Source organism: Hibiscus syriacus, unplaced genomic scaffold (genome assembly GCF_006381635.1).
Source record: "Hibiscus syriacus cultivar Baekdansim isolate YM2019G1 unplaced genomic scaffold, ASM638163v2 tig00113084_pilon, whole genome shotgun sequence".
NCBI lineage: Eukaryota > Viridiplantae > Streptophyta > Magnoliopsida > Malvales > Malvaceae > Hibiscus > Hibiscus syriacus.
Window position 1 is genome coordinate 17,860 of NW_024063439.1, and position 144,179 is coordinate 162,038.

Below are 144,179 nucleotides of genomic sequence, written 5' to 3' on the forward strand. Positions count from 1 at the left end.
TTTATATGGAAATAATCTCAAAGGTGTTTTCAAAAGTGTTTATTTTGTTTCAAATAAAACAATTTCAGGATTTGTTAAGAGGGGAAATGTCTCGTGCGAGACAAATCAGCTTTGAAAATCTCAAGTGATATTAATTTTGCTTTAAGTACAACAACCTTGAAATTTGTATTATGAGAGAAAATGATGTCTCAAGTGAGACGAAATTTGCTTTAAGATATAGTCTCAAATGAGACAAAATTTGTTTTTAGAGAAATTGTCTCAAGCGAGACAAAGTTTGTTTTTAAGGAAACGATCTCAAGTGAGATCAACTTTGTTTAATGTGAAACAAATTCGAAATTTGGATCTCAAAGGGAAAAGGTCTCAAGCGAGACGAAATTTGTTTTGAAAGAAACAACAATCTAAGGTGAGATTAATTTTGTTTTAAGTGAATCGAATTCAAAATTTGTATCTCAAAGGAAAAATGTCTCAAGCGAGACGAAGTTTGTTTTAAGAGAATTTGTCTCAAACGAGACAAATTTGTTTTAGAAAGCTGTTTCAAGCGAGACAAAATTTGCTTTGAAAGAAATTGTCTCAAACGAGACAAAAATTTGTTTTAAAATTCTCAAAATTTGTGGAAAAAATATCTCAAGTGAGACAAAAATTTTGTTTCAAGAAAAACACCCTCAATAGGCGATAAAAAGTCTGTTTGTTCATGCACGTTGAGGAAATGTCTTGATTGTTGACTTCAGGAAGCCCAAATCATTGTTTCTGCAAGTTAGACATCTGGTCATTTCCGAGCTTTGATTTCCTGAGAGATCAAATGATGCATTTTGACTAACTATCTTGGAAGTTATGATAGATGTCAAGATGAAATTTATTGATTTTCTTTTATTGAATTTGTCCTCAAGTGAGGAGAAAAATGTCTTTAATACACATGATGATAAATGTTTGATGCAAATTTCATGTATCATGTATGTATGTGTATGTATGTATGTATGTATGTGTTGATGTATGTTTTCTCAATCTGGAAGGAGAATTGTTGCGAGAGCAGTCTTCACTCTATCATTGATTCAATTTGTCTGTATTTCCACCAAGGTGTACTCTTACAAACCTCAACCTGAGACAATTTTTTTCTTGCCCATCACAATTTGCCCAAAAATTTGTCTTCTCTTGCCCCAACTTCAATCTTGAGCTTCAGAGGGATCTTCGTTGAATTCCAATATATGCCTCCAGAGAGACTATCTTGTTTGAAAATGTTTTTCTTCTTCTTGAATTTTCAAAATTTTGAAAAATATTGCCTCCTTCTAAGTTTCACAATTGAAGCCAATCATAAACATGAATTCATTGAATATCAAAGAATCAAATGCTCTTTTAATCATTGATAGTTAAATCTTTGACAATATCATGATCGACAGGTGGGTTTAGAGGTTGGCTACCTAAATTCTAAGGTGTGTTTCATCCATTGGTCCTCGTGAAGGTAATGACATACCCCTCTTTCTTGATTTGGCACTTTAATCGGAGGCGAACAAAATGACACAACTAGCATAGTCACTTGCTAAACTCTTTAGAACACTTTTGTTTCAGTTCTCTGAAATCTTCCATTTGTTCAAGCTTCGTAGACTTACCTAGTCAAGGTAATGCAGAAATATCGGTCTAAAATGAGATTTCTGAGTGCTCGTGTGAAGTCGACTATAACAAGTGTTCCTCAACTCCTTAGTCCATATTCACCGAACTCCTTATTTAGTAAATTTGATTTAATTTGCCATTGTTTGGCTAGCTGAATTCAGCTTTATTGTACATATATTTTATAATTGCCTTTATCAAGCTAGCTGAAGGATTCATGTCATCCCAAAGTCTTCGACTTGACAACCACAGTGGAGCATACACCGGATTGCCAAGTACCCGATCAATGTCATGGTTTGAATGTAATCTATTCATAAAGCCAGGGCTTTCGAATTTCCTCTATTACCAATTGCTTTAGCGGAATAGCTCAGCTTTATTGTATACATATGTTTTTTTTGTTTACGGATTCCATTTCTTAAGCTCGCTGAGGAAAACCCGTTATAGTCTCGGTGTTTGTTGAATGTCAGAAAATCTCATCGTTAGAGTTCAATTCCCAAGCAACTTACCTAAACTAGATTAATCTACTTGACCATCCCATCTGAGAAGATTATAATCATCATTGAACGTCATTAACAGAAGTAGAACCAAATAATTTTGCAATCTCATGTGCTAGTTGCCCCATTTTGTCCGCTCCTAACACATACCTGAATGCCAAGATGATTGTCTGTTCAAGCAAGAAAAAACTAGTCTGGTCTCTTCAAGAGAAGGGTATGGATTCTGGTGTAGGATTAGGATCAAGAGGTCCTTGTTTTGCAGGGTTCAATCTTGTCATTTGTCAAAGATTTACAACATCAATTATTAAAATATTTTAATTAAAATGATGTTCAAAGAATTCAAGATTAAAATTTGCTCATTGTTCATTTCCTAAGAAGGAAGCATTTTATTGAAAATGTTCAAAAGTCAAGTGATTTACAAACATTTAAGCATAAAAAGAACAAAAGAAAAACAAATTCAAACAAGATGTCATGTATGAGAATGCAACAAAATCTCCTGGTGGATGCCCCGACCGACTTCCGATCAGAATGCCCCATTACACATGAACGTTAATGTCCCTGAATCGATCAATCTTGGACCTTGCACTTTAATGCCCTACATTCTCAGTGGTATGCCCTGAGATCCCAATGTGATAGCTGCATATGGCTTAATATCATGGCCTTCAGGATATGGGTCAGTTCTTGGTTTGGATTGAACTGGAATCACCAGGTTGTTCTCAATTAGAGCTGGGAGCAATTCCTCATATGTCATCGGAATTGGATTGATGCATGTCTTTTTACGAAAAACATTATGAGACACGGTCCCCAGATTAGTTAAATCCACTAGACTGACCTCAGCTCTTTCCTCATGTCAGTATGGCTAGTACCACATCTGGCCATTATTAATAGCTCTTTCAATCATTTCTCCACACATGACAATGTCAGAGAAACTCTTAGTGGCAACCCCTATCATGTAGTCGATATAAGGAGATTGTAATGTATCTATGAATATAGTGATGAACTCTCTTTCAGTCATTGGTGGATGCACTTGAGATGCAATATCCCTCCATCGTTGTGCGTACTGTCGAAAACTCTCATAATTCTTCATCCCCATATTCTGAAGCATTGTTCGATCGGGGGCCATATCAATCATGTGCTTGTATTGGCCCAGAAAAGCACTAACCAAATCCCTCCAGGAGCGGACTTGAGAACGACTCAGTTGGTGGTACCACCTTGAAGCAGGTCCAATCAAACTGTCTTGAAAGCAGTGGATCAACATCTGATCATTGTTAGTGTATCCAGTCATTCTTCGAATAAACATCGTGAGGTGGGCATTGGGGCAACTGGTTCCTCTGTACTTTTCAAACTCGGGCATCTTGAACTTGGGCGGGAGCACCAAGTCGGGAACTAGTACTAGTTCTGTTGCATCCATCCCGTTGTGAGAGGTTTGTCCTCTCATTCCCTGAAATGTCTCTCTGCACCACTGTTTCAGATTCTCTGGGATCTCGTTCTTGGCTCTTCTCGTCGCTTGGTGACTAGGAATCCTGTTGGACGAGATAAGTGGTTGTGAATTAGCCTGTGCTTTCACACATTTAACTGTTTCACGGGTCAATGAAATCTTTTCTTTGCCTTTTTCTTGGTTGAGCTCAGCCATCTTTGCTACCATTTGGTCAACTAGGTCTTTTTGGTTTTGCAAGATACGATCCACGGTGGTCTTTTGCATCTGCTCCATTATAACCTCCCACTCAACTTGCATCTTTTGCAAACTCTCGTTCAGCTCTTTCTTTAATTCCTCAAATTTTGCATCCATTCTCAGTACTGTGTGAATGCAATTGCACAGTTAGAAGTGCTTCCTCAAAGTTTCCAGCAAGGTATGATTAATGCATGTAAACATGCTTAAATGAATGTTATGCAAAATGCAATGATGCAAATGCAAATGCAGAAATGTGGATCCCAACAATGAATATTTTAGAACAATTTTCACCAGAAGTAAAAGTTTTCACATTACAAGATAGTCCACTTTACAGACTTGACTTCTCTTAGATGTTGAATCTGAAATGGGTCGCTGCTTCATCTTGGATCTTCATCCTTGAAAATGATGCCCCTCAAGCGTTTTGTAAACAGACTCCGTTAATGCCTCGGTGGTGCTGAAGTTTGTGCTTCACTCCTTGATGGTTAACGATGGAATAATTGTGGATGAGAATCTACTGCTGGATTACTCCTTAGATCAGTGGATTATCATATCAGTCTCGAATGATGCACGATATTCGAGAAACTCTCATTCTTATACTCTGGACTTCTTTTTAGCCCTCGATGCATGTCTGTGTATGCGATCGCTTGATTGAAAACTTTTATCTCTTCTTGTGAAAATTTTCTCTCGAATATCCCCTTACGGATCAACACTTTTGCATTATGATGATGCAACGCAATGCAATGCAAATGACAAAATGACACAAACAAAAGAGAAGAATAAGTTAGTATACACAAACAAAAAGAAAAATAAGTTAGTACATGTAAAATAATTGATACAAATAAAATGTAATTCAGAGATATATCACCTACCCCGTCATGATATCTACCCAAACATGCTTTCAATTAAAACAATCCTACCGGACATGCTATCTACCCAAAATGATCTATTTTCAAGAAATTGGTCCTAACTATATGGTATCTAGTTCGCATGCTTTATTCGGAAAAAAATATTCTACAAATTAAATGGTTAGGTTTAGAATCGTTCCTCCTTCGTGTACACCTATTTTGGGTACCTACTGACGGACAAAGGTTCGGTATGACTATACCTAGGTGATCGTTCGACGGTTCACTATATGCTTGGTTTCGGCTCTAACGGAAAAAAGGGACTCGAATTGTCCTTGATGTCGGTGCCCCCTTGGGCTGCCAGACCCTCGATCCTACCCATTACAGGTTTCAAACGGAACGAGTTCAATTCGAGGGATTCACTGTCTTATACCCGTACGAGGAAATAAATCCTACGAAGGTATAAGGTATGTATCCCCTGGGTTATTTGCTAAAACTCATACGAAGAATAATCTTACGAGAGTAAAGCATTCACCCCAACTAATTTGGATCGAAGCTCGTGTCTAGAGCTTATGTTATGCCAATGCGAGTGATGGTGTGAGGAGGACATACCTACCTTCGACCCAAAAGGAAAACAAAACAAGGAAAAATGATAAATCCTGACAAAGCTGAAAGCCAAAAATAAAATGTTAGTACGAAAAAACGAAGCAATTAAAATTTCAATAAACGGATCATAAATTAACTAAAACTAGAAATCATAATTTCCACCAAGATGACAATATGTAAACGACATACAGCCTGACTCTCTAAAAAGATGTCCCCAGCAGTCGCCAAGCTGTCATAACCATTTTTAGGTAAACAATTAAATATTATTTTAAAACGATTACGACTTTATTTTGGAAAAAATGGGTGATTTTGAATTGGTTTGAATTAAATTGAAAAGAGTCGCCATCAACCTTGGGTTAGGTAGGTCGAATACCTAAAAAACGTCTTTTAAAATTTTAAGAAAAATCATTTTTAAGACAAGATTCGGTCTGCGTTACCAAAGATTCATTTAAATGGATTCGGGAGTCGGTTACGTGCGGGGAAGGGTTAAACACCCCGCAACGCCCAAAATTGGTACTGTGTCGCTTACACATCGTTGTAAATGGTGGAATTTAGAGTCGAATATAAAGTTAAATGTGATCTATTTATCGAACGTTGATTAATTTGCTCCGAATTAAATAATTAGAGAAAATTCTTTAACTCGAAAAGAAATCTCGAAATTAGCAATCCTCCATCGAGAAAGCTAACTCGACTATTTCTTATCAATAAAAGAATATTCCCTTGTTAATAAATATATGAATCGACTAAAATGAAAATCGACTATTTGCACTCGCATCAATGAAATAAATTGATAAAGAAATCGACTATACATCGTAGAATGAAAATCAATAACTTACATGAAATGAAATAAATTAGTATTTAGAGACATTCATTGCAATGTTCGATTTAAAATGAAATAGATAACAAAATAAAATCAAATTAATTCAAGTTCACATTTGTTCGAATGTCATATCGGATTGTACCACTTCGATCAAGCGATACTTTCCATGCACGTTCTACAAATTTGTGTTCTCAAAATTATTCGAATTAGTTTATGAAATGTTTAACCAATACGAGAGATATAAAGTGCTGACACAAAATAAATTAATATGATATAAATCATGGAAGAAAAGCAAATATATGTATATATAAGGCACAAGGTGGGCTCCACACGAAATACACATAAATACCTTAACATAACACTTATATACATAAAAAATAAATAAATCCCGAATATCATTCATTTGCAAATTAGAATTAATAGGAAGAAAAAGTAAGAAATGTTTAACCAATACGAGAGATACATAAAGTGCTGACACAAAATAAATTAATATGAATATAAATCATGGAAGAAAAGCAAATATATGTATATATAAGGCACAAAGGTGGGCTCCACACGAAATACACATAAATACACTTAACATAACACTTATATACATAAAAAATAAATAAATCCCGAATATCATTCAATTTGCAAATTAGAAATTTAATAGGAAGAATAAAGTAAATAAATCACATTGCACATACAATTTATATATATATGGAAAACATAAATAAATAAATAAATAATTAATCGATGTAAACATGATCTATGCACTAATATAAATATATTTACACCAAGCAAGCATACACATTATAATTAATATTAGGGCCTAAATGAACAAACATCAAACCTGGCAAATCAAAGTGTGAAAAAGTAAACTAACTGCAAGGAATAAAATAAACATCACAAATTAATAAGTGAAATCAAACATTTAACTAAAAACAATTAACAGTGTAAAATGACTAAATATAAGAATGATGAAAGTTAAAGTTCGAAGTAAAATACCCAATATTTCAATTAAGGACTGAAATATAAGAAAATAAAATAATATGATACTAGCAGAAACTTACCCAAAGATAAAATAACAAAAAAAGGACTTAAATGAAATAAACACAAACATGAAGGCCGAATCATAAATAAACCAAATGTAAAACAGTGACCATAATAATAACTTTACAAATACCATGACTAGATTCTAATATTAACAGAACATGATAACGCATTAAATCAGTGACTAAAAATAAAATATTTACAAATGTCATGTCCAAAATCAAATATCCATAAAGTATACAACACATGAAATTAGTGACTAAATACACTAATAAAAAACATATACAGGTTAAATAAAAGTAAATAAAAGTACCATGGCCTCAGCTTAAATAAACGCATAAATATTTACAAGATAACATGGATGAAATTGCAACATTTACAAAACAAGAGCTCGAATTAAAAGTAAACAAAGTTTTATTGATGACTAAAATAGACGGTTACAAAATAGAAAGGACCTTTAGGGTAATAAACCCACGTGTGTAATTGCCATATGGGTCTCTTCAAAACGGTGCCGTATTGAAGCTGGGATATAATCCCCATTTAAGGGTTATTAACCGAACCCTAAATCATTTTCAAACCCCTCTCTCAGCCTCCTTTTGCCTTTCCCTTTCTCTACTCTCCCTTCTCCCTCGCCGCAACAACAAAACAGAGGCTCCCCGGCCACCGTATCGGTGGCCATGGGGAGTAAACCGACCCCTAAAGACCCTCAATCCTCTTTCTCATTTCCTTTGAAAACCCAACCCTTCACCCAAAAAAAAACCGAGAACCCCTTTTAATCCAAACCTAGATTCAAGAAAAAAAACGTTTTACCTTCGATTCCGGTTTTCAAGCTCTGGTGAGGTTGATAAGGGATAGATTACAAGGGTAAGACTTTCTTTTTCTTTCTCTCTATGTTATTTTCTTTTTTCGAATGCTCTCTATTTTTTTTTGGTTCTCACCGAATGCCCCCTGATGTCTAGAAAAAATAGGGGATCGATCTCAGATTTAGGAATGGGTTTCTGACTTAGGGTGATGAAATCCCGGATTTTCGGGATTATAGGGATTTTTTTATTTAGGGTTTGGATATATTTTTTTTGACTGATTTGGGTTGATGTTTGATTGATTTTTTTACTGTAGATGACGATGGTGGCGCGGGAACGACGGCTGGACCATCGGAGTGGAGCGAGACGGGCCGGAACAGTGACGGCGGCGCGGCTGTTCATTTGCTGCTGGCGGCGGCTGGATGATCATAGGTTTAGGGTTTAAAACCCTAATTACTTGGGCCAGATCCAGGCCTGGTTCGGGTATTGGGCCTGAACCGGGTCTGGGCTCCAAGTCTTGTAATTCTGGGTCGGGTTTGGTATCTGATGGGCTTCGGGTTTGAGCCTGCAAAAAATTTGTAATAATAAATAATAATAAAATAATAAGATGACGATAATAATAATAATAATAATAATAATAAAATAACGAAAAAAAAACCCGGACAAAAACGGGTGTCTACAATATGGACATTTTATTTTCTGAGGTTGGTCGGCTAAATATAAATATGTATGGTGGATTACATGTCAATTGACATTTAGTAGGGACATGCAGGAGACAAGAGGCAATGAAGCCTTTTTGAAGGGGCAGGTTGTAGTGGCAAGTCCACTAACTTCAACCTAAACATAATTAACGTTTGATACCTTCTCAATTTTAGTAAAAATTCACGAAGAGTTATGTAAAATTTGATTTAACGATGAAAACAAATTATTAATATAAAATTATAAAAAATATAATTATGAGAATTTAAAATTTTTAAAAGACAATTATCTTTGTCAACCTCCCTCGATGCATCATTACTCCTTGTTTTATTTTTTATTTTTCAATTAGTTTCAAGTTTCAACCTCAATTTTCATTATTTTATTACTTTAGTCCTTTGACTTTTTAATAAAATATATTATATTATCCAATCAAATTTTATCTCACGCAATACATATTTTTCTTTTAGTCATGTCATCATTCTTTTAAAAGAAAATCATTCAGAAACTAAATATAATAAATTGAAAGTTGAAATATTAAATTTAGGGCTAGATTTACATTGTTTTTGAAAAATGACTTTTAAAGGTGTTGTAGGAAAAAAAATTAAAAGTACAGTTTAAAAATTTTACTAAGATAAAATATCACTTTTAGACTTTATATTGTAAATTAAAAATATATTAATTTGAATTTATTAATATTTTAATAAATAAAAATATTAAATTAAATTATAAAAAAATATAAATAAAAATATAATTATAATAAAAATATTAAATGAATTTAAAAGTTTTTTCTAGATAAAACGTAATAAATTTATAATTAATACATAATTTATAAAAACAATTGAATTTTAAAAATTATGGGTAAAAGAGTGGACCGATGCATCATAGTAAGGGTAAAACCATAACTTTGCTTCTAAACGAAAATTTAAACTGGAAAAACTAGAAAATTCAGCTTTTGCTATTAGTTTAAAACTACGTTCTAAACACACTTTTATCTTTAAATTTTACCCGTTAATAATGATTTTGATTTCAAACCTGATTTTTAGACCAAAAGCGGTTTATACAATATTAACAAGAGAAAATCGCCTCAGTGACAAAAAAAAAGTTATAATATACGATTTTAACCAACTTTTTTTGGATTTGCCAAAATGACCAACAAATTCGCAACGCGAAATAAAAATCGCAACGCGATCCCCAGAATCGCAAATCAGTTTCCAAAATCGCAACGCGATTCTTGAAAATCGCGATGCGATAGTACATATTCGCATTGCGATTTTCCATAATCGCAACGCGAATATGAAAATCGCAACGCAAACACATAAATCGCAACGCGTATCCGTAAATCGCAACGTGTATCCGTAAATCGCAACGCGTATGGGTAAATCGCAATGCGTATCCGTATATCGCAACGCGTATCCGTAAATCGCAACGCGTATCCGTAAACCGCAACGTGTATCCGTAAATCGCAACGCGTATCCGTAAATCGCAATGCGTATCCGTAAATCGCAACGCGTATCCGTAAATCGCAACGATAATCCGTAAATCGCAACGCGTATCCGTAATCGCAACGATATCCGTAAATCGCAACGAGAATCTGTAAATCGCAACGATAATCCGTAAATCGCAACGAGAATCTGTAAATCACAACACTGAAATTTTGGGTATATAACACTGAAATCATAAACTAAATCCCTAAATCGCAACTCATTCCATCTCCATCTATCACTCTCTCCGGCGACATCCGTTCCTATATCCAACGACATCCTTCCCAATCCGGCAACAGGTTTTAGTTTCGCAGCTCGTCTGTTTAGTAAATTAATTTACAACCATGAAATCATCTAATGTTGATCATGTTTGGATAGATTTGTGTTTTGGAGGGTCATGGGATATGTTCATGGTGTTTTACAATATATGCCTTTACCCATGAATCTTCAACTAAAATTGTATTTACAAAAGTTAACTTATGAAACTCTAATGCTACGTGTTTCAAATAATTGAATTTAGAGCCCCTAAGTGGATTTAGGCTATCTTATCAGAGAAATGGTAAAGTTTATTGTTAACCGACAATGAAGATGTTGAACGATTCATTGCTTACATTAGTGTTTCACAAGATGATGTTACATTGTATGTTGTTGAACCTAGAAGTAGTATTGTTGGGTCAGTAGCGGGTAGTAATCAACTAAGTTTTTCTCAAAACCCACAACCTTTCTCTAATCCAAATCCCAATCAACTTTCAGCACCAAATTCCGGTTTTCGTATTGACCATTAGACGATGATGAGCCAACAGAAAAAATTGTGAGTACTAGTCAGTATCGAAATTTGGTCTTGGTCAATATCCGGACTTTGATATGGTCATACACGGATTTTGATGATGTTTCAGAAGAAGAAACAGACCATGCGTGTAATGATATTGATATTGGTCAATACCCGAATTTTGATGATGAAACAGCCGTTGCGAAGAATGTAATGTTGATGATAATGAGGAGGAAGTTACGACTGTGAATGAACATGTTGAACATCCATTCTGTAATTCATATAATCCTGAAGAAGAAAAAGAAGAAGAAAAAGTCCCCGAAGAAAAGAAAATGCCACGGGCGTATAACTGGAATATGCCAGAATTACTTCAGATACCGGAAGAAGAGTTGATAAAGAAAGCAGTTGATTGTTACACAAAGTTATTCGTATCAAGAAAGATGATTGTTTTGATACAAAGGAAGACTTGAAGATAGCTTTATATACGAAATGTGTGGAAGATGGCTATCAACTAAAAGTTAACAAATCAAACAAAGATCGTTTCGAAACAAGGTGTATGATTGACAAAACTGTACGTGGCGTATGATTGCAAAGAGAATAAAAGATTGCAAAATGTTTCAAGTTAGGACTTTTATTGATAAACATACATGTTCAAGAACCCAAGTTTTTCCTCACCATAGACAGGCAAACAAAAAGGTGTTGGGTGGTTTTCTGGCTGAGTTAATGTTTTTGAATGGCAGGGTATATCGGGGACATGAAATTATGACTGACATGAATGCTCGGTTCAAGATTAGTATATCATATTCTCAAGCTTGGAGAGCCAAATGTTATGCCTTGGAATTGTTGAGGGGGTCGCCAGAAGCATCGTTTGCCCAACTGCCGGCTTATTGTCACAATTTAAAGCTGAAAAATCCTGGGTCGGTAACTCATATCAAAACAGATAGAGATGGACGCTTTGAGTTGCTGTTTATCGCCATTGGTGCTACGGTTAGTAAATCAATATAATTTTGTTGACTCATTTTTGTTAGTTACATGCATTTCACATTTAAATGATTATATTTCTTGTGTATATTATTTTGTAGATTCGTTCGTTTATCGCCATTCGTTCGTTTATATTTACGGATACGCATTGCGATTTACGGATACGCGTTGCGATTTACGGATACACATTGCGGTTTACGGATACGCGTTGCGATTTACGGATACACGTTGCGATATACGGATACGCATTGCGATTTACCCATACGCGTTGCGATTTACGGATACACGTTGCGATTTACGGATACGCGTTGCGATTTATGTGTTCGCGTTGCGATTTTCATATTCGCGTTGCGATTATGGAAAATCGCAATGCGAATTTCTACTATCGCATCGTGATTTTCAAGAATCGCGTTGCGATTTTGGAAACTGATTTGCGATTCTGGAAACTGATTTGCGATTCTGGGGATCGCGTTGCGATTTTTATTTCGCGTTGCGATTTTGTTGGTCATTTTGGCAAATCCAAAAAAAGTTGGTTAAAATCGTATATTATAACTTTTTTTTGGTCACTGAGGCGATTTTCTCTATTAACAAACGTATTTTAAATAAAATAATAATAATAATAATAATAATAATATGATCAAAATAAAAAAAAAGTTTATTAAAATAGAAGAGTTAACGTAAAGATTAAACCTAAAATTAACCCCAATCCCAAATATTTTGTTGGGACATTGCTAGAATATGCATCAGCTTGCCCAATATATATTCCCGATTAAGTAAAAACCTCTTTTAGTTTCTCGTATTTCTAATTTATAAAGTTGTTCCTTTTTCTATTTGGTAAATTTATGTTTATTTTTAATAATATTATTAATACATCAAATAAAATTATTTTTAGTTAAAAAACAAATTTGATGACAGATTATGTTGTACTTGTGTTTTTGCTTTGTGCAAGGGGTTTCTTTTGGGGAGTCAGTGGCAGTGCCACAATCCGAGTTGTGAGCAAATATATTTATTATAACAATTTTATGTGGTACACGTATGATGCCGCGTATATCCTACCAGCCACAAGTTAAAAATCAACTAAAATCCGACTCGATTTGAAGATATTTGAGTGAAATTAACTTTGAGTTATGATTTCATAAATTCGACTCGATTCGAAAAAAATTTAAATTCGATTCAAGTTATAAAATAAAACTCGAATATCTCAAAACTTTTAGTAACTAGTGAATTAGTTTCAGGTTTGAGTCGAGTCACTCGACTCTGTTTGTACAAGTCGTTTAAAATAGAATTAAATAGTATCATAATAATATAAATATTTATAATTACTTTTAAATAGAAACTAGAACAACTCGATTTGAAAATATTTCAAATCAAGTTTAAGTTATAAAATTTAACTCATCAACTCGAAAATTTATAACTCGATTCGATCGAACATTCACCGCTACTCAAAACTTCCAAAGAAAAGGTATATTAGAATTTAATCTTAGTAATCTCATATAATTTGATGTGTACAGATTGGGATTATTCATTTTACATTTAAAAATTTTCAAATTTCGATATAATATTTTAGGTCATCTCATATGTATGTCATTTTGTCTATATTTATTTCAATCATTTCAGATGTTTGATAATCTTTGATCTAGATAATTTCCTATTTTTATATTTTTAATAATTTAAAATGAATATAGAATGATATATATTTAAAATAACCTACATATACTTTATTATATATATAATAGTTGAATCTGAAATTCGAGAATACTATTCTCTTTTACAGTAAAAAAATTGAGAAAGGCCAGCAATGGGGATGTTGAGTGGGCTTCTCCCCAACTGAGAAATGTCATAGTCAAGTCTTAGATTTGGGCCGATGAATAATAAGGTAACAAAAAAAATGCCAAGTCGCTGTCTTCCCCTGCGACTCATTACTATATTGCTGTTGCGACATTTTCTGTCTCTTTCTTTACCAATTTCCAGAATTCCCAACACCTCCACCAAAAGCGAAGATTGAAAACACACTGCTGCAAAAAAGATGATGCAGCTGAGGCAATTTGAAAGGGGAAGAATGATTAAGGTTACCGTGATTGTGTTTGTTGGTTTGTTTCTTTGCTTCCCAGATGTTGATGCTTCCATTCACAAGTATAGAATGGAAGATTTTAGCCCCAAAGCAATGTTTTGTTTTTCCATGGAGACAGTGAAGGTCTCTTTGCTTCTAAGCTCCATGAACCCACCACTGATTCTTCTTCGGTAACCAAACCATCTTTCAAGGGAAAGTCCATCATCAGGTGCTTTAGAATCATCTTTACTGTTCCTTCGTTTAATCTTTTATTTTATTTGTATTATAATTTTGGTTTTTTTTGCTTTGGACCTTGATTCACATTGAGAATCAATCATCATTTGATGTAGTAGTATGATTATGCTCCTTTCGGTTCGAAACCCTAACTAGTGTTTAATTTACAAATTGATTGGTCATGTTTAATTTTAACTGTCTGAAGAAAAATGTGTCTCGAAATTTAGTAAGGGTTTTTGATGTTACTATACTCGTTGGTACATTTTCAGTTTTGATTCGATCACCTTTTTTAGGCCGAAAGAGTCTTCGAAAAGCCAGCAGGAAATGCAGCAGAACACGGGATTAGTGGAAGCAATGATACTCGAGGTTAAAGATAGAGAAAAGATTGGAGGGGCTTCTTTAAAGTCCGATGCAATTTGCTGCAACAAACAACTTGCAGACTAAGGGTCCTGCAAGCTAGGTGAGGTTATCATCCAAAATAACCCAGACAACTTCGGGTGGCGTAAACGGATTAAGACCTTTTTCCAAGAAACCAATGAAGAAGCTAAATGGATTTCGAAACGGTTGAGATAAACAGCACTGGAATGTACTACCTCTATTTTATGTTTTGTGATCCCCAACTCAAGGGTACTCTTATTAAAGGAAGGACTGTGTGGAAGAAACCCAAATGGCTATTTACCTGGGAAGATGGCTACTTTGATGACATTTTATGGTTTTATGTCTTTGGCTTACCTTGTGCTTGGCCTTGCCTGGTTTCTAAGGTTTTTTCAGTTTTGGAAGGATATCATTCATTTGCACTACCATATCACCCTTGTTATTGCTCTTGGAATGTGTGGAAGAACCCAATGGTTATTTACCTGGGAAGATGGCTCCTTTGATGTCATTTTATGGTTTTATGTCTTTGGCTTACCTTGTGCTTGGCCTTGCCTGGTTTCTAAGGTTTGTTCAGTTTTGGAAGGATATCATTCATTTGCACTACCATATCACCCTTGTTATTGCTCTTGGAATGTGTGAAATGGATGTCTGGTACTTTGAATATTCGAATTTCAATTCAACTGGTACCAGACCAATGGGTATTACATTGTCGGCAGTGACATTTGTCTCTGTCAAGAAAACATTATCCCGCCTTCTTCTTTTGGTGGTTTCCATGGGATTTGGTGTAGTGAGGCCAACCCTTGGTGGCTTAACATAAGTAGTTCTGCTTGGTCTGATATATTTTGTTGCGACGGAGGCACTTGAGCTAGTAGAACATTTGGGGAACATTAATGACTTTTCTGGGAAAGCAAAGTTATTTTTGGTGCTTCCTGTTGCCTTTTTGGATGCTTGTTTTATTCTATGGATTTTCTCATCCCTGTCAAAAACTTTGGAGAAACTTCAGGTAAGATCCTTTTTACTTGCAACTATTATTACTTTTTATCGATGCATAGTGATAGATGGATAAGCAGATAGACATTAATAGGAAATGTATGTATCTGCCAACGTGACGTTAAGCTCTATTAGAAATCAAATTCACTGAGCCTTGCTGCTGTATTTGTAGGGTGTTTAGTTACAAGAAATTTCCTGGCAGTAATAGGCTCTGTATAAATAAGTTGATTTTCTTTTGAAACTTTAAGCTATTCATACTAGCTATATTATTTATCCAAACTGCAACAACCTTTAAAACATCTACTTATTTCCATTTCTTCTACTGTTTCTTGGGTGTATATGCGGAGAAACTTGGCAAAATTGGAGTTATACCGCAAGTTTACTAATGCACTTGCTGTGTCTGTGTTGCTTTATATTGCTTGGATTGGCTTTGAGGTAATACTGCTTTCTAGTTGGCACAGGATATATTATTCAATATATCCATTATTGCACATTTGAGGGCTATTTCTTTTTAATGCTATTAACTATCGAAATCCTTCTTTGTGGCTCAATCAATATAATCTCCATTCTGCCTCTACCTCTTCTCATTCTACCTAGTTGAATCAAATAACTTTTATGTGCCAAAGAATCCCTTTCTCTATTCACTGTACGGATTGAACCTTATAAGTCACGTTTTGCTCAAATTATTTTCAATCATTGCCACCGACCATCTTAAAATTGTATATTCTGTTATTTGTACATCACTCCTTGGATTGTTGAATCAAGTTACTAAAAGCAATCAGTTTAAGGAATTTCTTGATTTTCTACCAACTCCATTACTCCACCATCACTCTCATTCTTACCTATATTGAAGTATGATCTACATTTTGATCCTACTTAATCTAGATCTTCCAATACTAACCAACCGAGTTTAATCTCTTCTGCTAACACATCTGCAAATGAAAATAATAGGCACCTGGTTATAATGGGGTGTTTACTATCGTTGATACAACTAGTTGTAATATCTACATCAACTCTTGGCTCAGCTCATTCCCCTATGCATCCCATGCGAAGGTAAGATGGCAACTTCTCCATGCAGGAATGACTTTCCTGCAAGATGTGTGCCAAATATAACAAAAAATAATGGTCTAGACGCATGGAAGTGAAAAGAGCTTTCTTGTGTGCTAATTGTGGCACTAGAGGTTTCTGCTTCAGAGTTCCCAGGCATGCCAATGGATTCATGAATCTGTGTGCCACTCAGCAGCTTAATGAAGTTTGATAATTGTGTAATTTTGTCTTTCAATCATATCTGTGCATACTTTTATCACCCTCTCCCTCACTTTTCTCAGCTCACGCATGAACGTCCAAAAGAGCTGAGAAGAAAAAGGCAAACTGAAAAGAATTGTTGAAACTCCTCTGAATTCTCTTGTCTCGGCTATACTTCAATATGAACAAACCACTTAGTGAGTTTTGGCAAATTGCATGGATCATCCCAGCTTTCTGGAATATGCTTGCATACGCTCTCTTGGTGGTCATTTGTGTTCTCTGGGCTCCTTCACGTAACCCAACAAGGTACATATTGATATTTGCTATTTGCGGTTTGTGCATTTCAGTAATTGATAGTTGACACTTAAATTTACCTGAAAAATACGTTGCTTACACCAGCAGGTCTTTAACTTTTATTAATTCAACAGCGAAGGTAATTTCCTTTTTGTGTAAATTGTAATATTTAAACAACACATGGTTCTATTACTTAATTATGATTAATTCATTTCGGTACTTGTCTCTCTCTCTCTTAGGATTTTTGTCTTTCCTGTTCCAGAAACAGATCAGTAGTTATGGTACATGCTCTAGAAATATTCCCGGTATGTAGTTTCATTTTGCATTCCCTTAGACTCCAGTAAACAACCGAGTATCTTTAAATAGTTAGCTGCACCGCAAATTATGATTGAACACCCCTTGATGTGATGACTTTGAGGTAGTAGCCTGGTTCTTCATTTGACCGAATATTAAGTATATTTTGCTGGCCGACATGCGATGAGAAGTTTGTTTTGTACTTTTTAAGTTGAGTTTTGGCCATTAATGGACTTGCAGATATGCATACATGGAGGGGATGGGTAAGGACTGATGAGGAGGGTATAGCATTGACTGGCAACGGTGGAGACATGGCAATCAAGCTGGAAAGGCAGGCAATAGGAGACGATCTTGAGGAGGAGAAGCGATAGTAGATGACAATCTCCACATATAAAGTACTAAAACTCCAATTGAAGCTTCAGCCTGTGACGTATCAGCATATCATGATATACGGTCTGTGACGTATGTTTAAAGAACTTGTGACTGAAATACTTTGAGAAAGCATGAATAGAGAGGATATTATTTCAGGATTTTGCTGAAATATTTTAGCTGAACTGTAATAGTCTGACCAAAGCTAATATAAGCAATGAGCAAAGCCATCCAGCCCTCTGTAATAGTCTGAACTGTAATAGCCCAACGTTTTCAATGTCATCCTTTAGGTGTTTGGACCGTGACAGACGTTAAAAATAGTTCGTTAACCATTTATAATGTGACATGTGACATCTTTATAACTTTTTTATATATATTTTTAACTAAAATTATTATTATTTTTAAAAATCTCCAAAAATATTTCTAAAATCTCAAAAAAATCCCAAAACCCTTAATCCCAAAGCATCCACCCCACCCATTGGTTGACCACCATCGCTTCTGGTCCCGCCTGCCGCCTATTACCTACCTATCATTGGTGGTTAATCTAAAATCCTAAAAATCCCTAAACTAAAATCCTTAAATCTTAACCCTAAATCCTTAAATTCCAATACCTATATATCTCAATCGGTGGGCGAGTGGTCAGCAGGTAAGTACATGGTTGCTGCATGTGGTGGCGTCGACACCAAAATTGAAGGTTTTGGAGTTTTTTTATGAAAATAGGAAAAGTTGAGATTTTTATAAAATTTATGAATTTTATTTTTTTAAATAAAGAGAATAAAAAATCAAGCCACATGTCAAATGTTGATTGATTAATTTATTTTTAACATATTTTTTTAATGGTCGTTACGGTGTAGACACCTAAATGATAACATTCGAAATGTTAGGCACCTAAATTGACCAAAAAAAATAGAAACCTAAATGAGAAAAAAAATATAGTTTGACCACTTATTTTTGTATTAAGCCAAATAAATATCTAATTTGTATGACATGTTAACATTTCATTGGAGGATAGTTTTTTTTCTTCAAAATAGAACTTATAATAAGTATAAATAGTAATTTATTTTTTATAAAGTATAATTAAAAATTTTAAGTAAGAAGCATATAATTTAGAGATTTTTTATTTTAAGTCTTATTATAAAACAAGTTTAATAAAAAAAACTCTGCAAACTATTGTTTTTTATTTAGGTGTTTATTTTTTTAATCAATTTAGGTGTCTAATGTTACAAACATTATCATTTAAAGTACATTGACCGAAACAATTGTTAAAAAATTTCATTAGTGACACATGTCACATTTATATAACTTTGAAATTTTTATTTAAAATAAAAAATTATTTTAAAAAAAACCTAAAATTTTCTTAAATCTTAAAAAATCTCCAAAATGTTAAAAACTCTAATTCTAATCCCTATGTCCATGTAGATCGTGCTGGCTTTTATTCAAACCTATATTAAAATCTCCATCCAATGACAAAATAAATCCGACGACCCATAACTTGGAACCCGACCTCCTGGACGGATCTCAAAACTTTCATCAAATCGCGATACCCATGCGACCTGACGACTCACATGTCGACAAGAAAAATAACTCACGACGGCGATGACCAACAAGGGGATGATAAGATTAGGGTTAGAAATTTTAGGATGAAAAAAATATAGTTTGGACACCATTTTATATTAAACATAAAACAATGTGCTTACTAAGGTTTTTTGTTCTTAAAGAAAAAACCCAACGTGAAGCGACGAGTGGGATGGGTTTGTTACTGAGCATGGACGTGTTAAAGCCAATCAGGAAATATGACACGTGTATTTCCTTTCCCCTATTGACATTTTTGTCTTATTAGTTAGTTTTAAAAAATGATTATTATCAACAAAAATAATTTTACATTAGATAAATTCAGAAGCCTTTCCAGATCTAACTTAATTTAGGGTTTTAATTAACTCCATTCCTTTATTAATTAATTTAGTTTAAAGTTATACCAATATCTTTTTGGACGTGGATTATGGCAATTGATTTAACAAATTTAGTGTTAATAAAAAAACTTAATGCATATAATTTTAAAATGATTTTAAATATATTTATAATTTATATAAATTGATTAATTAATTTAATTAAAGATTATTTTTATTTTTTCTTTTCTTGAATCTAATTTTATTGATAAAGATTACATGTTTTTAAGATAATTTAAATTTAAGTAACACTATTTATAATGTATAATTTGAATTTTATCCGAATCTAATAGGACATATATTAGTACAAGACTTCGTTAGAATATTAGAAAAAATATTATCTTTTTATTAATATGAAAATATAATTTTATTTGATTTTAAGGATGAGTCTATCAAATTAAAATTTTATATTTTTTAATCATCTACGATAATATGCATGGATTCTTAATTTTTATATTAAATTTAAATTTAAATATTTATATTATATTTTAAAAATAATTTTATATTATAATCTTATTCGAATTTAAAATAGGACATATAATTAGTATAATTTTATATTATATTAATATAATTATTTTTATTATTGTAATTCAATCTACATCATAAAATTAAAATTAATTAAAAAATTAAAACAAAGTTGGTTTACATTGGAATCCCTTTACTTACTCATTACTTCATTTGATTTTGCGGTGTACGATACATGAATGATATAGAAAATCAAGCCTCAAACTTTGAAAAAGCTAACGACTTGCTTCCTTCCAAAGCTTGTTGATCTTTCTTTTCCGTTTCTTTCCACGGCCAAACACACGCCTCATTGCTCCCGGGAAGGCCTAGGAAACTTTGTGACAAAAAAGAGGTGACTTTTATGCCCAGTTATTGATCGAAATAGAAGACTTCCCCATCTCGGATTGTTGTTAGAAAAAGTTTTTTTTTCCTTCTAATTTTGGGTTCGAGGAAGATGAAGGAAAAGTTTTGGTTTTCGATTTGCGCGTGGGTTTTGTTGTCGGGGACTTGTTTGGGGAGGTTTGTAGTGGAGAAGAACAGCTTGAAAGTGACTTCGCCTGAGTCGATCAAAGGGGTTTACGAGTGTGCGATTGGGAATTTTGGGGTTCCTCAGTACGGCGGAACCTTGATCGGAACCGTTGTTTATCCTAAAGCCAATCAAGGCGCTTGCAAGTCCTTTGATGATTTCGACATCTCCTTCAAGTCAAAGCCTGGTGGACTTCCCACTTTTCTCCTTGTTGATCGTGGAGGTACGCCTTTTATATCTATGGTTATCCAATTTTGGAAGTATTTCTATTATACTGGTCTTTTTCTTTCTATTTTTGTAATTATGACATTGTTAATTAAGTCGAATTTCGGTTATGTTTTAGTAGTTTTTACACTATTTTAAATCATGCTGGCAGTTGTTAAATTAAGTATTGCCTAAATGTATTGATTTAAGGGTTTATTTTACCTGCTTTATCATCTTTAACTTTGCTGTTGTGGCAGATTGTTTCTTCACCTTGAAGGCATGGAATGCTCAGAAAGCTGGAGCTGCTGCTATTCTTGTTGCTGACAACAAGAATGAACCCTTGATTACCATGGATACCCCTGAAGAAGAGAACGCTAATGCCGAATACCTCCAGAACATCACCATTCCATCAGCCCTCATTAGTAAATCACTTGGGGACAGCCTCAAGAAGGCCATTGGCGGTGAGGAAATGGTTAATATGAATCTCGATTGGCGAGAGTCTCTTCCTCATCCCGATCAGCGAGTCGAGTACGAGTTCTGGACGAACAGCAATGATGAGTGTGGGCCAAAGTGTGACAGTCAGATCGAATTTGTCAAGAACTTCAAAGGAGCTGCTCAAATACTTGAGCAGAAAGGCTTCACTCTGTTTACCCCACATTATATAACTTGGTATTGCCCCGAAGCTTTTATTTTGAGTAAACAGTGCAAGTCGCAGTGTATCAATCATGGTAGATACTGTGCTCCGGATCCTGAGCAAGACTTCAGTAAAGGTTATGATGGTAAAAGATGTGGTGGTTCAAAATCTTCGTCAAGTTTGCCTTTTCAAAGTTGCTAATGAAAGTGGAAGGCCATGGCTTTGGTGGGATTATGTTACTGACTTTGCTATCCGCTGCCCGATGAAGGACCTTAAGTATAACAAAGAGTGTGCAGATAGAATTATCCGATCCACTGGTAGGTTAATGCTTGATACATAATGCTCTTTATCATATACGATTCTTAAAATGTGCCATTCACAATATTGCTGCTGTTATACTGTTCGAGTTTTGATTGATTTTATTTATTTGAAAATGGAGCATAAGAACATTGAATTGGTCTCCTTTTTGGTTGGGATAAGCAATTAGTAGTTTTTTCTTGTAGTTGATTACACATAACAGTCTCTCCTCTATGTTCACTAAAATTAATGAAAATGGATTATTTGTTGCAGTACTAATGAATTTATATATACTTACAATTTATATATAAATTGTATGAAATGTTGATTAGAGATTACTTGAGTCATCTGTTACGTATGGATAAAAAGCAAGTTTATATCTTTACATCCGGCAGGTGTACTTATGTATTTGTCTTTAATTCTCTGCTTTATAGGTGTTGATCTCGATAAAGTCGACAAATGTATTGGTGACACTGAGGCTGATGTGGAGAACCCGGTTCTGAAAGCTGAGCAAGATGCACAGGTCAGCCAATTCTTGATATTCCTACAACCCAATCATTGTCATATCTTGTCATCGAGGTTCTCATTTATGCTGTAATTCTTATTATAGATCGGAAAAGGCTCCCGTGGAGATGTAACCATACTGCCAACTCTTGTGATAAATAACAGACAGTATAGAGGTTCGAATCAGAATTTACCGTCATTACTGGCAATCTGATTGTTTGAATTAACCTTTTTTAATAATATCTCTTCTGATGGATTTAGGGAAGTTGGACAGAGGAGCCGTTCTCAAGGCAATTTGTGCAGGTTTTCAAGAGACCACAGAGCCAGCAGTTTGTTTAACTGAAGGTTATCATCTGCTACTCTTAATTTAGAGGCATTTTCTTCTTGGGGTTTGCATTGAAACATATAAGTTTTCTGGCATTAACCATCACCATTTTATCCCATACTATTTAAGTTATAAATTTTTATTTTTTGGGTAGTGATTATCATTGCGATGATATTCGTTATTTCAATATAAGTTGTCCTTGGCAGATATAGAAACTAATGAGTGCTTAAAAAACAATGGTGGTTGCTGGCAGGACAAGATTGCTAACCTTACCGCATGCAGGGTATGTATGTTACCGGAATTTTTTGTAGGTCAGCTATGTGTTCAATTGAGCCTTTTTTCTGATGCCCCCTTTTTACTTGTAGGATACCTTCCGGGGAAGAGTGTGCGAGTGCCCAACAGTCAACAGTGTGAAGTTTACTGGAGATGGTTATACACATTGTGAAGGTAAATATTTTCATGGAAAATATCAGTCTTCATACCTGAGGGTTATAATCAATGCTAAAAATGAAATTCGCATTTTACAACTCTTGTATGCTTGGTTCTATCTGCTTTTCTGATTAACAGCTTCTGCGGGTTTACGTTGTGAATTCTACAATGGAGGATGTTGGAGAGAAACACGGGAAGGAAGGACATACTCTGCTTGTATAGTGAGTGCCTGTGTCTATCTCTTCTATTGTTTTTCTTTATCTCTCGATCATTTTCCGGGTTTCTTAGTTATTTCGTTCTGGAATGGAATGTTCAGGATGACCATTCACATGGTTGCAAGTGCCCACATGGATTCAGGGGTGATGGCGTCAAGAGCTGTGAAGGTACTAGGATATTTCTACATGGTTTCTTCATATAATATCATCAAGTCATTCTCGATACTGGAAGTAGATGGCTCATTGAGATTTTTGCTTTCTACTTTTAGTCAGTCAGTTTATTTAACATTATGCTCAGTATTTTTGACTAATCTGTCGAACACTTGTGAATGCTTAGCTGCTATTTCTACCATCACATTTGTGTTTTACTTGGACACCATTTCGCTGTGGTATTTTAGTTTCAATTTGTGCTCTAGGAATCTGAAATGCCTCGGTAGGAGTTCGTAAAATCTTGTATCACTTCTAGAGATTTGACTTAGGAGGAACTTTAGTAAAAGCTGAAGTTTTGATGCCTTTTATAGGAAAGGGATGAGTGGAGGTTTTGGCAAGCGTGTAATATACGGATGCTTTTAGCCATCTGATATATTTGTTGGGGCAAAACTTTTAACTCAGAAGTGCTCCCTGTTACAGCTGCGTTGAATAAGTGTTTAAGCTTTATATCATTTTTATCTGGGTTGGTGAACCATTTCTTACACTGGACTGTTTCCCAGATGTTGATGAGTGCAAGGAGAAGCTGGCCTGCCAATGTCCTGGGTGCAAATGCAAAAATATCTGGGGTGGTTATGAGTGCAGCTGTAGTGGTGGTTCGTTGTACATGCGAGAGCATGACATGTGTATCGGTGAGTACCTTCGAGGCCTGCTTTGATAGACACCATTTCCTTTTTCCATTTTTCACTTTGTAGAATAGTCCGTTTTAGATGCAAATCTTTTCATATAATGTGGTAGGGCATGCTCGGTAACAAGTATAAGATTAAGCTGATTGTCCATTGAATTGCTTGATTTGGAGATTTTCGACATATCGACATGATTTTGATTTTATATTCGGATCATAACACCTCTCTATTACGATGTTTGTTTTCAGGTAAGAACGTTAGCACAGAGTTAAGCTGGGAGTCCGTTTGGGTAATAATTCTTGGATTAATTGCCGCTGGAGGTGCAGGATATGCCATTTATAAATACAGAATCCGGGTAAGATTGTTGTTGTGCTAATATCTGATGCTTCCTTCTATCTATTCCCCCGTAGACTACAAGATCACATTTTAGAACCGTTGATGTATTATTGATGAGAGTCATCACTTGGTTGATTTAGACATGAGCAGAACTTCATAACATAAAGGGTACACATGAAATAATGTATCAGTTTTATCAATTAGAACCCATTTTTGAACTGAAATAATAGTTGGACTAGCACTTCTAACATTGTTGTTAACTACATCGCTTGGACTTGGATGTGTTGGACACAAGCGTGTTTGACACGGACCACGGTTTATATTTTTCATATATTTGGAGGGTTATATTCTCCTATAGGTTCGTGTATTTTTCTAGGAACAATGGTGGAACTGACTTCCATTTACTGTTGAACTTGATGCAGAGATACATGGATTCAGAGATTCGGGCTATAATGGCACAATACATGCCATTGGATAATCAACCTGATAACGTTCATCATCCAGATATCTAAAACCAGCGCAAGGAACATGCTTCCAAAAGCCTTAGGGCTAGTTGGCTGCCTATCTTCCCTCTTCTTGTTGGGTTCTACATTACTAGGTTTAACATTTATCAGTCAGTTACTCCCAACTCTTTTAGCTTTTGACATTGTAACACTAAATAATTAAGGTAATGCACATAATTCCAGGTTCACGTGAAATTTTTCTAATTATGAAGGGCAATACATCAATTGTTTTTGCTTTTACATTTATGATTTGTTTGATGATGTTTTTATCACTCTGCATCTTCCATATCAGGCTTCTAAGTTGATTTAAAACATTATGCATGTAATTGCTGAAAAAACAGAGCAAACACATCAGTTTTCTGTACCAGGTTTTAAGCCGGGCTTGTCATTTGGTAGAAGCTTGTATGTGTAGAATGCCACCACCGCACCACTGCACATGAAAGCAAGATTTCAGAGAAGCTGGACTTCGGATAGTGGAATAAAAAGAAAAAAAAGTCCCTTGCAAACTAAAGTTTAGCTAGGAATCCAAATAAAAAAACAATGGAATTGCATCATGTATCTCACAGGAGTTCATGCCAAGAACATTAAAACAATTGCAGGTAAAACTTAAAATTTTCATGCAACAGTCTAACAGCAAGAGAGTACAAACTTTTATAGGACTTCAAGAAGCAAGGTAAAATATCTAACTGTAAGGTGTACTTGGTATCTAAATGCAAGAGGCAAAATTAGTATTCATTCCTTCATTTAGACAAAATAGTTATTTTAGTCTCTATTTTTTTTGAAATATTTTGACCCTCAACGTATTAATTTAGAGGAAAATGTTTCTATTTTGAAATGTTAACCGTTTGTCGATTAATGATTTTCATAAATGAAACGGTTTTTTTCCTTACAATGAAACTTTGGAATTAAAATATTCTAAAAAAATAAAGACTAAGAGTGATTAAATTTTTGTTTTAAAATAAAATATTAAGATAAAAAAAGCTAAAAAGAAAAAATAAAGACAAAAATCACTATTGTCAAATATTTTGACAATATATCTTTCATTTATGCCATAGGTCCACTTTTTTTTTCCAATTTTTGTTATAAAAGGAGAGCAGAATAATTTTTCGGGATTGAGCGAAGACCCAATGCCAATCAGGACTAAAGTGACATCACACACAAGCTTAATTGACAGACTATTATCATCATATAACCATGTTTTAGAGAACCAAGGTTTGTAAACTTATGGTCATCAAATGTCACACCGCGCAGAGTAATTTCCATTTACATATAACAAAGAAATTAAATGTCACAAAAAGATTTATGAACCTGACTAAGGTAGCGATAAAGGTGCCCAGAGTTGTTCTCTGCAAAAAGGACAAGGAAAATAATAATTCAAGAAAAATCAGAAGTTGAGACCAAAATTGGCCGGAATTTAAAACAATACAGAAAAATAAAGGTTATAAACAGAGATAGAATCCCTACCAGAACCAGAGAGCTTAACGCCCTCGAAAACATGACAGATGAGATGACTGCCGAAAAAGTAATCCGGTTAATGAAACATATAATCTTATCCTATTAAGGATGTAAAATATTTCCAAGTTAAGAAATTAAGTAACAACCTGCTTGTCCTTTGGAGGCAAGGGGAGAGGACTCTCCTCTTTTATATGATCTTAAACTTGAGACGCTCAATGCTAAAAGCGCTCCACCTAGAATTACACCGAACCTGATCGCAGAAATTCTCCCCGTCAACATGAAAGAAAGAAATCCCCCAACTGAAAGAATGATACCTGCCAGACCCAGAAATACACAAAAGAAATTTGAAGTTTCTGTTCATGTAATTTAACTATTTCAATCAACATTTTTATGAACACGTTCAGATTTAACAACAATGCATATAGAGTTTCAGGTTGATCCAATAAGCCATCCACTCTGTCGTAACCGATTTTCGCCCGGGCACGAAATTTTTACTTGGTGGAAAAAAAATAAAATATTTTGAGAAAAAAATATTTCGGGAGTCGTCATTACCTTTTTTGGGTAGGTAGGTCAAATACCTAAAAATAATCTCTTAAAATAGATTTTAAGAAAACATAATTTAAAAGATAAACTGATCTGCGTATAACCAAAAAAAATTTAATAAAGAAAGGATTTGTAGTCGATTACGTTTAGAGAATGATTAGCACCCCTATAACTCTCAAAATTGGTACTTATTAATTATAAATTGTCTCTATTATTAGGAATTTAAAAATTTTAAAATATATTTAATTCATAATTCTATTATTTCAAATTTATTAGTATAATTTTAAGAAAATGTTTATAATTTTATAAATAAAATATTTATTTACTTAGAAATATCAGAAAAGAACTTCTAGGTGCTTTAAGACAACCCATTTCTTAATATTAAAAAATATTAATAAGAATATAATAATTTTCCTAAAAAATAATGAAGTAAATATATATATAATTTTATAAGCAAATATTTATTTATTTTTAAAATATCATAATAAGACATCTAGTTGCTTTAAGACTGTCATTTCTTAATATTTAAAAATAAATATTATTAATTTATAAAATTAATCAAATAATATATATTAATATGACTAAAATTAAAGAAATATAAAATGAAGAATAATATGAATAAAACTATATATATATATATATATATATATATATATATATATTTATAAATACAATATTTAATCAAATATATTTTTATATAAATAAAATAATAACAAAATAATAATTAAATTACTAATTTGAACATACTGTAATTTAAAGGATAATAAATTGCAATTAAATAATGACTGAAATAAATAAAATTAAAATAACAGGAATAAAATTAAAGTAACAGGAATAAAATGTAAAATATTAAAATTTATAGCTCTAATTCGAAATATTATAAGTATTAATAGTGTAAATTAGCCATAAATACTAATACGGGATTAAAGTAAATATTAATTAAATTATGAGGGACTAAATAAGGTATTTAATCTAAAATATATATAATTAGGTTAATGACTAAATTATAAGGAATAGAAATGTGAATACCAAATTAAAAGTTCAGAAGTTGATTTCAATGACTAAAATATAAATAAGTAAAATTAAAAAACGAATCAAAATACTTATAAATTTGATTTGGTGACTAAAATGGAAATTTATAAAATCATAAGGATGGCGAAAAGGGTTTTACCATGTGTGAAATTACACATAAGCCCCTCCCCCAAAACGGCGTCATTTGGAAGAGGGTATATAAACCCTTTAACTGGCCCAAGAGAGATAACTTCTCTCATTTTTCTCATTTCAATTCTCTCTCTAGGAGAGAGAAGTTCAAATTTCTCTCTAATCTCTCTTTAATTCCCTCACCGGAGGGAAAAGGGTTCCGACCGACAGCCGTGCTCCGACACCGACCACCACGGTGGCCGGAAAATCCCACAATACATCAAAATAAAGCTCTCACTCTCTTTATTTCGATTTTGAACCCTTTTATTCCTAAAAGTCTCCTATTCGGCCTAGATCTAGTCTTTTACCTTCGGTTTTTGGTGGTTGCACGGCGGTTTGGAGACTCCTACAAGGGTAAGTTGCTCCACTCTCTTCTCTTTTCTTTTATTTTTGATACGGGTTGTTGTGTTTTCTTCTGTTGTTGGTGGTGGTTTTTGTTTCTATCTTTGGTCTCTTTTTTTTTTTTTTATTTTGCAGGTGGTGGTGGCCATTTATAGGCTCGTTAGATGTGGCTCTCAGACCGAACCCAAGAGGTTTCCTAGGTGAGTCACCATAGGGATGGTCGTGGGCTGCCATCTGGTGTTCTGAAGTCTTCTGGCAAGTGTAGCGTGCCAAATGAGTGTCGGCAATGGCGGTGGAGGCAGTGGGGCATTGGACCACTTGGCAAAGACGTGGCGGCTGAAGCTTGAAGGCGACGGCTGGGATAGGGTTATGAAACCCTAACAGAAATGATACAAACCCTAAATAAGTTTGGGTCTTTTTTTAGTCTATCCAGATCTGGGCCTCCATGTTTTGGCTTCAGAATTGATAATTTGGGCTCCAGATTGTGTTTTTATTTATTTTGGGTCTATAATAATAATAATAATAATAATAATAATATATGATGATGATGATGAAAAATTAATGTGTACAGCTGCCCCTCTTTGTTCATTATTATGTTAACAAGAATAGAGCAAAGACGAAAAAGACAATAATTTTTTCATTTGGCTTCTTTTGAGTAGGATGGAAATGTTGAAAACATTCTGTCCAAAGGTCCTATCATCTTGCACTGTAGGTCTTACAGATGACCCTGAGGCTTTAAAAAACATCAAAAAGCTCCCGAAGACTTTTTGAAAACATTATGCACTGTAGGTCTTACAGATGACCCTGAGGCTTTAAAAAAACATCAAAAAGCTCCCAAAGGCTTTTTGAAAACATCATGCACTATAGGGCTTACAGATGACCCTGAGGCTTTAAAATAAAAAAAATCCCGAAGGCTTTTTGAAAACATCATACACTGTAGGTCTTACAAATGACCCTGAGGCTTTATAATAATAAAAAAAAGCTCCCGAAGGCTTTTTGAAAACATCATGCATTGTAGGTCTTACAGATGACCCTGAGGCTTTAAAAAACATCAAAAAGCTCCCAAAAGCTTTTTGAAAACATCATGCATTGTAGGTCTTACAGATGTGGGAAATAATTTAGTAAGAAAGAAACTATGGAAATCGTTTTCTTACTATTCAACAATTTCATTTTTAGAAAAGATTAAATGAGAAATTTTGGAAATCGTTTTCTCATTGAAATAACTTGTTGATTGGGTAACATGCCCCATTTTAAAATAATGCTTCTTATGTGGATTGCGTCCATCTATTCCTCAGATGTTTGCGTGATTCTTGCATTTGAGATTTTGAATTCTGCCTTCTTCTTGTAAGGTATTTTTCATCATGAATCTTCTTGTTCATACGAAGATCTGTAAAACTTCATGTTTGAATGCACTCAGATGTATCAATGTAATGCATTGCACGCAGATGTATCAATGTAATGCATTGTCTATTGTGTAAATGATGTTCTTATGAATGCATGAATGTTGATGCAATCTTCATTTAACTTCAAAGTGGATTCCTTCACTTCATTATTTATTGTCAGGGTTACCTTTGGATATCAGTGTAGCAACTTATGCTATCAAGCTTGTATCTCTGAAGAGCCATCTGATCAACTTGTATCTTTGTGTCTTCTTTGCTTCATGAAAGTCTCAGAATAAATGTTTTATTTATGGAACTCTTACAGTAATCAGAACTATGATATTGTTGCCCCATTTTTATCTTTGATAACATCGGCTTTCTTTGCTTGGACTTGTGTAAAAAATAAAGCGTTCATCTTTGAAAAGAGAATCTATCATCTTTGAAAAGAGAATCTATCATCTTTGAAGAGTGTAGATGTAAATATGTCTGACTCAGCGAGGATTAATTAGGGGAGTAGAGTATGTTCTAATTTGAGTTTTGAAACACGTCACAAGGAGGATTTATCCTAATTCCTTTATGTCTTCACATCTAATCAGATCTCGAACAAGGCAACTTGGACTATATCATGTCGAGATGCTTAACAACAACCTGTCGTTCAACCTTAGTTGGATCCACTAGTTTCTTGTTGTTAAAATTTTTGCTTCCCTTCCGTGGAAAGAAATCTTCATCATATCTCACTTCTGACCTTGGGGTTGAAGAAGTCAAACTTTATTTCAGACCAATAAATGAAAACATCATATGATAGCAACATTGGTTCAACACCATAATAACTGGTTCGTAAAATATGTGACAATACATTCATCATTTCTCGTGACTTCTGCCCGGATTTTCGTAAAGCTTTTGGCAACACATTCATCCTTTTCTGTGGTTTCTGCACAGATTTCTGATCAATGAAGCTCTTTTCATACTATTCAAAGCTTTTGTGTGATGTCACAAGACCACTTGAGAACAAAACTCAGTAGGAATAGAAGTGAGATGTTGATGTGTTTCATGGCCAAAATGTTGGTCAAATTCATAAAATATGCTAGTGTTAAATTGAAAAAGAGATACCAACTGATCTTGATATCATCTTGAGCAAGTGTGATACTGATCACGTTTTCTTTCGTAATGAGTGTTGTAGGAAGTAGAAACATATCAGCTATAAGATCCATGTACAGAAGGAGGTTCATGGAATTCTTACTACTGTAGATGAAACGCACATGATAAACCACATAGATGAAAACTCAGTTCATCCTGACTGGCAATGATAACCCCAGTAACAACGGGAATAAGGGTAATATACGTAAGTTGAGCCTCTTTATTCAATGTCATCAAGTAAACAAAAATTGATGTGAAAAATAGCTTCGTAACCTCAACAGTATGGTTGAAACTAACCGCCATGAATCTCAAATAAATATTTACAATCATCACCGACACACGGAATACAAAATTCAAAGTCGAGATTTTGAGGAACTGAACCCTAGACCGAATGGTCTGCCTGTGGACTATCTTTATTCATACAACCGTGATGTATCTTAACAAAGAACATGTTGTTATATGACACGTGGTTAAGAAGATTGGGTATTTGAAGCCATTCTTGTTGAGTAAATATTTATTCAACAATAGGACCCTAATACAACTGCCTAATGAACGAGGCAATTATGTATAGTCAGCTCTACTGTCATTGTTTCACTATCTTCATTCTTCATATCTTTCTATCTTATTGGAAATATTTTTTCAAACCAATGATCTTTAACACATAATGATATGGGCTTTCAGCATGCCCCAGCATTTACTGATATGAACGTTCAAAATGTTATTATAATTTCTGATTGAAATGGGCTTTCAGCATGCCTCAGCATTTGCTTCTTGTTGATGTGAGCTTTCAAAATGCCTAAATATTCATACTGACATGGGCCCTCATAATGCCCCACATGAATCATTTATATCTAAAATGGACTTTAAAGATATCATATATGGATCTGTCTGAATTGGGCCTTCACAATGCCCTCAACCTTCAACCTTCTAAACTGTAAGACTTACTTTCAATGTTTGTTTGATTTCAATATCATGATTCCCACGAGGTCCAATTTTGACAATGTACTATTGTGGGTACTTGCGGCTTTATCCGTGCCTCAAATCTGTTTATCTTGAATACTCTCATTCTGATATCACTAAACATCAGTTGTCAAGTAAATCGAGGAATTCTCTTCATGTTGTCATAATCTTAAGAAGTGATCAATCATTCTGACGGAAATGTCTGAGATATGTGTCTCTTCTGAATGATGTGCCCATTTTTTGGATCTGGAGGGATCTAGTCGGACAGAGTGGTGTAAATTGCTTGGTGATTCATTCCAGGTCGACACAGTGAACCTTGTTTTCAATGAAGGCTATTTCTGGAATATACTTTTCTGTGGGAGAGAAACCAATTTATGTGAACAATAATCTTACTTTGATGCAATAGCAAGACAACATATACAGTGGTACAGGTTCTTGAAAAGTCCACACTCATGCAACATGTTGATTCTGATAACTACTCATCTGATTATGAAGCAATCTTTCAGGATGATTTCACAGATATTGATAGTTCTTCTGATACCGAGAAAATCCTGAATTCTTATTCTGACGAGGAGAATGAACTGTTATACTTGACGAAAATGGGTACTGAGAGGCTGAGACTTCATAGCATGGAGAGATTGCAGAGTTGACAGATTTTATATGTGTTGTTCAAATGGCTAAGGCTACTGACACACTTCTTCCGGTAGAAGATAGGAAGCCATTATGCAATGATCCCAATTATAAGAAAAGGCAAAACTCAGGCTAATTTTTGGAAAAGGAAGAAGCAGAGGAAGCTTGAAAAGAAGCTTCTTAATGAAGATGATCATGCAGTTCATCTTTCAAATCTAATGATTGGTTTTGGGGCTCCTACTGAACCAGATCAGATAACTCAAAGAACACTTTCAGAAGATGCTATTGGGTCTCCTTATTTCTACTACGAGAACGTGGCACTTGCTCCAATTGGTGTCTGGACCAAAATGTCACGGTATTTATACGATGTAGAGCCAAAATTTGTAGATTCGAAGTATTTGTGTGTTGTTGCAATGAAAATGGGTTATATTCATAATCTGTCAATTGAGAACGGATTTCCTATTATTCTGATTCCTCTACGCACCATACATAATGCTTTTCCATTGATAAAAAAATTGGTGGCCTTCTTAGGATCCAAGAACAAAGTTGAATTGTTTACAAACATCTACAAGAAGTGCCAAATTGACAGAAAGGATCTGTAAGGCTCTTGAAGCTTATGACGATGAGCCACCTTTGAATGTCCAGAAGTATGTTCTTGATGAGTGCCAAAAATGGAATCTAGTATGGGTTGGAAGGAATAAAGTTGTTCCACTTGAACCTGAAGAGGTGGAAATGCTTCTAGGTTTCCCTAAAAACCATACACGAGGAGAAGGATCTGCTAGAGACATGTTCCCCGGTGGTATCAATGTCCTGCCTCTTTTCTCTGGGATCAGTGATGCAGGTGTTGCCTTCCACTGTCTTGGCATACTTTTGAAAACAGATGTGCAAGAACTGAATGATGATAGGTTAGAGCAATTAATGAGTAGATTTGGCAAATTCGACCTTGTTTTCAGTAGCATCCAGTGTAACAATCTTATTGGAAGAAATAAACATCATCGGGATGAACTTGAAGATTTTTGTTGGTGCATTTTCTTGTAATGGCTGCTACAATGACTGGCTCTTCTGCTACTTCAAGATAGACACCTCCATATCCCATTCTTCCCATGGAAAGGTTTAGTTGAAAGGTTTAGTTGAAAATTTATAACTCGATTCGATCGAACATTCACCGCTACTCAAAACTTCCAAAGAAAAAGGTATATTAGAATTTAATCTTAGTAATCTCATATAATTTGATGTGTACAGATTGGGATTATTCATTTTAAATTTAAAAATTTTCAAATTTCGATATAATATTTTAGGTCATCTCATATGTATGTCATTTTGTCTATATTTATTTCAATCATTTCAGATGTTTGATAATCTTTGATCTAGATAATTTCCTATTTTTATATTTTTAATAATTTAAAATGAATATAGAATGATATATATTTAAAATAACCTACATATACTTTATTATATATATAATAGTTGAATCTGAAATTCGAGAATACTATTCTCTTTTACAGTAAAAAAATTGAGAAAGGCCAGCAATGGGGATGTTGAGTGGGCTTCTCCCCAACTGAGAAATGTCATAGTCAAGTCTTAGATTTGGGCCGATGAATAATAAGGTAACAAAAAAAATGCCAAGTCGCTGTCTTCCCCTGCGACTCATTACTATATTGCTGTTGCGACATTTTCTGTCTCTTTCTTTACCAATTTCCAGAATTCCCAACACCTCCACCAAAAGCGAAGATTGAAAACACACTGCTGCAAAAAGATGATGCAGCTGAGGCAATTTGAAAGGGGAAGAATGATTAAGGTTACCGTGATTGTGTTTGTTGGTTTGTTTCTTTACTTCCCAGATGTTGATGCTTCCATTCACAAGTATAGAATGGAAGATTTTAGCCCCAAAGCAATGTTTTGTTTTTCCATGGAGACAGTGAAGGTCTCTTTGCTTCTAAGCTCCATGAACCCACCACTGATTCTTCTTCGGTAACCAAACCATCTTTCAAGGGAAAGTCCATCATCAGGTGCTTTAGAATCATCTTTACTGTTCCTTCGTTTAATCTTTTATTTTATTTGTATTATAATTTTGGTTTTTTTTGCTTTGGACCTTGATTCACATTGAGAATCAATCATCATTTGATGTAGTAGTATGATTATGCTCCTTTCGGTTCGAAACCCTAACTAGTGTTTAATTTACAAATTGATTGGTCATGCTTAATTTTAACTGTCTGAAGAAAAATGTGTCTCGAAATTTAGTAAGGGTTTTTGATGTTACTATACTCGTTGGTACATTTTCAGTTTTGATTCGATCACCTTTTTTAGGCCGAAAGAGTCTTCGAAAAGCCAGCAGGAAATGCAGCAGAACACGGGATTAGTGGAAGCAATGATACTCGAGGTTAAAGATAGAGAAAAGATTGGAGGGGCTTCTTTAAAGTCCGATGCAATTTGCTGCAACAAACAACTTGCAGACTAAGGGTCCTGCAAGCTAGGTGAGGTTATCATCCAAAATAACCCAGACAACTTCGGGTGGCGTAAACGGATTAAGACCTTTTTCCAAGAAACCAATGAAGAAGCTAAAATGGATTTCGAAACGGTTGAGATAAACAGCACTGGAATGTACTACCTCTATTTTATGTTTTGTGATCCCCAACTCAAGGGTACTCTTATTAAAGGAAGGACTGTGTGGAAGAAACCCAAATGGCTATTTACCTGGGAAGATGGCTACTTTGATGACATTTTATGGTTTTATGTCTTTGGCTTACCTTGTGCTTGGCCTTGCCTGGTTTCTAAGGTTTGTTCAGTTTTGGAAGGATATCATTCATTTGCACTACCATATCACCCTTGTTATTGCTCTTGGAATGTGTGGAAGAACCCAAAGGTTATTTACCTGGGAAGATGGCTCCTTTGATGTCATTTTATGGTTTTATGTCTTTGGCTTACCTTGTGCTTGGCCTTGCCTGGTTTCTAAGGTTTGTTCAGTTTTGGAAGGATATCATTCATTTGCACTACCATATCACCCTTGTTATTGCTCTTGGAATGTGTGAAATGGATGTCTGGTACTTTGAATATTCGAATTTCAATTCAACTGGTACCAGACCAATGGGTATTACATTGTGGGCAGTGACATTTGTCTCTGTCAAGAAAACATTATCCCGCCTTCTTCTTTTGGTGGTTTCCATGGGATTTGGTGTAGTGAGGCCAACCCTTGGTGGCTTAACATAAGTAGTTCTGCTTGGTCTGATATATTTTGTTGCGACGGAGGCACTTGAGCTAGTAGAACATTTGGGGAACATTAATGACTTTTCTGGGAAAGCAAAGTTATTTTTGGTGCTTCCTGTTGCCTTTTTGGATGCTTGTTTTATTCTATGGATTTTCTCATCCCTGTCAAAAACTTTGGAGAAACTTCAGGTAAGATCCTTTTTACTTGCAACTATTATTACTTTTTATCGATGCATAGTGATAGATGGATAAGCAGATAGACATTAATAGGAAATGTATGTATCTGCCAACGTGACGTTAAGCTCTATTAGAAATCAAATTCACTGAGCCTTGCTGCTGTATTTGTAGGGTGTTTAGTTACAAGAAATTTCCTGGCAGTAATAGGCTCTGTATAAATAAGTTGATTTTCTTTTGAAACTTTAAGTTATTCATACTAGCTATATTATTTATCCAAACTGCAACAACCTTTAAAACATCTACTTATTTCCATTTCTTCTACTGTTTCTTGGGTGTATATGCGGAGAAACTTGGCAAAATTGGAGTTATACTGCAAGTTTACTAATGCACTTGCTGTGTCTGTGTTGCTTTATATTGCTTGGATTGGCTTTGAGGTAATACTGCTTTCTAGTTGGCACAGGATATATTATTCAATATATCCATTATTGCACATTTGAGGGCTATTTCTTTTTAATGCTATTAACTATCGAAATCCTTCTTTGTGGCTCAATCAATATAATCTCCATTCTGCCTCTACCTCTTCTCATTCTACCTAGTTGAATCAAATAACTTTTATGTGCCAAAGAATCCCTTTCTCTATAAACTGTACGTATTGAACCTTATAAGTCACGTTTTGCTCAAATTATTTTCAATCATTGCCATCGACCATCTTAAAATTGTATATTCTGTTATTTGTACATCACTCCTTGCATTGTTGAATCGAGTTACTAAAAGCAATCAGTTTAAGGAATTTCTTGATTTTCTACTAACTCCATTACTCCACCATCACTCTCATTCTTACCTAAATTGAAGTATGATCTACATTTTGATCCTACTTAATCTAGATCTTCCAATACCAACCAACCGAGTTTAGTCACTTCTGCTAACACATCTGCAAATGGAAATAATAGGCACCTGGTTATAATTGGGTGTTTACTATCGTTGATACAACTAGTTGTAATATCTATATCAACTCTTGGCTCAGCTCATTCCCCTATGCATCCCATGCGAAGGTAAGATGGCAACTTCTCCATGCAGGAATGGCTTTCCTGCAAGATGTGTGCCAAATATAACAAAAAATAATGGTCTAGAGGCATGGAAGTGAAAAGAGCTTTCTTGTGTGCTAATTGTGGCACTAGAGGTTTCTGCTTCAGAGTTCCCAGGCATGCCAATGGATTCATGAATCTGTGTGCCACTCAGCAGCTTAATGAAGTTTGATAATTGTGTAATTTTGTCTTTCAATCATATCTGTGCATACTTTTATCACCCTCTCCCTCACTTTTCTCAGCTCACGCATGAACGTCCAAAAGAGCTGAGAAGAAAAAGGCAAACTGAAAAAATAGACAAGAATTGTTGAAACTCCTCTGAATTCTCTTGTCTCAGCTATACTTCAATGCGAACAATCCACCTAGTGAGTTTTGGCAAATTGCATGGATCATCCCAGCTTTCTGGAATATGCTTGCATACGCTCTTTTGGTGGTCATTTGTGTTCTCTGGGCTTCTTCACGTAACCCAACAAGGTACATATTGATATTTGCTATTTGCAGTTTGCGCATTTCAGTAATTGATAGTTGACACTTAAATTTACCTGAAAAATACGTTGCTTACACCAGCAGGTCTTTAACTTTTATTAATTCAACAGCGAAGGTAATTTCCTTTTTGTGTAAATTGTAGTATTTAAACAACACATGGTTCTATTACTTAATTATGATTAATTCATTTCGGTACTTGTCTCTCTCTCTCTTAGGATTTTTGTCTTTCCTGTTCCAGAAACAGATCAGTAGTTATGGTACATGCTCTAGAAATATTCCCGGTATGTAGTTTCATTTTGCATTCCCTTAGACTCCAGTAAACAACCGAGTATCTTTAAAGAGTTAGCTGCACCACAAATTATGATTTAACACCCCTTGATGTGATGACTTTGAGGTAGTAGCCTGGTTCTTCATTTGACCGAATATTAAGTATATTTTGCTGGCCGACATGCGAAGAGAAGTTTGTTTTGTACTTTTTAAGTTGAGTTTTGGCCATTAATGGACTTGCAGATATGTATACATGGAGGGGATGGGTAAGGACTGATGAGGAGGGTATAGCATTGACTGGCAACGGTGGAGACATGGCAATCAAGCTGGAAAGGCAGGCAATAGGAGACGATCTTGAGGAGGAGAAGCGATAGTAGATGACAATCTCCACATATAAGTACTAAAACTCCAATTGAAGCTTCAGTCTGTGACGTATCAGCATATCATGATATACGGTCTGTGACGTATGTTTAAAGAACTTGTGACTGAAATACTTTGAGAAAGCATGAATAGAGAGGATATTATTTCAGGATTTTGCTGAAATATTTTAGCTGAACTGTAATAGTCTGACCAAAGCTAATATAAGCAATGAGCAAAGCCATCCAGCCCTCTGTAATAGTCTGAACTGTAATAGCCCAACGTTTTCAATGTATCATTTAGGTGTTTGGACCGTGACAGACGTTAAAAATAGTTCGTTAACCATTTATAATGTGACATGTGACATCTTTATAACTTTTTTATATATTTTTTTAACTAAAATTATTATTATTTTTCAAAAATCTCCAAAATATTTCTAAAATCTCGAAAAAATCCCAAAACCCTTAATCCCAAAGCATCCACCCCACCCATTGGTTGACCACCATCGCTTCTGGTCCCGCCTGCCGCCTACTACCTACCTATCATTGGTGGTTAATCTAAAATCCTAAAAATCCCTAAACTAAAATCCTTAAATCTTAACCCTAAATCCTTAAATTCCAATACCTATATATCTCAATCGGTGGGCGAGTGGTCGGCAGGTAAGTACATGGTTGTCGTGGTGGCGTCGACACCAAAATTGAAGGTTTTGGAGTTTTTTTTTATGAAAATAGGAAAAGTTGAGATTTTTATAAAATTTATGAATTTTATTTTTTTAAATAAAGAGAATAAAAAACTAAGCCACATGTCAAATATTGATTGATTAACTTATTTTTAACATATTTTTTAATGGTCGTTACGGCGTAGACACCTAAATGATAACATTCGAAATGTTAGGCACCTAAATTGACCAAAAAAATAGAAACATAAATGGGAAAAGAAATATAGTTTGACCACTTATTTTTGTATTAAGCCAAATAAATATCTAATTTGTATGACATGTTAACATTTCATTGGAGGAGAGTTTTTTTTTCTTCAAAATAGAACTTATAATAAGTATAAATAGTAATTTATTTTTTATAAAATATAATTAAAAATTTTAAGTAAGAAGCATATAATTTAGAGATTTTTTTATTTTAAGTCTTATTATAAAACAAGTTTAATAAAAAAAGTCTGCAAACTATTGTTTTTTATTTAGGTGTTTAATTTTTTTTAGTCAATTTAGATGTCTAATGTTACAAACATTATCATTTAAAATACATTGACCGAAACAATTGTTAAAAAATTTCATTAGTGACACATGTCACATTTATATAACTTTGAAATTTTTATTTAAAATAAAAAAATATTTAAAAAAAAACCTAAAATTTTCTTAAATCTTAAAAAATCTCCAAAATGTTAAAAACTCTAATTCTAATCCCTATGTCCATGTCGATCGTGTTGGCTTTTATTCAAACCTATATTAAAATCTCCATCCAATGACAAAATAAATCCGACGACCCATAACTTAGAACCTGACCTCCTGGACGGATCTCAAAACTTTCATCAAATCGCGATACCCATGCGACCTGACGACTCACATGTCGACAAGAAAAATAACTCACGACGGCGATGGCCAACAAGGGATGATAAGATTAGGGTTAGAAATTTTAGGATGAAAAAAATATAGTTTGGACACCATTTTATATTAAACATAAAACAATGTGCTTACTTAGGTTTTTTGTTCTTAAAGAAAAAACCCAACGTGAAGCGACGAGTGGGATGGGTTTGTTACTGAGCATGGACGTGTTAAAGCCAATCAGGAAATATGACACGTGTATTTCATGCAACCCCCTTTCCCCTATTGACATTTTTGTCTTATTAGTTAGTTTTAAAAAATGATTATTATCAACAAAAATAATATTACATTGGATAAATTCAGAAGCCTTTCCAGATCTAACTTAATTTAGGGTTTTAATTAACTCCATTCTTTTATTAATTAATTTAGTTTAAAGTTATACCAATATCTTTTTGGACGTGGATTATGGCAATTGGTTTAACAAATTTAGTGTTAATAAAAAAAACTTAATGCATATAATTTGTAAAAGATTTTAAATATATTTATAATTTATATAAATTGATTAATTAATTTAATTAAAGATTATTTTTATTTTTTCTTTTCTTGAATCTAATTTTATTGATAAAGATTACATGTTTTTAAGATAATTTAAATTTAAGTAACACTATTTATAATGTATAATTTGAATTTTATCCGAATCTAATAGGACATATATTAGTACAAGACTTCGTTAGAATATTAGAAAAAAATATTATCTTTTTATTAATATGAAAATATAATTTTATTTGATTTTAAGAATGAGTCTATCAAATTAAAATTTTATATTTTTTAATCATCTACGATAATATGCATGGATTCTTAATTTTTATATTAAATTTAAATTTAAATATTTATTATATTTTAAAAATAATTTTATATATAATCTTATTCGAATTTAAATAGGACATATAATTAGTATAATTTTTTATTATATTAATATAATTATTTTTATTATTCTAATTCAATCTACATCATAAAATTAAAATTAATTAAAAAATTAAAACAAGGTTGGTTTACATTGGAATCCCTTTACTTACTCATTACTTCATTTGATTTTGCGGTGTACGATACATGAATGATATAGAAAATCAAGCCTCAAACTTTGAAAAAGCTAACGACTTGCTTCCTTCCAAAGCTTGTTGATCTTTCTTTTCCGTTTCTTTCCACGGCCAAACACACGCCTCATTGCTCCCGGGAAGGCCTAGGAAACTTTGTGACAAAAAAGAGGTGACTTTTATGCCCAGTTATTGATCGAAATAGAAGACTTCCCCATCTCGGATTGTTGTTAGAAAAAGTTTTTTTTTCATTCTAATTTTGGGTTCGAGGAAGATGAAGGAAAAGTTTTGGTTTTCGATTTGCGCGTGGGTTTTGTTGTCGGGGACTTGTTTGGGGAGGTTTGTAGTGGAGAAGAACAGCTTGAAAGTGACTTCGCCTGAGTCGATCAAAGGGGTTTACGAGTGTGCGATTGGGAATTTTGGGTTCCTCAGTACGGCGGAACCTTGATCGGAACCGTTGTTTATCCTAAAGCCAATCAAGGCGCTTGCAAGTCCTTTGATGATTTCGACATCTCCTTCAAGTCAAAGCCTGGTGGACTTCCCACTTTTCTCCTTGTTGATCGTGGAGGTACGCCTTTTATATCTATGGTTATCCAATTTTGGAAGTATTTCTATTATACTGGTCTTTTTCTTTCTATTTTTGTAATTATGACATTGTTAATTAAGTCGAATTTCGGTTATGTTTTAGTAGTTTTTACACTATTTTAAATCATGCTGGCAGTTGTTAAATTAAGTATTGCCTAAATGTATTGATTTAAGGGTTTATTTACCTGCTTTATCATCTTTAACTTTGCTGTTGTGGCAGATTGTTTCTTCACCTTGAAGGCATGGAATGCTCAGAAAGCTGGAGCTGCTGCTATTCTTGTTGCTGACAACAAGAATGAACCCTTGATACCATGGATACCCCTGAAGAAGAGAACGCTAATGCCGAATACCTCCAGAACATCACCATTCCATCAGCCCTCATTAGTAAATCACTTGGGGACAGCCTCAAGAAGGCCATTGGCGGTGAGGAAATGGTTAATATGAATCTCGATTGGCGAGAGTCTCTTCCTCATCCGATCAGCGAGTCGAGTACGAGTTCTGGACGAACAGCAATGATGAGTGGGGCCAAGTGTGACAGTCAGATCGAATTTGTCAAGAACTTCAAAGGAGCTGCTCAAATACTTGAGCAGAAAGGCTTCACTCTGTTTACCCCACATTATATAACTTGGTATTGCCCCGAAGCTTTTATTTTGAGTAAACAGTGCAAGTCGCAGTGTATCAATCATGGTAGATACTGTGCTCCGGATCCTGAGCAAGACTTCAGTAAAGGTTATGATGGTAAGATGTGGTGGTTCAAAATCTTCGTCAAGTTTGCCTTTTCAAAGTTGCTAATGAAAGTGGAAGGCCATGGCTTTGGTGGGATTATGTTACTGACTTTGCTATCCGCTGCCCGATGAAGGACCTTAAGTATAACAAAGAGTGTGCAGATAGAATTATCCGATCCACTGGTAGGTTAATGCTTGATACATAATGCTCTTTATCATATACGATTCTTAAAATGTGCCATTCACAATATTGCTGCTGTTATACTGTTCGAGTTTTGATTGATTTTATTTTTGAAAATGGAGCATAAGAACATTGAATTGGTCTCCTTTTTGGTTGGGATAGCAATTAGTAGTTTTTTCTTGTAGTTGATTACACATAACAGTCTCTCCTCTATGTTCACTAAAATTAATGAAAATGGATTATTTGTTGCAGTACTAATGAATTTATATATTTACAATTTATATATAAATTGTATGAAATGTTGATTAGAGATTACTTGAGTCATCTGTTACGTATGGATAAAAAGCAAGTTTATATCTTTACATCCGGCAGGTGTACTTATGTATTTGTCTTTAATTCTCTGCTTTATAGGTGTTGATCTCGATAAAGTCGACAAATGTATTGGTGACACTGAGGCTGATGTGGAGAACCCGTTCTGAAAGCTGAGCAAGATGCACAGGTCAGCCAATTCTTGATATTCCTGCAACCCAATCATTGTCATATCTTGTCATCGAGGTTCTCATTTATGCTGTAATTCTTATTATAGATCGGAAAGGCTCCCGTGGAGATGTAACCATACTGCCAACTCTTGTGATAAATAACAGACAGTATAGAGTTCGAATCAGAATTTACCGTCATTACTGGCAATCTGATTGTTTGAATTAACCTTTTTTAATATATCTCTTCTGATGGATTTAGGGAAGTTGGACAGAGGAGCCGTTCTCAAGGCAATTTGTGCAGGTTTTCAAGAGACCACAGAGCCAGCAGTTTGTTTAACTGAAGGTTATCATCTGCTACTCTTAATTTAGAGGCATTTTCTTCTTGGGGTTTGCATTGAAACATATAAGTTTTCTGGCATTACCATCACCATTTTATCCCATGCTATTTAAGTTATAAATTTTTATTTTTTGGGTAGTGATTATCATTGCGATGATATTCGTTATTTCAATATAAGTTGTCCTTGGCAGATATAGAAACTAATGAGTGCTTAAAAAACAATGGTGGTTGCTGGCAGGACAAGATTGCTAACCTTACCGCATGCAGGGTATGTATGTTACCGGAATTTTTTGTAGGTCAGCTATGTGTTCAATTGAGCCTTTTTTCTGATGCCCCCTTTTTACTTGTAGGATACCTTCCGGGGAAGAGTGTGCGAGTGCCCAACAGTCACAGTGTGAAGTTTACTGGAGATGGTTATACACATTGTGAAGGTAAATATTTTCATGGAAAATATCAGTCTTCATACCTGAGGGTTATAATCAATGCTAAAAATGAAATTCGCATTTTACAACTCTTGTATGCTTGGTTCTATCTGCTTTTCTGATTAACAGCTTCTGCGGGTTTACGTTGTGAATTCTACAATGGAGGATGTTGGAGAGAACACGGGAAGGAAGGACATACTCTGCTTGTATAGTGAGTGCCTGTGTCTATCTCTTCTATTGTTTTTCTTTATCTCTCGATCATTTTCCGGGTTTCTTAGTTATTTCGTTCTGGAATGGAATGTTCAGGATGACCATTCACATGGTTGCAAGTGCCCACATGGATTCAGGGGTGATGGCGTCAAGAGCTGTGAAGGTACTAGGATATTCTACATGGTTTCTTCATATAATATCATCAAGTCATTCTCGACACTGGAAGTAGATGGCTCATTGAGATTTTTGCTTTCTACTTTTAGTCAGTCAGTTTATTTAACATTATGCTCAGTATTTTTGACTAATCTGTCGAACACTTGTGAATGCTTAGCTGCTATTTCTACCATCACATTTGTGTTTTACTTGGACACCATTTCGCTGTGGTATTTTAGTTTCAATTTGTGCTCTAGGAATCTGAAATGCCTCGGTAGGAGTTCGTAAAATCTTGTATCACTTCTAGAGATTTGACTTAGGAGGAACTTTAGTAAAAGCTGAAGTTTTGATGCCTTTTATAGGAAAGGGATGAGTGGAGGTTTTGGCAAGCGTGTAATATACGGATGCTTTTAGCCATCTGATATATTTGTTGGGCAAAACTTTTAACTCAGAAGTGCTCCCTGTTACAGCTGCGTTGAATAAGTGTTTAAGCTTTATATCATTTTTATCTGGGTTGGTGACCATTTCTTACACTGGACTGTTTCCCAGATGTTGATGAGTGCAAGGAGAAGCTGGCCTGCCAATGTCCTGGGTGCAAATGCAAAAATATCTGGGGTGGTTATGAGTGCAGCTGTAGTGGTGGTTCGTTGTACATGCGAGAGCATGACATGTGTATCGGTGAGTACCTTCGAGGCCTGCTTTGATAGACACCATTTCCTTTTCCATTTTTCACTTTGTAGAATAGTCCGTTTTAGATGCAAATCTTTTCATATAATGTGGTAGGGCATGCTCGGTAACAAGTATAAGATTAAGCTGATTGTCCATTGAATTGCTTGATTTGGAGATTTTCGACATATCGACATGATTTTGATTTTATATTCGGATCATAACACCTCTCTATTACGATGTTTGTTTTCAGGTAAGAACGTTAGCACAGAGTTAAGCTGGGGGTCCGTTTGGGTAATAATTCTTGGATTAATTGCCGCTGGAGGTGCAGGATATGCCATTTATAAATACAGAATCCGGGTAATTGTTGTTGTGCTAATATCTGATGCTTCCTTCTATCTATTCCCCCGTAGACTACAAGATCACATTTTAGAACCGTTGATGTATTATTGATGAGAGTCATCACTTGGTTGATTTAGACATGAGCAGAACTTCATAACATAAAGGGTACACATGAAATATGTATCAGTTTTATCAATTAGAACCCATTTTTGAACTGAAATAATAGTTGGACTAGCACTTCTAACATTGTTGTTAACTACATCGCTTGGACTTGGATGTGTTGGACACAAGCGTGTTTGACACGGACCACAGTTTATATTTTCATATATTTGGAGGGTTATATTCTCCTATAGTTCGTGTATTTTTCTAGGAACAATGGTGGAACTGACTTCCATTTACTGTTGAACTTGATGCAGAGATACATGGATTCAGAGATTCGGGCTATAATGGCACAATACATGCCATTGGATAATCAACCTGATAACGTTCATCATCCAGATATCTAAAACCAGCGCAAGGACCATGCTTCCAAAAGCCTTAGGGCTAGTTGGCTGCCTATCTTCCCTCTTCTTGTTGGGCTCTACATTACTAGGTTTAACATTTATCAGTCAGTTACTCCCAACTCTTTTAGCTTTTGACATTGTAACTCTAAATAATTAAGGTAATGCACATAATTCCAGGTTCACGTGAAATTTTTCTAATTATGAAGGGCAATACATCAATTGTTTTTGCTTTTACATTTATGATTTGTTTGATGATGTTTTTATCACTCTGCATCTTCCATATCAGGCTTCTAAGTTGATTTAAAACATTATGCATGTAATTGCTGAAAAAACAGAGCAAACACATCAGTTTTCTGTACCAGGTTTTAAGCCGGGCTTGTCATTTGGTAGAAGCTTGTATGTGTAGAATGCCACCACCGCACCACTGCACATGAAAGCAAGATTTCAGAGAAGCTGGACTTCGGATAGTGGAATAAAAAGAAAAAAAAGTCCCTTGCAAACTAAAGTTTAGCTAGGAATCCAAATAAAAAAACAATGGAATTGCATCATGTATCTCACAGGAGTTCATGCCAAGAACATTAAAACAATTGCAGGTAAAACTTAAAATTTTCATGCAACAGTCTAACAGCAAGAGAGTACAAACTTTTATAGGACTTCAAGAAGCAAGGTAAAATATCTAACTGTAAGCTAATACGGTGTACTTGGTAACTAAATGCAAGAGGCAAAATTAATATTCATTCCTTCATTTAGACAAAATGACAAAAAATACTCCAAACATTTGATTAAATAGTTATTTTAGTCTCTATTTTTTTGAAATATTTTGACCCTCAACGTATTAATTTGGAGGAAAATGTTTCTATTTTGAAATGTTAACCGTTTGTCGATTAATGATTTTCATAAATGAAGCGGTTTTTTTTGCCTTACAATGAAACTTTGGAATTAAAATATTCTAAAAAAATAAAGACTAAGAGTGATTAAATTTTTGTTTTAAAATAAAATATTAAGATAAAAAGCTAAAAAGAAAAATAAGACAAAAATCACTATTGTCAAATATTTGACAATATATCTTTCATTTATGCCATAGGTCCACTTTTTTTTTTTTTGTTATAAAAGGAGCAGAATAATTTTTCGGGATTGAGCGAAGACCCAATGCCAATCAGGACTAAAGTGACATCACACACAAGCTTAATTGACAGACTATTATCATCATATAACCATGTTTTAGAGAACCAAGGTTTGTAAACTTATGGTCATCAAATGTCACACCGCGCAGAGTAATTTCCATTTACATATAACAAAGAAATTAAATGTCACAAAAAGATTTATGAACCTGACTAAGGTAGCGATAAAGGTGCCCAGAGTTGTTCTCTGCAAAAAGGACAAGGAAAATAATAATTCAAGAAAAATCAGAAGTTGAGACCAAAATTGGCCGGAATTTAAAACATACAGAAAAATAAAGGTTATAAAGAGATAGAATCCCTACCAGAACCAGAGAGCTTAACGCCCTCGAAAACATGACAGATGAGATGACTGCCGAAAAAGTAATCCGGTTAATGAAACATATCTTCTATTAAGGATGTAAAATATTTGCAAGTTAAGAAATTAAGTAACAACCTGCTTGTCCTTTGGAGGCAAGGGATAGGACTCTCCTCTTTTATATGATCTTAAACTTGAGACCTCATGCTAAAAGCGCTCCACCTAGAATTACACCGAACCTGATCGCAGAAATTCTCCCCGTCAACATGAAAGAAAGAAATCCCCCAACTGAAAGAATGATACCTGCCAGACCCAGAAATACACAAAAGAAATTTGAAGTTTCTGTTCATGTAATTTAACTATTTCATCAACATTTTTATGAACACGTTCAGATTTACAACAATGCATATAGAGTTTCAGGTTGATCCAATAAGCCATCCACTCTGTCGTAACCGATTTTCGTCCGGGCACGAAATGAAAGAAAGAAATCCCCAACTGAAAGAATGATACCTGCCAGACCCAGAAATACACAAAAGAATTTGAAGTTTCTGTTCATGTAATTTAACTATTTCAATCAACATTTTTATGAACACGTTCAGATTTAACAACAATGCATATAGAGTTTCAGGTTGATCCAATAAGCCATCCACTCTGTCGTAACCGATTTTCGTCCGGGCACGAAATTTTTACTTGGTGGAAAAAAAATAAAATATTTTGAGAAAAAAATATTTCGGGAGTCGTCATTATCTTTTTTGGGTAGGTAGGTCAAATACCTAAAAATAATCTCTTAAAATAGATTTTAAGAAAACATAATTTAAAAGATAAACTGATCTGCGTATAACCAAAAAAAATTTAATAAAGAAAGGATTTGTAGTCGATTATGTTTAGAGAATGATTAGCACCCTATAACTCTCAAATTGGTACTTATTAATTATAAATTGTCTCTATTATTAGCAATTTAAAAATTTTAAAATATTTAATTCATAATTCTATTATTTCAAATTTATTAGTATAATTTTAAGAAAATGTTTATAATTTTATAAATAAAATATTTATTTACTTAGAATATCAGAAAAGAACTTCTAGCTTTAAGACAACCTATTTCTTAATATTAAAAAATATTAATAAGAATATAATAATTTTCCTAAAAATAATAAGTAAATATATATATAATTTTATAAGCAAATATTTATTTATTTTTAAAATATCAGAATAAGACATCTAGTTGCTTTAAGACTGTCATTTCTTAATATTTAAAATAAATATTATTAATTTAAAAATTAATCAAATAATATATTAATATGACTAAAATTAAAGAAATATAAAATGAAGAATAATATGAATAAAACTATATATATATATATATATATTTATAAATACAATATTTAATCAATATATTTTTATATAAATAAATAATAACAAAATAATAATTAAATTACTAATTTGAACATACTGTAATTTAAAGGATAATAAATTGCAATTAAATAATGACTGAAATAAATAAAATTAAAAACAGGAATAAATTAAAGTAACAGAATAAAATGTAAAATATTAAAATTTATAGCTCTAATTCGAAATATTATAAGTATTAATAGTGTAATTAGCCATAAATACTAACGGGATTAAAGTAAATATTAATTAAATTATGAGGGACTAAATAAGGTATTTAATCTAATTGATTTGGTGACTAAAATGGAAATTTATAAAATCATAAGGATGGCGAAAAGGGTTTTACCATGTGTGAAAAACACATAAACCCCTCCCCCAAAACGTCGTTTGGATAGGGTATATAACCCTTTAACTGGCCCAAGAGAGATAACTTCTCTCATTTTTCTCATTTCACTCTCTCTAGGAGAGAGAAGTTCAAATTTCTCTCTAATCTCTCTTTAATTCCCTCACCGGAGGGAAAAGGGTTCCGACCGAAAGCCGTGCTCCGACGCCGACCACCACGGTGGCCGGAAAATCCCACAATACATCAAAATAAAGCTCTCACTCTCTTTATTTTGATTTTGAACCCTTTTATTCCTAAAAGTCTCCTATTCGGCCTAGATCTAGTATTTTACCTTCGGTTTTTGGTGGTTGCACAGCGGTTTGGAGACTCCTACAAGGGTAAGTTGCTCCACTATCTTCTCTTTTCTTTTATTTTTGATACGGGTTGTGTTTTCATCTGTTGTTGGTGGTGGTTTTTGTTTCTATCTTTGGTCTCTTTTTCTTTTTTTTTTATTTTGCAGGTGGTGGTGGCCATTTATAGGCTCGTTGGATGTGGCTCTCAGACCGGACCCAAGAGGTTTCCTAGGTGAGTCACCATAGGGATGGTCGTGGGCTGCCATATGGTGTTCTGAAGTCTTCTGGCAAGTGTAGCGTGCCAAATGAGTGTCGGCAATGGCGGTGGCAATGGGGCATTGGACCACCTGGCAAAGACGTGGCGGCTGAAGCTTGGAGGCGATGGCTAGGATAGGGTTATGAAACCCTAACAGAAATGATACAAACCCTAAATAAGTTTGGGTCTTTTTTTAGTCCATCCAGATATGGGCCTCCATGTTTAGGCTTCAGAATTAATAATTTGGGCTCCAGATTGTGTTTTTATTTATTTTGGGTCTATAATAATAATAATAATAATAATAATAATAATAATATGATGATGATGAAAAAATTAATGTGTACAGCTGCCCCTCTTTGTTCATTATTATGTTAACAAGAATAGAGCAAAGACGAAAAAGATAATAATTTTTTCATTTGGCTTCTTTTGAGTAGGATGGAAATGTTGAAAACATTCTGTCCAAAGGTCCTATCATCTTGCACTGTAGGTCTTACAGATGACCCTGAGGCTTTAAAAAACATAAAAAAGCTCCCGAAGGCTTTTTGAAAACATTATGCACTGTAGGTCTTACAAATGACCCTGAGGCTTTAAAAAAACATCAAAAAGCTCCCAAAGGCTTTTTGAAAACATCATGCACTGTAGGGCTTACAGATGACCCTGAGGCTTTAAAATAAAAAAAACTCCCGAAGGCTTTTTGAAAACATCATACACTGTAGGTCTTACAAATGACCTTGAGGCTTTATAATAATAAAAAAAGCTCCCGAAGGCTTTTTGAAACATCATGCACTGTAGGTCTTACAGATGACCCTGAGGCTTTAAAAAACATCAAAAAGTTCCCAAAATCTTTTTGAAAACATCATGCATTGTAGGTCTTACAGATGTGGGAAATAATTTAGTAAGAAAGAAACTATGGAAATCGTTTTCTTACTATTCAACAATTTCATTTTTAGAAAAGATTAAATGAGAAATTTTGGAAATCGTTTTCTCATTGAAATAACTTATTGATTGGGTAACATGCCCCATTTTAAAATAATGCTTCTTATGTGGATTGCGTCCATCTATTCCTCAGATGTTTGCGTGATTCCTGCATTTGAGATTTTGAATTCTGTCTTCTTCTTGTAAGGTATTTTTCATCATGAATCTTCTTGTTCATACGAAGATCTGTAAACTTCATGTTTGAATGCACTCAGATGTATCAATGTAATGCATTGCACGCAGATGTATCATGAATGTATTGTCTATTGTGTAAATGATGTTCTTATGAATGCATGAATGTTGATGCAATCTTCATTTAACTTCAAAGTGGATTCCTTCACTTCATTATTTATTGTCAGGGTTACCTTTGGATATCAGTGTAGCAACTTATGCTATCAAGCTTGTATCTCTGAAGAGCCATCTGATCAACTTGTATCTTTGTGTCTTCTTTGCTTCATGAAAGTCTCAGAATAAATGTTTTATTTATGGAACTCTTACAGTAATCAGAACTATGATATTGTTGCCCCATTTTTATCTTTGATAACATCGGCTTTCTTTGCTTGGACTTGTGTAAAAAATAAAGCGTTCATCTTTGAAAAGAGAATCTATCATCTTTGAAAAGAGAATCTATCATCTTTGAAGAGTGTAGATGTAAATATGTCTGGCTCAGCGAGGATTAATTAGGGGAGTAGAGTATGTTCTAATTTGAGTTTTGAAACACGTCACAAGGAGGATTTATCCTAATTCCTTTATGTATTCACATCTAATCAGATCTCGAACAAGGCAACTTGGACTATATCATGTCGAGATGCTTAACAATAACCTGTCGTTCAACCTTAGTTGGATCCACTAGTTTCTTGTTGTTAAAATTTTTGCTTCCCTTCTGTGGAAAGAAATCTTCATCATATCTCACTTTTGACCTTGGGGTTGAAGAAGTCAAACTTTATTTCAGACCAATAAATGAAAACATCATATGATAACAACAACACCATAATAACTGGTTCGTAAAACATGTGACAATACATTCATCATTTCTCGTGACTTCTGCCCGGATTTTCGTAAAGCTTTTGACAACACATTCATCCTTTTCTGTGGTTTCTGCACAGATTTCTGATCAATGAAGCTCTTTTCATAGTATTCAAAGCTTTTGTGTGATGTCACAAGACCACTTGAGAACAAAACTCAGTAGGAATAGAAGTGAGATGTTGATGTGTTTCATGGCCAAAATGTTGGTCAAATTCATAAAATATGCTAATGTTAAATTGAAAAAGAGATACCAACTGATCTTGATATCATCTTGAGCAAGTGTGATACTGATCACGTTTTCTTTCGTAATGAGTGTTGTAGGAAGTAGAAACATATCAGCTATAAGATCCATGTACAGAAGGAGGTTCATGGAATTCTTACTGCTGTAGATGAAACGCACATGATAAACCACATAGATGAAAACTCAGTTCATCCTGACTGGCAATGATAACCCCAGTAACAACGGGAATAAGGGTAATATACGTAAGTTGAGCCTCTTTATTCAATGTCATCAAGTAAACAAAAATTGATGTGAAAAATAGCTTCGTAACCTCAACAGTATGGTTGAAACTAACCGCCAGGAATCTCAAATAAATATTTCCAATCATCACCGACACACGAAATACAAAATTCAAAGTCGAGATTTTGAGGAACTGAACCCTAGACCGAATGGTCTGCCTGTGGACTATCTTTATTCATACAACCGTGATGTATCTTAACAAAGAACATGTTGTTATATGACACGTGGTTAAGAAGATTGGGTATTTGAAACCATTCTTGTTGAGTAAATATTTATTCAACAATAGGACCCTAATACAACTGCCTAATGAACGAGGCAATTATGTATAGTCAGCTCTACTGTCATTGTTTCACTATCTTCATTCTTCATATCTTTTTATCTTATTGGAAATATTTGTTCAAACCAATGATCTTTAACACATAATGATATGGGCTTTCAGCATGCCCCAGCATTTACTGATATGAACGTTCAAAATGTTATTATAATTTCTGATTGAAATGGGCTTTCAGCATGCCTCAGCATTTGCTTCTTGTTGATGTGAGCTTTCAAAATGCCTAAATATTCATACTGACATGGGCCCTCAGAATGCCCCACATGAATCATTTATATCTAAAATGGACTTTAAAGATATCCTATATGGATCTGTCTGAATTGGGCCTTCACAATGCCCTCAACCTTCAACCTTCTAAACTGTAAGACTTACTTTCAATGTTTGTTTGATTTCAATATCATGATTCCCACGAGGTCCAATTTTGACAATGTACTATTGTGGGTACTTGCGACTTTATCCGTGCCTCAAATCTGTTTATCTTGAATACTCTCATTCTGATATCACTAAACATCAGTTGTCAAGTAAATCGAGGAATTATCTTCATGTTGTCATAATCTTAAGAAGTGATCAATCATTCTGACGAAAATGTCTGAGATATGTGTCTCTTCTGAATGATGTGCCCATTTTTTGGATCTGGAGGGATCTAGTCGGACAGAGTGGTGTAAATTGCTTGGTGATTCATTCCAGGTCGACACAGTGAACCTTGTTTTCAATGAAGGCTATTTCTGGAATATACTTTTCCGTGGGAGAGAAACCAATTTATGTGAACAATAATCTTACTTTGATGCAATAGCAAGACAATATATACAGTGGTACAGGTTCTTGAAAAGTCCACACTCATGCAACATGTTGATTCTGATAACTACTCATCTGATTATGAAGCAATCTTTCAGGATGATTTCACAGATATTGATAGTTCTTCTGATACCGAGAAAATCCTGAATTCTTATTCTGACGAGGAGAATGAACTGTTATACTTGACGAAAATGGGGTACTGAGAGGCTGAGACTTCAATAGCCATGGAGAGATGTGGTCCGGATTCATCAATTGCAGAGTTGACAGATTTTATATGTGTTGTTCAAATGGCTAAGGCTACTGACACACTTCTTCCGGTAGAAGATAGGAAGCCATTATGCAATGATCCCAATTATAAGGAAAAGGCAAAACTCGGGCTAATTTTTGGAAAAGGAAGAAGCAGAGGAAGCTTGAAAAGAAGCTTCTTAATGAAGATGATCATGCAGTTCATCTTTCAAATCTAATGATTGGTTTTGGGGCTCCTACCGAACCAGATCAGATAACTCAAAGAACACTTTCAGAAGATGCTATTGGGTCTCCTTATTTCTACTACGAGAACGTGGCACTTGCTCCAATTGGTGTCTGGACCAAAATGTCACGGTATTTATACGATGTAGAGCCAAAATTTGTAGATTCGAAGTATTTGTGTGTTGTTGCAATGAAAATGGGTTATATTCATAATCTGTCAATTGAGAACGGATTTCCTATTATTCTGATTCCTCTACGCACCATACATAATGCTTTTCCATTGATAAAAAAAATTGGTGGCCTTCTTAGGATCCAAGAACAAAGTTGAATTGTTTACAAACATCTACAAGAAGTGCCAAATTGACAGAAAGGATCTGTAAGGCTCTTGAAGCTTATGACGATGAGCCACCTTTGAATGTCCAGAAGTATGTTCTTGATGAGTGCCAAAAATGGAATCTAGTATGGGTTGGAAGGAATAAAGTTGTTCCACTTGAACCTGAAGAGGTGGAAATGCTTCTAGGTTTCCCTAAAAACCATACACGAGGAGAAGGATCTGCTAGAGACATGTTCCTCGGTGGTATTAATGTCCTGCCTCTTTTCTCTGGGATCAGTGATGCAGGTGTTGCCTTCCACTGTCTTGGCATACTTTTGAAAACAGATGCACAAGAACTGAATGATGATAGGTTAGAGCAATTAATGAGTAGATTTGGCAAATTCGACCTTGTTGTCAGTGGCATCCAGTGTAACAATCTTATTGGAAGAAATAAACATCATCGGATGAACTTGAAGATTTTTGTTGGTGCATTTTCTTACAATGGCTGCTACAATGACTGGCTCTTCTGCTACTTCAAGATAGACACCTCCATATCCCATTCTTCCCATGGAAAGGTTTAGTTGAAATGGGCTCTCAATATGTCCCTTAGCATAAGGTAATCATTCTTGATGAGTTGCTGATAATGTCACAAGAAAGGGCATTACAAGTTCAATTCTCCAGACTTTCTGGCTTCTTGGACCACTTTCTTTCAAGAATGTGAAATGCTTCATTTTTGGCATCACTTTCTTTTTCTACAATAAAGGTAGAATAGGGAACAAATTACTTTACAGACTTTCCTCATTTGAGACTGTCCTGTTTGAAAATGTTTTTCTCTTTCTTTATTGAAGAATGACAGAATTTTGTAAAATATTACCCTTTACAGGTTCACAATAGAATTAAATCATAAGACATGAAATTAATGAATATCAAATAAATCAACTACTTTTTTAAATCATTCAAAAATCATAGTCCTATGGCAAGTGTTAAAATTATTGACTGATTTAAGGTGTAGGTTGATTATGGTAAAGTAAGGTCTCTCAGGTTAGTCCACATATATGTCTCTTTGGGTTTCCATTATCTTGAAGAAATGATTGTTATGCTTATATGGTAGAGATACTTTTTGTTTCCAGACTCTCAGGAACATCTTTGGGATATGTGGTGCTTCATTAAGAGCTTAAGATCGTCTCTTATGTCGTTGTTACACCATTTAATATTCGAGCCGCCTTTTCATGTTTTCAACTCAAATCCTCCTTTGGTTTCAAGATGTTATTCAAAATTTACATCTTGAACCCCCCTTTTATCATTTTTCATATCATGTATTAAAGATTTTATAAACCAATTTTTTCAAATAAAAATAAATCTTGAGAGGCGGAATGAATTCTGAAGATATTCTCTTTTAATTAGATGCCATCAATCTTGCTTTGCTTGACTTGGATCTGCTTTGTTGAGGATTTTTCCATAAGATTCATTCATCTCCAGTATTTCTTGTGCTTCTTGTTGAATATGAATCTTTGAACTAATTGTACTTGATCAATCTTGTAACTTGAGGCTCTATGAGTTGCCTATTTTGATTCAATTTTTTCTTTTTTTTCTTTTTTTTTCTTTCTTCAAGTATAATATTTCTTGACAGAATCTGAGTTTATTTGGTTTCTCAGAACTTTCCCATCCATTTCTGCCAAAATCGATGCTCTTCCGGAAATGCTCATTTTTTACAACATATGACCCTTTCCAATTAGGCATCCATTTCCCACGGAAATCTTTATGTATAGGCAATATCTTTTTAAACACTAGATCACCCTCTTAGAACTCTCTCGGATGTACTTTCTTGTTGTGATCTTTCAACATCCGTTTCTGATGCATCTGCCCATGGTAAATAGCTTTCAATCTCTTCTTATCAATAAGGTTTAATTGATCAAATCGAGCTTGGATCCCTTCAACCTCCTCCAATTTTACCTCCTTCAAGATACAAAGTGGTGGGATCTCAACTTAAATCAGTAAAACTGAACAATACGGTATTGCCCAGTGTTGTTCGAATAATATTTCGATCTGCATATAAGGCAAAAGGTAGCTTTTCATGCCAATCCTTGTAAGTTTCAGTGGTCTTTGTAATGATCCTCTTAACGTTCTTATTTTCTTCTTCAATTGCCCCATTCATCTTTGAGTGATATGTCAATGAGTTTACATGCTTAAACTATGCACAAAGTTCAGTCGTCTCATACATAGAAGTCTTTGTAAAAAGAGTATCTCTAGGGGGATGAATATTCAAGATTAACTTTCATTTACATGAAAACAATGTAATTAATGCATGATATATTTATTTAAATCAATCCTTTTTTCTTTTTTGAGTATGCCCCAATCCCTCAAAATTATCTTCAATAAATTGATCCATGATGCCTCATCTCGTCTCTTCTTGCAGGAAGATTCATGGATAATTGAAAGTTTGGTTCTTTTGAAGTCTTTTGGTTTTACCAGTATAATGGTTTTGTATTTTGAAGGACAAAAGTGTGGCTTATGAAGTCATGTATATGGTGGAAGGTAGTATCATAAACCAGTAAACATCTGGAGTTGGTCTCTCAAAAATAGGTAGAGACATTTCTTTAGAGTCTTAGATAATTGTAGTGTCAGGATTTGGTTTTAGTAAAGGTTAAGTAATTGGCATTGGATGGGATATGGAAGATATAATTTTACCACTTGCCAAAGATCTATAACTCTTAAAAAATTAAAAAAAAATATTTAATCTACTTGATACTCAAGAATTTCAAGATTAAAACTTTATTCTTTGCTCATAACCATAAAAGCAACACAAATTTATTTATTGCACAAAAGCAGAGAAAGGAACAAAAAACAAGTTCAAACAAGATGCTGAAAATGAAAGGTACTACAGTGGTAGATAACAACTTCCACTTGTTTATTTATCATGCCTCATTACTCCTATAATGTTGGGTGTGTAATTGGACTAGGGTTCTTGTCCTCATTTGCCTCCCATTTCTTGATCATTTCTTGTGTCAAGACTCCTTTGTCAACAATCATCTTTATTTCTTTTAATAGTTGCCTACAATTGCTCGTAGAATGCCCAAATACCCCCAAATGGAAATCACAAACACTATCTTGATTATAACTATGAGCATAAGGGTTTGGTGGCATTTTCATTGGTCTTGGTGTGATGTATTGACCCTTAATCAAATGAGGGTATAAGTCTTAAATAGAAGTTTGAACACCTCTAAAGTATTTCTTGATCGTGTGACTTTCTTTGGTCGATTCGAACAACTACTTGCTCTTTTTCTTTTACAATTATGGGGACTATGTATGCTACATTCATTCACATCATCAGCTTTCACTTTGTGATCCTTCAGGCTCTTGGATGTGACTTTTGAGTTTTCTTCACTGATTACATTCTCAATTAATTCTCCACTTGTCACAATATTCTTGAATTCCTTCGTCGGATTTTCCTGCATTAACTTGAAGAAAGGAGCGGGAAGGGAATCATGAAACATACGTGATATCTTTTTTTCTAACATGGGAGGTTGAACTTGTGCTGCCACTCCTCTCCATCTTAAGGCATATTCTTAAAACCTTTCATTGTCTTTCATCTTTACTCCTCGAAGATTCATACGTGTTGGAGCTAATCCTTTAACATACCGATATTGTCCCAAAAATGTATCAACTAGATCAACCCATCTCCTGATCTGTTCTTGGGTCAATTGATTATACCAGACTACTGTTGGTCCAATGAGGCTATTATGGAAGGAGTGAATTAACAGATCATCAGAACTTAAATATCCTTTCATTTTTCTGCAAAACATTCTCAGATGGATTAGTGGACAACTGGTGCCATTATACTTCTCAAAATCTAGCATTTTGAATTCATGGGGAATAACCAAGTCTGGAACCAAGCTGAGCTCTCTTGCTTCTAGTTCTTTGTGGGAGGCATTAACACATTTCATATTTCTGATTGCTTCATCCTCCCTCTTGACTCTCTCCTCATATTGTGAATAATTAAAGAGGCTATTCTTTGGGTTCGAGTGGGATATCCTAGGGTATATTATCATTATCGACTCTTCGATCTGATAGCATGGTTGTTCTTTATCAGTTATCTCTTCTTTATCAGATGTCATCCCCTGAATAATTTGATTTAATCCATCATGTACTGAATCCGATGCTTCTTTCCTTGTATCTTGAGGTAACCCTGTCAATGGTTCTGGCCACTGATCTTGTAGTTCTTCATAAGATTGCTATATTGTTTTCATGATGATGGTACAGTAATATAAATGAATGATCTTGGTTTTACTGTTACAAAACCTTTCAAGAATTATTTACATGTTTTTATAATCAATGTATATAACAATACTTAAATAAATAATGTAATGTAAATGCGAAAATGCATAAAAGCAAAAATAAGAATGTAAACTATGTAATGCAAAGATGTAAACCTAAAAGTATGAATACAAAATGAAAATGCAAAGATGTGAAATGCAAATGCATGTATGAAAAGGTGTTACTCAAGAGTGATCATCTTAGAACAGATTTCATTGAACACAAAAGTTTTCGTGCATCAAACAAAACTTTTACATGTAGGGGATATCTTTCAGTCCTAACTTCAACAAAACTTTACATATAGGGGATAACTTTCCCTCCTAACTTCTCAAAAGCCAAGTTAGTTTTCATTCATTCTCAAAAGTTGAGTTATCAGTCTGCTTCAATTCCTTGTAAAGTCAGCTAAGTCTATCAGCTTATTGGTCGTATTGCCTGTCTGGACTACGGCTTCTTCCATGACATTATCCTTTTCCTTTATCTTCTTGTGTCAATTCTCAGAGTTGCTCATTTTCTCTTGTAAGAGAACCTTTGTGTCCAAGAAGTTTTTGGACAAGATCTTCATATATGTTGCAGTTCTTTTTCAGTTTGGTAACCCCTGTTATCCACTCTTATGGGGTGTTTCCTATGCCAGCATTTTGAAAGGCTTGATTGACCTTCTAGAAATCTTCATGCATGGTTTCCATTTTGGTGCTTAATTTATCGTTTTCAATCTTTAAATGACGTATTTGAGTCTCGGACCTCAGCAAACCTTTTTCCTTCTGGACACCCCCTACTGATACTTTTATCTTTGAAGACTTTTGGTATTAATCTAGCAGGACCTTCAGTTACCCAACTAGGTCGATCATTTATCATAAATTATAAGGTTCCATGATCTAAAAGACTTTGGATTCGACGTTTGAAGGCAAGACAATTCTCAATGGTATGTCCTTGAGCTCCGGCATGATATTTACAATAAAAGTTGATGTCATACCAATTAGGATACGACGGTTGAAACGATTTTATGTAGTATGGAGCCACTTCTCGCGCTTTAAGTAACTTCTCATATAACTCTTTAAATGATTTAGGAATAACATCAAAATGAGAACCGCCTTTTGTCTTGGATTGAACCTGAGTTTTAGATGCCGAGATCAAACTAAACTTCGACGATTTCAGATTACGTGATTTTTTCTCATCTCTGGGAGCTTTTACAGTTGTCACCATTTCTTTGGTATCTCTAGACGATTTGTGAATACGAATGATGACTGTCTGTAATTTCTCAAATTGGTTAGGATCAGAAGTCCCTTGTATATCTGAGATTGCAGGGTTATGTTCATTGACCTCTCTCTCTTTTTGTGCAGGGGTCTTTTTTCCTTTGGCCAAAACAGATATTCTACCCATCATCTTGGACATCTGTTCTCTTATTTCTCGTATCTCCTTTTGCTCTTTCATGGGCATATGATCTTTGAGTTTATAGCTCTCCTCTATCATCAGAGTTCTCTCAGGATGTCATTCCGTGGTTGCGTCATATTTTGTTCGATCATAAAACTTTTTGTCCATTTATGAAGTCTTTCCAATTCGATGAACAATCTTTCAAGTCAACACCTTTTGGTTATGCTATGATCATGCAATGCAAACACAAGAAATTAATATAAACAAATTAGAGCAAAATAAAATATATCAAAAATAAAAATGAGAAAGGAAAAAATAAATTGGTTAGTACCAACTAATGGAAAGAAAAAAAATTATCTATCAATATATCTTAACCTCATGCTTTCTAGTTCCATGCTTTGTTTGGAAAAATTAATCTAACCGCATGATTACTAGTTCACAGGTATTTATTTAGAAGAAAAAAATAAAATCAAATAAATTAAAAGCTAGAGCTTATTTCTCCTTGGTGTACACCTACTTTGAACAAAATTTCGGCATGGTTTCAGATCGGGAGAATTTCTAGGGTTTATTATATGTAGGGTTTCAGTTCTAGGAGTAAAGGTACTCAAACTGTCCTTGTTGGTGCCCCCTTGGGCTGCCAACCCTCAATCCTAGTCCACTACAGACTTAAATGGATCGAGTTCAATTCGAGGGGATACATTTCTCTATGCCTGACACGGAGAATAAATTCTCACGAAGATATAGAGCATATGAACCCCGAAAGCTACTTGCTAGGTCTGACACGGAGAATAAATTCTCACGAAGACGTCGCTTTCACTCCCACTTAAAAGGGACAAGCTTAATTATAAAGTTTATGTTATGCAATGCAAGTGTTTGGGTGTGAGGAGAAATATTCAAACATTTGACAAACAAATGAAATTTAATATCTAAAAATAAAAAAAACATTAATAAAAAAATATTATGAAAATCATAAGTAATAAAAAATTTGAAAGAAAAGAATTGTAAATTAAATATATGAATTTTTAATTTCTAATTAATAGAGACAATTTATAATTGATTTTAAAGCTTGACCAGGTCCCCAGTGGAGTAGCCAAGCTGTCGTAACTGGTTTTCGCCCGGGCACAAAATTTTTACTTTGCGGAAAAAAATGGTTTGGGAAAAAAATATTTCGGGAGTCGCCTTTGACCTTTTTTTGGGTAGGTAGGTCAAATACCTAAAAATAATCTCTTAAAATAGTTTTTAAGAAAACATAATTTAAAAGATAAACTGATTTGCGTATAACCAAAAAAAAATTAATAAAGAAAAGATTCGTGGTCGATTATATTTAGGGAAGGATTATCACCTCTATAACGCCCAAAATTGATACTTATTAATTATAAATTGTCTATGTTATTAGCAATTTAAAATTTTAAAAATATATTTAATTCTTAATTCTATTATTTCAAATTTATTAGTATAATTTTAAGAAAATGTTTATATTTTTATAAATAAGATATTTATTTACTTAGAAATATCAGAAAATGACTGTTAGGTGCTTTAAGACAGACCATTTCTTAATATTAAAAAATAAATAAATATTAATAAGAATATAATAATTTTCCTAAAAAATAATGAAGTATATATATATATATATATATATATTTATTAGCAAATATTTATTTATTTTTAAAATATCAGAATAAGACATCTAGTTGCTTTAAGACTGTCATTTCTTAATATTTAAAAATAAATATTATTAATTTATAAAATTAATCAAATAATATTTATTAATATGACTAAAATTAAAGAAATATAAAATGAAGAATAATATGAATAAAACTATATATATATTTGTTTTTATAAATACAATATTTAATCAAATATATTTTTATATAAATAAAATAATAACAAAATAATAATTAAATTATTAATTTGAACATATTGTAATTTAAAGGATAATAAAATTGCAATTAAATAATGACTGAAATAAATAAAATTAAAATAACAGAAATAAAATGTATAATATTAAAATTTATAGCTCTAATTCGAAATATTATAAGTATTAATAGTGTAAATTAGCCATAAATACTAATACGGGATTAAAGTAAATATTAATTAAATTATGAGGGACTAAATAAGGTATTTAATCTAAAATATATATAATTAGGTCAAGGACTAAATTATAAGGAATAGAAATGTGAATACCAAATTAAAAGTTCATAAGTTAATTTCAATGACTAAAATATAAATAAGTAAAATTAAAAAAACAAATCAAAATACTTATAAATTTGATTTGGTGACTAAAATGGAAATTTAAAAAATCATAAGGATGGCGGAAAGGGTTTTACTATGTGTGAAATTACACATAAGCCCCTCCCCTCAAAACGACGTCGTTTGGGAGAGGGTATATAAACCCTTTAATCGGCCCAAGAGAGACAACTTCTCTCATTTTTCTCATTTCACTTCTCTCTCTAGAAGAGAGAAGTTCAAATTTCTCTCCACTCTCTCTTCAATTCCCTCACCGGAGGAAAAAAGGTTTCGGCCGGCAGCCGCTCTCCGGCACCGACCACCACGGTGATCGGAAAATCCCACAATAAATCAAAATAAAGCTCTCACTCTCCTTATTCGATTTTGAACCTTTTTATTCCTAAAAGTCTCATATTCGGCCTAGATCTAGTCTTTTACCTTCGATTTTTGGTGGTCGCACGGCGGTTTGGAGACTCCTACAAGGGTAAGCTGCTCCACTCTCTTTTCTTTTCTTTTATTTTTGATATGGGTTGTTGTGTTTTCGTCTGTTGCTGGTGTATTGCTTCTGTTGGTGGTGGTTTTTATTTATGTCTTTGGTCTATTTTTCCTTTTTTTATTTTGCAGGTGGTGGTGGCCATTTATAGGCTCGTCGGATGTGGCTCTCAGACCGGTCCCAAGAGGTTTCCTAGGTGAGTCACCATAGCTATGGTGGTGACTCACCATAGGGATGGTCGTGGGCTGCCATCTGGTGTTCTGGAGTCTTCTGACGAGTGTAGCGTGGCAAAGGAGTGTCGGCAATGGCGGTGGCAGTAGGGCATTGGACCACCTGGCAGGACGTAGCGGCTGAAGCTTGGAGGCGGCAGCTGGGATAAGGTTATGAAACCCTAAGAGAAATGATACAAACCTTAAATGGGTTTGGGTCTTTTGTTGGGCCATCCGGATCTGGGCCTCCATGTTTGGGCTTCGGGATTAATAATTTGGGCTCTAGATTGTGTTTTTATTTATTTTGGGTCTATAATAATAATAATATATATAATAATAATAATAATAATAATATAATAATAATAATAATAATATGATGATGGAAAAATTAATGTCTACACACTCCATTGAGAATAGTATACTTTCCATACATATTCAAACTGAATTGCATGATTGGACAGAATCAATCGATTGAAATAAGCAGATTAATTCATAAAAGATGAATCCGATACCGTAAGGTATGCCAACGTGAAAGTCAAGAATTTTGGAAATGTCATTGAAATCATCAGCTGAGTAGGAAGAGAATGTTTCGACAATTTCTTTGATTTCTGGAGAGGAATTTTCGGCTGCCGTCGAGAGGTAAACTTTTCCTTGTCCACCGATTTCTTTTACGTTTTCAATCAAATCATGTTTGGCCATCTCTGCTTGAATCTTAAGCTGCTCCGAGGTTTCTTTCAGAGTAACCAACGCTTTCTTGGAATAAATCTCATAAGCTTCTAGGGACACGCTTTGCATCTTCAAGGCTTGTTCTCTGACAGCTTCTGAAGCTTGTTTCCATTCTTCATTTGATGATTCTTCACCATTTTCCCTCTCCACATCTATTTCTGAATGCTTCTAAAAAAAATCATAATTCAAAAACCGTATTATTAGAAAATTTTAAAATGAAAGAAAAACAAAGATTTGAATTAAAAAAGAAAATCGTAAGTCATAAACTATCATTTGAAATTAAACTCACCGATTCATCGTGAGAAGCAGCGAAAGCGACGACGGATTGGCTGAAGGAAATACGCCTATCGAGTGAGCAAAAACCTAGGACTAAACCTTTGGGAACGGCGACAGAGACTGCCATGAGATGGCTTCAGCCGCAGAGACGGCGGAAAACACTGTGGCAATGGAGAAGCAGAAGCACGAATGATTGTTCAAAGGCTCCAAGGTGCAGGTAGGTTCAGATTTTTTATGGAAAACATTTTTGCTATTACCAATTCCTTGAGCAGTGAGCTATAAGCACAGCGAAGAGAAAAGAAGGGCGAAATACATTTTAAAAGAGAACAGGGATTTTATTCGTTGCTTTTGCTTCGAGTAAATGGATGCTCGAAACGACGTCGGCTAACAAACGTTTTTGTTTTTTGCCCACGGATTTGGAAATAGGAAGTAGGAGGGAAACGTTTCGATGCTATGCCTCGGTGACACGTAATTACGAGCGGATCCCACAGAATCACAGTGGAAGCTCCCATATGGGCACAGGATTCTCTTCTCCTTTCAATTACATAAATTTAGATCACTTAAATAAGAGGGAGCAAAAGACACTTGAGGAGCTTTGGAATTGTATAAAATGTATATTTAAAATATATGATGATTTAAAATTATTAGGGACGACAGTCTTTGTCAGTCCACTCTTAGTAAATCATATTGGTGAGTACAAAATGCCAGAAGCTTATGATCAAGATGCGGTTATTAGGTAGGATAAGATATTTTCTAATGGCTTTTTAGTGTTGCAAATACTTATTATCTGCCCTATTTGAGTTAAAGGATTGATCTGGCTACAATAGCCTTTGTGAACGATGACGGGGTGTAAATATAGACGATCGTATGTTAGTTTCGGGGTATGGTGTGTTTGTTGGAAATTGTCTAGTGGCATGGTGTTCCAAGAAGTGAAAATTAGTCTTAAGGTCGACAATGAAGGCAGAACACAGGAGCATTGCTGATGCAACTGCTGAAGTTACATGGGTGGGTGCATTGTTGGCATGATCTTGGTTTGCAGCAGCGAGAGCATCCAGTTGTGTGGTGCGATAACTCAGGTGCTGCAGCAATGAGTGTCAACCCAGTCTATCATGTCCATGTCCAGTCCAACATATACTTGGATATTCACTTTATCCGTGATAAGGTAACAACCAAACAATTACGTGTGAATTACATACCAGCTTCTCATCAAGTTGTAGATGGGCTTACTAAACACTTATATAAGGTAGCGTTTGAATAGTTTCGTGACAAATATGTGTGTTGCCTTGTTTTGAGAAGAAGACAAGAATGGGCAGAGGGAATAATAGAGTTAAAGGATACACGTGGCGTTAGCTGAGTGGTCTTAGTGGTTAGACTGTTGAGCTGTTAGCAGTCTGTTAGCTAGGTTGTTAGGTTTAGTTGTGTACTTGCTGAGTGCATGCAGCTATATAAACATGTATTGGTTGGTTTACAAAAACGGGGAATTATAGTAATATTCATTGGTTAATAACTGTTTCCTTAAAAGTCAATACGACCTATAGTTGCAAATCTTCCTACTGAGCTTCAAGCCAAAATATTCAAACCCACTCGAGTTGATGCAAGCATGATAGTCCTAGCAACAGATATCGCAGAAGCATCATTAATCGTTGATGGCACTAAGTATGTCATGGATCCAGGTTTCTGCATGATGAAATCTTATAATCCGATGGAGTCGTTGCAGGTAACTCCTATCTATCTCTAAGGCTTCAGCTAACCACCGTGCTGGTCGGTCCCGGGCGTACAGGTCCAGGGCAAGTGTTTTCAGATGTACATTGTTTACACCAAAAACCAGAATGTACATTGTCAAACATGTTTGACTAGGTTAAGTAAAAGGATTGAGATTCAGCGCCATTTACGCCACTCAACTGTCAACTAATCGGTCCTCCAAATTATGGAACACAGCACAGCACAACACATACTAATTACTAATTAAGAATTAAGCTATGAATCCATTGTGATAATGGATGAAGCATTTCAAGATGAAGACACAACACAAGAGTAGGTTTTTCATTTGTTTGAAATGGAAAAAAGTAAAAGAATAAATGAATGTGATGATGATGTGTGGTGGTCTCCGACTCTCCGGCCGAGAAATTCCGGTGAAAGTGAAAAAGGTAAACCGTGTAGTGTTTGTTGTGGAAGGCAGGTGTTGTCGTTTGCTGTCTGCATGTTCACAAACACTTTTATCCCTTTTCTCAGATGTTCGCATTTTAAAGCTTTCCTTCTTGAGCTTCGCTAAAGTAAAGCGATTTGCTTTCCTTCTTGGTATTTGAGTAAACTACACAAATGGTCCTTTATGCTTTCCTTCTTGGTATTTGAGTAAACTACACAAATGGTCCTTTATGCTTTCCTTCTTGTTATTTGGGTAAAGTACACAAATGCTCCATTGACTATATGCCAATGCTTTGTTGAGTCCCTCAACTATTAAAAGTTACAAAATGTTCTTCTGATTATAGGGTGCTGATTTGTTGAGTCCTTCGACCATTAAAAGTTACAAAATGGTCATCCAACTATTCATATGTTTCAAACTCATCATTTTCCATTAAAAATTGACATATATTTGAACTAGACGTTAAGCTGTTGACTAGGATATGACAAAATCTAATCACATAATCTCAAACGACTATAAAATTCAAATGGTTATGGGATCATTTTTTATCATATCTCAGTCAGCGACTTAACGTCCACCTCAGACAACCGTTAAATTTTTAATGGAAAATGATGAGTTTGGAATATATGAATAGTTGAGTGATCATTTTGTAACTTTTAATAGTAGAGAGACTCAATAAATTAGCATCCTTTAGTTGAAGGACCATTTTATATTTGATAATCGAGGGACTCAACAAAGTATTATCATATAGTCAAGGGACCATTTGTGTATTTTTCCCATGCTATTTAAAATCAAAATTAATTTAAATTCAGTTTTTTTAAAGAGAAAATAACCTCAGTGACCAAAAATGCCTTATAATATACGATTTTAACCAACTTTTTTTGGATTTGCCAAAATGACCAACTAAATCGCAATGCGATCGATAATTAGCAACGCGATCTTCGGTATCGCAAATCAGTTTCCAGATTCGCAACGCGAACTTCGACTATCGCATTGCGATTTACATATTCGCATTGCGATAGTCCAAGTTCGCGTTGCGATAGTCGAAGTTCACGTTGCGATTTATTCCAAATTCGTTGTGATTTATTCCAAATTCGTTGCGATAGTCCAAGTTCGCGTTGCGATAGTCGAAGTTCGCGTTGCAATTTATTCCAAATTCGTTGAGATTTATTCCAAATTCGTTGCGATTTATTCCAAATTCGTTGCGATAGTCCAAGTTCGCGTTGTTATTTATTCCAAGTTCGTTGCGATAGTCGAAGTTCGCGTTGCGATTTATTCCAAATTCGTTGCGATAGTCCAAAATCGCAACGACGATATTGCATTTGTTTCTTAAGAATTTTCTCTAAAAAGATAGTATTCGCGCGGACGTGTCGAAGACACGTATTACCACGACCACTACCACGAGACGAGACGGGACGGCGGCGGCGACGGCATGCGAGAGTCCCCCTTGTTCTCTATCACTCAACAAGGAAGTGGGAAAGCTAAGCCTTAAATACCATTCCCAATAGTGTTTCCAATACTATGTGAGATTGAACATTACAACATTTGTTCCCAATACTATGTGGGATTGAGCCTTAAATAGTGATATTATTTTGAATGTTTTGCTTAAAATTGCAATAATCGCGATTGATTGTAGATTGACTTTTAATTATGGCATATTTAATCGTATAATACTAATGCAATTGGTTGCTGATTCAGTTGTTTTAAGGTGCATGATTGTTAATTTTTTTCCTGAATAATCACATTGTATTGGAAACAAGTGTTGGTAATGCTCAATCCCACATAATATTGGAAACACTATTGGGAATGCTATTTAAGGCTTGACTTTCCCACTTCCTTGTTGAGTGATAGAGAACAAGGGGGACTCTCGCGCGCCGCCGCCGTCTCGTCTCGTCTCTGGTCGGGTCGGGTCGGGTCGTGGTCGTGGTCGTGGTCGTGGTAATACGTGTATTCGACACGTCCGCGCGAATACTATCTTTTTAGAGAAAATTCTTAAGAAACAAATGCAATACCACCAGTCGTTGCGATTTTGGACTATCATAACGAACTTCGAATAAATCGCAACGCGAACTTCGACTATCGCAACGAATTTGGAATAAATCGCAACGCGAACTTCGACTATCGCAACGAATTTGGAATAAATCGCAACGCGAACTTCGACTATCGCAATGCGAACTTGGACTATCGCAATGCGAATATGTATATCGCAATGCGATAGTCGAATTTGGAAAATCGCAACGCGAACTTTGACTATCGCAATGCGAACTTGGACTATCGTATTGCGATTTACATATTCGCATTGCGATAGTCCAAGTTCGCATTGCGATAACGTTCGACTATCGCGCGATTGCATTGCGATAGTCGCATTGCGATAGTCGAAGTTCGCGTTGCGATTCTGGAAACTGATTTGCGATACCGGAGATGCGTTGCGAATTATCGATCGCATTGCGATTTAGTTGGTCATTTTGGTAAATACAAAAAATTGGTTAAAATCGTATATTATAAGACATTTTTAGTCACTGAGTTATTTTCTCATTTTTAAAAGATTAAAGAGAGAGAGAAGACTTGAAAACCACGTCACATTTGAATCGGTTTGCAACTACAAAGAATGTATAACAGCATTCCCAAACGCTTTTTAAATCATGACTTAAAATTTTTCAATAAAAGAAGTAAGAAAGAAGAAATATAATCCCATCTCAGATGGTAAAGCAAATAAAAGTTGCTACCTATACAGTATTTCAGATGATTGTCCGTTTGTAGAGCGTAAGGTTTTTAATTTTGTGGTTATAAGATCGAGTCTTACGATGGATAATTAATAATTTTGACTGTCGGAGGTATTCCACAGAAATTACTCTCAACCCGTTGGGGGCATCTTACTACCTTACGGCATCCTACTACCTTACCTCTTCTCACCCCATTACATATGAGAATATGATCAGTTAATTTTTTTAAACAAAACAATATAAGTGAAATTTCGATAATATAATATATTTATAAGATAATATTTATTCAAAAAATAATAATCATTAATAATAAATATTTAACATAATTACTTAACTTTTAAACATTTAAAAAATAATATTTTTATATCATTAAAGTCGTGACTAATGATCGAGATTAAACTACAAACTTGTCTAAAATTATGACCAAAATCCAACTTTTGATGCTGTCTGTAACTAAACCAACGACAGTTACAGTGCATACGCCAACCACAATCAACACATTATTTCATCATCAACTCCCCCTCTCTATTTCTTCTCCTCCTCCACCTTTTCACCTCACCTCTCCTTCTTCTCTCCTTGAATTATTTTCTACTTCTACTCACCGGTTTTCGCTTTGGGGTTTCTAGCTCTTCTTTTTCTTACCCCAAACTCAAACTAAAACAGGAAAAATCACCCGGGAAACCAGTAATATATATATATATATATATATATATATATATATATATATATATATATATATCTTCTTTGTCCTCTGTCTCTCCCCTGTTCGCTGCCCAGAAGAAGATATATATACGTATATATCTATACCATGGATGCTTAGAATTTGTTTTTTTCTAATTGAGTTGAAGGGGGGGGGGAGAAAATGGTTTAAAGGTTTTAGTTTCTCTTGTGTTGGTTTCAGTTATGGTGAACTCTCAACAGCCAACTTTCAACGATGACGTTCTGGGGTTAATCTTCTTCAAAGCAGGGCTCAACGACCCAAATGCAAAGCTCCAATCTTGGAGTTCCGACGAAAATGATCCCTGCAACTGGACGGGCGTGAAATGTGACCCCATAACTTACCGAGTTACGGAGCTTCACCTCGATGGCTTATCTCTTTCCGGCCACGTCGGTCGTGGCTTATTGCGGTTACAGTTCCTTCAAGTTTTGTCACTTTCAAAAAACAACCTTACGGGCACCATAAACTCCGAGCTTTCCCATATCGGTAGCTTGCGGGTTATTGATTTGAGTGGAAACAGCTTGTCGGGATCGATCCCTGATGAGTTTTTTGCACAATTAGGGTCTCTGAAATCGGTTTCTTTTGCGAGAAACAAACTTACGGGTCATCTTCCTGGTTCTTTGAGCTCATGTTCGACGCTTGTGGAAGCTAACTTCTCGTTTAATCGAATCTCGGGGCAGTTGCCATCTGGGATTTGGTTTTTGAGGAGCCTTCAATCGCTTGATGTGTCTGGTAATTTGATAGAAGGAGAGATTCCTGAAGGGATTGGGAATTTGTATGATTTGAGACTGATAAATTTCGGAAACAACAGATTCTCAGGGAGGATTCCTGGTGATATTGGAAGCTGTTCACTGTTGAAATCTGTTGATTTTAGTGATAATTATTTGTATGGTACCCTCCCTGATTCAATGAGGAGCCTTGGTTCTGTAGTTCAATCAGTTTACAAGGAAACTCTTTGAGGGGACAAGTCCCGGATTGGATTGGAGAATTGACAAGCCTTGAAAGTTTGGATCTTTCTGCAAATAATTTCTCTGGTAGAATTCCATCTTTGGGAAATCTGCAGTCACTGAGGGAATTGAATCTTTCAATGAACCAGTTAACTGGCAATGTTCCATCATGGATTTCTGGGAATAAACTTATGGGGAGCCTTCAGGTCATGGATCTTTCTTCAAATGATTTATATGGTGAAATACCGTCGAAAATTGGGGTTCTTAGCAGCTTGGTGTTCTTTAATATGTCCAGGAACCATCTTTTTGGTTCAATTCCAGACAGTATAGGTGACTTGAAGACCACACAAGTTATTGATTTGAGTTATAATATGTTGAATGGGAGCATTCCTTCTGAAATTGGAGGTGCAGTCTCACTCAAGGAACTCAGGTTGCAGATGAACTATCTTTCTGGGAAAATTCCAATTCAGATAGTGAATTGTTCATCACTAACAGTTTTGTAAGTTCTTCCTTACTCTTGTATTCGTTTGTTTCGAGTTATATACGTTCAAATTCTTTTAATAATTTTGTTCTGGTTTCAATTCCAATGGTACAGAAATCTATCCTGGAACAAGCTATCTGGCTCGATCCCTCCTGCCGTTTCAAACTTGAGCAGGCTCGAGTATGTGGACTTGTCATCGAATGACCTTACCGGAAGCTTACAGAAAGAATTATCTAATCTTTCTCTTCATGTTCTTTAATATCTCTCACAACCACCTTCATGGTGAACTTCCTCTTGGAGGCTTCTTCAACACCATTCCTACTTCATCCATCTCCGGAAATCCATCGTTGTGTGGTTCGGTTGTTAATCGCTCTTGCCCGGGTGTCCATAATAAGCCCATTGTTCTCAATCCTAACTCTCGGGCTCCACCGGTGGCTCCTTTCCGAATCACCATCGAAAGAAAATTGTGCTCAGCATCTCTGCCCTCATTGCCATTGGTGCAGCGGCATTCATTGTCATCGGTGTAGTAGCTATCACTGTCCTCAATATCCATGTCCGGTCTTCTATGTTGCGTTCTCCCGTAGCTCTCACCTTATATGGAGGGGAAGATTTTAGTTGTTCTCCCAACAATGATCCGAATTATGGCAAACTTGTAATGTTTTCAGGGGATGCTGACTTTGCTGCTGGTGCCCATGCTTTGCTTAAAAAGGATTGTGAGCTTGGTCGTGGTGGGTTCGGAGTTGTTTATCAAACAATCCTTAGTGACGGACGTTCAGTTGCCATCAAGAAGCTGATAGTTGCGAGTTTGATCAAGTCTCAAGACGAATTCGAAAGGGAGATTAAAAAACTAGGAAAGATTAGGCACCATAATCTTGTAGCTCTTGAAGGATACTACTGGACTCCTTCCTTGCAGCTCCTCATTTACGAATTCGTTTCGAGTGGGAGCTGTATAAGCACCTCCATGAGCCTGGAAGAAGTTGCCTATCGTGGCAGCAGCGTTTCCACGTAATTCTCGGGATGGCCAAGGGTCTGGCCTATTTGCACCGTATGAACGTTATTCACTACAACCTTAAATCAACTAATGTTCTTATAGATTGCTCAGGTGATCCCAAGATAGGAGACTTTGGCCTAGCAAGGCTATTGCCAACGTTAGACCGCTGCGTTTTAAGTAGCAAAATCCAAAGTGCACTTGGTTACATTGCTCCCGAATTCGCTTGCAACACGGTGAAATACCGAGAAATCCGTGTACGGCTATGGTGTATTGGTATTAGAGGTGATAACAGGGAAGAAGCCAGTGGAATACATGGAGGATGATGTGGTGGTGCTGTGTGACATGGTCAGGGGAGCACTGGAAGACGGTAGGGTGGAAGAATGCATCGACGGGAGGCTTCGTTGTAACTTCCCTGCAGAAGAGGCGATTCCAGTTATAAAGCTTGGCCTAATATGTGCATCTCAAGTGCCATCAAATAGACCAGACATGGAAGAAGTAGTAAACATTTTAGAACTCATCCAATGCCCTTCCGAAGGCCAGGAAGAGCTCGAGTAAGTGAGTCGGGATCGAAACAACGACTTGTTTTCGGGCGAAGATGAATCCAGTTTGTGCTACAGGAAAAAAAAGAGTTTACATTAATAATCAAAAGGCCTTATCCACCACTCCAGTTACCCTCAATTCCTTGTTCTTTCAACGTTGTATTTTCTATTATTTTGTTTTGTTTTCTTTTGGCCTTTTATGACGTAGAGTTTTACTTACTGGATTCCTTATCACCGGCTGCATATGGAACTATTTAGTCAAATGTCAAATAATTATTCTTCAATTTTAATATTTTAATTTTTTTGCTTTATTAAAAAAAGGACTGAAATAAAAGAATTCAAGCATAGAAGTGGGAAATCAAAACATGAAAGTGAAAGCAAAGGAATTGAATGATGGGAACACACGAATACGATGTTGCTGAAGAAAAAGCACTCGTTGTTTCTTTGGGGGAAAAAAAATATGGGATTAGCCTTGAATTTTGCAAACAACAGCTTTGAGCAATCAATGCCCACAGTCATGCGCACTAAGCCTACTCATACACTCATGCTCTACATCTAATCTATGCCTTTGTTTCTTTTGAATGGTGGCAAACACGGCATTTATATATAATGCATGGCATTATAGATGTTGCCACGAGAATCTCACGGTTGATTTTATTTGTTGGATTGTACAAACAGTGGAAAGCATGGCTTATATCTCACGGTTTTACCGTTGTTATTTTTATATTTTTTCAGTGTTAAATTTGACGACGTTACGACTGATTAAGATGATATTTATATAAAATCTTATTGATTTCTCTGCTATAGATCATTCGATTGAATTTTATATGTGATTTGCATTTGTGGATAGTTTCTCACTACGCTTAACTTTGATTTACGATTCTCAGTAGTCTTCAACAACTTAATTTCCTTTCGTGGTTCGTTTGTAATATAGTCAGATTTGTTTGTGTATTTATTTTCGTTCGAGACTTTTGGTTGAGTTTTTAACTTTTTCATGTATTATTATATCATTAAAGTGGTTAGTTTCAATGTATAAGAAAATGTTCAATTATATATTTAATTTACGATTATATTTTAAACCCTTATTGTAATTTTAAAAAATTTCAATTTTTAATTAGACTAGCCTTTTCTATTCAAATAATAACTGGTTATTTTTCTTTTAATAATATCATTTCTAAAATTAAAATTTACGAACAAATGATTATTTTTCTTTTAATAATATCGTTTCTGAAATTTAAATTTAGTATCATATTGTTAATAAGCACAATTTAAGGTAAAGTATTACAGCAGTCCCTGTACTACATCTCGAATTGTATTTTGATTTTCTACTGAAAAAATAGATACATTGATTTATATATGAGAAAATCGCCTCAGTGACTAAAAATGATATAATATACGATTTTATACATACATACATACATACATATAATGAGAAAATCGCCTTAGCTGTTATAGTCCACGCCCAATTCAATTATACATACATACCACACAATGCCTCTGCTAATATGATTCATATTGTTCTAATCATGATGTTCCAGAAAATGTTACCCTTCCAAGCAAATACATTGAACAACAGTAACTGTGTTGTCTTCCAATATAATAGTCTGACTCTCTGGAGATCAACTTCAATACTTGTTAAGCTCAAATACCAAATAAATGATTACTCTACAACCAAAACATGAAACTTCATTAGTAAGCTCCAACACCACCATCACCACTGATAAAATGGCAGAAAAAATAGGCTCTTTGGAGGTCTTCCGATACCATGATGATCGGTAATGTCAGCAACTGTGGACCAATTTACAGTTTCTATATCGTGTCGCCAGTTCTTTGTATTATCTATTCCTTTCCTTCTCTCCTATGACTTTGACTGATGGACTTTCTTACCTCTCTCTCTGTTTTTGGGGTGAAAAGGTTTAATCATCCCAGTCATTTTCCCAGCCATCTCTGTTTGACGATCTAGTAGTGAGGCCATTTGCTGAGATATTTGGTACATTGCGTCGTCCCATTGGTGGTTTCCCTGCATTGTCCTCATCCCAATCACTGTCCCAACCCTGGTCCCAGCCTTCAGCTGTTTCTACTTCAGTAGCTGCCATGGATTCTGGTAATCCATTTCTAGCTCTTGGTAAGGTATACCATCATGCCGTCTCTTCTTCCTAAACACGCAACAAGCCCATGACCCTACGAAAACTAAAACTGTTGCAATCAAGAAGTATGCTCCATTTATTGGTGTCATCAACTTGTCATAAGAAGGAAGGTTTAAGAAAGGGTTCCCTTCGGATGCAAGAGGGTTCATGCGTAGCACACAATCTCCATTTCCAGCACTTAATAATAGCTCACCGGTCTCACTAATAGTCAAAGGGACATTGGCCTGAAAGCGGTTAAGCAAATGCACAACTCTAGATACAAATAAGTACACGGGCTTTGGATTGTTCAGGGTCAGTGTTTATCTTCATCCCCTATGAACTGAAGTTACTTTAAAAAATAGTAAACCATCATCCCAATATAAAGGCCTGTCAGGTACTGTTATCTAATATTCAACTTTGGATTTGATGTACTTTTACATTCATGTTTGACCACTCGATTAACACAGACTTCGATCCAAAGTTGTACTTACTGACAGATATGTTATGTTGTTTGCTGAATTTCCGCTTATGCATTGTTCAAAAAGAAGTCCGTGATCCGCTATTAGTATTATGCCTATTAATAAAGGTATTAAGTGATATTAATCCATACCGGTTGAGAAAGTTTTGTTGGTTAAGTTAGGGTTTTGTTGTTATTTTTATCTTGGTATACAATCGATCAATCCTTCAAAGTACACTATGCGCCCAAAGATGTCAACCAATATAGGCAAAGTAAAAGTTCATACTTTCCCCTTTTCTTTATTAACTTAGCTCCGCAATGATTTATTAAATGTCCACAAATTTAGGCAGATTAAAGATAAACAACTTTTGTCACTACAAAGTACATTTTAAAGTTAAGTCCAAGGGAGGAGGGAAACTGCTATGCAAGTCTTCTTCCTAAAAGTATTCAATCGACACATTTCATGCCTAATTTAACAGTTCAGTAGAATCAATGAATTGAAAGCTAGCTGAGAACTGCTTTGTTTAAATAGCCACTGGCTTAACCCCAACTTCAAATTTTTGTTATGATCTTATTCCTACATAACTAGATCTTATTATGTCCCCTATTGTATGAGAAAAAATGACAAAGCAGAAGATAAAGAAAAGACCATACCTTTGAGTTCCATGTTTTGGTACTTTAAGTCCCTTCGCAAGAGATTCCCCAGAGGGACCAGCAACATTGACTTTTAAACTTTTCCTCCACTATTATGGACCAGAACAACCCGTTGTTTGGACCCTGGAAAGGAAAAAGGAAATCAAACATATTGCTAGTCATCAGGAATTATACCACTATGCTACTATATGAATTCTATATTAACAAGCAGCAACACAAGTTCACTGTATTTCTCATTTTGTACAATTAGGAAAGAAACTGAATGGGAATCAAGCTGATTAAACAATAAATAAATACTGCTTAGTATTTGCACAGTTTAAATTAACATCTAAACTGAGATACATTATTCCTTAACACAGGAGCAAAAACATAGCATAACATAAAAACAAACAAAATAACTTGTCATTCTATCCCCAAATTATTGTTCAAATAAAACCACTCAGTGATTAGGAAATTGCGTTCAAGGCATTTGAAATGTATAGAAAATTTTCTGTCACCTTGCATACACCCACACAGAATGAAGATTATAATTTGATTATACTTGGCTAAAAAAGGTTATGCTAATTGTACTACTGGATTATAGTTAAGGTGCCTTCACATGGACTTGTCCATTGTTTCTTTCAAAATGTATTTTCAATCAACTAAAGGATATTGCTTGAAATTAACCCTAGAACTGCACTATCTATATTGTTAACCAAATACATCAATGTGACATTCCTAACCATTAACCTTCTATAATATTCCTAATAATTTAGTCAGTGAAAATATCTACCTAACAATCAAATTCCCATTATTTATATTTCCATGTAAGGCAACAACTAAAAGGAAGCTAGCTATCATCCATAAATTTGTTCATTGTGCTGAACTTCTTCATCCAACCTTAATCTAGCACCATAAAGAAACATCCAACTTTTCCCAGATTTCTTTTAATTTAATACAGCAGATCTAACATTTGTAAATAGACACCCCTAGCCCTGTATGGCTGTATCCATGCCCATGTATCGCTAAACAGTCATGGAACAGTTCATAACCCTATTTTTCAAACATGTTCCAAAAATGCAACAAGCCTAGGCACATTTATGCTCTAATTTGCAGAATAAGAACAGATATAAATATAAAGTTTCAGTCCACAAAATTACTCTACACGGCAGCTAAAGCATACTCAATTCCACTTCAGTAATGGATGTATGCATGCCATTTCTCAACTAAAGGCAACAGCACGATACCATTAGCTCATTGTTAAATTCTATGTAAGCATTAAATCGCTTTCTATTTCTTAGAATTCCACCCTACCACTCTAATAAGCAATTAGAGAAGGCTTCAAAAGCAATGTGAATTATCAGTTTGAAAACCTTAATGCAGGCAGTCAAGTATTTTTACCACTAGTGGAATTTGAAGTTGAACTCGAATTGTTTCCAATACTTGCATAATTTTTCTTATCCTCATTATCCTCCATTGTTTTATGGTTAGTCGAATTTGAAGTTGAACTCGAATTGGTTCCACTATCTATTCCCTTTTGAGGAGGAGGTGGAATCACTTTCCCCGATTTATCTGATAGTTTAGGATCCTTCTTGTCAACTGGAGGTTGATTTGCGGAATCCGGATTCGGATCCAATTTCGATTGACTCTCCGATTTAGGGTCCAATTTCTTGGTTGGCGGCTGAGAAATCCAAAATCTCAACAATAATTAATTTTCGTTAAATACTAAATTCTAGAAGAAGAAAAAAAGACAACAGTAACTAAAATAAATGATTGAGATAGATAGGGAAAAGGAAAGAGAAATTACTGGCGGCGTTGCGGCGGTCGTGTCGTTCTTTGTTGGAGATTCATCGGCTAAGAACCGAATCTTCCAAATCGGAGAAGCATCGGCAACATCGGCGACGATTAGAAACAACAAAATCGCAGTCATAATTGCATTTCTATCCATCTCACTCTAAATAATAATTTTCTTTTGGGTTTGTTTGTTTGTAAGACTAAGATCTGGAAATCGACAAAACTAGTTTAGGCGGCGGACATGAGATTCATAGAATCAGTAGCTCCTTTTGAAAAACACACCTCCGAGCAAAATTAGCAACCCCCGAAAAGAAGTAAACAGTAATTAATCAAGTAGCGATGAATCAGAATAAAAAAAAGGAGCAAAATTTAGCTTCAAAAGACGGCAAATGCAGCGCGGTTACAGTTTTAGGAATAAATAGTGTAATGGGTGACGATAATGATAACGATTGAGGTGGCAATGGAACAATAGGAATTTTGGAATTGCTGCGTTGTTTTTGTAAGCCTTTTGAATTCGCTAAAAATTTTGAATCTCTGATTTTAGTCAATAGATCGACGAGATAACTTAAGCAGTCGTTCTTTGCCCAAAAAAATTATCGAGTTCGCTCGATAAGTCATTAAACATTTTTTAAAGGTGGTTGTTTTGTGTTTGGTAATTATTTTATGAGAAAATAATTTTAGTGATTAAAAATCTCAGATAATATACGATTTTCGTAAATTCAAAAAAAGTTGATCAAAATCGTATATTATCTGGGATTTTTGGTCACTGAGTTTATTTTCTCTTATTTTATTGAGTTTTTTTATTATTAAAAATTATAATGTGATCATTTTATTATTTATATGTTTTAAATTCGTCATTTTTATTAAAAAATTATAATCTTATGAGTTTGAAGTTAAATTACTAACTGTAATATTATAAAATATGATATCAGAATCTCAAACAAATATACAACTCAAATGGTTATTGTATTAAATTTTATTATATTTCAGTCAGTAAATTAACATCTAACTTAGACGGTCGTCAATTTTTTTAAAATAAAAGGACATATTTATAACATATGAATAATCGATTGACCATTTCTGTAACTTTTAATAGTCAACGAACTCGACAAATCAATACCCTATAATCATGATTATTTTATAACTTTTAATAATCAATAGACTCAATAAAGCAACGCTTTATACTTAAGACTATTTGTATCATTTACCTATTATAATAATATTAATATTAATTGAATTGAATTTAATTAATAAATTATTTTTAAAAAGAGTAAAAGGTAATTATAAATAACATCTTTTCAAAATTTTCTTAATTTCATAATAAATTTTCAATAAATATGATTAAAAATATAAAAAGAATTAAAAATTAAAATATTTAAAAATAAAATCAAGGATGAAATGATAGTCTAGCACAACGTGTTTCACGCGTGAATGGAACACCAAATTAGCAAAAAGACTCTTGGCTCTAACGTTATTACAATAAATCACCGGTTGTGGTATGATAATGCCAAGTTCATATACGAGAGAGCAAAGCCAACGTAATAGAAAGAGGAGATGGCAACGGAGTTTGAAACCATGATCCAGGACATCTCAAAGACTTTGATAATGAAGGAATTATTGTTATTCTTTGAAGTCTTGAGTTCGAGTACTAAGAATATCAGAAATATGATCGTTTAATATCAAAAGATTAAAAATGTTATTTGAACAAATATTATCTTGACCCCGTCAATTTCCCTTTGTGTCATTATGAACAAATTTGTATGTCAATAGGCTTTGTTTGTTTGGTGTATATGTTTAGGAATCTTACATTCGATCAAGATTAGGTAGATTTTTGTGAAGGATTGGCCTATTAAATTGTTGCAAAACCAATAGAAATTAAGAGCAGAAAATCATTACATTTTAAAAAGGTTTAGAAAATTGTCTGTACTTGAAATAGTTATAGTCAAGTCAAAGTTGAATATTTCATAATTCTAACTCTTGCAATATTGTCTACATCACAGAAAGAAAAGCAAAGATGAGTTCAGAAACTCATTTTAGTCTCCCTGTCATTTATTTCTCATAACAAGAGCTGAAGCTAGGCAGTCCCGAATGGGATTCGGCGAAAGTCCGTGTTCAGGAAGCGCTGGAAGAGTACGACTGTTTCGAGGCTTCATTCAACCGAGTCCTGGTGGTACGAAAGGCGGTATTCAGAGCCCTGGAAGAAGTCTTTGACCTGCCTTTACAAACAAAACAGCTCTATGTTTCCGCCAAGCCCTCTCATGGCTATATCCGGGTTGCATCTGGACAGCATGAAAACATTGTCATTGATGCCGGAAACATCGAAACAGGCCTGACTACTACCTTGTGGCCTCAAGGAAACACAAGTTTCAGGTTCGGAATATGAGCATAACCCTTTCTTTTGACAGCAAAAATTATGGAATTTGCTTCTTTTTTTAATTAAGTACTGCTATGGATTTTGCAGTGAAACATTGGTTTCTTTCACTGAGTTAGCATCAACACTAGAGAAGAGAGTTAGGAGAATGGTTTTGGAGATTTCTGGAGTGGAGAAATACGCGGATGAGTTGATTGAGTCCACAAATTATATTCTCAATGCCATGAAATATGAAGGGTCTCAAACCAGCGTGCCATTCCTTGGGGCTCATGTAGACCAAAGTATGGTGACCCTTTTGTATCATTACAATGTTTACCTACTAATGAATAAAATCAAAGCATTTATTTTTGAAAATAATATATATTTTTCATACTTAATAATATTCTTAAAATGTACATTAAATATTCAATCGATTATTAATATACCTTTAAAATATTAATTTTTCATGTTTAATTTAGATTTTTTTTTTTTATAAATTTTACTTAGAAAGGGGAAGAATGAGAATTTAACTCCTAATAAAACTTGAACTTATCTCAGATAATTAGGTACGAGATTACATGGTCTCCGCGAAACATGCCTCATTGACATCCCTAATGAATACTTTTTAAATAAAATATTTTTTAGATTATTTGAATACTATAAAAGAGGTAGGGAAAATAAAAATAAAATAAAATACAACTTGCCATTCATCAAGTTGAGAGATTTGACACATGCCAACTTATGACTATGTTAATTTGAGTTTATCTTCTTGATTTATTTAAAATTAATTATGTTATGTTAAAATTATTTTAAATTTAAATTATTTTAAATTTAAATTACTTGAATTTGAATTATTTTAAATTTAAATGAATTTGAATAATTTGGAAAAAAATTCTTAGATAATATGATGGAAAAAAAATGATTCATTGAGGGTGTTGGAAAATTATTTGTTGAGACAAGGTGATCATTACTATGTTGGTAGGAAGACACGTGGACCACTTAACATTTTTGGAAAGACGTCTGGAAGACACGAGCTCTTTCCCAAATTGTATGCAGTCATAATGTCAAATCTAATTGAGTAGCAATCTAGAAGACATCAAGTGGTCTATACATATTCTCAAAGGCGCCTATTGACACGGTAACAAACATCTTATCTCAACAAATAATTTTTCCAAACTTTTAAATGAGTCTATCTTTTTCAACAAATTATCTGAGAAATTTTATCGAATAATTTTAAATTTCAATATTTTTTTAATAATTTTAGAGTTCAAATTAAATAAATTGGACTTATTGATTTATTGGGAATAAGAATTAATGATATAGATTTTGAAGTTCCAATGAAAAGGAAAGTAGTCTGATAGGTGAGGAAACTGAAACCCCAATAACTCCGCTCATTTATATTTAGAACAATTTAAGCGGGACTTTAGTTCTCATGGGGACTCAAAGCAATTACGCCATACCCCATTCAAATTCAATTCCAAAATTTAATGGTCTACTATTTAAGGAATGTAAAAAGAAAGCATTGCAATTGGAAAAGAAATGTAGGAATTAGATTCCTGTTTTCCCCCCTAAATTACAGCCAAAAAAGCTTTGAAATTTCGACCACCTTTCTGTATCCCCCCCCCACATGGTTTCTGCTTCTTTACGGCATTTGACAAGCCTGAGATCAGCGTAAGGATGTGTTAGATGATTGATGGTTTTGACAAGTAAATGAAAATGGGTTTATCAAGTGAAAACAAAATCATGGAGGAATTATCAGCTGTTGTGACAAAGTTTGGAGACGACCAGAGCTCGCTGCTGGACCGGTTTGAGAGGTCATCCTTTGAGGCGCAGTTGAAAGACGCTATATTGGGTCGGAGCCTGTCGGAGTCGAGTGTCGTTAATCGGTCTCGGTGCTTGCAGTTGTTAGCTGCTCGGCCACAAGCGATGCCACAGGTGAGCAAAGGGCGTGGCTTGTATGGTTTCAGTTGGTTCCTGAAGAAGCTGCTGAAACCTATTATTGGAAGCAGAGGGAATGCTGGAAAGAATCATTTGGCTGACGCTAAAAATCCCATCACTTGCAGTACTTTTAGTCGATCTCTACGCTTCTGATGAAATAAAAATATGATCTTTCATTCGTTTTTGTTATCCATCATTGTTCTTCCTTTTGCCAATCAAATACATTAGTTAATCGTTAATCTCCAGCATTTGTTCATCCTTCCATATTCTCACAACAAAGTCTGGCATAGACAGCTCTGTGTTTCGATATCGAAACTGGTTGAATCCGGTTTGTAAGAATACTGGATAGGACCCTGTAAAGACAGTGAAATTCTCAGTATCATGGAGAAAGATGCTGCCTGTTGAACCATATCATGATTAATAGGATTACATTTCCAGTACTATCAAAAGGGGTTCTTGAATGTTAATTTATAAAAACAAATGAATTGAATCCAAAAACAATTGTCAATTATAAGAATTCTCCTAGCGAAAAGGTTATGCACGGCTCATTTATTGCCCGCTTCTTGTATGATTGTATCCACCATTATTTGATCACCAGTATTAACAAATAGCGGAACATTAATTACTGTGCCGGTGTCAAGAGTTGCAGGTTTGGTGGATCCACTTGTTTCAAAGCAATTAGTCGAAAGAAAACCGAAAGTGATGCGCTGCAACAAAATCAAAACAAAAGACTGAAAAAAACAGCAGTCTTTTTCTTGTGCTCTCTTTGAAGTAAACTTGTAAAAGGAAATGGGTGGAGCGATATTCAAGTTTCATGGCACATTAGAGAGTTCTTCAAGTGCAAATATCGACATTACTTCCTATTCAAGACGGCATTAGGGCTTACTCACCCCTCCCATCTCATTACGTTATGGATCATCGAAGTCTAGTTCGGAACTTGGAGAGAAAATTTATTCAATTACCTGAAGCAGTGTCACCTTTGAGGCCAGGATCAACATCTACGACAGTGAGCTGAACCGTAATGGGGACCTCAAAATCAATAACCTACAAAATGCAGATGAATAAGCATCATGCTAATCTTGACCACTGATTGCTTGATGCCACAACTTGCAGTATACACTATACAGGCATATGAATAAGAGCATATATCAAAAACTTCAATATCAGGAAACAGAAATGAACATATATAAATTATAAAGTATCTTTCCATTCCAGAAGAGCAAAATGCAGTCCATTCCCTCTTTCAACCACTTTATCTTGTCTCCTACATCTACCTCATCGAGATGGGTTTCTTCAAATGTGTTCTGTCAGAAGTTAAAATATCATTATAAGACCAACATGGGAAAAAATACGACAAGCATATCAACACAATATTTGAAGATAATAGAGAAAATGGTAGTGTCAAAATGAGGAAGCTAACCGCTGATTACACAGAAGATTGATAGTATATGGCACTTGCTCAAATTTTCTGTGGACGGGCTAACATAGGTATAAGCTACGGAATTCAATTATCAATAGCATCTAACAAGTATATGAATATATTGAAAAATACCAAGGTCTATGAAGACAAAATGGGAACCATTGCTTGGTTTCCTTGAAAACATTTGCCTCCTCAATCTGTAAAAGTCAAGCTTTCATATGAAGGCACGACAAAAGAACTGATAAAACCTCTATAGGGCATACAAGCATTGCTAAAAGGCTCTGTATTTGAATTGAAACAAAACAAAAACAAAAACCAATATACTACCAAAACACAAGGACCCTTCCCAGTCCAACAGATTCTTACTTTCTACTTGACACAGGACAAGAACATTATGTTGAAAACTGAAATAACTTGTTCTGCAAGTAACACAGTTATCAAGTTTCGTCCTCTAAATTCTATTAAGTGCAGAGTGTAAGGTGTATGAGCACCGTGGAGAGATGATTTTACCGTACTTTCGGCTTGGAAAGTCTTCTCAACAGTGTTTCCTGCTATATAATTGCGCATTTTGATCCTCACGAATGCAGCCCCCTTTCCAGGTTTAACATGGAGAAACTCTACAAAGAGCCAAAAAATTTCACATCACAATCACTGATACAACAAATAAAAATAAAAAAATTTATAAATGTCAAACTACTGGTAATCAAGACAACCAAAGCAAGCAGTATAGCAAATGACAATTACAGAAATTAAAAAGAAAAACACCTAAAATTCGCCATGGAGCTCCATCAACTTCAAGGTTAATCCCCACTTTGATATCGTTTCTAGACAAAGCGTAAATCCATGCGACCAAATTAAAAATGCAGTGTTAAAAAATGGGTGTTTTGAGAAAAGCTGAGTTTAGACAGAAAATGGGGGAAACAAAAGTACCGAGAAATTTTGGAGGGGAAGGCGGTTTTGGAGAAAAATGCTAGGAAGAAGCAGTGGCCTTGAAGAAAATCTAAGTGAAATTAAAGAGGAGAAGATTGAAATGGAAGTAGGTAACGAGACATTGATTGTTGCAGTTCCCGCCATGACCGTTCGGGAAAATCTACAAGGGAGAAAGATGTCAGAAAATGGAAAAATCTACAAGGTGGACGACACTCACTGGTTTTGTTCTCTTTAAGATAAGAGGAATTCTTAAAAGGATTGGGCTTTTCCTAGGTGATGCTTAAGGCTACAAAACAAACCTCTTTCTTGTTGTTACTCGTGCTTGGGCTTAATCCAATTCCATAGCCCAAATATTATGCCAAATTATACACATAGACAGACACAATATTTTACGTAAGAGAAAGCGAATTTATAAAATATATATAAAATTTAAAATTTTTAAGAAGGGCGATCGCCCTACTCGCTCCCCTCTTAATTCATCTTTGATTATACAATTGGCCAAAATTTATATCCACCAACTAAAATTTAATATTAGATTTTTAATCAAAATATTTAATTAAAATAATTTGACCAAAGTTTTAAATTAGATTATTTAAATTACCAAACAAATCACGAGTGAAATGGTAACAAAGTTATTTTAAAGTTTTAATTGATTCCAATCCCATAATCAATTCCTAAATAAATATTATCCCTTCCTTTCGCAAAGAAATATTATTTAAAACTGATTACATCAAATTAATCATTTCTAGAAACATTTTATTTTATTTTATATAATATTTAACTTAGTAAACATATTTGATCGGGTGGTAAAACTGTTCATTTTTATTTCCTCATATCTTCTTAAGTTATGTGTTCTAAATTCACTAGGAGTACTCCACTTCCTTCTCTTGGAGTCCCTTTCTCCCCTTAAACAATATTAGAATTAAATTTAAAATTTATCAAAAAAAATATTTAACTTAATCATAAATTAAAGATTAATATATACTTAAGTATTTAAATTCATGACCATTAAAATATTAAAATGATAATATTAACGAAATATAAATCATTTATAACATCATAATAAACAATTAACATTATTATTATGTACGAGCCAAATAACTTCATTAATTCTTATCTTTAGAGGTCTCGAGTTCGAGCATGACATTTATAAAAGTGTTCGAGCATTCAATTGTCAAATAATTTAGAGTTTTTTTTTAATAAATACTACATTGTCATTACCCCCAAATTAATTAAAAAGGGTAAAGTACACAAATGGTTCATTAACTATATGATGCTACTTTATTGACTCTCATGACTATTAAAACTTACAAAATGGTCCATCGGCAAAAGAGTGGTATTTTATAATATTCCAGTTAGCAGGTTAACGTCAAGTTCAGATTGTAGTCAATTTTTTAACCAAAAATCACTGAGTTTGAAACATAATGAATAGTTTGGTAATAATTTTGTAACTTTTAATAGTTGATGAACTCAACAAAACAACTCCTTATTGTTAGGAGTCTATTTTATAACTTTTAATAGTTAAATAACTCCACAAAACATTATCCTATAATCGTAGGATCATTTATGTACTTTATCCATTAAAACTCATAATTATTATTTAACAATCATTATTTAAAAGAATGACTCGTAATATTTATAAAGATAAGCAATAGCATGCGCTTGATTTAAGAAAGATAATCGTGGCCGTCACTACTTGCTAATCAATTATCATTAACGCTATTAATTACACCCAACGTTTCTTTTAACTCTAGCCCTTGTTTTAGGACAAGACCCAAACTTGGTTTTCCGGTTTCAATCCCACACTACGCGCACCCAAACGCGTCTGTGTCACTCACCGGCGCCACCTTTTTTAATCTAACTAGCGCGTGAGTTGGCGTTTCCCTTTCAGCGGGGTAGGTGGGTAACCTGGCATCCAGGTCACCTAACATCAGCACATCATTAATATGACATCATAAATAAAAACCGAAAAAAGTAAGAAATCAACAATGAATCGGTGAAAGTTGACACGTGTGCACAGACGGCGTGGACTCTTAAAAGACCAATTTCTCCAAACAAAATCACCCAACCCTTCGTGGTTTACGCGCAATAAAGAGGGACAATGGAGAGTGATTCAGGAAATTCGTGTCTAATTCATTTGGAATGCGAAAATATGCGTTAGGATAGAGAAAGCGCTTAGTGGCGCACGTTACGGTGTTGTCCACAAACTGACTTTTTATAAGCTTCATAATTTCTAATTCTAATTTTATTATATATTAAAATTTTTTTGACGCGCTTGCTAATAACGTGATAAACTGTCAACGGCTTTAACGGGGCCTCGTATCTGATCAAACGGTTCTCCTTTGGAGATTGTATCAACAACAAGCATGCAGCGGGTATAGGTATTAATTTAATACAAAAATAACTTAATACTATTATAAAGCAGAGTAAACTTTGTATTTAATCACACATATCCTTATAATTCTGTTTTGATTTTTTAATTATTTTTTTCGAAATAATATTAATGTTACATTTTAATCCTTTATTATTAAAAAAATTAATAATGATATAAATATAGAATCACAAGATAATGTCACGTTATTATTTAAAAAATAAAAATAAATATTATTTCAATAATTTTTATTTTTAATAATAGAGAACTAAAATAGGACAAACATAAATCTCATTAACTTCATTAGTAAAGATATTGTTGTTATTTTTTTTAGATCTTGAGTTCGAATACTAACAATGTCATAGGTATGAGTATTTTCTGAACAAATACTATTTCATACTTATCTCATATTAATAAAAATATAAAATAAAATAAAAATATAATTAAATAAGTAATATTTTACTATAACAGAAAAAAATATGGTTAAAAAAAATAGGTGGGGGACGGAGTTCGCCGAGTCTTGAAGTATCATCGTGCATGCATTTTTATTTTTTGCTAAGTACCAAACCCTCTCTCTCTTTGTTTTTGTTTGCTTTGCATGCACATGAGTTGTTCGCGGTCTCTCACATCGCCGATTCAACTCATCTCTCATCGTAACTCATCGTTTCATCTCTCTCTGTTTCTCGATTCTCTTCGATAGTTTCTTTTCAAACCTTGTCAGCTCGAGGTCTTAAATAGTCCGCTAATAGTATAACAAAAAGTCGTCGTTCCTTTTTCCGCAACGACATTCAACGCCGGCGACGCGGAAGCTCCTGTTATTTTCTTCCGAAGTTTTGTTTTACATAAGTTTTTTTCGGTTTTTGTACTCTTTTTAGATTGATTACTCACTTGGTTTGACCGATTTTGAATTTGTTTATGTTTTTCTTTTTTAGCTGGCAGAGGAGATTTTCACTGTTTCCGATTTGATTTTTTAATGTTTGTTTTTAAAATTGTAGGGATTAATTTGGAGCATGGCGTTAAAGAGCTGCATGAATGGACTGTGCGGCGCTTCCACGTCGATAGAGTGGAGAAAAGGCTGGGCTTTGCGATCTGGCGATTTTGCTAATCTCTGCGATAAGTGCGGGTAATTATGAAATTAAAATCACTTAAGCCTTCTTTTGTAATCTTAATCATTAGCTAAGCTCACTTTTTCCATTCAATAGCCACTCAACCTAAAATCTTCGCTGATGAATCTAAGACAGGAACGATTGGAACTTTATTTTGTTTATGTTTGTTGTTTGTGAGTGTATAATTTTTTTGAACTGATTGGCGAGGTTTTTATTAATTTTTGTTTAGTGAATTGGAATATAATTTCCTTGAATTACTCTTATATAAGTTAAAGGGTAATGGAACAGTTATTGCAACGATTGAATTTTTGTAATTTTGTACTTGTATTCTTCCTCTTTCAACATTGCGTGAAACTTGATTATATTTGTAATTTCATCAAGTAGCTAAACACCACAGAAGAATTCAAGTAAGGCAGGAATTTTGCCCAACTGATTAATTCCTATGGAAGAATACCAGTTGTTCAAAAGCAATTCATTTATGATTTATATTTGATGTAGGTCTGCATATGAACAATCAGTATTCTGTGACATATTCCACTCAAAGGATTCAGGGTGGAGGGAATGCACTTCATGTGGCAAGGTGTGTGACCCTAAGCATTTAGCTTCTTCTGTTGTCATTTTCAATACTTTCTCTTCAGTTCCGTCAAGTTGTAATTGTATTGTGCATAATCTCAATGCTTTTGGAAATGGCAGCGTCTCCACTGTGGATGCATTGCTTCCAGATGCTTGCTTGAGCTTCTTGATAGTGGGGGCATCATCTGTACATGTTGTGCTAAAAACTCGGGATTAAGCCCTGTACGATCAATTTATTTAACCTTTTACTATTTTTAAATGAAGTTCAGATTATCACTTCTTAATTTTATAGTCTCATGCCAAGTAAACAATAAAGTTGATGATGTATGGTCTATGATAACTAGACACGTACCTTTTGATCGGGATATAAGTGTGCCTCTATACAATCTCATTTTGCCCCATCTCAAATTGATTTAGTTGTTGTCCCAACACTGTGATGCAACCTTTTCTTTATTTTAGAATTCTTTTACTTTTTAAATAAAGCTTGCTCCATATATATTACAAATTGTTATATTAGTTTTATTGTTAAAACTTAAAAGGAAAAGATATTCTCACTGGACAGCCTTGGCATTTAATGATTCTAAATCTAACTAGCCTTGCCCTGCATGTACAATGGCTTAGGATTTGCATACTCTGGTGAGGATAACTGAGGATAATCATTTAGGGAGTGAGTGATATGAGAGGAAAAATTAATGTTATCTGTTAAGATATTTTCCTTTCAGGTTTACCTCTTTGTTATATTAGTTCTATAATTTATTTGTTTCTGTTGTTCATACAATTGGTACTTTCTTGTACATATTCATATAACCAATTAAGTGGCTTAGGATTTCCTACTAGCTGATGTTTAAATTTTTACATATAAAAGCTCAGGTATTTATGATGCTTTTAAAACATATTCATACAGATGATTGAAGATGAAAAGCCTAATGGATTTGGTATAGTGAAGGGTGATGCTGGTCAATTGCACTCAATCACAGCAGACAACCAATTAAGTGGCGTTGGCAATGACAACCTAAGGCTTATACAGTTGAACAACAATTCAGAAAGCATTGGACTGAGACAATTATTTCAGCTTCACAATGATGACTCAAGTAGGCCTTTGGGGCAAATGAAACAGGAGGAAGTTTTTTCTCCTGCAGTAGACATTGGAAGCACATGCTTGTCAAATACTAATCAAACATTGAATGGATCAGTTCAAGCTTTCAAACCCACCATTTCTAAAGCTAATATTTCTGAGACATTGCCACAAACAAACTTAAGTATTTCGCTGGGCGGTTCATTGGAGAACCAAAATGTCTTTCCTGGTTCTGTTGTAGATGAAAAAGGCAAGATGTCTTCAGTCTTGCAGCAGGCATCAAAATCTCTTCATCTTCTTCCCAAGCCACCAAGGCCAGTGCTTGCAGCAGGTTTGGAGTTGAATGTGAGCATGGTACCCCAGATACGTGTTGCTCGGCCTCCAGTAGAGGGACGAGGACGAAATCAGTTGCTTCCTCGTTATTGGCCGAGGATTACTGACCAAGAATTACAACAAATTTCTGGAGAGTATCCACCACTGTTCAATTATTGGTTTAATTTCTTTTTACATGCACAACCATGCGTTAACTGACAGACTAAATTTTTTTGTCTATCTATTAACTAGGGCAGTAAAATCCTTAACCTGTGTAATTTTCCAGTTCGAATTCCACCATTGTTCCACTGTTTGAAAAGGTTCTGAGTGCAAGTGATGCTGGACGGATTGGTCGCTTGGTTCTGCCAAAAGCATGTGCCGAAGTTAGTTCCTATTCCACCATCCTACCCTTGCAACTGATATTTTATTTACTCTCTGTTGAGAAATCTTGTTGCATATCAATTAAAAAGAGTATGTATTACAGGCTTATTTCCCCCCCATATCTCAACCAGAGGGCCTTCCCCTAAGAATTCAAGATGTAAAGGGAAAAGAATGGGTGTTTCAGTTTAGATTCTGGCCTAATAACAACAGCAGGATGTATGTTTTGGAGGGCGTGACTCCTTGCATGCAGTCTATGCAGTTGCAGGCTGGAGATACTGGTACTATCCTGAACCTGATTAAGGAGCAACTCAAGATTTTGTTGTTAGCTTCCATTGACCAACACTGCATATGGTTCTCTGAACAGTAACATTTAGCCGCATGGATCCAGAAGGGAAACTTGTTATGGGGTTTCGTAAAGCAACAAACAATGCTGCAGTGCAGGTAAAGTGGCAATCAATTTCCATGTTAGCAAACTTGATCATTTATTGATATGATCAAATAAACAGGAAACCATACCATCTGCCATTACTAATGGCACTATTTCAAGTGAGTTTCTTTTCGGATGTTTTTGAGAATCTGCCTATAATTAGTGGTTACTCTGGCCTTCTTCAGTCACTAAAGGGAAGCACCGATCCACACTTGAACACACTGTCTAAACATTTGAGTTCAACTGTTGGTGATATTAGCTGGAATAAATCTGGGAAGCAGGAGGACATGATAAGGGAGGGATTATTACTACCGTCGATGTTAACTCCAGAGAGAGAAAGAACATGCAATATTGGGTCCAAAAGCAAGAGATTGTTGATCGACAGTCAGGATGCTTTGGAGCTGAAACTTACTTGGGAAGAAACACAGGATTTGCTCCGCCCACCACCAAATATCAAGCCAAGAGTTGTCAGGATTGAGGATCATGATTTTGAAGAATATGATGTGAGTACATTTCCTGGAATATTTGAGTATAGCAATGCTTGTATGTTTGGCTGTTCTGGTGCACTTGGCTTATCCTATTAATTTAAGTTTGGGTCTCGGATGATTGATTGCCAATCTATTTGACCAGTGAAAAATGTTCATATTGATAGATAGAAGAAACCAGTGAAATTTTTTCACATTAATAGATAGAGAAAAAACTAGGATCCATTATGCTCTAATGAAGACATTTTATGCAATGTGATTGCAGCGTAACATTTTATGCATGTTTTTTCACACAGGAACCTCCAGTTTTTGGCAAGAGGAGTATCTTTGCTGTCCGTTCAACCGGGTGAGCATATACATTTATTTTTAAACCCATGTGAAGGTTAATGCGGTAAGAATTTAATAACACAATAATGGTGCTTTCCTCTGCATTTCCAATTTTCATGTCTCTGTTTAGTTCCTTTAGAATATTTAATAATCTTCAATCTGAAAAATAACTCGTCCAAATTTCAAAAATCTACATTTCAGATGCATAATGATCTGTCATAAGTTATACCGAAGGTTCATTTTGGAAAGATGGTCTCTATTTCTTTCAGTAAAGCAACTTGTTTTGTCTACAAGTACTTAGTCTTAAGTTATTGTGCTTGAAAGGATCTATCTGTTTCTCATGTTTATTGTAATAGGGTAAATTATCTTGTCTTGAACTACTAATCTTGATCTTCAGGGGACAAGAGCAATGGGCTCAGTGTGATAGTTGTTCTAAATGGAGAAGGTTGCCTGTTGATGTTCTTCTTCCACCCAAATGGACGTGTGCAGACAATAACTGGGACCAAAACAGGTTAGCATTTTCAGAATCATAGTTTTCACGCATTCCTATTTTTATCTTTAATGAGTTCTGAAGGAATCTTTTCATTTCCTCTGCATTTTTTCCAGGTCATCATGTTCTGCACCAGATCAACTCACCCCAAGAGAGCTAGAAAATCTTCTTGGATTGAACAGAGGTACATTCTCAGTATATATTCCTCTTCTAAAGGACAAAGGAGCCATTCTAGTCCCACAAAATTATCTTTCGTTATTAAGGGTTTTTACATGTGTAGGTTGGCCATGTATCATTGCATATTCTTTGATCCAATTATCTTATATTATGCTTATTCCGCATACAAGCTGTTACTGGCTATATATTATTAGTTATTTTTTTTCTTGATTTGATTGCATATTTAGTCAGCTTCGTTGCTTTCCGGATACTATCTACTAATAATAGCTATTAAGCCATATTTTATGCTTAGATTTTAAAAAAAGGAGAATAGCAGCATTCCATAGGCCAACCCCAGAGAATGAATCATCATCTGGTTTGGATGCTTTGGCCAATGCTGCAATCTTTGGAGACAATGTAGATAATTCAGGCACAACATCAGTGGCGACTACAACCAAACACCCTAGGCATCGTCCTGGTTGCTCTTGCATTGTATGCATCCAGCCACCGAGTGGGAAGGGAAAACACAAGCCAACATGCACATGCGTTGTGTGCATGACAGTTAAACGTCGTTTTAAAACCCTCACGATGCGCAAGAAGAAGCGTCAGTCAGAGCGTGAAGCAGAGATTATTGCTCAGAGGAATCAGCAAGCATGGAGTCCCCGTGAAGAAGCTGAAGTAGACAGCAGCTCTAAACATGTATCATCATCACACCTGAATCCTTCTGAGAATGAAGCAAGATCGATTAGTGAGTTAGAATCCAAGAGTCAGAGCACCAACAAGTTGGTTGAAGCTAACAAGGGACAGATAGACTTGAACTGTGATCCTGACCGTGAGGATGACTCACAATTAGGTCCCAACCGTCCGAGCATGACGAGTCTTGTTCAAGTGGCAACCCTTCCATTGGAGACTTACCTGAAGGAGAATGGTCTTACAAGCTTGCTATATGACCAGCAAGGGAACACAGCGTCAAATGCTCCACCGCAGAGCACAAGTGGGACTGGGGAGAGTGAAACACAAGATAATAGTTGTTTCCCTTCTGCGGAAAAAGAAAATGGTGAAACCAGATCTGACAGAATCGATGAAAGTGTGAACGACAAGGATCCTCAATGAGGCACTTACTGTTTCTGTTTGTTTTGTTTTAAATTCTTTTTAACCCCCTTTGGTTTGGTGTTCTCTTCTCGTATAGAATCCATAAGGCGTTTGGCGTTGGGGATTTCAATCCCCAAATATGTGTATCGCAACAAAAATACCACGAGTATATTATATAAAGAAGGATTTACTTTTTTTATTACTGAAAAAAAACACTAGTCTTTTCATATTATGAACATATACATATAACAGTGTAATTTAAGAACAGGGTTGCACTCTTTATCTACAAAAAAACAGCATCCTCTTCTATTTCGATATCTAGAAGGATAGGACGGTAGAAGAACCACATATTTTATCTTCTATATGTTGTGTTGAATTAAAAAAAGAGAGAAAAAAATGCCTTACATTAGAAGCAATCAATATCCTTCCACACTGGCCCTTCTAAGGGTTGCTGATGATGATCTTCGACTTTCTTGCCTCTCTAGCTCCTCTAATGACATGGTGGCGGAACATGCATGCGGGGAAGCGTCGATGGCAAATTAGGTGGTCTTGTAGGAGAAAAGGACATCCTTGCTCCCGAGGGTGGTGATGACGAGAAACTAGACCTGGGGGCAGGAGTGATGATCCCGTTGAGACTTGGTGACCTTGACATCTGTTTACCAGCTATTGCTGCTGGATCTTGCAGAGGAAACCGACACGAATACTTCATGTCTTGGATGATTTTGAGATGCTCGACTATGGTTCTCATGGTCGGTCTTTCCAATGGGTCCATCTGGAGACATCTTTGGGCGATGCCGGCCACTGTACGGGCAGCTTTCATAGGAAATCGACCTTTGAGCTGAGGATCCATGATGAGTGACAGTCTGTAATCATCAGCTAGGAATGGCCGGCTCCACTTAACTAGGTTCCTCTCTTCCTTGGGATGACGGTTGAAGGTTCTTCCGGCCAGTGAGTAATTCGAGTAGAACAATTCCGAAACTCCAAACATTTCTCTTCGGAGTTGGTCGTCCTCTCTCCAGAGTCTCCACAGAAATATTTGCCACAGCCTGCATAGAGAGACACTAACTCAAAAAAGTAAATTTGTGTATAGAGTCGAGATAAACTCATAACACCACAATTTTTCTTCTTCAAAGAATAATAACTATAGATACAAAACTTAAAGATCAATTGCATGGAAAAGTAACTTACAACTGAATTACTGGAGATCTCATCCGTCTCTGGGATATGACCGACGCAACCATATCCTTAAAGCTTCGCACTGAAATCCTTGTCAATCTGTATGTTGGCAGTTGAAAATTCATTGTACATTGCCTGCATATGACAGGATGTTTATGTAATTACGCATGTATGAAATTCGAATAGAACTCGGAAAATAAAAGCAAATTTCCAAAAGTTACTATTCGACACAAACTAATGTATAGCAAGATCGGGAATGATTCATAACATCCATGGAAGACTAATCAATAAAAGATCTTATTTCAAACAGAATTGTTATCTCAATTACATGATCAAAGCGCAAGTCCAAACATGCACATTACACGTGGTGTCATTCAGTTTCATCATCCGAAAATATAGATGTCGATATAGATTTGAACTATACCTGAGATGGTCCTTCCTCATGCAAGAAAGTAAGACCCTGTGCAGAACATAAAGCAATTTTCATTCGGGTATTCCAATCAAGCGGCGGTCCATCTGATCTCCCATATAAAAGCCGGTCTGAGCTTCCATGAAACGACCTCTCATAGACCAACATTCTTTGTTCTGAAACATCACGTGCATGGTATCCTAGCAATTTACAGAGATTTGGATGCTGCAATGATGCAAGAGTATTTACTTCATTTATGAAGTCCCTTAAACCCTACATGAATTGAGGAGAAATAACAGAGTGAGACCCTCTAAAATAATACCTTCAAATGTTTCCAAAATTAAGGGGACGTTAACAACAAAATAGTTTCCCCATGGAAGGATTATGAAAAATTATGCGGACAAATTTCATTGGTAGAAAATTTGTACCTGATTGGATGGATGAAGGCGAGTGACAAAAGGGTAATCGTTTATTGAGACCGATAACATTCGCCCCCGAGCGTAAATGCGGAAGATCAACTATTGTGTCTAATAACCGAACATTGCCTCGTTTTTAGAAAACATGATGCGGCTTTGAAAATGATATCGATCTATTTAGGGAATCACTAGTAGTCACCCCTGAGCGTGATCGCAGGAGATATACTATTAATTCCTTAAATAAGTGAATAGTGCCTTAGATTTATAAAAAAAAAGATAATTAAGCAAAGTTTTATTTAATCCTAATTAATCTAAAGTAAATTAAGGATTTTTTTAACTTAAGATGTCAAATTATGAGAATTAAGGAACTTAGGGGTTCGAATATGAAAATGTAGGCTCTAGTATTAATCCTGTTTGATTTTAAATAATTATTGAATCGAATAACTGATATGGTCCCTCGAGTGTTTATGCGAGGGCCGACTCGAATTATCCCATAAATTAAAAGACTAATTTGAAATATAACTAAAAGTGGAGGCTCTAATATTAATCTTAATTAATTATGGAAAAAATAAAATTCTAATAGAAATTCGGGGAGTAAAAAGTCAAGATCTAAAACATCGAGTTCTAAAAGAATTAAAAGCTTAAGGACCTAAATTAATAATTTTTAAAGCTAAGAGACTAGTTAAAACTTAATTATTACCTAAATTATTAAACTAAAATTTTTAGAAAAATACTAATTCTTAATAAATTTTAAAATTCAAGCAATAGATTCGAGTAATCGGACATTTTATGCGAAAACTCGACTCGAATTGCTCCCTAATTAAAACTAAAGCATCGTCCTAATTTCTAAAAATTAAATTTAGAATTAAAACTATGAAACAAAACATTTAAAAATAAACTTAATTGAAATAATTAAAACAAAAGATAATAAAAACATTAAAAATATGAACATAAAATGAACATAAAATAAAGACCTAATTGCATAAATAAAATATAACAATGACTAAAATACAAGAAAATAAAATCAATATGCATATTTCAAATAAATAACAAAGTAAATGACTAGAGTGTAAAAGAAGCTAAAATAAGGGGAGCTTAAAGATGATTTTACCCTGATAATGACCAAATCATAAAACGCTAAAACTATAAAGATATGGACTGCAATTTAACCCTAAAATAAGTGAACAAACTAAAAGACCCTAAAAATCGAGGACTTGATACGTGATTAGCCCAAAACCTAAAATTACTTTACTTTCTTCCTCCAGATTCATTTATGTGCGAAAATCTCCCCCAACACACCTTACTCTATATTCTCACAAGCGACACCACTCACTAAACTTAACAGCATACCACGCCGGCCACCATACGATCGTCGACCCTCAACACCAATTCATCAGCGCCGGCCACCCTCTTCCTTTTTGTTTTCTTCGAAGCGAACTCCCCGCACACAAAAAAAGGGCCACACTGGCCACCACCCATGGTGGCCAATGTAGTTCCAACCCACTGAAACCAAAGCTCCAACTGCTAACATCCCGGAACTATTCGACCTTGACGATGACCAAGAAAAAGGGTAAGCGTTTCACCCTCTTTCTCTTTCTATTTTACTATATTGTTCGAAAAAAAATGCTAGAATGAAATATCCAAATTGATACCTTTAAAATATTTCTTTTTGTTATATTGAATGGTGAAGAAGAGAATTATAGGAGGTATTTTTTTGTTTCGATAGATGATAAAAATTAGTTGTTCTTATTGATCGGCAAGTTCCATTTTCCTCATACATTTTGCTCGGCTTTTATAGCCAAACTTTTACATAATTTTAACATAAAATATTACAAATTAATGGGTGATTATGCACCTATTCCTGCAGGAAATAGGGGATGGTGGGAGCAGGTGTGAAGAATATGGTAGGTAAGCTCTTTTTTACTTTTAATGTTGAAAATTGGTGATTACACATCTTGGCGACTCTGCTGGGGACTTTTGTTTTTTGTTTTTTAAAAACAAATTGAGAGTCGAGCCACGAGTTGGTTACCCTATATTTACTATTTTGAAAATTATGAATTTGATATTCAATAATTTACAGTTCATTATGATTTTTTTTTTAAAAAAATATTCTCTCTGATTAATGCTTACACTTCTGTGAATTATTTAGGATTGTTGCATATCATAGCTCTGAACCCGAGCTCGAACCCGGTTTACCTAAGTAGAGAGAAACATCACACCTCACGAGGAGAATTGAGCTTTCTTGTGTGGGTCTGATAAAGTACCTTTGGAAAGCACCCTAAGTTGGCTATCCGAATATCAGATTCGAGGTACACTTTTAGTGGTGTCATCTCCTGAGCTGAACCCGATTCGTAAATCTGTAATAGGCCAGAATCGGGGGCAACCTTAGTAGGTTGTAAAGATGGTTTGGGAACCATTTGCTAGAACCCAACCTCACATACAGAATTTAGTAAGCCTACCCCGCTAGAGCCATGTGGATAGCCTAGGAGAATTAGAACGCATGCGGTTTGGACAATCAATTTTCTTTGTATGCTTTTGCTTTTCAGTTTCAACTTTGAGTCTAATTTATTTATTGTTGCTAATATTATATTTCTTTGACTAATCATTTCAACTAACTTGATTCTTTATATCTTGTTTCTACTAACATCGGTTTCCTTTTGTCTGCTCTTATTGCATTCTTGCATGAACATGACATATCATTCAAAGGTATTGATCCCTAAATAGTTGATCATTTAGAAGGTTCTTGAAAAATAATGCCATAACAATGCCTTTCACTGGGATCAGTAGGAAATTCGAAGATGCTCTACGTAGATCAAGTAGCGTCAAGAGGGAGTCTACCTACCAAGTAGACAAGCCAGACATTTGCCTACTGAGGTAACAAGTTGGACTCGAGACGATTCGACTCTGAAGCCAACAGTTGAAGATCACGAACCAGCTCGAAGGATTTCTGGAAGTAGGAGAGGAAGTAGGAGCTAGAGGGAGTCTATCTACCAAGGAGACGATTCAAACATTTGCTTGTTGAGGTAACAAGTTGGACTCGAGATGATTCAATGCCGAAGCCAACAGTTGAAGATCGCGAACTAGCTCGAAAAATTTCTGAAAGTAGGAGATAAAGTAGAACTTTTGAAGATGATGTAGAACCATGACGCTCGCATGAGCTAGATAACTTACAGATGGACCAGATCTTCACTTCCCCAGTGTACCGAGACATTGTCAGTTTTTCGAGAATTGTTCTAAGAACAGTTATTTTGGGATCAATGTCTTTTGCATACATTCATTTTGCATGACACTTGCATTCATTAATATATTTGCAAATCATACATTGAAACATTCATAATGATAATAAGATAAGGTTTTCGATCGTAGTGATTTGGGTTCACACTAGTAGCAATAACGCTTATCATCTGCACGACGAAAGAAAATGCCTAAAGAAATATAAGATAAGCTAGCCAGAATTGAGAGAGAACAGAAAGAGATGCAAGAAGAAATGAAGAACAAGTTAGCACAACTTGAGACTAATATCGCAAACTCTCAGCTAAATATGTTGAACAAGGTGGAAGAAATGTTTAGGAGACATTTGACCATTGGAAAGACCACTGTGGAAGACCCCACACATCCTCCGGGTTTCACACTTGTTCACATTCCTGAGTATATCTCTGTGCATCAAGGAATTCGATCACCAGTCTACTTCACTATCGAGAACCTACCATATAATATTGGAGCTTCATTCTCCACTGACTGTCTTGCTGCTTCTGGGCTGAAGCCAGGTGAACGTTGTACTAATATTGAGGTCTCTGACCTAAATGAATTAGTTGAAAATGAAAAGATTATCCAAAGAATGAAGGATTTAGAGGAGGTGGTAAAATCTAAGGAAACGTTCGAGTTATTCTACGAGTGTGACACCAAAAAGTTAAGTTTGGTTCCCAATCTAATCTTCCCAACAAAGTTCAAAATTCTAGAATTCGAAAAGTATAATGGGAATCCTCCCAACAAAGTTCAAAATTCTAGAATTCGAAAAGTATAATGGGACCACATGTCCTTTATCCCTCGTGACCATGTATTGTCGTCGAATGGCTGGCTACGTGGAAAATGAAAAGTTGTTGATCCACTGTTTTCAAGATAGTTTATCTGGATTGACTTCCAAATGGTATAACCAGCTAAAGCGTACTCAAATATGTTCTTGGAAAGACTCAACTCAAGCCTTTGTGGGTCAATACAAGCACATGACGGATTTAGGCCCTGATCGAATTACGTTGCAAAACATGGAGATGAGGCACAACGAGAGCTTCCGACAATATTCACAACGATGGAGGGACGTTGCTTCTCAGATGCATCCACTAGTGACCGAAAAGGAGTTCGCTACTACATTCATTCATACACTAAAACCTCCCTATATTGATCACATGATAGGGATAACCACCAAGAATTTCTCTGACATTGTCATGAGTGGAGAAATGATCGAAACTATCAAGAATGGTAAGATTAGAGGCTCTGACAATATTGACGTTAGGAAAAGAGCTGAGGTCAATACAGTGAGGTCTTATTCAACTAATCATGGGACCAAACCTTATAGAGTGACCCGAAAAAAGACCCCTATTGGTGAAATTCCGGTGACATATGAAGAATTGCTCCCAGTCCTAGTTGAGAAGAATCTTCTGACTCCAGTTCAGTCTAAACTGAAAGAACCCCTATTTCTTGAGGGGCATGATGCTAATGCAGTATGTAATTATCACATGGGAAGCTCGGGGCATACTACTGAGAATTGTGGGGCATTGAAGCGCAAGGTTCAACATTTAATCAATTCAGGGGCATGGATATTCGATGAATGATAAGGCATTCTAGTGCAAACCAAGAAAAATCATTGTAGCCACTATGAACTTTTGATGCGCTCACATATTGTCTTGTTTGAATTTCTTTTCTTTATCTTTTCTTTAAAAAGTTTGTAAGTCACTTGACAATCGAACATTTTAAATTCTACCTTCTGAAGTTATGAGCAATGAGTAATTTCAGACTCGAAATTCTTTAAATATCCGCTTGATTAAAAGCTCTTTTAAGAATCAGAGTTATAGATCTTTGACAAAATGACAAGATTGAAAACTGATAAAACAAGAACCCTTTACCTTACCACAGATGATACATTCGAACCCTATACCCTTCTCTTGAGGTGTAACACCCCAACTCGGACCCGACTCGGATACGAGTCCAAGATGTCACATTGACTTTTTAAAACAATATTCTTAATAAAATACATATCATTTGGACTTATATTGAGAAAATATGATCATATATTGTTGAATTGTGTTCGTTATAACCAATTTAAGAAAATATATATTTTTATGAATAGTAATATACGATATGAATAGTATCGTGAACAGTAATGAGCAGTACCATGAACAGTATCGTGAACAGTAATGAGCAGTACCGTGAACATTACCGAATATTAAAATTTTCCAGATTGCTTCAAGGGTATCGATACCCTGCTACAATAATTCCGTAAAACATACATAAAACTCGTAAAAATTTTACCGTTCATTACTATACATTTACATAAATACGTTTAAAATATTACAAAACTCGATCAGAGCATAAACTTAATTATCGACTTTGTTTACATGCCAACCTATTTTCACATAATAAGATATACTATTTAATCTACTTCTGATCTGACCTTCAAGTGGAGTTATGTTGTTTTGCTGAGCTTATAATGGATATCTCTCTCTGCTTTTCGGTACCTACGTGTAAAACACACGCTAAGTCATAGACTTAGTGAGACATAACATATAATAATAATAATAATGCATTTCATATACATATAAAAATATCATCTACTTATTCAATCATGTCATATATAATTCCATGTAAATAATAATAAAAACATGCTAACATGTAATAATGTAATAATGTAAACACTTTTTATACCTTTTGTAAGCCTATGTACATTACTGAGAACTCAAGGTATTCGAGTACATTGAGGTTGTGCACTATTGTTGTCACCACAGCTCATATGGGGTCTCACTAGGGGCATGTGAAATTTGTCCCGAAAGACCTATGTATTTGTCCCGAAGGACCTCTGTATATATCCCGAAGGACCGCGTAGACCCTCGACTCTTGGCATGCCAACTATGCCTATAGCTCTCGTATCATATACCATGGGCATTTATTTTTATGTTTCATATGTTCATGTACTCATGTCATTTCTCTTGTGATCACATATACATTTTATTCTGTCACATATCACATATGTGTAAACATTTATGTCATTTCATATAACATGTAATACATATTGCATATTCATGTAAGCATGTATATCATGTCACATATAATATACTATACCCATTTTCATGTATTCATACTCATATAAGAATCACAAATCAAATAACATTTTAGGAGTCAATTCTTACCATAGTAACTCCATCACTGGCTCATCGCACGCCAATGTTCATTCAATAACATAAGTACAATTAAAATTGCACTCACCTTAGCCTTGCTTGCTTTGAATAAATCCTAATCCTTCGATTGTTCCGGAATTCATTTAGGCTCTGTATCTACATAAATATAATTTTCAAGACAATTATCAAGAGCATAAACCTTATAATTTGATACTAATAGCTTAAACGAATTTAATGAATCAATATTCAATTTTTCCTTTAGGGGGTATCGATACCCTCCTTGAGGTATCGGTACCCTTACTACATTCTGTTATTTTTCGTTCAAGGGGGTATCGGTACACTCTGCACAAAACATGCTTTTTCACCCGAAAATTCATCAATTCTTCACTGAAATTTCTTATACAAAGCTTCTTTCATATCACCAAACTCGACTACAACCATTTTAACTAACCTCTATCATTCCAACACTTTATTATCTCCCATACTTAAATCAAATTCTTAAAGCTAAAAATCATTCCAAATTTTTCATGTTATCCAAACTTATTTCTAACACTTATAACTTATTATTCACACCTATGACAAGTCAAATTCTATCTCAAAGTTAATTTATTAACTCTTTTCAGAAATTCACTTTGAAACTCATTCTCTTTAATCTTTCATAACTTCTTCATCTTTTGATTATAAAACAACTTAGGCTTTCCTTAAGCTTAAGTATCACCTAAGGATCAAAACCTACTCTTGAATTTTGAGAATTAACCAAAAGAAATTAAACTTACCTTGGCTTGGGTCTTCACGTTGGAGAAGAGAAGAAGATGAATTGTCTGGAAACTATGTTTCCTCAATTATGATTCACATGGGTATTATAATACCCATGAATTATTATTTAATTTTTTCCTTGTTCAATGACCCATTTACCCTTTTACTTCTCATTCACTTATTAATTCATCCTACACCAAATACGTTAATTAAATCCTTGAATTTCTCAATTTATCTAATTTGGTCACTGAAATTTTAAAATTTCACACTTTAGTCACTAACCTGGTATTGAGGATGTTACAAATCTCCCCCTTAAGAAAATTCATCCTCGAATTTTCATTGCACGAACAAATGAGGGTATTGATATCGCATATCCTTTTCAAGTTCCCATGTGACTTCCTCTACTTTGTGATTTCTCTATAATACTTTGACTAAAGGAATAGTTTTATTCCTCAACTGTTTGACTTCATAAACCAATATTCTCACTGGTTCTTCTTCAAGGGAGATACTTTAAGAAAAACTTTATCTCCAACTTCAAATTCAATATCTTTTCCTTTAAGGTCAGAATAGGTTTTTTTTTTCTGATTAAATGTCACTTTGAGATTATTCTGAATTTCTCAAACTCTCACTTCCACATCTTGATAATAACATCTCTTCTACTGTTCTCTTGTTGCTTCTCTTACTTAATCTTTCTTGTCACTTTCAGAAAACTTGTTTTTCAATCCCTTAGTTTCTCAACTATCTTCTTCCTTTATATCCATCTAATGCTACTTATAATATAAACAGTAACTAATAATCTTAATCCTTTCCAATCAACATCATGAATCAAAATGTTTCATCATTAATCTTTAATTACCTTACAACAATAACCAAATTTCTTGTTCTTATATCATCTTTATTTAAATCACAATACTCATATTCTTTTATCATCTAGAATATAATACTCTTATCTTGCTTGATCCTTTAACCCCTATCATTTTCATTTCTTTCTCCCTTTATCATTTCATAATCAAAATCTCCTTATTACATAATTAAATCATATCTTTCACCCGTTTTCTCTTATTATATTCACATCACTTATACTTATATTTGATTATCCCTTTCTTTATTCCCTCTTCATAACTCTTATAATCCATATAAATTTCCCAAAAAAAATCTTATTCTTATACAATATCTTTATTCTATCTACTACTATCTTTAGTTTCCTTTGCATACATTCATCTATATCCACATCATACTTGATTAATTAGTCTTATATCCTTTTCACGTATTATAATTATGTCTCCTTCTTATTACAACTAGTCAATAGTAACTATTCAATCTATGACACAAGCCCTAATCAACCAATCATATACATCATTTCCAAATCAGAATTATCTTAACCATAATTTATTTATCTTATCAAATCCACATTCATTCTCATATACTATGTAATTCCCATTATTCAAACTCAACATTCTAACTTTCTTCATCTTATAAACCGATCACTAATGTATCTATTCTTAAACTCTTCTTATCAATCCTTAGCTTTACTCAAACATACAAATCCTCACTTCCTTCACTATATCATACCACTATGATCAAAATATACAACTGTATCCGGATCCACTTCATATTTTGTTATTATAACCTAACAATATCTTATAATTCCAATACATTTCCATCACATAATTTTGTTAACCATCGTTAACTTTTTCCATCTATAATGCAAACCCCTTATCATATCCACACTCTTGCTTATACACAATACTATCTACACGTCTACTATTCCTTTTTACATATCACCTCTTCAATAAATCTTTCGTGTTATTATAAACTTCACTCCATTACTTTAATTCTTTCATTACCTTTTTCCCTTATATTTTTACATTCCTTTCATATCTTTTATACTTATCACTCTTTATCCATTTAACTTTTCTATAAATCCTTAGTTTCCTTCAAACATATAAATCTTTTAACTTTAATACACTCACTATCACAATACTTTATTATTAAACTTATTTCTTTCAATCAAAACGTAAACCTTCATCAAACTATCCATATATATTCTTTTCAATCAAAATAATTCATCCTCTATTGCATTCACTTATCAAACCTTCATTCTCACTCATCCATAATACAATTCCTTTGGTTCGAATTCAACCATTCCATTTACCTTTGTCTTATAACTGATCACTGATATACAAATTCTTAAACCATTTCAAAACAATATTCTCCAATTAACATATATCCCCTCTACTTTATCTTGTCCATGCTGCGAAGAAACCACTCTATTTCAGAACTATAGAGATCCTCTAACACTATAATTTTTAATCCATCTGAACTGATTAACTTTACTCTTTTCAATTTACAATTAACATTTGTATATTAACTATATAACTAGTTCGGTCTCAATTATTACTTCAAATCCCTCATATAATAATTCCGTCTAATTAGCAGGAAATTCAATTCTCTGAATTCTAATAGAACACCCTTAACATATCTTATTTATCCAAACATTGTGCCCTAATAAAGTTGTTGTTATCATATCATTATAAATAACTTCTAATTGAATTCTCAATTCTCTCACCAATTTACTACTAATATATACATATGAAAACTCAGATCAACCAATATCATCACGCATTTACTATACAATAGAGTTGAAATATACCTGTTATTAACTCTGGATCATCACAATTTTCATTGATTTTGAGGTTATATACTCTAGCAGTAGAGCGTAATTCCTGTTGAGTAGAGGATTCATGTTGATTTCTGCCTATTTCTCTACCTTTTCCTCTCTGAGATATCGAAGCAGATCGTTCCGACTGTGTAGGCTCTCGAGACCTCAACAGACAATCCCTCATGTAATGCCCTGTTTCTCCACATCAGAAACAAACTCCAGTAACCATTCTACACATTCCACTATAGTTTCTTCCACAAAGCTGACATTGTCTAATTTGACCTTGTTGTGCTCGCCCAACACCAGACCCTACGATTGAGTCTGTCTAGCTCTCATCTGATTTGGTTCTCTAGCAGAGGATACCATCGACTGTGACTGTATTTGAGATTGAAAACTAAAATCTCTACTTCTTTTGAGTGGTGCAAAACCTGATGAAACTCTAGTTCTTTTGGATGATTGAGCTTTCTGCTCTCCAAACCGTTCACTCTGAGCTCTATCTAGAGCTTTAGCACGATTTACTACTTCTTGAAATGAATATAGATTCAGTAAAATCAACATTTCTTTTAATCTTGGGCGCAAGCCCTCCACAAACCAATCGCATGAATCTTTTTCTGTCGAAACTAACTCAGTTGCAAAACGACTTAACTTATTGAACTCGTACTCATATTCGTACACAATGCGATTCATCTGTTTCAAATTCAAGAATTCTTGCTTCATTTGCCTGATAAATTGATCCCTTATATACTTGTGCTTAAATTCTTCCAAGAACAGAGACCAAGTTACTTGATCACTTGACATCCTCCTGGTGACATTCATCCACCATATTCTAACTTGTCCTCTAAGTAAAGACACAACTTCATCTAAATTCTCAACTTCAGAGCAGTAAAGACCATCTAGCATAATTTTCAAATCATTTAACCAAAGATCCGCTACAACCGGACATTCCCCGACTTCTCCCTTAAATTCGAGAGCTCCTAATCCTCTCAACTCCTTTGCTACATTTACTCTGGGAGTTGATGGAGCAGGAGGTTGGAAACGCGTCAATATTGCATCTAACGTTCTAAATAACACATCTTGATCAGCTACAGACACTCCAGAAGGTGCTTGTTCTTCGCCTTGCCTGGCCAAGGCAGGTGAATTACTACTTTTAGTGGGCCGATCATCTCCCGCTTGACTTCGAGAACTATTATGTCTGGACATCTATTAAGAATAAACATATCATTCTATTAGCAAAACAACATACTCATTACCATACCAAATCATAAGTTTTCACTATTTTTGTTGGCATGTATACATTATAAAACACTCTAGACTCTGGTTTATGCCTAGAATCGGTTAAACCGTAGCTCTGATACCATTAAATGTAGCACCCCAACCCGTACCCGACCCGGATACGAGTCCAAGATGTCACATTGACTATTTAAAACAATATTCTTAATAAAATACATATCATTTGGACTTATATTGAGAAAATATGATCATATATTGTTGAATTATGTTCGTTATAATCAATTTAAGAAAATATATATTTTTTATGAATAGTAATATACGGTATGAACAATATCGTGAACAGTAATGAACAATAATGTGAACAGTAATGAACAATACCGTGAACAGTAATGAACAATACCGTAAACAGTAATGAACAATACCGTGAACAGTATCGAATGTCAAAATTTTTCCAAGTTGCTTCAAGGGTATCGATACCCCTGCTACAGGTATCGATACCCTGCTATAGTACTGCTACAGTAATTCCGTAAAATATACATAAAACTCGTAAAATTTTTACCGTTCATTACTATACATTTACATTTATACAAATACGTTTAAAATATTACAAAACTCGATCAGAGCATAAACTTAATTATTGACTTTGTTTACATGCCAACCTATCATTCCAATATTTTATTATCTCCCATACTTAATTCAAATTCTTAAAGCTAAGAATCATACCAATTTTTTCATGTTATCCAAACTTATTTCTAACACTTATAACTTATTATTCACACCTATGACAAGTCAAATTTCATCTCAAAGTTCATTTATTAACTCTTTTTTCAGAAATTCACTTAGAAACACATTCTCTTTAATCTTTCATAACTTCTTCATCTTTTGATTATAAAACAACTTAAGCTTTCCTTAAGCTTAAGTATCACCTAAGGATCAAAACCCACTCTTGAATTTTGAGAATTAACCAAAAGAAATTAAACTTACCTTGACTTGGGTCTTCACATTGTAGAAGAGAAAAAGATGAAGAAGAAAAGAAGATGAAGAAAAGAAGAAGATGAATTGTTTGGAAACTATGTTTCCTCAATTATGATTCACATGGGCATTATAATACCCATTAATTATCATTTAATTATTTTCCTTGTTCAATGACCCATTTACCCTTTTACTTCTCCTTCACTTATTAATTCATCATACACCAAATACTTCAATTAAATATTTGAATTTCTCAATTTATCTAATTTGGTCACTAAAATTTTAAAATTTCATACTTTAGTCACTAACCCGGTATTGAGGATGTTACATGAGGTATTATTCGAATAACCAGATCGAATCGAAAGATTACAAAAATTTGAAGGAAGGTAGAGTTGGGTTGGAAAATTTGTATGGATATTTTTAATTAGTGGAATTTAAGTTGGATTGGTGTAATTTGGTGAGAATTGCACTATAAATATAAATAGTGCAATTTAGTGACTAAAATGAAATTTGAAAAATTTAGAGGGTCAAAAAGAAAATTAGAGAGAGGATAATTTTACTGCTTTTTAATACTATTAAAATAGAGATGAAGGAGTGGCATGGGTGTAATTTTTGGGAATTCATTAAGGATAGTTTTGGTATTTGGCCCAAAAGGAATAAAAAAATCATCAATGAATAGTTTTAAAAGTTAATAATTGGAGATTTTTTTAGAATTCTCTTGAAACTCTCTTTTTTTCTCTAACAACTGGACGAAACTCTATAGTCAAGGTAACCAAGTTTTTGTTTTTAATTTTTGGTCTATTTTTACTAGAATTTTAAGTTAGGGAGGAATTTTTTTCTTTTTATATATTCTTCACGTTCTTAAGTTGCTTCCTCAACTTTATGATTTCGTCAAAGAACTTTTACCAATAGAATTATCTTATTTCTTAGTTCTTTGATTCCATGTGTTAAAATCTTTATTGGCTCCTCTTCATATGATAAATCCGGTTGAATCTCAATTTCATCCGGTGTAGTTACATGTGAAGGATCTGATCGATACCTTCGAAGCATCGATACATGAAATACATTATGAACTTTGTCCATTTCTGGAGGCAATGTTAGCTGATACGCCACCGGTCCAACTCTTTTTAAGATCTCATAAGGTCCAATGAATCTTGGATTTAATTTTTTCTTTGCGCCCAAAGCGCAATATCTTTTTCCAATGTGATACTTTAAGAAAAACTTTATCACCTTCTTGAAATTCAATATCTTTTCGCTTCAAGTCTGAATAAAACTTATGTCTATCAGATGCTATATTGAGATTATCTATACTTTATCCTCAACCTCTTTAAATAAATCTGGACCAACAAGATTTCGATCTTTTAACTCGAACCATTTTAATGGTATTCAATATTTTCTCCCATATAAAGTTTCATACAGAGCCATCTTAATGCTCAATTGATAACTGTTATTGAAGGTAAATTATACTAAAGGCAAATACTTTTCTTTTCCCATGATTCCTTGACCTCAATCACACAAGCTCTCAACATATCTTCTAATATCTGAATAGTACTTTCTGACTTATCATCCCTCTGTGAATGAAAGGTCGTACTGAAATTTAATTGAATACCCAATGCTTTATGCAAAGAATTCCAAAATCTTGAAGTGAACCTTTGATCCATGTCCGATATGATGGATACTGGCACTCCATGTAATCGACCTATCTCCTTGATATATACAACTCTGCATATTTATCCAAGGTGTAGTCTATTGGTATTTAATAACCTAACTTAAAATTCTAGTAAAAATAGACCAAAAATTAAAAACAAAAACTTGGTTACCTTGGCTATGGTTTCGTCCGGTTGTTAGAGAAAAAAAGAGAGTTTCAAGAGAATTCTAAAAAAATCTCCAATTATTAACTTTTAAAACTATTCATTGATGATTTTTTTATTCCTTTTGGGCCAAATACCAAAACTATCCTTAATGAATTCCCAAAATTACACCCATATCACTCTTTCATCTTATTTTAATAGTATTAAAAAGCAATTCTCTCTCCAATTTTCTTTTTTACCCTCCAATTTTCCCAAATTTCATTTTAGTTACTAAATTGCACTATTTAAATTTATAGTGCAATTCTCACCAAATTACACCAATCCAACTTAATTTCCACTAATTAAAAATATCCATACAAATTTTCCAACCCAAGCCTACCTTCCTTCAAATTTTTGTAATATTCCAATTCGATCCGGTTATTCGAATAATATACCGATCTTTATCCTTTAATAAAATTGTATACAAACTCCAGATCAAAAATTCTGAAACCCACTAAGCTAATTGTCTTGAGGTAAACTACCAATTAAAAAATCCAATAATTTAACTTTTGAAATTTTACAATTTCAATCCCTAAACTTTTCAAAATTTATACTTTAACCACTAAACTTTTAAAACTTACATTTTATTCACTGTCAAAATTTGGGGTTTACACCCCATTTCAATCTTCTTCGTTTCACCCCCACCCATTTCACTATTCTTCAATCTTCATTGAAGGGAAGATTGCATATTCGAAACCCCAAATCCCGAGTAAAGATTGCATCTTCAATCTTCCTAAGCTAAGCAGCAAAAAAAACTTTTACCTTCTTAAATGGAAGCGGGAAGCTTGATCTACTCCTTCACCGACGGCGAATCTCGACGGACATAATATTTCCTATTGACTGGGCTTGTTTTTCCTGCTCTTCCCCTTCCTGATTGATTTTTGGTAAGATTTTTGGTAATAGGTATTTGATTCTACCGTTCACTAATTACTAATAGCCTCTGTTAATCTGTTTTGTCCCTGCCCTGGTTGTAAGTCAATTGTTTTCTTTCTTTTCAGTTTTTAGTAAACTTGTGGGCTCACAAGTTGCAAGGAATATATTCCCTTCATTTTCTTTTTTGTTTTTGTATACGGTTGAACGCTTGATTGCAGAGGCAATGTTGATTTTTGTTTTTGTCTTGGAATCACGGGTGAATAACAGTTGTTATGTCCTGTTATTGGCGCAATCGTCTGTTTCCCGTAGATTGGTGTGAATCCGTGACTTACCGCAAAAATCATGAAAAATGGTTTCGGACGGTGGCGCGACTGCAATATCACTGCCGCTGTCATATTTTCGGAACGCTATTTGATACTCTGGTTAGGACATCATTAATGCCAACATATACGCATCGGCATTCCATTGCAGTCTGGGTGCATGAAAGAAGAAAAGGGATTGGGGTAACAAATTTGTCTTATAATATTGAATGAATAATTCATTCCACCGATAACATTAATAATCTAAATGCTTGTGCCTAAACTACAATATTCTAGCTATTGAATGTCTTAATACGATAAAATCTAGGCTTTCATTTCTTAAACAAGTTACATGGAGTGGTTATTGTAAAATCATATGCAAGAAAACATGTCCAAACGAAGATTGCATCGTAAATTACATCAATTCCACGTTAAGCCCCATTTATCTTCAATAGGGATGGATGCGGGATTTTATACTCGGGAGTGCGAACTTAGGAACTTCTATTAGAAATTTAGGGGATGCAAAATTATATTATCAATATAAAATGCAAAGAAAGTACCTAGTAAACCCTTGATCAAACAGAAGTGTTCGAAGTTCAAATCTTTTATAACTAATAATGGATTTACTTGTGACATATTCAAAACCCAGTGTCAAATTCCATGTACACCAAAATAATTCAGTGAATAAGCTCACGAGCCGGCTACAAATTTCAACTACGTATTTACTGATAAAATCACAGCCAAGGATTCATAAAAACGATAAAATGCAACATTAATCACAGCCACAGAAAACATTCGCTGTTCCGCAAACCATTTTTGTTGGACCCAAATCAGCATACACTCAACTCATCAAACATAAATTTCTAACAACAAAATAGAAAATCCGTCAAGCAGCATTCGAGTAAAAAAAATCAAACCCAGATCCAGAATAATCCAAAACTGAAGGAGGGGAAAAACATAATTCGCACACCCACCAATCAACAATTAGAATTTTCTTATCTCCATGATTAATAAATAAAATAAAATAAAATCAGGCGAAACACAACTTTCAAACAAACAAAGAGAGACCCAGTAATCATTAATGAAGTTCCAATGGTTTTCAGCAGGGGGAAAAGAAGAATAAAGAGAAGGTGAGAATCAAACCTATGAAAGCAGGTCATGCAAGCCAAAACTAAGAGTGGAAAAAATAGAGAAAAATGAAGAAAACCCAGAAATCCTTGCTTGATAAGCTGAGGAGAGAAGCAAGTTTGCAAGTCAAATAAAGTTGATGAGGAAAAGGTGTTCAAGAGTGAGAGGTATTGAGCAACAGCGAGAAAAGTAGGCAAAATATGCGCAGAATATTATTATTATTATTATTAGGAAGAAAGAGAGAAAATGATAAGTATAGTAATGATCATTAAATTTTTTTAAAGTTTTAATTTAGGTTTCTTAATTTTTAAAATCCTCAAACATTAGTCCGTTTATAATATGGTCCTCGACACTGTCGTTAGTACGTTTGTAATATGGTCAATGAACTTTTCAGACACTTGCATTTAGGTCTCGAACTTTTTAAACTTGCAACACAATCTTCAATTCCATTCTAAACCCTAAATTCCTTTTCGATCTCGAATTTTCTTTTTTGTTTCTCTCTTCTCATTTTCAGCGTAACTTTTCAGTCGAGGATGCATGAGAAATTTTAATCTAACTTTGAATTATGTGGAGGTGTTAACTTGAATAAGGGCCCATTGAGAGAAGACCCGACCAAAGGACTATCGAGACATCAACGATTGAAGGTGTAATGTTAGATACAAGTCATCTCAAGTAAAACATAGATGTCCGATGAAATGTTTGTGAGAAAAAATGGGGTTAGAAATGCAGAGTTGACAAATACTACTAAGATGAACTAAGTATCATTGTTGAAAGTAAACAACAAAGCTGAAATTATTTTGTGTAAATGGCATATAATAATTTATTTGTTTAATCTTGTGGTTAAAGACTTTCCAACAGATGATCAAATATAATGAAATTTCAAATAGCGCATTCACCATTCATTCTCTTTCGCAACTCGAAAGGCATCATGACAGGGTCAAGTAGCTGCTCCAAATATAATACCCTGTCATGATGCCTTTTTAGTTGCGTGCATGCAAAATTGTCTTCTAAAGTTATAATTCAATACAATTCAACTGTAAAATTTTCAAAACATGTAAAAAAATTCAATTCGTTCACGATATATCAGTCCCATAATCAACATGAACTTATTAAAAAGAATATGAGCTCACGGGACGCCGAAAACCACAGGTTGGATCAATACAATTCCCAGTAAACTAGTACCAACAGTATCTCGGATTGAGCCTGGCGATTTTACTATATTGATACTCACAACTAATTCCCTGATTTAAAGAAAAACCAAACAAGAATATAAAAAAATAACCTAGGACCCTCTTCACCTCTTATTCTGATGGACTGAATATCTTTCATAAGGAGTACTAAAAGTTTTGATTAAGAAGAAAGAAACAAAATTAGATAGTTTTGGTTCAAAACTAACACTAAATATCCAGATCATTGACATGCATTTCCAGAAACATAAAAATTTCAACAAAAAACACACAATGCGAGCTGAAAATGGGAAAGTGCGAAAAGGAAAAGCTTACTTCCGGATAGCCCAAAAGAGAAAATAAATACCTTCTTGCAAGTGAAGGGAGAGGCTAAGAAATAAACGCAATCGATGTTGCGTTCCAGCAATTCTTCCTCCATTTTTTCTTTGTAAATAAAAAGCTGAAAGACAGAGCACTGCTTTGGTTTACAATTTTACATGGCGGAAAATTGAAGAACAAAAACCAAACGAGAGTGCATGTGAGCGAAAGAGACTGAGAGATGAATACACTATTTGGGATTTAATTATATTTGATCATCTGTTGGAAAATCTTTAACCACAGGATTAAACGAACAAATTATTATATGTCATTTATACAAAATAATTTTAACTTTTTTGATGACTTTCAACAATGATACTTAGTTCATCTTAGTAGTATTTGTCAACTTTGCATTTCTAACCACATTTTTTTTCACAAGCATTTCATCGAACATCTATGTTTCACTTAAGATGACATGTATCTAACATTACACCTCGAATCGTTGATAGTCCCGATAGTCCTTTGGTCGGGTCTTCTCTCAATGGAACCTTATTTAAGTCAACACCTCCACATAATTCAAAGTTAGATTATAATTTCCCATGTATCCCTGACTGAAAAGTTATGTTGGAAATGAGAAGAGAAGCGAAAAAAAAGAAAATTCGAGATCGAAAATGAATTTAGGGTTTATAATGAAATTGAGGATTGTGTTGTAAGTTTTAAAAGTTAGGAGACCTAAATACAAACGCCTGAAAAGTTCAGTGACTATATTACAAATGTACTAATAGCAGTGTAACGTCGGAGACCATATTACAAATAAACTAAATATTAAAGGACTATATTATAAATTTTAAAAGTTGAAAGACTTAAATAAAAATTTTAAAAAAAATTCAATGATCATTATTATACTTTACTCTTATAAAAATAGAGAGAAAGAGACACGAATTGGTCAAACCAACTAAAACCCCCCAATTCATTAATTTTAGAATTTATAATTTCTTTCAACATTGAAATTAGAAATACACGTTTCCCATTTTATTCCATTTTGACAATTTTGCCCTTCTCTTTATATTTTCAAGACATATTTGTTTTTTTTTTCTAACTTATCGTAAAAATAACTTTTAGTCATTTGATATTAAATGCCCACATATTACATAAATAGTGATTGAACTCGAGAATTTAAGAAATAATAACAATTCATTTACTGTTAAGGTCACTTGGTTCGTGTTATGTATTGAACTTAAGATTTCAAGAGTATATTGTCATTAACCCCACCAAATAAGAATTTTAATATAAGCTGACAAAAAATAATATCTAAATTGAACTTTGATAAGTAAATTAATTTTATTTTTATTAAAATGTATTAATTTATAAATAATTTATTGTATCTTAAAAACAAAATAAAAATTATAAAAAATAAAATTAACGTACAAAATAATGGAATGAAAGTTAAAAATATTCTTCAGAACTTAAATTTTTAATTTTTACATTTTGATTTAAAATTTTTATTCAAATATATTTTTTCAATATATATAATAATATTTATGGCCCAAAATTATTTTTTATAAAAAAATGTTAATTTAAAAAAATACAATTTTCTACAACAGCAACAACAAATAATACAATTTTGATGGGTAGTGGCAAAAGGGGAAATGCATAAAGATTCGTGGGTAAAAAGGGTAAAAGGAAGAGGTGCACCTAGATTTTCAACGAAGGGGCCCATGTATGGAAAGGACAGGACAGTCAAAGTTTAGAAAATTTAGATTCCATTTGATAAAAGCGTGTATGCGATTCTATCGTACTGCAGTTTTAATATATAGATATTAAAAATTATTATTAGTTTTATTATTTTTTTAGTAAAATTAGTGAATAATATATCTAAAATATTATTATTTTTATCTAAAATATTAATTTTTTATTATTTCTGGTAAAATATTCAATGATAATAAAATCAGTATAAAAATAATAAAATTGATAGCGCTTTATCTGATATGTTAATAAAAAAGGTAAAACGTCTAATAATGACGAAATCAATAGAAATAATAATATTTTCGGTAATTTTTTTACTAATTTTTTTAAAAAATAATAACAAAACCGATAGTATCTTTCTTTAGTCGTATATTAAGACTACCGCACTTGAGACTTTCTGGCATTTGACTGTCAACTGTGATCGTCTGATTCATTGCCAGTTTGAAAGATCTCGGTCGGGATTTTTTCTTTTTGAAAAAAAAGGAAAGTTTTGCTGTGCAGAGGTTAAAAAATAGCTAAAAAATGACGTGACTGGTTAAACAAGTTACCGGTTAAAATTTAGACCGGTTATGTTATATCATTTAATAGGAAATATTATCAAGTAAAATAACAAATTAGATAGCTCTTATATAATGTAATATGTAGCGCTTATATAATAAAATAGGTTAATTACTCGAAACATTATCAAACACAATAACATATTAGGTTTATATGATAGATAGTGCTTATATAATAAAATATTAATTACTGGAAACATTATCAAGCACAATAACATATTAGGTAGCGCTTAATAATGTTGATAGCGTTATATTGACCTATTTCTAACTAAACCGATATATTTATACCGTTAACATTGCAAATGTACCTATTACATTATAATTATCGGTTTCGATGTTTTTGGGATCGATACAATTTTAAATGTATCGAGACTTTATGCGTGTACCTCGTTGGACATTCATTCTGAAAAAAGTATCGACACAAACTTAAAACGTGTCGATGCATTATTTAGACATATTTTCTCATAAAACTGGTATATTTCTACCAGGTGCATTGTAAATTTACCTATTACATTTTAATTATCGGTTTCGATATTTTTGGGATCGATACTTTTAATAAATGTATCAACACTTTATGCGTGCACCTCATTTGACATTCACTCTGGACAAAATGTATTAACACTTTTTAAATTTGTGTCGATACATTATGTTGACATATTTTATCATAAAACCGATATATTTATACTGGTTACATTGTAAATTTACTTATTACATTATAATTATCAGTTTCGATGTTTTTGTGATAGATACAATGTTAAATGTATCGACACTTTACGCGTGCACCTCGTTGGACATTCATTCTGAAAAAAAGTATCGACACAAACTAAAACGTGTCGAACTTATGTATACATATTTTCTCATAAAACCGGTATATTTCTACCGGATACATTGTAAATTTACCTATTACATTGTAATTATTGGTTTCGATGTTTTTGAGATCGATACTTTTAATAAATGTATCGACACTTTATGCGTGCATTTCGTTTGACATTCATTCTGGACAAAATATATCGACACTTTTTAAATTTGTGTTGATACATTATGTTGACCTATTCTATCATAAACCGGTATATTTATACCGGTTACAATATAACTTTACCTATAACATTATAATTATTGGTTTCGATGTTTTTGGGGTCGATACTTTTAGAAAATGTATCGACACATATGTTTATCTATTCTCTCATTAAACCGATATATTTTACCTATTACTTTATAATAATTGGCTTTGATGTTTTGATGATCGATACTTACAATAAATGTATCGACATTGTTTTGGAAACTTTATGTTGAGAACCATATTAGATAAAAATGTTGGAAACAAATCTTTGTGTTTACTAATTTTGTCATTAAAAAGTCTAATTTTACCGATTTTGTTATTGTTGGGCATAACAAAACCAGTAAAAATTACCAAAAACATTATTATTTCTACCTAAAACATCATTATTTCTACCTAAAACATCAATGTTTTTTAACATTTCCGGTAAAATGCCCAACAATAACAAAACCGTAAAAAAAATAACAAAACCGGTAGCGCTTTTACCTGTTTTGTTAAGAAACCCGGTAAAATTCCAAATAATAATAAAACCGGTAGAAATAATGATGTTTTCAGTAATTTTACCATTTTGTTGTGCACAACAATAACAAACTGATAGCGCTTTTACTGATTTTGTTAAGAAACCTGGTAAATGCCAAAATAATAATAAAATCGATAGAAATAATGATGTTTTCAGTAATTTTTACCGATTTTGTTATGTACAACAATAATAAAACCGGTACGGCCTTTTAGTCATATATTAAGCATCACCCGTGAGCATTTCACACAAACAAATGTTGTACGGGACCCACCAAATCAAAGTACTCTTGCCTAAGAATGGACATGAAACTCAGATATGATGGGTTCCAATTTGATTTTATAGGTTCAGGTTTGGGTTTTGATAAATAAAAATTAATTTAATTGATTCTAGATAATAATGTAATATTTAAATCTTTCTAATTTAATTGAGTGAAAATTTATAAGTAAAAATAATATTCAATTGAGTCGAATTAAATAAAAAAAGTTAATCAAATTATAAGATTTATTTTATGATTTAAATTTTATTTAATTCTTTTTAAGTAGGATCGAGTTCATACAATACAAGTTGAGTTTTCGAATTTCTCTTTAATTTTTTTTGATAATACAACAACAACTAGAAATTAACTAGAACTTGGAATCCTTTTGTAAATGGTCAATATTTCCACTGGAGGATCCGTGAATTCAAATCCATCGATAGAAGCTCTACTGCTTAAGCAGCCAATCGATGAGCTGCAATGCTTTGATCCGTATGAATATGTCGAAATTTTACCATCCAATCACGGTCACAAGCTCCAAGAGCTACCAAGCACTTTGTCGTAACCGTCTTTCGGTTGGGCTCGAATTGGGCTTCGACTTGAATATTAGGTTGGGAGTCGCCACCGACCACTTAAAACGAATTTAGGTGGGTCAGATACTATCTTACCCGATATACGTTTTTACCAGAAATGTGTCGGCTTCGGGAGTCGGTTACGATCAAAGGAAGGATAACACTTATAATTTAAAATTAAAAGGTAAAAATATGATCACAATTACTTACCTTAGATAGTTTTAAAGGTATGGTCTTAAGAAGTCAAAACCATGTTAGATAAAATGTAAGAAATAATAAAATTAATTAATGAAGATAAACAATTAAATAAAGATAAGATAAAGAAAGTAAAGATAAATAGTAAGTAAAATAAATAAAAAAATAAAGAAAAAAAGAAAAAGAAGAAAAAAATATAATAAAAACAAATAAAATAATAAATAAAAAAGTAAAAATAAATATATATATATATATAATAAATAAAAATAAAAAATAGTATATATATATATATATATAATTAATAAAACTGATAATAAAAAAATAATATATATATATATCTAAAAAAATAAAATATACTAAAGTAAAAAAGAAATGTATAAAATGTAAAAAAATATTACATGAAAAAAAAAAGAAAAGAAAAATAAAAAAACAATTAAATAAAATGAGTAACAAGAGAAATGTGCTATAAATAAAGTTAAATAAATAAAATAATAATAATTAAACGTAAATGTAAGAGACAAATAGAAAGTAAAAAAGATGTTATCTTTGATTTCCTTTTCGAATCGTTTACAATAGCTTTGCCTTTGTATTTTCCGTGTTTTCCTCTGTATTGTTGTATTAATCGTGTGTTACAAATGGAGAGGATACATGTATTATAGTGAAAAAGCTAACTATTTTTAGAATCCTATTAACAATAGAATCCTAATGCAACTAGACTCTTTGCTCGTTGTTGCACATTTGTTGGTGTGGTTGTTGCTTTTAAAGATATGGTGGTGGAAGAGTCCTCCTAGGAGAGAAACTCTTGCTAGTACTATCTTTTAAGAAAATGAGTGTCTACAGCTGCCCCTCTTTGTCCTTTTTCGTAGAACAAAAAATGGACAAAGATAAAAAGACACAAATTTTCGTTCAGTGGAGTTGAAGAATAACTACTTGTCGAATTGAATTGCGGATGGCTCATCCGTCGCGAAGTCGAGTCCATCTTGAAATGATTTGAATCAGAATGTGGCTTCTCGTGTAGTCCACTTTGGTCTTCTCTCGGTTTAAAGACATTGGCTAAAAATTCGACTAGAAAGTAATCTCTTGACTCCACAATGTGGTTGATATGCCCTCGAACTGAATGAAACCAACTCGAAAAGTCTTCGCTGACAGATAGTTTTTCTCGACTTAAGCTATGCTGACGGAAAAAAGCTTCTTGCTACTAAGCATGGTTACCAGACCTTCTTCTCGGCTTGAAAACCTCGATTGCAACCGGATAATAGTGTTGAGGTGCCATCGAGCTGAATGGAATCGAACTCGACAATTTTATTGACATAAGCCTTTTTTGCCTTGATTATGCTGTAAATGATGTGCCTTAGAGCTGAGCATAGTCGAACTCGAAGGTCTTTTGGTGACAGATAACCCTTCTAGCCTTGAGTTATGTTGTAAATGATGTGCCCTCGAAGCTGAGTGTAATCGAACTCGAGGGTTTTCAAAGGAAATGTTTTCAATGTTTATGTTTCAAGAGAAACTGTCTCAAGGGGGACAAAGTTTTGTTTCAAGGGAAACTACCCCAAGCGAGATAAAATTTATTTCAAAGGAAATGTTTTCAATGTTTATGTTTCACGGGAGACAAAATTTCGTTTCAAGGGAAACTATCTCAATCGAGATAAAATTCATTTCAAGGGAAATGTTTTCAATGTTTATGTTTCAAGAGAAACTGTCTCAAGGGAGACAAAATTTAGTTCCAAAAGAAAATGTCTCAAGGGAGACGAAATTAGTTTCAATGAAACCAGATTCAAATATTTTGTTTCAAGGGAAACTTGGAAACTGTCTCAAGAGAGACAATGGTGAGCACGATTCCCTTCGTCGTGAAGTTGAAACCTTGGATGACCCATTCATTGTGAAGTTGAGCCTTGGAATTGGATATAATTCATCGTGAAGTTGAAATCCAAGTAAGTTGTATTGTTCTGAGTCCAATATCCTCCGCCGTAAAGTTAAAATTGGCTCTGGAACTAAGAAATTATTTGTTGACAGCCAGTCGCCCCTTCGTTGTGAAGTTGAGCTTGTGTTGTCTCGAGTCCAATATCCTTCGATGTGAAGTTGAAATTGGCTCCGAAATTGGGAAATTGTTTGTTTACAACCAACCATCCCTTCGTTGTGAAGTTGGACTTGTGTTTTCTCGAGTCCAATATCTTTCGCTCTGAAGTTGAAATTGGCTCTGAAATTGGGAAATTATTTGTTGACAACCAGTCGTCCCTTCGTTGTGGAGTTGAACTTGTGTTGTCTCGAGTGGCACGATATCCTCTGTCATGGAGTTGAAATCACATGTGGCCCTTTCATCGTGAAGTTGAGCCTTGACTTGGATATCCTTCGTTGTGAAGTTGAAATCCAAGTATTGTATGTTGTGGGTGGACACTATTCCCTTCGCCGTGAAGTCAAAACTGTTGATGACTCCTTTATTGTGAAGTTTGGCTTCGAGCTAGATATCTTTCGTCGTGAAGTTGAAATCTACTCTCGAGTAAATTGTGTCGCTTTGAGTTCAATATCCTTATCCGTGAAGTTGAAATTGACTCTGACTGAAACTGGAAAGTTGTTTTGTTGTCAGATAGTCGCCCCTTCGCTGTGAGGTAGAGCAACCACCATGTTCTTTTGAATCGAGCATCCTTCATCTTTGAAGTTGAAACTTGACTCTAAAAGCTGCAAAAACTTATGTATACAAAAAATGATAAATGCAATGCTCTTAAGTATGTCTAAGATGCATGTAACATGAATTAGTTCTGTTTTATCCCTTTGATGGAGTCTCGTCCTTTGTGTTCTTGTTCCTGCATATGGAGGAAATATCTTCAGAAGGTCTGATAATTCATATCAGGATGTTGAATCCCCAAATATACCTCAATATTCGATGTTAAATCTCTAAAAATGCCCCCAATATTCCTCATTTCTTGCTTCAGCATTGATTCTAAGCATGAGTTTTATGTCTGAGAGCCACATGTCATTTACCAAGATCCACTCTAGAGAGATTGTCTTGTTTGAAAACAAATGTTTATATTTCTATTTTATTTCCAAAGTTATGAAAATATCAAAAAGAGTTTCAAAAATGTTTAATCAAAAGTTTTGAAATATTGCCCCTTTCACGGTTTTACAATTGAGACAAATCATAAAACTAGAGTTCATTGGATATCAAAGAATTAATTACATTGTTAATTCTTCAACAAATTATAGCTATTTGACACGTGCCAAGATCAAATCTATTTTTGGGAAATGGTTAAGTAAGGAAATGATAAAAAGTCTCAGGTTATTGTGTTTGGTCAAAGGTTTGGCATTTTTGTTTATTTGATGCTCAAAGGTTTGATGGGGTATATTGTATGTTCCTCTATTGGAAGTGTTCTCCGATTCCCAGCTTTCATGGTCAAGCTCGGATTGTGCGATGCCTTATCAAGGAATTCGTGCGATGACCTCAACTTCCCATTTTTTGTATTTGAGCCACCTTTTCAGATTTTCAACTCGAATCCTCCTTTGGTTTCAAGACGTCATTCGTAATTTACGTCTTGAACCCCCTTTGTTATTTTTCTCTATCATACATTAATTACACTGTTTTTTGCAAATAAAGATTAATCCTGATGAGCAGTATGAAATCTGAAGATAGTATATTCTGTTCAGAAATCCATGTATGATTAGAAGGGACTTTTAAGGCACGTAACGTAGGTCATGGTTCATGGTTATAAAAGAAATGGATAAAAGGCCCAAACAAGTGTTTAAGGGTGATTGAACCAAGGATCAATTCATTCTGATGTCTTCGATCATATCTTGCTCAATTTGAATCTGCTCGTATGTGTCTCTCTCTTGATGCTCCATGATATTCGAGTAGAGTGGTGCACTAATTCAGAAATGATTGTGATTGATCAATCTCATTTGATGATCTATGATCTTCGAGTGAAGTGGTTCAGTGATTCGGAAATGATTGTGCTTGATTAATCTCATAGTTTAAATCTCGATTCATCGTTTGAATCGAGAGAATCTTTGCATATGCATCTTGTCTTCTTTTTTCTTCAATTTTCCTTTTTTTTCCTTTTTATTCTCTTTGCTTTTTTTCTCTTTTTTCTTTTTGTTTTGATTGAATCTTTGCACTTGGCATTTGGTTCACCTTTCGGTACCTCATCTGAATCAATGTCTTCACTCAAGCGAGCATATTTTCTCCACCTTGCCCCCCAGTGTGGAGGGTGATCCTTGGTTAGGGATGAATCAGAAGAAAAATACTATAGGCTCAAAAGGGGACACACGAGATATATATTTTCTCCTGTTGTTAAAGGGCAAAGAAAGAAAGCCGTTCATCATTTCATACATGGAAGCTTTCACAGAAGAGGTATCCCCAGGGTGATAGATTTTCAGGATTATTTTTATTCACATGAAAATAGTGTAATTAATGCATGGTAGAATTATTTCGAGTGGATTCTACCCCCAGCATGTCTCAATGTTCAGGCTCCCTGCGAGATGCCCCAAGTTGTGTCTTAGAAGAATGCTCATGTTTAAATGAACAACTCAATGCCTTGGGTTTTAATGGTATAAAAATGTCAATTTTGAGTCTAAAAAGTCAATGGTGTGACTTTATTGACTCAAAGAAAGGTATGTGTGTATAAAAAAGATAAAGGCATTGTTAAAAAAAATTCAAAGGGAGGTAGTGTCAAAATTTGGTCTTTTTGGTAACGACCATGAGTTATTTTGGGTAAAGAATCAAGGTATTTTATTTTGAGGTTTGAGACAGGATAAGAACGGTATAATCTTGCCATATGTCAAAAATCTATAATTCTTGAAAATTAAAAGAATCCTTAATTCATTTAATATTCGAAGAACTAAAGATTAAATTTGTTCAATTGCTCCACCTTAGAAAGTAGCATAAATTCAATCGTTTAAAAGATTAAACAACATAAAATCAAAGATGTGTTCAAACAAAACAATCCTCTAAGTGTAAATGGCATATGCAATGCCTCCTTCTTCGGCTGTCCATGCCCCTGAAGCCATCAGGTTTTGGATCTTGCGCTTCAGTTCCTTATAGTTCTCAGAGGAATGTTTGGGGGTTCCTATGTGGTAACTGCAAACAACTTCAACATCGTAGCCCTTAGGAGACGGGGACTCTTTTCTCAGATCATCCTGGCAGGCTTAGTCCTACAATCAACTGATCAAGCTCCCACTGTACTGATTTCAGTTTTTTCTTTAATTGTTAAAATCTTGCTTCCATGTGGTGTTATGTGGTTAAGACCACTTCGTCGAATCCTCCATGAAGAAATTTCATGTTTATGAAAATGCTTAAAAATGAAATGTAGATGCAAAATGCATGAAATGCTCGAGGCATTGATCCAAAAACATGTCTGTTAGACTGTTATTATAAATAATCTTTATTGGGACAAAAGTGTTTTATCTTTTAAGAGACAATAAACATATTTAAAGGTACATCCAGACTAAATCCTCTAGACCCAGAACAGGTTGACTAGTCATTTGTCTTCGTCTTTCGCCGGTTGAATAACCTGTTGAACCGCTCCGACCTCTTTGGATGAACCGTGAAAATGTTGAGTTATTTTTTTGTACTGGTTCCCAAAAGCATCAAATGACTGCATCTTTGGCTTTCATCTTTTGCTGAATCGGAAACTCCATTGAAATCCTCCATCAAAGGGATTATCTGAAGTTCATTTGCTTGTTTCTTGAATTTGTCGACAATGACTTGCCATCTTGTTCTTATTGTCTTTGAATGGATTCTCGAGGTTAGTAATCTTTTTCTCATCTTGCCCCTACCACATTTGTCAACCCATTTTTGAAAAGTTAACTTTTGATGTACTTGATTGTGGGCACCATGTCTTCTTGATCGAATGTGACACATAGTTGCCTTGCAGATTGTCCTCATTTTCTTTCTGAGTCTTTTCTGACCATAGTCGGACCCCTGCGTTCTTATCTCTTGTATTACAACCCTTTTGTCCATTAATGCAAATTATTTATGGTTAACGAACACATTTTTTGGTGGATCAACACCTCTTTTGAATGATATAGATGATTGAAATAAAAATAAAAGAGAGAAAAAATGGAAAGAGTTAGTAAGGTAAAGATAATAATCAAAACAATCATGAAAATAAAAGTCCTACCCTACATGATATTTACCCCACATACTTATTATTCCTACCCGGACATGATCTCTATCCCACAAGTTGATTTTGAACAAGTCCTAACCGCATAAATTTCTAGTTCACATGCTTTGAACAGAAAGTAAAGCATGAAATAAAATAACCTAGGGTTTGGAATGAGGTTTTGGGGTGGGCTCTAATTCTCCATAGCCTCTCGGTTTAGGTTCTAAAAAACGGTACCCGAGTTCTCCTTGCCGGTACCCCCCTTGGGCTTACCAGACCCTTAGTCCTAAGCCCATCACAAGCTTATGTGGACTAAGTTAAACTCGAGAGGATACATTCTCTTATGCCCATACGGAAATAATTCACACGAAGACATAAGGTATATGAATCACGAAGGTTACTTGCTAGGCCCATACGGAGAATAAATTCCCACGAAGGCGTCGTTTTCGCCCCCACTTAAAAGGGTTCGGAGCTCAGGTATAGAGCCTGAGATGAAAATTTTGAAAAATCTGAAATTATTAAAAAACGTCAGTATAACTATTTATTTGAAAAATAATCAAAGATAAACAATTAGAATCGAATAAATAAATTAAAATTTAAACTTGTAATTTTTGCTAAAAAGACAACCGGAAATTAATTTCGGTCTGACTCACTTACCTGTCCCCAGAGGCGCCAAGCTGTCGTAACCGTCTTTCGATTGGGCCCCGAATTAGGATTCGACTTGAAATAATTGGGTTGGGAGTCGCCACCGACTACTTTAAAATGAATTTAGGTGGGTCGGACACCATCTTACCTGATCTGCGTTTTTACTAGAAATGTGTCGGGTTCGGGAGTACGGTTACGATCAATAATTTAAAGGTAAAATAAAGGTAAAAATACGATCACAATTACTTACCTTAGATAGTTTTAAAGGTGGTCTTAAGTCAAAAACCATGTTAGATAAAAAGGTAAGAAATAAATAAATAAATAAAATTAAATGAAGAAAAACAAATTAAATAAAAGATAAGATAAGAAAGTAAGATAAAATAGTACGTAAAATAAATAAAAAAAATAAAGAAATAAAGAAAAAGAAGAAAAAAATATAAAAAAACAAATAAATAAAATAAAAAAAAGTAAAAATAATATATATATATATAAAAAAAAAAAAAAAAAATAGTATATATATATATATATAAATTAATAAAACTGATAATAAAATATATATATATATATAATCTAAAAAATAAAATATATACTAAAGTAAAAAAGAAAATGCATAAATGTAAAAAATATTACATGAAAAAAAAGAAAGAAAAAAAAAAACAATTAATAAAATGAGTAACAAGAGAAATGTGCGTATAAATAAAGTTAAATAAATAAAATAATAATAATTAAAACGTAAATGTAAGAGACCGAATAGAAAGTAAAAAAGATGTTATCTTTGATTTCCTTTTCGAATCGTTTACAATAGCTTTGCCTTTGTATTTTCTGTGTTTTCCTCTGTATTTTGTATGTAAATCGTGTGTTACAAATGGGGAGGATTACATGTATTTATAGTGAAAAAAGCTAACTATTTTTAGAATCCTATTAACAATAGAATCCTAATGCAACTAGACTCTTTGCTCGGTTGTTGCACATTTGTTGGTGTGGTTGTTGCTTTTAAAGATATGGTGGTGGAAGAGTCCTCCTAGGAGAGAAACTCTTGCTAGTACTATCTTTTAAGAAAATGAGTGTCTACAGCTGCCCCTCTTTGTCCTTTTTCGTAGAACAAAAAATAGACAAAGATAAAAAGACACAAATTTTCGTTCAGTGGAGTTGAAGAATAACTACTTGTCGAATTGAATTGCGAATGGCTCCTCCGTCGCGAAGTCGAGTCCATCTTGAAATGATTTGAATCAGAATGTGGCTTCTCGTTGTAGTCCACTTTGGTCTTCTTCTCGGTTTAAAGACCTTGGCTAAAAATTCGACTAGAAAGTAATCTCTTGACTCCACAATGTGGTTGATATGCCCTCGAACTGAATGAAACCGAACTCGAAAAGTCTTCGCTGACAAATAGCTTTTCTCGACTTAAGCTATGCTGACGGAAAAAATGCTTCTTGCTACTAAGGCATGGTTAACCCAGACCTTCTTCTCGGCTTGAAAAACCTCGATTGCAACCGGATAATAGTGTGATTGAGGTGTCATCGAGCTGAATGGAATCGAACTCGACAATTTTATTGACAGATAGCCTTTTTTGCCTTGAGTTATGCTGTAAATGATGTGCCTTAGAGCTGAGCATAGTCGAACTCGAAGGTCTTTTGGTGACAGATAACCCTTCTAGCCTTGAGTTATGTTGTAAATGATGTGCCCTCGAAGCTGAGTGTAATCGAACTCGAGGGTTTGGTGTTTCAAGAGAAATATTTTCAAAGGTTTTTTGTGTGTGTGTCTCAAGAGAAACAATTTCGAGGGGTTTTTTTGTGTTTCAAGAGAAACTGTCTCAATAAGGACAAAATTTGTTTCAAAAGAAACTGTCTCAAGGGAGACGAAATTTGTTTCAAGGAAAATATATTCAAAGATTTTGTTTCAAGGGAAACTGTCTCAAGAGAGACAAAATTTGTTTCAAGGGAAACTGTCTCAAGAGAGACAAGATTTTGTTTCAAGGGAAACTCTCTCAAAACTCATTTTAAGGGGAACTGGTTTAAATATTTTGTGTTTCAAGGGAAACGTTTTCAAGGTTTATGTTTCAATAAAAACTATCTAAAGGGAGACAAAATTTTGTTCCAAGGGAAACTATCTCAAGAGAGATAAAATTAATTTCAAAGGAAATGTTTTCAGTGTTTATGTTTCAAGAGAAACTGTCTCAAGGGGGACAAAGTTTTGTTTCAAGGGAAACTACCCCAAGCGAGATAAAATTTATTTCAAGGGAAATGTTTTCAATGTTTATGTTTCAAGGGAGACAAAATTTTGTTTCAAGGGAAACTATCTCAATCGAGATAAAATTCATTTCAAGGGAAATGTTTTCAATGTTTATGTTTCAAGAGAAACTGTCTCAAGGGAGACAAAATTTAGTTCCAAAAGAAAATGTCTCAAGGGAGACGAAATTAGTTTCAATGAAACCAGATTTAAATATTTTGTTTCAAGGGAAACTTGGAAACTGTCTCAAGAGAGACAATGGTGAGCACGATTCCCTTCGTCGTGAAGTTGAAACCTTGGATGACCCATTCATTGTGAAGTTGAGCCTTGGAATTGGATATCATTCATCGTGAAGTTGAAATCCAAGTAAGTTGTATTGTTCTGAGTCCAATATCCTCCGCCGTAAAGTTAAAATTGGCTCTGGAACTAAGAAATTGTTTGTTGACAGCCAGCCGTCCCTTCGTTGTGAAGTTGAGCTTGTGTTGTCTCGAGTCCAATATCCTTCGATGTGAAGTTGAAATTGGCTCCGAAATTGGGAAATTGCAACCAACCATCCCTTCGTTGTGAAGTTGGACTTGTGTTTTCTCGAGTCCAATATCTTTCGCTGTGAAGTTGAAATTGGCTCTGAAATTGGGAAATTGTTTGTTGACAACCAGTCGTCCCTTCGTTGTGGAGTTGAACTTGTGTTGTCTCGAGTGGCACGATATCCTCCGTCATGGAGTTGAAATCACATGTGGCCCTTTCATCGTGAAGTTGAGCCTTGACTTGGATATCCTTCGTTGTGAAGTTGAAATCCAAGTATTGTATGTTGTGGGTGGACACTATTCCCTTCACCGTGAAGTCAAAACTGTTGATGACTCCTTTATTGTGAAGTTTGGCTTCGAGCTAGATATCTTTCGTCGTGAAGTTGAAATCTACTCTCGAGCAAATTGTGTCGCTTTGAGTTCAATATCCTTATCCGTGAAGTTGAAATTGAATCTGACTGAAACTGGAAAGTTGTTTTGTTGTCAGACAGTCGCCCCTTCGCTGTGAGGTAGAGCAACCACCATGTTCTTTTGAATCGAGCATCCTTCATCTTTGAAGTTGAAACTTGACTCTAAAAGCTGCAAAAACTTATGTATACAAAAAATGATAAATGCAATGCTCTTAAGTATGTCTAAGATGCATGTAACATGAATTAGTTCTGTTTTATCCCTTTGATGGAGTCTCGTCCTTTGTGTTCTTGTTCCTGCATATGGAGGAAATATCTTCAGAAGGTCTGATAATTCATATCAGGATGTTGAATCCCCAAATATACCTCAATATTCGATGTTAAATCTCTAAAAATGCCCCCAATATTCCTCATTTCTTGCTTCAGCATTGATTCTAAGCATGAGTTTTATGTCTGAGAGCCACATGTCATTTACCAAGATCCACTCTAGAGAGATTGTCTTGTTTGAAAACAAATGTTTATATTTCTATTTTATTTCCAAAGTTATGAAAATATCAAAAAGAGTTTCAAAAAATGTTTAATCAAAAGTTTTGAAAATATTGCCCCTTTCACGGTTTTACAATTGAGACAAATCATAAAACTAGAGTTCATTGGATATCAAAGAATTAATTACATTGTTAATTCTTCAACAAATTATAGCTATTTGACACGTGCCAAGATCAAATCTATTTTTGGGAAATGGTTAAGTAAGGAAATGATAAAAGTCTCAGGTTATTGTGTTGGTCAAAGGTTTGGCATTTTTGTTTATTTGATGCTCAAAGGTTTGATGGGGTATATTGTATGTTCCTCTATTGGAAGTGTTCTCCGATTCCCAGCTTTCATGGTCAAGCTCGGATTGTGCGATGCCTTATCAAGGAATTCGTGCGATGACCTCAACTTCCCATTTTTTGTATTCGAGCCACCTTTTCAGATTTTCAACTCGAATCCTCCTTTGGTTTCAAGACGTCATTCGTAATTTACGTCTTGAACCCCCTTTGTTATTTTTCTCTATCATACATTAATTACACTGTTTTTTGCAAATAAAGATTAATCCTCATGAGCAGTATGAAATCTGAAGATAGTATCTTCTGTTCAGAAATCCATGTATGATTAGAAGGGACTTTTAAGGCACATAACGTAGGTCATGGTTCATGGTTATAAAAGAAATGGATAAAAGGTCCCAAACAAGTGTTAAGGGTGATTGAACCAAGGATCAATTCATTCTGATGTCTTCGATCATATCTTGCTCAATTTGAATCTGCTCGTATGTGTCTCTCTCTTGATGCTCCATGATATTCGAGTAGAGTGGTGCACTAATTCAGAAATGATTGTGATTGATCAATCTCATTTGATGATCTATGATCTTCGAGTGAAGTGGTTCAGTATTCGAAATGATTGTGCTTGATTAATCTCATAGTTTAAATCTCGATTCATCGTTTGAATCGAGAGAATCTTTGCATATGCATCTTGTCTTCTTTTTTCTTCAATTTTCCTTTTTTTTCTTTTTTATTCTCTTTGCTTTTTTTCTCTTTTTTCTTTTTGTTTTGATTGAATCTTTGCACTTGGCATTTGGTTCACCTTTCGGTACCTCATCTGAATCAATGTCTTCACTCATGCGAGCATATTTTCTCCACCTTGCCCCCCAGTGTGGAGGGTGATCCTTGGTTAGGGATGAATCAGAAGAAAAATACTATAGGCTCAAAAGGGGACACAAGAGATATATATTTCTCCTGTTGTTAAAGAGGTAAAGAAAGAAAGCCGTTCATCATTTCATACATGGAAGCTTTCACAGAAGAGGTATCCCCAGGGTGATAGATTTTCAGGATTATTTTTATTCACATGAAAATAGTGTAATTAATGCATGGTAGAATTATTTCGAGTGGATTCTACCCCCAGCATGTCTCAATGTTCAGGCTCCCTGCGAGATGCCCCAAGTTGTGTCTTAGAAGAATGCTCATGTTTAAATGAACAACTCAATGCCTTGGGTTTTAATGGTATAAAAATGTCAATTTTGAGTCTAAAAAGTCAATGTGTGACTTTATTGACTCAAGAAAGGTATGTGTGTATCAAAAGATAAAGGCATTGTTAAAAAAAATTCAAAGGGAGGTAGTGTCAAAATTTGGTCTTTTTGGTAACGACCATGAGTTATTTTGGGTAAAGAATCAAGGTATTTTATTTTGAGGTTTGAGACAGATAAGAACGGTATAATCTTGCCATATGTCAAAAATCTATAATTCTTGAAGAATTAAAAGAATCCTTAATTCATTTAATATTCGAAGAACTAAAGATTAAAATTTGTTCAATTGCTCCACCTTAGAAAGTAGCATAAATTCAATCGTTTAAAAGATTAAACAAACATAAAAGATCAAAGATGTGTTCAAACAAAACAATCCTCTAAGTGTAAATGGCATATGGAATGCCTCATTCTTCGGCTGTCCATGCCCCTGAAGCCATCAGGTTTTGGATCTTGCGCTTCAGTGCCTTATAGTTCTCAGAGGAATGTTTGGGGGTTCCTATGTGGTAACTGCAAACAACTTCAACATCGTAGCCCTTAGGAGACGGGGACTCTTTTCTCAGATCATCCTGGCAGGCTTAGTCCTACAATCAACTGATCAAGCTCCCACTGTACTGATTTCAGTTTTTTCTTTAATTGTTAAAATCTTGCTTCCATGTGGTGTTATGTGGTTAAGACCACTTCGTCGAATCCTCCATGAAGAAATTTCATGTTTATGAAAATGCTTAAAAATGAAATGTAGATGCAAAATGCATGAAATGCTCGAGGCATTGATCCAAAAACATGTCTGTTAGACTGTTATTATAAATAATCTTTATTGGGACAAAGTGTTTATCTTTTAAGAGACAATAAACATATTTAAAGGTACATCCAGACTAAATCCTCTAGACCCAGAACAGGTTGACTAGTCATTTGTCTTCGTCTTTCACCGGTTGAATAACCTGTTGAACCGCTCCGACCTCTTTGGATGAACCGTGAAAATGTTGAGTTATTTTTTTGTACTGGTTCCCAAAAGCATCGAATGACTGCATCTTTGGCTTTCATCCTTTGCTGAATCGGAAACTCCATTGAAATCCTCCATCAAAGGGATTATCTGAAGTTCATTTGCTTGTTTCTTGAATTTGTCGACAATGACTTGCCATCTTGTTCTTATTGTCTTTGAATGGATTCTCGAGGTTAGTAATCTTTTTCTCATCTTGCCCCTACCACATTTGTCAACCTATTTTTGAAAAGTTAACTTTTGATGTACTTGATTGTGGGCACCATGTCTTCTTGATCGAATGTGACACATAGTTGCCTTGCAGATTGTCCTCATTTTCTTTCTGAGTCTTTTCTGACCATAGTCGGACCCCTGCGTTCTTATCTCTTGTATTACAACCCTTTTGTCCATTAATGCAAATTATTTATGGTTAACGAACACATTTTTTGGTGGATCAACACCTCTTTTGAATGATATAGATGATTGAAATAAAAATAAAAGAGAGAAAAATGAAAAGAGTTAGTAAGGTAAAGATAATAATCAAAACAATCATGAAAATAAAAGTCCTACCCTACATGATATTTACCCCACATACTTATTATTCCTACCCGGACATGATCTCTATCCCACAAGTTGATTTTGAACAAGTCCTAACCGCATAAATTTCTAGTTCACATGCTTTGAACAGAAAGTAAAGCATGAAACAAAATAACCTAGGGTTTGGAATGAGGTTTTGGGGTGGGCTCTAATTCTCCATAGCCTCTCGGTTTAGGTTCTAAAAAACGGTACCCGAGTTCTCCTTGCCGGTACCCCCTTGGGCTTACCAGACCCTTAGTCCTAAGCCCATCACAAGCTTATGTGGACTAAGTTAAACTCGAGAGGATACATTCTCTTATGCCCATACGGAGAATAAATTCACACGAAGACATAAGGTATATGAATCACGAAGGTTACTTGCTAGGCCCATACGGAGAATAAATTCCCACGAAGGCGTCGTTTTCGCCCCCACTTAAAAGGGTTCGGAGCTCGGGTATAGAGCCTGAGATGAAAATTTTGAAAAATCTGAAATTATTAAAAAACGTCAGTATAACTATTTATTTGAAAAATAATCAAAGATAAACAATTAGAATCGAATAAATAAATTAAAATTTAAACTTGTAATTTTCGCTAAAAAAGACAACCGGAAATTAATTTCGGTCTGACTCACTTACCTGTCCCCAGAAGAGTCGCCAAGCTGTCGTAACCGTCTTTCGATTGGGCCCCGAATTAGGCTTCGACTTGAAATAATTGGGTTGGGAGTCGCCACCGACTACTTTAAAATGAATTTAGGTGGGTCGGACACCATCTTACCTGATCTGCGTTTTTACTAGAAATGTGTCGGGTTCGGGAGTCGGTTACGGTTAAGGAAGGATTAGCACCCTTGAACCACCCTTTCGGTACCAATTAATTTGCCGGTTGTCTTAAATTAAGAAAATTGTAATTTAAAATTAAAAGGTAAAAATACGATCACATTACTTACCTTAGATAGTTTAAAGGCGTGTTCTTAAGAATGTCAAAAAACCATGTTAGATAAAAAGGTAAGAAATAAATAAATAAATAAAATTAAAATGAAGAAAAAACAAATTAATAAAAGATAAGATAAAGAAAGTAAAGATAAAATAGTACGTAAAATAAATATAAAAAAATAAAGAAATAAAGAAAAAGAAGAAAAAAATATAAATAAAACAAATAAATAAAATAATAAAAAAGTAAAAATAATATATATATATATAAAATAAATAAAAAATAAAAAATAGTAAATATATATATATATAAATTAATAAAACTGATAATAAAATAATATATATATATATACATATAATCTAAAAAAATAAAAATATATACTAAAGTAAAAAGGAAAATGTATAAAATGTAAAAAAATATTATATGAAAAAAGAAAAAGAAAAATAACAAAACAATTAAATAAAATGAGTAACAAGAGAAATGTGCGTATAAATAAAGTTAAATAAATAAAATAATAATAATTAAAACGTAAATGTAAGTGACCGAATCAAAAGTAAAAAAGATGCTACATTTTATTTCCTTTTCGAATCGTTTACAATAGCTTTACCTTTGTATTTTCCGTGTTTTCCTCTGTATTTTGTATATAAATCGTGTGTTACAAATGGGGATGATTACATGTATTTATAGTGAAAAAAGCTAACTATTTTTAGAATCCTATTAACAATAGAATCCTAATGCAACTAGACTCCTTGCTCGGTTGTTGTACGTTTGTTGGTGTGGTTGTTGCTTTAAAAGATATTGTGGTGGAAGAGTCCTCCTAAAAGAGAAACTCTTGCTAGTACTATCTTTTAAGAAAATGAGTGTCTACACACTTCCCCTCTGAAACTTTGTTACAAATACTTGCAACCTCATGATTATTGATTTCAACCTCAATGAATCGAAAGCCTTATCTCCAAGCATGGCTTAAGATGTCATGAATCGCCCAAAGTTGGGCGACGAGAATTGAGCATCTCCCCGAGCTCCGGGTAAATCCGAATATCCAAGCACCCTAAGCATTTAGCAACTGACCACCAGCCGCGACCATGCTATCCTTTGAATTTAAAAATACTTTCTCTAATATTATGGTACATATTGGTTTCAATTTAAAAATACTTTTCCTAATCATATAATATATATATATATATATATATATATATATATATATATATATATATATATATATATATATATATATATGCATGTATGTATGTATTATTTTTTTCACACGTGTAAGTAAGATTTGTAATGTTATTTAATATCATTTAAATATCTTCTTTATATTATTTTTTTGTACATATTTGTAATTTTTTATAATATTAAGGTACATATTGATTTCAATTTAAAAACACTTTCTCTAATCATAATATATATATATATATATATATATATTATTTTTTGTTCACATGTGTAAGTAAGATTTGTAATGTTATTTAATAAATCAAATAACATATAAATTTATAATGATATTTTTAAACAAGGAGTATTTTAAGATAAATTATTGATGGCAAGGTACAAGAGTCAAAAGAATTGATGTGAAGAAAAAATTATAAAGAAAACAACCAAATGATCAAATTGAATAAATTGAAAAAAAGAAATAAATTTATTGTTAACAGTAAGAATTGAAGTTACATTGATATTATAGTGTTAATGGAACATGTGATTTAAATTTAAAAAAAAAAGAGACTTAAAATGAATGAATAGTTGAAGAAATAAGGAAATCATGTAAAATTAAGAGACTAAATTGAAAAAAAAGGAAATTAGTTTTCAAAAAAAAAGGAATTGAAGCTACATAGGTATTCTACAATGGTTTAGGAGTGTGTTGTTTAAATTTGGTAAAAAAATAAACTTTAAATCAAGTATCTTAAGAAATAAAGTAATCAATGACTAAATTGTAAATAATTAAAATTTGATTTTCAATTTCTCAAATTGGTAAATTCTAACTCGATTCAGACTAAAAAAATGAAAGTAAAATTCAGGTTGACTTGAATAATCTGACTCAAATAACTCAAAATTTAAAAGGCATAATGTCAAAAATAACTCCTAATGTTTACAAAAATGATCATTTTGGCCCATATCTTTTTTGGGAGCATTTTGGCCCCCAATATTTCACTTTGGGGCAAAAAGCTCCCTATATAGATAAAAATCACTAGTTAACACACGATTAACGCTCTAAAATATGAGTATTTTTTAACCTAAAATAAAATATTGAGGGAAAAAATGTCCCAAAAAAAGAATAAGAGAAAAAGTGATTATTCTATTAAATGTTAGGAGTCTTTTTGTCCTAAAATAAAATATTATGGGCCAAAATGCTCCAAAAAATAAAATATGGGGTAAAATGATAATTTTGATAAACGTTAGTAGCTAATTTTAGCATTATACCAATTTAAAAAAATTAATTTTTTGAGTCGAATCAAATTTTGATCATCCATATTTATAAGAGTACTTGTGAATTCCCCAAAAATATAAAATCTTTTGGGACTTGAAGTCAATATTTTCCCATGCGAAGCGAAGGAAGGAAGTCGGAAAGTGCAAAACAAGAGGGGCCAGTGCTTTAAATAATTCCTACAAAGGTACTTAGTAAACCATGTGCACATGCCCGGTGCAGTTGCACATGCAAAAAAAGAAGTCGAGTTGACTCAAACCTTGTTACTGAATCATTCTTTCATTACTTCCCCAAAATCTAAATGTTAATTTAACAGTTTTATCTTCACCGTAAAAGAATCTAACAGCTACAAGAAGTACGGTAAAGCTCTAAATCGTATTTAATGGCTTCCCCTATTCAAGAACCACAGCAACGCTGCCATTTGGATGATCATCTGGTTGTCGTACGGAACTGAGTCCCTGTGATGTCTCGGTTTTCGGTGCACTGAGTTGAAGCAGCGAGTGCCGACAATTCGGACAAGATGAGTGTGATAGCAGCCATGTGTCGATACACCTCACATGGAACCCATGTTTACATTTTGGCAGCACTCTGACTTTTTCTCCAATGACGAACTCTCCCAGGCAAATGGGGCACTCGGTCGACGGAAAGCTCACGCCTTCTCCGTAAACAGCCACCGGGATTTGTTTCAAATCTCGTTTCTTGAGACCCGTCGTTGCCAACCGAGCGGCTTCTTGCTCTGGGGTTTCCATCGCAAACCTCCGGCTGCAACGTAGAGCGCAACGAACTATCGAGTTCAAGCCCAAAGCACAGATTAGAGCACATAAAAGAGCTGCCAATATAACCACCATGTTGGTGTCGAAAGTCGTCTCGCTAATGTAAGAATCATGGGTTTTGTTCCCGTTTCCCGGCGGCAAGCTCACTTCCGTCTCGAGCAGGCGGCGATGCATATTCACAGGCGCAGATAACAAGGCAGAACAATTGAAACAAAAGGTGTTGGAGGGGAGGTCCCTTTATGCTTACAGTACTACAATAATGTTGTAAAGATTCCAACTAGAAAAAAGACATAAAATGAGCATCTTCTTTGTTTCTAAGATAAGCAAAATCTGGGACCGATTTTTCCTGCAGGATTCCCCATCTTCTCAATAAAATGGTCCAAACATGCTGCCTCTTCTATAAACCAAAAAAAGGAAAAACCAACAGGACTGGATATGAAAACACCAAAAGCAAAGTTGAGGCCTTACCCGATTCTCTCTATTTAGGGTCTAGAATCCATGGCTTAGAGGCTATAGTTCTGCAGTGGCAGAAAAATAGAGAGAAAAGGGTAATTTATACGAAGCCGGTTGCTGCGATTGTGGGGGGTCAGGTTTTCAAGAGATATGTGGTTAGATACAAGTGGAAGATCCATAGTTAAAGTAAAGAAATAATTGTGACGGGTTTGCCTACCTAATCATCATCCCTTTGATTAAACAGATGTTTGATAAACCCAGTAGTTCCAGCGTGGTTCGAGCCAATGACGAAAAGGTTGGGTAGTGAGCTTCATCTATAGTGGGAAGTGGCAACTTTGCTGCCATTTACTGATTTGTTTAATTGTCACATTTGATATCATCATGGGCACATATCTACATGTATGTAACTCATCCTTTTGCCTACAAAATACCTCCCAACTCCAAAACTGCATTAAAGTTATCCTTGAAATGATGAATCAATGAACGGATTTCATATAATCTCCTTTTTAGATGGTGTTAGGTAACAGGTATAAAATGTCAGAGATAAAACATAAATAATCTAAGGATTAAGGAAATAAGTTCTGGAGCAGAGGTTGGATCACTTGTATGGAGGATCTGACAGTCTTTTTCTATCACTAAAACTAAATTTACTTTTTTTTCCCAAGGAAATAATTTGCAATCGCTATGCCTAGATATTTCACATCACATACATTATGCAAGCACTTCACTAATCATCAAATTGGTTCTAGTATATATACACATTTTAAACCCCTTACTCTTTCCACGCAGATGAAAGTGTTTTGAGCACTAACTTTTCTCAACAACATTTACATGTAGCATACTTTAAGCATCGATTTCTCATTTATGTCTTAAATATTTGGAGCATATTATATATTGTTTTAAAGGTCTCATGAAATACAATAAAAGACCATAATTTTATTATTCAAAAATCTAATTTGAACAATAAATTATATGCCTGTAAGTTCTAAAATATCCATTATTTTCCAACATAAAACCATGACAATTACTGCGATTTTGAAAGAAACCATAAACCGTTATAAGAGTACATTATATTACTTTGTAAAACATACTTTCCCTCAGACAAGGACATTGTTTGTCCCGGTGGTGACAGAAACTAAACTTGTGAGTTGTGAGTCACGTTAGTATTGTTGGGGTTAGTTTTAGGTCATGGAGATGATGTGTGGTGGACCCTCTGGGATGGAGCGTAAGACATGGTGGTTGGTTTTGGTTGAATTTTCAGATTTGAACCACTTTGCTAACCCCAATGGTTCCATGTCTTTATGCAGTTAGGTCGTAAAAGGATGTAAAAGAACAGTGGGCAGTTGGTCTTAAATAGAATGGTCTCAAAGCAACCTAAACCATAAATACCAAACTATGTTTGCTTAGTTAAACTAAGCTTGTTGTTGGGCATTGCTAAATTGAACAAGGAATAAATGTAGGTGGTGGTGTTAGTAAACCAAACTTTAATCTAAATGAACGAGATTGATGCGTGGAGGATACTTTTGAGGAAATAAGGATAAAAACAGAACGTAAGAACATAAGATTTATGTGATACATAACCAAAAAAAAGAGAGAAAATTTACACTATTTTTTCTTCATATAAGAATTAATTACTTTAAAATGGTCCAATACGGGTCAAAGCTTTTCATAGGTGTTGACTTTAAAGAAGCGTGAATTGAGTATATGAAAGAGAAATTGACAAAAATTACAAGAATCGAGGTATAAGATTTAGAATGGTTTGATTCTTAAATTAGTTTACTCACTATCTTAACTTCATTTTTCAACTAAGGATTTCTCAATCATTAAATACATCTATAAAGTTGAGTATAAAAATTAGGGCTCTAAATCAGACGAGACTGACCGTGAGTTATTTAATATCAACTCGATCAAAGTTCGGTCAATACTTGAATCAAATGGACTCAACTCGAGCTCGAACTCAACTCGAATTTTTAACGAGCTGAAGCAAACTACTTGATACTCAATTCGAAAAGCTTGAGAGCTACTCAAAAAAATAATATATTAAAAATTTTAGATTTTTGAAATTAAATTAATAATAATATTACCATTTGTATGTTCTTTTTTAAATACTATATAAGGCTTTCATGTATTTAAGGTTCGAGTTTGAAATTCTGTCGAACTTGAAAATTTTAAGCTTGCGAGTTTTCGAGTCGAGTCGAGCTAAGTTTTACACTTTTCAAGTCGAATCGAACTCAACACTACTTGAACTCGACTTGGCTCCTTTATAACCCTAATCAAAACTGGTATAATGAGTCTCGAGATTGACTCTTGAAACTAAAAAAAACAAGGCTAAAGGGTCATTGTTGCCCCTGTAATAGATCAAATTTAGCAATTTCTCCCCATCATATTTTCGCATCAATTTAGCCCTCAAAATTGTTTAATTGTATCATTTTATACCGTTAACCGTTTTGACTAACAGAACCGTTAGTTTCTGTTGACGTGGACACCAACTGTTTCCAACTCAAATAAAATTGTTGACGTGACCGCTTGATGATGTGGCATTAATGAAAAAAATAATAATTTTATTTTTAATAATAACTAACCTATTATAATAGACAAATACCCAAAAATTCCTAGTTTTCCCCTAATCTCTAAACGAAGAGTAAACAAATTCCTAAAATCAAACCGATACCCAAAAATTACGATGGAATACACTCCCAATATTAGACCTTTACTCAAAAATCACGATTGAATATCTTCCCAAAATCAGACCTCTACAAAGAAATCGAAAACCAAGCGATAGAGAAAGTACGTAGGTTGTCAAAAGTGAGAAAAAGCGAGAGAGAAAACAACTTGTCGAGGGAGAAAAACAAACCCACAACAGTCGATAAGTTTTAGTGTTTTAATTTGTATCTTTATTTAGGGTTATTCATTTCTTGCTTTGACTGATTTTATATGTTCAAGTTTTTTAATCGAACACCTACAAAATTTTGTTGTCTTGTTTTGGTTGGGCTTTAATATACAAAAGGTGCCCAATGAATGCTCGTTTTTCCAGTTTAGTGTCTAATGTTTTTTTCGTTCCAGTTTGGTGTCTAATGTTTCATTCCATTACTCAAAATGAGTCACGCCGTGACAGACCGTTAGTTTTCTCCATTAAGTGACACGTGTCATAATCTGGTAATTTTATTTTTTTAAAAAAATAAATATTAAAAATATTATTATATTCATAAAAAACCCCTTATTTCTTTTAAATTACAAAAAAATCCAAATCCTAACACTGAAACTTACCCACGACGGCGGACGACGACTACGACGTGACCTACCAGTTGGGTTTTGAGCGGAAGGCGATGAGGAAGTTAAATATAGTGGCGGTTAGGCGAACGGAGGTCCGATGTGGCTGGAATCATCCAAAATTCGAGGCGTCGGGGTGGGTTTTCGGGGAAACATCAAGGGATCGATTCCGGCAAACGGCAATGGCTATCCATAAATTGTTTTGGGGGTTTTGATCATGGCGGGGAGGTGCTTCGATTGGGCTGGGTGGTGATAAGAAATTTAGCACCCCAAACCCGTACCCGACCCAAATACAAGTCCGAGGTGTCACATTGACTTTTCAAAACATTTACTTGTACAAAATAGTGAATAATTTTAAAATTTTCACTAAATCAACTGAATAATTTTACATAAATACAATCATAAGATTTTACAAAACTTATTAGCGCATAGCGGATTCAAATCTTTATTTACATGCCAACTATAATCAGTTTACAAAATATATACTATTCAATTCTTTTCTGATCTGATCTTTGGAAAGGAGAAACTGGCCTGTCTTGCTTAACTTTTATCATTCTACTTCTTCTCGGAACCTATGTGTGAAACAATCACACGCTAAGTCGTTGACTTAGTGAGGCATATAAAGCATATAATAGAAACCATATAATATTTCATATAACATAATGCATACGTGTATATATGCCATCATTATCAACATCAACATCATTATCATGATCTCTATTATTATCATGTAATACATTTCACTCAACAGTACACACAGTATCACATATAACTCTTGGAATATATTTCATATAACAAAACATATACATCACATATAGTGTATTTATGTTATCTCTTTTAATAGCCCATGTACTAGCCCATGTATACTTTTGATTCAGTGTAAACAATAATAACATGATATCATATAATAATGCAAGCACTTTTTATAACTTTTATAGCCCATGCACAATATTGATATATTTTATAATCCCATGTATTAGTCCATGTATTAGCCCATGTATAGTACTGATATCTTTTATAAGCCCATGAACATTCCTGAGAACTCAAGGTATGTGAGTACTATGAGGTTGTGCACACATATGCTATTACCACAACTCGTATAAACTGTGTCCCGAAGGACCTATCATCCCACAAGATGTCATTTCCCGAAGGATGTAATCTGTGTCCCGGAGGACTTGTTATCCTGAAGGATGTAACCCTCGATTCTTGGCATGCCAACTATACCACTAACTCTCATATCACATGACATGAGCATTATCATTTATAATAGTTCACATCACTTGTATCATTCTTGTATGATCTCATAGATCATTGTATAACATTCTTGTATGATCTCATATATCTTTTTTCATATAACCGATATCACATAGGTTCATATCATATCACATATATCACATGTGCATGTAATAATGTAGATCATATCATATAGCTTATATCATTTCTCATATGTTCATATAAACACGTATGTCATATCTTGCTCACATATGAATGTATTCACATATATTAGATTCACGTATCTCATATTTTATTCTCATATGTTCACATCGATCATGTCACATAAAATAACATGTCAGACATATCATACAGCTGATATCATATTTTCATATATTCATTTAATTTAGTATCACATATCGCATATACATGTAATTATGTAAATCATGTCATATATAATAACATATGACACATATACCCATTTTCATGTACTCATGCAAACATAAGCATCATATCAATCACATGCTTGTATTTATGGAATCATGCATTCCAATATGGAAAATAGACTTATCACAAATCCTATCCAATGATGTATAAAACATCCATAAATAATGTTATGCATGCATCACAATTTAAATAACATTTTAGGAGTCACTTCTTACCATAGTAACTCCGTCACTGGCTCATCGCAAGCCAATGTTTATTCTATAACATAAGTACAAATTAAATTTGCACTCACCTTGACACTTTATAAATCCAAAATATGTTCCTCACTATAATCCACAATAATCCTTTTATACTTGACTTGTCTTAGTCACAAATCAATCACGATCTGTACAAATCACAATTTCATAACAATACATATGTTAGTATTATACTAACATAAACACATCTCCAAAACAAAATACATAATATACTTGAAACTCATTTTCCATCAAAATATTTAACACTTAATAATTCCTTTTAATATTGGCACCAACTTTTCCGATTTATATAAAATGGTCATTCACCATTTTATCACTTAAATTTTAAATACTAGAAATTCTAGTAATTCCAGAAATTATAGAAATTCCAGAAATTCTATAAATTCAAGAAATTCCAGTAATGGAATTATTACCAACCAATTACTTTTAAAAAGGTACAATTTCCTTTAAGCACCCTAACTATGTAATTGTTGCATTTAAATCAACAATTCTTTTAAACTTCCAAAATGGTCATATTTCACATCTAAATGCTCATTTCAATCCCAAAACAACAATTTCCAGCATAGTACATCAACTATTAAACGATTATACAACCATTTCCTACTTTTTAAAAAATTATGAATTGGTCCCTCAACTTTTCGAAAATTACAAAATGATCCCTGAATTTTTCCAAAGCTTGTAAAATACTTTCTACATCATTTCCAGACCTTACATAATTTTTCTCATCCTTTAAGACCAAAACCTAATGGTTTAAAGTTCCAAAACTAGGTTTTTCATGATTTTGCTCGATTTTGATTCGATTCAAGCATGAAATCAACTTTCAATCAACCTTATAACATCTCTACAATCAAATCCCTAATCAACTTTCACCAGAACACAAAGTTCTCCAACTTATAATTTGACAGAATTTTACATAATAATTTCTAGAAAGATCAAACATGTTTTAACCATAAATCAAGCTTGGAAATGAATCTATAACCTCTGATTCATCAAGATTTATCATCAATTTCATGAATCCTATCATGAACATAAACCCTTAGATTTGGGATCTTTGAAATTCATCAAGATTAGAAAGAAATATTGGTATCAAATGATATCGTTTTTTACGTAGATCACTTTCCTAGTTCACGACATAACTCAAATTCCAAAGAAATTGGCTCAAAAATGGAAAAGAAATATTTTCTTACATTGGAAGAGAACACACGTGAAGATGCTGGAGAAGATGATGAAGCTTTGATAATTCATCATCTTTTTTTAATTTTTAATGAACTAAAAATTCATTAAATACTAAATTACTAATTTACCCTTGAAATTAAAATATCTATACTAATTTACCCTTAATGAACTTGATATTTACATTAATACCAAGCTACAGTAACCTTATCATCTTCCAATAGTAAAAGATGGGCAAAATATTTTCCCACTTTACCATTTTTCCCTTGCAATTTCCAAAAATTACAATTCAGTCACCTTAATCCAAAGGTTCAAATTAAACATGAAATTAAACCATTAAATATTATTTTCCAACATTTTAAAAATGTTAAATAATATTTTTATTTTATTATATTCGCGACCCATTTGTAACTTTTTAAAATTACATTTTGGTCCCTAAACTTTTTAAAGTTTATACTTTAGTCACTAAACTTTACCAAATTTATAATTTGGTCACTAAATAAATCTATTTATGGAATAATATTCTTTTTGGGAAAAATATCATTTATGTCTTTAAACTTTTCTCAATTTTCTACTTTGATCATCAAACTTTCAAAAATTACTAGCCCACTTTTTGGGATGTTACAAGAACAGACGAGCGGTAGGCGTGGGTTTAGCGGTTGAAATGAAAGTTTTTAAAGTTTTGAGATTATTTCAAAATTAATATGTTTTTTATTTTAAAAAATATATGATTTTTGGGATTTTCTCATGTTTATTGAATGCTTGCATACTGTTTGTGTTTTTGTTCACATTCATGTTATTTCTTATGGGTTTGATGATTTCCGGTTTTATTTGGGTTTGACTAATTATTGATTTGTTCGAATGAGAAAAATCCCAAAAATTATATATATTTTTAAAATAAAAAACACATTAATTTCAAAATAATCTCAAAACTTTGAAAACCTTCATTTCAAGCCCTAAACCCACGCCGACCGCCGCCGCCGCTCGTCTGTTCTTGTCACCACCTAGCCCAATCGAAGCTCCTTGCCCCTATGATTAAAACTCCCAAAATAATTCGTGGATAGCCGTCATCGATCGCCGGAATCGAACCCTTGAAGTTTCACCGAAAACCCACCCTGACGCCTCAGATTTTGGACTATTCCGACCGCCTCTGACCTCTGTTTGCCTCACCGCCACTATATTTAGCTTCCTTATCGTCGTTCACTTAAAACCCAACCGATGGGTCACTTCGTAGTCACTGTCCGCCGCCGTGGGTAAGTTTCGGTGTTAGGATTTGAGTTTTTTGTAATTTAAAAGAAATAAGGGTTTTTTTTTATAAATATAATAATATTTTTAATATTTATTTTAAAAAATAAATTTTTAAAATTGCCAGATTGTGACACATGTCACTTAACGAAGAAAACTAATGGTCCGCCATGGCATGACCCATTTTGAGTAACGGAATGAAACGTTAGGCACCAAACTATAACGAAAAAAACGTTAGACACTAAACTATAAAAACGGACATACGTTGGGCACCTTTTGTATATTAAAGCCTTTTGGTTTGAATACACTTTCACAAAGTTTTCCATGGTCCCCTTAAGCCTTATTTTTTTCCTATCATGGTCCCCATGCTTTTAACTGAAAAGAGACTTAGATTCTCTCCTTTTTGTTTTTTGTTTTTAAATAGTTATATTCCATATAAGTTGATTTTTATTGAAAACTACAAAAATTCTCTATTTTCATTTGTTTAATAATTTAATTTGGAGACTAAAATTTTCTACTATTATTAAATTATTAATATGTTTATTAATATCATGGTTGTTGTGTTACATGATGGGTACTGAACCAGAAATTTTTGTGTTACAGTAAAATCGTGGAGGTAAATTTGTAGGTTCACCTAAATTTGAGTATGTAGATGGAAAAGTTGAAAAGTTTCAAGTTGACCATATATACTTTGTTATTGAGATTTAATTGAGAATATGAAGGATTTAGGGTATGCCTCTAATTCATGGTTGTACTATAAGATACCAGATGTTATATTCAATAATGATGCATTGGTGATAATGGTAGATGATGAATCAGTTAGGTAATGTTTAGGGATTTTGAACACTAAGGGTGTTTGTAGATTTTTATGTGGACCACACAAATAATTATGTGGTATGTTAAGCTATTAAAAAAAGTAAAGAGGTAATTGAGGGCAATATTAGAACTAAAGGTGTGGACATTGTGCATACTAATAAGATTGCTCTTGAAGAGGAAATTATTGGAATTGAAGTTGTAAACACTGTGGACACTGGTATTGAAGAGAAAATTATTGAAATTGAAGCTGTAAAGACTGTGGACACACTGATCTTGAAGAGGAAAATAATAAAATTGAAGTTTTAAATAGTGTAGAAATTGGTTTTGAAGAGGAAAATATTAGAATTGAAGCCCTAAACATTGTGGAAATTGGTATTGAAGAGAAAAATGTTGGGAATGATGTTGTAAACTATGTGGTCTATAATGAAACTGTAAACACTACTGAAATTGAAGATATAGTCAATAATGATGATCCAACCCTCTATGAAGTTGATATTAGTGAGGAAGAAGCATCAGAGGAGTCTCTAAAATTTTTTGTTGGATATTGAAATACATTATGATGTTGATGAAGAAGTTAAATCAATTAGGCAAACATTGAGAGGTAAAGGTACCAATAGTTTATTAGCTGATAGTGACAATGAAGACATTACTGATTTTAAACTTCATGATCATATAGTTGTTGAAAATGATGTAGTATAAACAAATAGACCGAAAGAGGATGCTGGTAAATGGAAAGGTCATGAAAGTGATTATTTAGATTCAGATGATCTAGGAGAGTATAATGATACTGATAATGAGGATGATAGAGTATGTGAAGCATACAAAGGAAATATTAGAGTAGAGAATGCATATGATGAGAGTTGTAAATTTCCTTTGTGAGAAATATGACTTAGATTTACAGATCACACCCAGTTCAAGGAAGTAATGAAAAATATGCT

The 144,179-nt window shown here is 34.1% G+C and overlaps 5 protein-coding genes, 1 long non-coding RNA gene and 10 pseudogenes across 6 annotated transcripts; 8 read left to right on the top strand and 8 right to left on the bottom strand.

Moving 5' to 3' along the window:
• The first annotated feature begins 13,740 nt into the window (after positions 1–13,740).
• LOC120185237 lies at positions 13,741–15,728 on the top strand (annotated as a pseudogene).
• Positions 15,729–15,801: 73 nt separating this feature from the next.
• On the top strand, positions 15,802–17,663 carry LOC120185239 (annotated as a pseudogene).
• A 2,648-nt stretch (positions 17,664–20,311) lies between these two features.
• On the top strand, positions 20,312–45,555 carry LOC120185236 (annotated as a pseudogene).
• LOC120185251 (protein FATTY ACID EXPORT 3, chloroplastic-like) lies at positions 25,257–26,720 on the bottom strand. The gene is made up of 4 exons (XM_039189524.1): positions 26,507–26,720; positions 26,370–26,416; positions 26,214–26,251; positions 25,257–25,335 (listed from the first exon to the last, which is right to left on the bottom strand). The coding sequence occupies exons 1-4, from the start codon at positions 26,637–26,639 to the stop codon at positions 25,257–25,259; spliced, it is 297 nt and encodes a 98-aa protein (XP_039045455.1). The 5' UTR covers positions 26,640–26,720.
• On the top strand, positions 26,638–38,326 carry LOC120185252 (annotated as a pseudogene).
• Positions 40,802–45,487, top strand: LOC120185240 (annotated as a pseudogene).
• Positions 45,556–45,737: 182 nt separating the features above from the next.
• Positions 45,738–47,015, bottom strand: LOC120185242. Its single transcript, XR_005522105.1, has 4 exons — positions 46,994–47,015; positions 46,863–46,909; positions 46,710–46,747; positions 45,738–45,803 (listed from the first exon to the last, which is right to left on the bottom strand). It is a non-coding gene; the product is annotated as an uncharacterized LOC120185242 (long non-coding RNA).
• A 26-nt stretch (positions 47,016–47,041) lies between these two features.
• On the bottom strand, positions 47,042–63,436 carry LOC120185238 (protein FATTY ACID EXPORT 3, chloroplastic-like). Its single transcript, XM_039189519.1, has 3 exons — positions 63,229–63,436; positions 62,726–63,107; positions 47,042–47,158 (listed from the first exon to the last, which is right to left on the bottom strand). Exons 1-3 carry the CDS (start codon positions 63,340–63,342, stop codon positions 47,058–47,060), a joined length of 597 nt encoding a protein of 198 aa, XP_039045450.1. The 5' UTR covers positions 63,343–63,436; the 3' UTR covers positions 47,042–47,057.
• Positions 63,437–68,887: 5,451 nt separating this feature from the next.
• On the top strand, positions 68,888–72,002 carry LOC120185243 (annotated as a pseudogene).
• Positions 72,003–73,211: 1,209 nt separating this feature from the next.
• On the bottom strand, positions 73,212–77,307 carry LOC120185253 (annotated as a pseudogene).
• Positions 77,308–78,321: 1,014 nt separating this feature from the next.
• On the top strand, positions 78,322–80,803 carry LOC120185254 (probable 2-oxoglutarate-dependent dioxygenase AOP1.2). Its single transcript, XM_039189525.1, has 4 exons — positions 78,322–78,412; positions 78,834–79,137; positions 79,229–79,419; positions 80,697–80,803. The coding sequence occupies exons 1-4, from the start codon at positions 78,322–78,324 to the stop codon at positions 80,801–80,803; spliced, it is 693 nt and encodes a 230-aa protein (XP_039045456.1).
• A 708-nt stretch (positions 80,804–81,511) lies between these two features.
• On the bottom strand, positions 81,512–82,379 carry LOC120185245 (elongation factor P-like). The gene is made up of 3 exons (XM_039189520.1): positions 82,258–82,379; positions 82,018–82,099; positions 81,512–81,719 (listed from the first exon to the last, which is right to left on the bottom strand). Exons 1-3 carry the CDS (start codon positions 82,288–82,290, stop codon positions 81,601–81,603), a joined length of 234 nt encoding a protein of 77 aa, XP_039045451.1. The 5' UTR covers positions 82,291–82,379; the 3' UTR covers positions 81,512–81,600.
• Positions 82,380–82,566: 187 nt separating this feature from the next.
• On the bottom strand, positions 82,567–83,549 carry LOC120185255 (annotated as a pseudogene).
• Positions 83,550–86,288: 2,739 nt separating this feature from the next.
• On the top strand, positions 86,289–92,396 carry LOC120185249 (annotated as a pseudogene).
• A 220-nt stretch (positions 92,397–92,616) lies between these two features.
• On the bottom strand, positions 92,617–96,618 carry LOC120185256 (annotated as a pseudogene).
• Positions 96,619–133,864: 37,246 nt separating this feature from the next.
• Positions 133,865–135,066, bottom strand: LOC120185248 (RING-H2 finger protein ATL74-like). Its single transcript, XM_039189522.1, has one exon. The coding sequence runs from the start codon at positions 134,540–134,542 to the stop codon at positions 133,988–133,990; it is 555 nt and encodes a 184-aa protein (XP_039045453.1). The 5' UTR covers positions 134,543–135,066; the 3' UTR covers positions 133,865–133,987.
• Positions 135,067–144,179: the final 9,113 nt, after the last annotated feature.

What these genes read in the sequence shown, in the direction of transcription:
- LOC120185251 (XM_039189524.1), bottom strand. Translation starts at nt 26,639, where the DNA reads ATGTTGACGGGGAGAATTTCTGCGATCAGGTTCGGTGTAATTCTAGGT. An exon ending in TGCCTCCAAAGGACAAGCAG is followed by an intron (nt 26,417 to 26,506) that starts GTTGTTACTTAA and finishes CTTTTTCGGCAG; the next exon opens with TCATCTCATCTGTCATGTTT. An exon ending in TTTATCGCTACCTTAGTCAG is followed by an intron (nt 25,336 to 26,213) that starts GTTCATAAATCT and finishes TTTCATGTGCAG; the next exon opens with TGGTGCGGTGGTGGCATTCT.
- LOC120185238 (XM_039189519.1), bottom strand. Translation starts at nt 63,342, where the DNA reads ATGGCAGTCTCTGTCGCCGTTCCCAAAGGTTTAGTCCTAGGTTTTTGC. An exon ending in CTGCTTCTCACGATGAATCG is followed by an intron (nt 63,108 to 63,228) that starts GTGAGTTTAATT and finishes GATTTTTTTTAG; the next exon opens with AAGCATTCAGAAATAGATGT. An exon ending in TCACGTTGGCATACCTTACG is followed by an intron (nt 47,159 to 62,725) that starts GTATCGGATTCA and finishes TGGGTCTGGCAG; the next exon opens with GTATCATTCTTTCAGTTGGG.
- LOC120185254 (XM_039189525.1), top strand. Translation starts at nt 78,322, where the DNA reads ATGGCAACGGAGTTTGAAACCATGATCCAGGACATCTCAAAGACTTTG. An exon ending in CAAGGAAACACAAGTTTCAG is followed by an intron (nt 79,138 to 79,228) that starts GTTCGGAATATG and finishes TGGATTTTGCAG; the next exon opens with TGAAACATTGGTTTCTTTCA. An exon ending in TGGGGCTCATGTAGACCAAA is followed by an intron (nt 79,420 to 80,696) that starts GTATGGTGACCC and finishes CCTAAATTACAG; the next exon opens with CCAAAAAAGCTTTGAAATTT.
- LOC120185245 (XM_039189520.1), bottom strand. Translation starts at nt 82,290, where the DNA reads ATGGACTGCATTTTGCTCTTCTGGAATGGAAAG. An exon ending in TGCTCTTCTGGAATGGAAAG is followed by an intron (nt 82,100 to 82,257) that starts ATACTTTATAAT and finishes TGCATTTTGTAG; the next exon opens with GTTATTGATTTTGAGGTCCC. An exon ending in CAAAGGTGACACTGCTTCAG is followed by an intron (nt 81,720 to 82,017) that starts GTAATTGAATAA and finishes GCTTTGAAACAA; the next exon opens with GTGGATCCACCAAACCTGCA.
- LOC120185248 (XM_039189522.1), bottom strand. Translation starts at nt 134,542, where the DNA reads ATGCATCGCCGCCTGCTCGAGACGGAAGTGAGCTTGCCGCCGGGAAAC.